Source organism: Solea senegalensis, linkage group LG4 (genome assembly GCF_019176455.1).
Source record: "Solea senegalensis isolate Sse05_10M linkage group LG4, IFAPA_SoseM_1, whole genome shotgun sequence".
Classification (NCBI taxonomy): Eukaryota; Metazoa; Chordata; class Actinopteri; order Pleuronectiformes; family Soleidae; genus Solea; species Solea senegalensis.
Window position 1 is genome coordinate 8,806,997 of NC_058024.1, and position 108,973 is coordinate 8,915,969.

At 37.8% G+C, this 108,973-nt stretch overlaps 6 protein-coding genes and 1 non-coding gene across 8 annotated transcripts; 3 read left to right on the top strand and 4 right to left on the bottom strand.

Annotated features, from left to right (window-relative positions):
- Positions 1-18,428: 18,428 nt before the first annotated feature.
- On the bottom strand, positions 18,429-72,274 carry camk1b (calcium/calmodulin-dependent protein kinase Ib). 2 transcript variants are annotated; one of them, XM_044024182.1, is made up of 12 exons: positions 72,142-72,274; positions 56,504-56,617; positions 36,372-36,503; positions 27,063-27,137; positions 24,426-24,564; positions 24,081-24,207; positions 22,894-22,969; positions 22,567-22,679; positions 21,709-21,787; positions 20,738-20,825; positions 19,785-19,914; positions 18,429-18,620 (listed from the first exon to the last, which is right to left on the bottom strand). In XM_044024182.1, exons 2-12 carry the CDS (start codon positions 56,587-56,589, stop codon positions 18,520-18,522), a joined length of 1,146 nt encoding a protein of 381 aa, XP_043880117.1. In that variant the 5' UTR covers positions 56,590-56,617; positions 72,142-72,274; the 3' UTR covers positions 18,429-18,519. The 2 variants fall into 2 exon arrangements, with proteins under 2 accessions (XP_043880117.1, XP_043880116.1); XM_044024181.1 differs by lacking the exon at positions 72,142-72,274 and adding an exon at positions 66,249-66,316.
- A 2,193-nt stretch (positions 72,275-74,467) lies between these two features.
- Positions 74,468-83,359, top strand: nek4 (NIMA-related kinase 4). Its single transcript, XM_044024387.1, has 16 exons — positions 74,468-74,755; positions 75,695-75,961; positions 76,038-76,235; positions 76,321-76,428; positions 77,232-77,386; positions 77,595-77,742; positions 77,908-78,576; positions 78,649-78,696; positions 79,393-79,449; positions 79,561-79,725; positions 80,163-80,229; positions 80,792-80,919; positions 81,023-81,111; positions 82,148-82,365; positions 82,453-82,595; positions 82,820-83,359. Exons 1-16 carry the CDS (start codon positions 74,666-74,668, stop codon positions 82,916-82,918), a joined length of 2,649 nt encoding a protein of 882 aa, XP_043880322.1. The 5' UTR covers positions 74,468-74,665; the 3' UTR covers positions 82,919-83,359.
- A 63-nt stretch (positions 83,360-83,422) lies between these two features.
- Positions 83,423-85,390, bottom strand: spcs1 (signal peptidase complex subunit 1). Its single transcript, XM_044024388.1, has 4 exons — positions 85,251-85,390; positions 84,392-84,451; positions 84,210-84,296; positions 83,423-83,730 (listed from the first exon to the last, which is right to left on the bottom strand). The coding sequence occupies exons 1-4, from the start codon at positions 85,284-85,286 to the stop codon at positions 83,605-83,607; spliced, it is 309 nt and encodes a 102-aa protein (XP_043880323.1). The 5' UTR covers positions 85,287-85,390; the 3' UTR covers positions 83,423-83,604.
- Positions 85,391-86,055: 665 nt separating this feature from the next.
- On the top strand, positions 86,056-91,541 carry glt8d1 (glycosyltransferase 8 domain containing 1). The gene is made up of 9 exons (XM_044023178.1): positions 86,056-86,414; positions 86,878-86,976; positions 88,544-88,754; positions 88,842-88,959; positions 89,060-89,144; positions 89,505-89,617; positions 89,741-89,907; positions 90,021-90,133; positions 90,872-91,541. Exons 1-9 carry the CDS (start codon positions 86,399-86,401, stop codon positions 91,054-91,056), a joined length of 1,107 nt encoding a protein of 368 aa, XP_043879113.1. The 5' UTR covers positions 86,056-86,398; the 3' UTR covers positions 91,057-91,541.
- Positions 91,542-93,315: 1,774 nt separating this feature from the next.
- Positions 93,316-99,748, bottom strand: gnl3 (guanine nucleotide binding protein-like 3 (nucleolar)). Its single transcript, XM_044024252.1, has 15 exons — positions 99,653-99,748; positions 99,399-99,457; positions 98,341-98,481; positions 97,991-98,110; positions 97,829-97,909; positions 97,601-97,736; positions 97,230-97,333; positions 96,494-96,641; positions 95,906-95,993; positions 95,630-95,807; positions 94,790-94,932; positions 94,441-94,574; positions 94,127-94,266; positions 93,818-93,887; positions 93,316-93,738 (listed from the first exon to the last, which is right to left on the bottom strand). Exons 1-15 carry the CDS (start codon positions 99,663-99,665, stop codon positions 93,641-93,643), a joined length of 1,653 nt encoding a protein of 550 aa, XP_043880187.1. The 5' UTR covers positions 99,666-99,748; the 3' UTR covers positions 93,316-93,640.
- On the bottom strand, positions 96,745-96,881 carry LOC122768899. The gene has a single exon (XR_006360394.1). It is a non-coding gene; the product is annotated as a small nucleolar RNA SNORA47 (small nucleolar RNA).
- A 786-nt stretch (positions 99,749-100,534) lies between the features above and the next one.
- On the top strand, positions 100,535-105,627 carry LOC122768331 (zinc finger and SCAN domain-containing protein 22-like). The gene is made up of 2 exons (XM_044024253.1): positions 100,535-100,808; positions 102,397-105,627. Exons 1-2 carry the CDS (start codon positions 100,628-100,630, stop codon positions 103,308-103,310), a joined length of 1,095 nt encoding a protein of 364 aa, XP_043880188.1. The 5' UTR covers positions 100,535-100,627; the 3' UTR covers positions 103,311-105,627.
- Positions 105,628-108,973: the final 3,346 nt, after the last annotated feature.

Genomic DNA, 108,973 nt, shown 5'->3' on the forward strand with positions numbered 1-108,973 from the left:
AAAATTTTTGGAAAATTGCTCTAAATATAAATGCGCCATTGAAAGTGCTTGAATTTTGCAGCAACTATTAAATGCAAGATAGTCTCAAAGGGAAACTTTGCTGCATACATCGCAGATTATGAACTCAACACGACATCCTTTCTCTTCTTGCCCCCTTTGAGCAAGTAAAGAGACCAGCTCATCTGATGCATCTGCTATTCCCTTAACTGCAGCACTAAAGTGTCTTCTACACAAAGAGGTTGAGATGGACCACAGTGTCTGTCAACACGTTTTACTAAGATCCCCCACACTTCATCGCAACTGTACTTGATCCTCGTCATAAAGATCATTACTTGGATGTCACAAATCCTGGGTGTACCCTCTAATGTTCACTGTTCAGTTGATCCCTATGATAGAATTAAAAACATTGAGTTCTGTCCAAAAAAAAGACCATGCACCTTGCATTTCCACCAATGCCACAGTCATTGCAGAGTCATGTGACCCGCGAGTGAATGCCACATTCCCACTGGTCAAAAACCTCTTCCAACTTGAGTGTAAATTGCTAGCATTATTATTATTATTATTTTTCACCAGTGAGAAAAGAGTAAGCTTAGTCTTTTTTCCCTCTGGGTTTCTGACAAGATGAGCAGGATGTGTTTCTAAAACTTTATGTGTTTGTTGTTATTGCTACCAAGTTGTTTTTCAATCTAATGGTTGAATGTTTTATGGTGCCACATTTTCCACCCATGGATGTTTACATCATTATAGAGATTGTTTGGGAGTTGTGGCTTTTTCTGCTTCAGTCTGGGCAGCATTTGAAGCTTTTGCATAGTTTGAAGAGAGAAAAATCAAATTGCAGTTGCATTCGCAGTGTCTTGTAAACCAACCAGTTATATGATTAAACTTAAAACAGATGCTACTATTTTTTAACAAACACAGTACAGATGTGAGTAGATTGACAGATTGCGATGAGGAGCTGAATTAGCATTAGCTGAACCATAACAGAATGAGGAGGTTTTGGAGGAGTGTGGCTGAAGCCATCACCAAACACTCATTTTCTATGCGGTACATGCTGGACAGGTCACCTGTCCATCACAGTGTCAACTCACAGGGACGACCAACCATTCACTTTCACACCTACGGTCAATTTAGTATCAAATTAGCCTTACTCCACACAGGAAGGGCATCAGTCGAACTGGGATTCAAACCGGTGACCTTCCTGCTGTGAGGCAACAATGCGAGCCACCAGCTAGCAATTCTATCCCCCCCCTTTTTTTATATCAACAAAAGGTCAGAGTCTTGCCTGGGCTCCGGGTATATCTGTGGGACTAGTTACTAACCCTGTGTGGGTTGGGCTAATCCAAAATAGTGAAAACAAGGGGGGTGTTCTCTGAAGACACGCTGTTACCTGTGCAACACGGGTGCTCTGAAAACACCCCCATTAGCAAATTGGTACTTTCCTCCTGATGAAATTAACCACAGACTTAACATGGCAAAAAATCGAATATTTATGTAATAAATGTATGTAATCCATTGGTTAATAATAAATGGGTCAGTTTTTCTCATAACTACTGTTCCTGACTATTGTTCTCTGTTCAAGTAAATATCACTTGATCAAACTTATTCTAACATTCCACACTTCCAAGTAATTAAGTATGTATTATTCGTGCTGATATCGTATCGGATCGATACCGGTATCGGCCAATACTCAAGGCTGCAATATGGGTATTGTATTGGAAGTGAAAAAGTTGTATCGGGACATCCCTAAACCATACTGTACCATTTTACTTAGGTACCCCAAGGGAAGGGCGACGAAAAAAAGAACAGTTATTTCAGGACTATTCCTAATGGAAACGCAAAAAAATATGTACCATGGTGGACCAAATGGAAGCGCTTCACCTGGTGGAAACACAGCTTTATACGTCATGTTTATGTTCAACAGAGGGCGGGACTGATGCTTGGTGATAAAAGCATCTACTGTATATCCGAGCTTAGCAGAGCAGTGTCTGTCATGGCTGACTGCAGAGCAAGAGCTGCTTCAGTTGCTTAAGTGATGGTGATGTGATGTCAGCAACTGTTGGTTGTACTTTGTTTGACAAAAAAAACATCTGCAACGACGAAAACAATTTTGCCCGAGAGCTTAATTTGGGCTGTGTCGTGTTTGAGCTGATTTAATTGTCTAGCACCTGTTGATGTGTTTCCATAACATGTTTTGATTTGCTGAAGGTCGTGCTGCCACTGGGGAAGTTGAATATCTCTGAACTCCAGATGCACGCGATGTGGTTAAAGTGAAGCAACAGACCCACAATGCAGTTGGGCTAAGCTTAATATTGCTCCATTCAAAGTGAATGAGAAGCATTTCAGAAGCAAGTGGTAAGTATGAAGCCCACATAGTGGGTTTGGATACAAAGCCATATCATGTGAATTAAGCGGATTCTCACAACATTGCTGTTGCTGTGCACTTACATAATGAGGGCCTCACTGAGCCCCTTCTCAGCTTAGGACCCCAAGCAAGCTACTGCTTTGCCTTCTCTGTACGCAAGAGCAACCCCCCGGCTCATATGGAGGCATAAAACCAGTAGTTTCCACTTGAGCTGCGTGAATTTCCGCTATGGGCACACAGTTCTGAACAGGCAGGCAGATTCTGGCAAACGCCTGACACCTGAGCTGAGAGCAATGGAGCAGCCGGCCAACAGAAACAATTTCCTCTCCCTGATGATGTGCAGTGACTCTTTATGCCAAATCATTTTGAAAGAAAAATGGCCAAAGGCAAAAGTCTCACTCACTCACTCACTGACATCTGCGTTTTTAAGTCTAGCCTGGCTATTTTGAGAGTGAACATCACCCAAATTCCTTGTTTTTTAACTCTAGTTTTGCATTAATTAATCCTTTAATGGTGACTCATTTAATATATATGTAATGGGATTTGAAAGTGATATTTAATGGATAATTTAATGCATTGCATGCAAAGGATTTTGAGGTGCAGTTTAATGGTTGGCTCACACGTATGCGGTAACGGTGACAACTGACACTGAAATTGCGCTAAAGAGCATCAGAAGTTAGGAAAATGTTCAAATTTCCATGTGGGAGCGCACGTGTCCAACAGTCAAAACAAGTAATGCAAATGTTCCTAAACAGAAGCTAGCTTATGCCGGAATCAGACTACACAAATTCAGGCTGCTTTTGAAGCGATTTGGTCGTGACTGACCAACGTGTAATGTAACATATTTAGACATAACCATGGTGAGGAGGAAGAGGAATGCTGCTGTTGCTGCTGCTGCTGCTGTTGCTGCTGCTGCTGCTGCTAGGTGAAATAGTGACACCGAAGAATGTTTCGTTGAGCTTCGGCAACAGTACCTCTGCCTCACTGACGTCTCCACAAGATGCTGTCATGACAAAGTTACAAAAAAAAACGTTGGCGAGAAAGAGTGGAAGCAATTCAGCATCCCATTGAGTAATGATTGGTTGGTGTCATACTTGACAAGAATCATGCGTGGCATTGTGATTGATAATCTGACATGGTGAATCGTGAAAGACAAAAACATTGCGTCGTCTGATCCCAGCATCACACGTGCAGCTCTTGAACGAGGTTCTTCTCTGCGCTGCTGCTGTTTTTAATTGGACAAAGTGCTCCCAACAATACTAAACACATTGGACATCAGATAAACATCAATTTAGCAACATTAGCGACTCTTGCTATGTCATCAGCCATGATAGACACAGGCTCTACTAACCTCTGATAGCTGCCTCTAACACCAACCATCACACATTAATCCAATTTGTATGTGGAAGTTGCCCGAAAGGATTTCTTCAAAATGATCAACATCCTTGAAAACCACACCGTAATTTATCGCTTCAAAACCATGACTGATTTAACCAAGGCTGCTGGAGCCTGTCCCGGACTCCCAGCATACACTGACTGAGAGACAGGAGGCATCCAAGATAATGGTCTGTAGTAGCAGCACTGACAGAAACACAGACAACACTGCCATGAAATAATAATAACCTACAATAAAGAAACTGGAGAATCCATTTCCATCCAGGAAAGGTCTGAACCTTCTTAGCGAAACGTTAATCACTGAACCATTATCTACCAGTCCTCATGTTCTGTGAAGTGTAAAAGAACATTTATACATTTATATGGACGGAGCCTTTCGTCCGTACTTTCCATCACAGCTTCTAATCATGGATGAAATGGCTCAATACCATTGGAAATCATGAGGGCAGTATAGAGATAATAGTCAGGAAGTAGAGTCTATAGTCTTTATTGTATTTGTGGGGCAAAGCTGAGTGGTGTGGCTGGCTTTTATTTTATTGGTGGTTGGAATAAAAAGGTGTTTTGCAATCAATATTTTTTAGTGATATGAGTCACTCTGCATGTTTGAGCATATTTCATTTGCAGCTCATTAATCAAACGTTCACCTTCAAACAATCCTGACTTTTATATGAAGCCCGAAACCATTTGAAAAACAAAAAAACAAAACACAAATTAATCCTTGAGAAAAACATTTTGAAAGACAAAATACCGCACAGGAATTTTTTACTTTAACCATAATAATTGCATTTATTGTGAATTCACTATAAATGTGTCTATTAATTTGTAGTTGTAAGTGTTAAATAGACTTAACAGCTTCATTTAAATACAGTATTTACATATCTATATGAATGGAAGGAAATTAAGGTGGCATGATTGTAAAGTTATAGTATTCATATTTGAAAACACTGCTAAATCACAGTCAAAACACACTAACCTGTGGAAAGTATAGTATATTTTGTACAGTAATGTATTGAAAATACATTGTGCACACTCATTTGCTGTGAAATCAATAATTTACAAAAAGAGTGTTTAAGAACTGGAGGAGAAGATTTGAATAAATCACAAATGTTCTGGTTGTTTTTCCACAGTCTGGTTTTGTTATATCCGTCCATTATATTCATTAAAGCTACTGTTTAGTGGTAAATCTGAATAAAAGGGTTTGAATAAACGGCTCCGGAGCCAAAGTGGGAAGAAGAGGGAAATCTTTAACATTTAGTTTACAAACAAGACTGAAAATGATTAAAGAATTTCTGTGTGGTGTCAGAAAGACTGACATCAGTGGTGATGACGGAGAAACAATGATTGAAAATACTAAACCAATGAATGAAACTAGTTTACGGACATTTGTCATTTTATTTTCTGTTAATTTACCCAGTGAGCCAACATGTCCTCTCTCTATATTGTGCCCGATGTCCTATTTCATCCATTGTCACTGAAATTACTGCAAACCATTGTATTTCATCACAGTAAAACATCAGCCTTGTTTGGGGGAAGTTGTTTTGCCTGAAAAGAAAAATCTTGGCAAGCGACAACAATAGAAAATAACTTAAATTTGCATATAAGATATGACAGCTAACATTAAGTTTCAATGACCAGTAAGAAGCTGAAACTGCAACTGAGGAAGATGTTCTTATTTAAAACAAGAACATTTTTTGGAAAGCATGAAGAATATAAATTTTGGTTTTCAAATTTAAGACCTGTGTTGTCTTTCTAGTCAAGCAAAATTTGCAAACCCCATTCGTAGATTTCTTTCTTAAAACAATTATTTTTGGCTCAACCCCAATTTTTCTCTCCTGCATTGGTTCATATCGTCCTCCTGATGGTGTGTTTTCCTTTTCGTTCATTATTATGCATTTTATTTTCATTAGGAATGAGCCAATACGATACTCAATATTGGTCTGATACTGGTCAAAGGACACTTTTCCACTACATGGCACGGCTTGACTCTACACTGTTTGGTATGGTTTTCCATTGCTATAGTACCTCCTCAAAGTGGGTGGAGTCATCACTGCATGGCTGCATGAAACTGCTGTGACTTCGCTTTAAAATGTGACACAAACATACTCGTGACTTAGAATGCAGTTGTAACTGAATCATTAGAATCTGTTCATTGCTCACAGAACCGTTCAGTACTTCCTGCATGACGAGAGCACAGGCTCTGTCTGACACAGTCACTGAACTGAAATACGACTGAACGGGTTGTGATGCGGCTCACAATCGCCGCTCTCAGCAGTGCAGTCACTAAATGCACCAGAAGTTTGATCTACAGTTCGGCATTGTTCACTTTGATTCTTGTGTCAGATGTCGTGCTCATGACTCTTTCAGTTACGACTCTACTAAAAAAACCAAGTACCATCGCTAATGAAAAAGCAAAACTGTGCTGAGTCGAGCGGGGACTGTGTAGTGGAAAAGCACCAAATGGACCACTGGATCAGATACTGGAGAGACAAAAATGTGAAATCTGATACAATCCAAAAACCCTTTACATCGCGTGCTTCACTATGCGCAGTCTGTCATCCCTCATTTTTTATCAGGGAGAAACATACAGGAATCAGGACATTTAGTCCTTTGTCAATGATACAATCATTGTTCATACAATCAAAAGAAAAACAGAACTCATAATTTTTCTCCCATCAATTATTCCTTCTTTCATATTACAATGTAACTAAATAAGACGATAGAGAACAAAGACTGTCACACTTCGATAGTTATATATTTGGATCTTCTCCCAACAGCATCTCCTCAGTAATGCAACAGTACATACTTTAAGTGATATGATGAGGTCCTTAAAGTAATTCTGGTCTCTGTAATCTTATATCTCTAACCCATTTTGTGTTTTCCTTTTCATATATCATTGTCTGACGGACAGTCCGAGTCAGCACAGGCCAGTCTACTGTGTTTTACAAATGCAAGAAACATGGATGTCAAGTTTCTGGCAATGTTTGATCCTAATTGTAGGTTGAATTTCCCCAAAAGTGGAAAATTAGTGGTTCTCTTTATTCTGCCAGATACTCCCCATGTCTGTGTTTTTCTTTTTCTTTTTTTTGTCCTGTTTATTATTACCAACTGTGGTTTGCAAAATCATGCAGGACTTTGAGAGTCTGCGATGTTTCCTGAACAGCAGCGCCTTGGCTTCAGTTGAGGAAAATGTTGAGTTCTTCGGTCCATGCATTGAAGCGTCTGTATGGTTTCTTCTTTGTGTGAACTGAACAGATTCAGACTTTGACTCCAGAGAAACAGTTTCTCATTGTCTCTGTCCAACAGACTCCTTCTAACATGAGTCACTCTCAGTGGGTGAATTGTTCTCAAACTGCACGTCACTCATCTCCAGGGCAGCACAAGGACGAAAGTGATCTCACCGGGTTTAAGTCTCTTTCCCGCTCCTGAGCTCCAGCACCTCAGGGACTTTGCTCAAACTAAAACAACCTGGTTTTAGTCTTAAAACAATGTGAGACCTCAAGATGGAGAAGAAACAGAGCTGGAAAAAAAATCCTCCTCCTAAATTAATGATTTCTGTCTGTTTTTCCGATATTTTGGTCCAAAGAAAATATTTGGCCAAGATGCTCTGAGCTGTCGGTGTGACTAAGATACAGGGAAAAGATCTCAGTCAGTGTGTGTGTGTGTGTTGTCCACAAAGCAACATTAAAGCTGCGTTATGTAACTTTCGCCTCTGTTTGGTCTTCATGAATACAAACAATGCAAAAATACTTGTTTGCCACGTCCGTTATCTGAAAACAGGCTCTGTCAAGCAACACTATCAGACCTGACGGAGGGAGCGTTTGTGTGTACAGCAGAGCAGGGGCGGGTGGAGATAAGAAGCATTTATTCCATCAATTTACTTGATACCAATCTATTTTTTTGAGCTGTAGAGTTCACTTCTGAACCTTTTTGTGGAAGCTTCTTAGTGATTTCAGTCCAGGGTTCCCATGGGTTCTTGAAAAGTTTGTGAATAGTACCAAAAAAAAGTCCTTGAAAATTAATGAAAACCACCATAAATAGACAGGGATCATTGAAAGTGCTTGAATTTTGTGCAAGAAAGAAGTTAAGTCGATATTTAGATAAATGTCTGCCTTGTTTGTTACGACGCCATCTACTGTTTCATTACCTGCAATGCTTGATGTACGTAGACTAGGCCTACGCAGGACAAATGTTGAGTCATAATTATCAGCGGTACTGTGGACACTGTCCACTGTCTCTCTCCGCCGTTGTAGTGAGATTCCATGCAGAACAATGAGTGAGTAACGTTAAGCAAGAGAGAGCAAATAACGATGTGATGCCTGGGAAATGAAAATTCCAAGATCTCTGTCTCACCAAAGAAAATGCCTAAGACTGACTTTGACAAAGATCCCAAGGACAATCACTTGTCCAGATGCAGAGCGTGCTTCAAATCAAAGAAAGTGGACGCCATGGATGAAGCGGCTCTTATAAGTTGCCCTCCCGTCATAAACTGTGTCAGCACATTCGGTCCTTGAATATGAGGGAATTCATAATGGAAAGTCCAACCAAGGTATGGAACCCTGTCAGTCAAACGTCAGCTTGTTTACAGTCGTCTCACTTGAATCTTGCCTCGGTCTGTCTCGACTAAAACAAATAAATTGTCTCTGGGCAACACGAGTCTAAACACCGACAAACACAAAGAGCTGACAGTCTTAATCAGCATTTTGTGAACTTGTGTGTTTTGACATTTGTTTATGTTCAAAAGTTACACACTGCAGCTTTAAATCTCTCCCTACAACTATTTGTTAGTCAAACTGCCAACTTTTTGTTTTGAATTCTATTTACTTTCAATTTTAACATTTTCCCCGCAAAAAATCAATACAATTTTCAAATTTACATAAACTCACTCTCCTGTGACTCCTACTCTGCTTTGGTATCTTGGTATTATGATATTTGCTTGCAAAAAAGTACTCACAAGATGCTGGTTAGTAGTAGGTCAAAATATCAATTGGGTGATTAATCCTCGTCCTTCCTGGTGCAATGGGATAATCGATACACCGGGGCAAATATGGATATTTGAATTAATAAATGAATGCGCTCTAAAGACATGGCGTCGCTACACCATGTCTCCTCGTGGTGGCGCTGTTCAAATGAATGAGGGAAACTTTGGTGGAAGTTGCATCGCGATATTATTGGTATTGTGTTCCGTGTATCACGTATCATATTACATGGTATTGTATTGCGAGGCGCTCAGGTGGTAGTTACTGGTTACTCCCTGAAGCTCCCACAAAACCAGAATTGATAAATATAGTAAATTATGTTTTAAACTTATTTTATCAAGTTAGGGACTAAGTGGGTCAAATAATATTTCATTGATTTACTTTACTGATTTTATAGAAATCAAATGATAATGTAATGTGATTTAATTTATTTCAATGTTATTTAATTTCTGTATTTTTTTAGCCTCTAATGGGTACTTTTGTATGGAGCCCCTAAAGAGACATGGGGGAAAAAAAATGAAAATGAAAGGTTTCTCCTGCTGTGGACTGCAAAAGCCTGCAGCTGCTTTTTATATGCTTTGTATACAAGTGCTTATGTACTGCAATCAATCCAGTCCGAAAGGCTGCTCTGTGAAAACTAAAGTGCCTGAAAGTCTGGACGTCACCATTTTAACAAACATAGAAGACACATGGACATTCACTGCCGCCATGTTTGCTTGCCTGGACTCCAAATATAAGTGCTGACAGTTGATTTTCTGTTGGCGAACGCATCTATAACCGCAAATCTGAATCTGTTGACTGAGAAAAACTCTCCACATGAGTTAAACAGACGAGTCGCACTTAAAAACAGAGGAGTAAGACATCAAGATGAGGCAGCAAAACAATGAAACTCTGTAAACAGCACATCTGTCTAGACATATAAATCACACAAGTTGCTAAAAACCTCCAACCAGAGGGTTTTACGTTTGTATTTATCTTTTTTGTCTTTTTCAGATTTTGGTTTGTTATTAAGTTGAGGAGATGTTTTCTAACTAAACACTGGTGTAATCTGCTTATCCCACGCAAAGAAACATTTTGTCCTCATTAATCATCATTAGACCTTAGTCTGTTTTTCTTTCGCATAACAAAAACAATATTTTTCCTGTTCGACATTCCACATCTACCATGCACCATTTCACATAAAATGCAACAATTATCTAATGCGTTGTGCAATCGTAACCATATGTTCAACCATGTACGTTTGTGTTTGGTGAGCGAGCGAGTGTCACATTTAACCCCAGAGTATCGCTGCCAAAACAGATTAGTCTTATGTGAAGAAAATGTTGTGGAGGAGTTTGATATGTCACTGCTGCTGTATATAATTTATATAATTCACTGAAATTATTGCTCATCTAATCCTTGTACAAACCACAACTGATCCAGAATTGAAGCATTAATTAGATAAACATTTCTTATGGCAGTTGTCTATGGAGGACCACAAATTACATTATAATAATAATATATATAATATAATAATATAATATGGAAATGAATGAATAAATAAACAAACAAATACAGGAATATATAATTAAATGAACCAATAGATAAAGAATAAAGAATAAATAAATAAATGTATGAATAAATAATTATTTATTTCCTCATTTATTTAGTCATTCATTCATGCATTCATTTAATATTTTATAAATGTATTTATTTATTTATGTATTTATTTATTAATTATTTTATTGATTATAATGTCATTTATGATCCTCGATAGTTTACTGCCTCTTCAACCCTCATGCATGCTTTTACACAGTTCAATATATGCATTAATCCAGCCACAATGATCAAAGAAATAATATATGATATCTTATTTCTTTGATCATTTTGGCTGGATTAATGCATATGTGTTAGTGCAGATTATGGCATGGAATAAGACAAAGGATTGTATTTTTGTGATATATTAAAAATAAGTAATTCTAGTTCAACGTTGCGTCTGTAAAAAACTGTTTAAAACACAAATGGTTACATAAAACATACACATTGGACCCGTATACTGTATATTAAAAAGAATTGACGGAATCTTTCAGTTTCTCAGTGAAGTCGATCAGGGATTAAGAATATATTAAATAGCCACTACGGGGAGACTTGTTGTGAAAAAAATATATCATGAGATGATAGGCCTATTTAATTCATCATATGGAAAATATAGCATGTTTCTGTAAGCGTACATGAATTATCATGAATTCATGCATGGAAAATCATGCATGAATTCATGAATAACCTGATGAACTATCTGTACCTCACATACATTGATGGTATTACATGCCTGACTTCATGATGGCACTGTAAAGCATGACTGCATATTAGTTTTAAGGGTTTTAACAATTGTGCATTTGCTTTTGAAAAACTGGCATTTAAAGGCTTCACTGGATGCTAAATGGATTGCATCAGCATAAAAACAAAAACATAGCCCAGTCAAATACTTATGCTATTGACCAAATATTTACTTCTGCGTTGGAAAAGCTCAAACAAAGTGGCAGAAACTCCCCTCAAATATACTGTAGATGTTGACAGACAAAATGGACATAATGGGCACATTCTGTAAATTTGCCGAGAGCAGTGACAGATATTAGCAAAATAAATTCATGCTGACAGACAGGAAGGCAGAGAATTCCAAAAGTTAATTAATAATTCAACACTTTGATATTAAATCAAACAGGTACTTTGAAGAGAGAGGGTTTCTCAATTTTTTTAACATTTAACTCAACTATGGCTCATGAAGAAAAGCACTTTATTTATAAATATATACATTTATCAGCAGGAACTGAACCAAACATGTGCACATGTTTTCATTTAAATATTTAAATTGTCAATATTTGTTGAACAATTGAGTCCTCATTTGAAATAACCAAACACACTTGGTTCTGTGATGTTATCTGTAAAATATTATGTAAGAAGTTAAATGGTGTTAGCTGGTGTTTTGCAAGACACTCACCTGTTTCTCTTCTTCTCTTCTTAGTTAAGTTCCCATTTAGTCCAAATCCAGAAGTTTTAGAAGCTCACATTAGCCATGTTATTCAGGTTGACTAAGGTTCAGTGAGCTAAAACCTTTCCACAGGTAAAAGAGTCCTTCAGGAAACAAACACTCATTTAAGGTTCCGGAAGAGACCAAGTGAGAGGATAGGGGCATTTTGATAAATGTGTGCATTGTGTTCATCTCTACTGGGATTATGTAGTTTGGATTATTTTTATAAATATAAATAGCTGTATTATAAATTGTAAAAAAAACTATTAATAGGATGTGCTTAAAATACATGTGCTCATTTTCTAAAGTAATGGGTATTTAGGTACACCTGCTGATGGTATTTCCACTTTCACAGCTGACAATCAGGGACATGTTAGTAAATAAGGCGCCATTTTACTTCTGTCTGTGTTGCTAATTAGAATTCACATCTTTGCTAACATAATCTGCACTGCTGAGAACAGATTGTATACAACCTTACAATCACTTTTTCATTTGGCGCTATTTCATCCAGCTGCTAAATGCTGAATATGCTCTTAGCTATCTAGCTAGCTATATTTTCACCTAGCTAGCAAGTTATTTAACTACATAGATAGATGCACTTTATTATCTTACATTCTTATCTATACTATAGAAAATGTTGTGAATGAACCACAACAATATGAATACACTTTACCATCACTGTTTATCATTTGTCGCTGTGTCATCCACAAGCTAAATGCTCTTTCTCACCCTATGTACACTATTACCTTCCATTGACATAGGTAGCAAACTAGCTAACTAGATGTATTGTTTTATGTTCAGAGATAGGGGACATTTAACTTTACAAAGTAGATAAATACAAAACACATTTTGAGAAATTAATCAACTATGAGAGGAAAAAATTTATTTCTAGAACATTTCCCCCAACTCTAAAGTAATAAATAAGCAGTCTTATATAAAGTACCTTACAGCGATACTTGAGTAAAGGTACAAACACCTTACAGGAAAATTACTCTGGTAGAAAGTGAGTAAAAGTCATAAAGTATATGACATTTACTGTACATTGAATTGTATTTCTATGTATGTATATATATATGTATATATATGTATATATATATATATATATATATATATATATATATATATATATATATATATATATATAAACATATAGCTTTGAGTGATCATAGAAGTTGCTAGAAATATAAATAACAAAGTAAAGAACAGCATTTTGTACTTCATTATTTATACTTTGTTACATTATGACACTGTAAAGAAGTGATGAAACATTAGATTGCGATATCCAGGCTTCACAATTTTATTCTGGCCTTCATTAAAGTTTCAAATGGGTGACACTCAGATAAGTTGAAATACTGATGATGAGTCAGAGTCATAAAATCATAACAGTGGTTTGCTTTTGGCTCGTCACTGAATCAAGACTCTGATTCACATTCCATTCACGCATGGACAACAGCACTGTAAACAGACTGAGAGGAGGAGGAGGAGGATTAAATGGATTAAATTTAGGATTAAGAATGTGGGCCCTCTGTCTCCTTGTTCCATCTTTGTTTAGTCCCACACGAAAACCAAATGTTCATCCTTGTCTCCATTTTGTTTCAGCTCATTTTCCATTCTCCCTGAAACCTGATTGATTGGTGCAATTTCTCTCCCATTATTTTGAACCAGTTCCTTGTTCCTGGTTATAACCACATAATTTTTTAACCTACTGTCTCCTGAATGAGGTCAACCACCAGACTCCCGTTCTCTCTGCTCTCCTCCAGCAGCCAAACCACAAGCCTCACTTACCCAGCATTCCTCGGAGAGGACGAGAGAGAGAGGCCTCAAAAGTAGCAGAATTTGAAATGAATGTTCACGACAAACCTCTCAGCCACAAAACTATTTCATGAGATCAACACTTAGAGAATTACAGCACTGAGAGAACTATCCCTGTGAATGAATTCATACTGAAACTAAATATGTGTAAATTTTGCGATGGACTTGGCACCAAACTGTCACTGACTGCCAAAACGCATTAACTGCACATTTCGTCAAAGTATACTGTAGGTAAGAGCAGAATCTGATTTATTTTGTGTTAAGTGTTTTACGGCCATAAAAACATTATTTTGAACAAAGTCGCACATGAAGTGAAATGCAAGGAGCAGTGTGCGGGCCCTCGCAGCCACCGCCCTGCCAGCAGATGGGGCTATGCCCTTGACTTAGTTGTCATGTGTTGATGTTTCCAGGCAACTTCCTATTTGGAGGCAAAATGGCAGCTTCCTTTTGGGTCTAGGTCATGTTCATAGAAGTGTTCAGGTGGGTCTCTCGCGTGACTGCCGTTGCCCATGGTCCCGACGGACTTTTTTGTTCGTCTTGGGCTGCGACATGTTTCCACCAAGTTTCACAAAATTTGGTGCAACTTGGTTTAGGCTTTCTCCATCTGCATTTCACCTTTGGGGGGAGCTACTGAGCCATTTTGCACTCACACAGTGTTGCAAGGACCAATTGGTATTCATGGAATCACATTTCTAAGGTAGTAAACACTGCTGAAATATTTTACAGATAGACTCAGACATTTCCATGATGCATAGACTGGGACTTTATTGTAAGTTTCACTTACAAATCTGTTCCAAGCACAAGTCACTGGCTTTCACACTGAGCAGTAATCATTTTTCAACAACCCACAATGCATTGTGTCTGTGTACACACATACAGTGGGTATAGTAACCCAAAACCAGCATTTATTAAAAGGCAATATATTTATGGTACAAATACTCATTTGTACAACAAATCTTACCAGACACTGGTAAACTTCTGAAAAGTGGTTAATAAAGCAATCAAAAGGAGCAGCCCTCACACTAAATAATCACATTCTTTTAGGCTGATGCTCCGCAAAATCCATAAATGAGATGCTGTAAATTGATCATAAAATACCCTGTAGTTAGGCAACTTTGTGGAAAGGGTTGGTATAACTTGCCCACAACTGTAATTCTTATGTTACCCCTGCTATTTTCCTATGAAGGTGGCTGAGCACTGAGGTAACAGGATATGGTTATATATTGTCGTTCATAATTACTTGTTTCATTGCAGTGGAATGTAAAAATCTGGAGTTTTCCCATTTCCTGGTTCTTTGCCTATGTGAAAAATAAAACAGACAAAGCAAAATCAAACATTTACAGTCAATTATTTAACTTCCATTTTCCATTACCATTTTCCAATTTCCATTTATTTATTTATTTTTACCGTCAGCTGTTGTAGAATACATGTTTTGAGTGCATTACTGGAGAAGTAATCCAAGTGAGAAAGAAAAAGCCATGGCCAAGTAAAAGTGTAGTCAGGAAATGAATTAAAGGTCCAGTGTGTAATATTTAGGAGTGTTTAAAACATGTGCTTTAGGCAAGGACCTTGTTTTATGGAGGCTTTTTGCGTTAACATTTTTCGACCTCAGACTTGATGTAGTCTTCTGGACTGAAAAGTATTATCTGTAATATTTTAAATTTCAACTTCAGTTCCTATGACATGTCTATCATACATTGTGTAAAACAAATAGTTACATTTGTCACCCTGAGGAAATAAAATGTACCCATTGAAAAAGGCTGAGTCATCAATTTTCCTTGGAGAACTAAATCATCAAGTAAGTATATACTGAGTAGCCACCAGGGGGCGACTCTGCTGGTGGCACAAAGTAGCAGTTTGAATGGATGTCTATGGAAAAAATCAGCTTCTAATTCTCACTTGATTTATATCGTCAGTAAACATTTCCCTGAGCAATTACAGTTCTCAATCACTAGTTTTACATCTTCTTCAACAGAACATGATGTCAATTTTTGTAAATTATGTTCCCATTTAAAGGAAAATAGACGATTAAGTGTGTGTGGCAGCTTGTATCATCCAATAGGAGCCTGGTTGCATCAAATTGTGAATTTTAAGGCTTTTAAAATGTGTTCTGCCTTTTTTTAATATATGGTTTATATACATGAACAAACCAAGCAATGCTAGTACCCTGACACGCTTGGGAAAGACCTCCATTTGTTGCTATCTGCTGTCTCACCATTAGATGTCACTAATTCCTACACACTGAACCTTTAATCATCAGTCTGCCTATATTAAAGAACAATGGATGCCTCCATTTGTGAGCTTTACCTGTGTCTCGTTACTGAACAAACACTCGTTTAACTACACAATACACTTTGCAGTCACCAGTTACATTACTGTCCAAATACACAACAACTAACCCGCCCAATAGAAATGCGGAGTAAAGGTCCCAAAATACTTTTTTTTTGTTTTAAGCAGCACATTGAACTTGTCTTGACATGTTGAGACATTACAGCAACCATTGCTGCTCCTACGACGTCTTTAAGATATCATTCTGAACCTCTTAAAGACAGAGAAAAATACCCTCCTTTCTGCAGCGCTCACCTCTAACATCATCACAAGACATGTACACACACTACTGAGCAGTCAAAGGATCCGTATGATGTATGATCCGTAGTCCATAGACATTTCAAGCCACATCATGCAAACACACCTGAAATCACATCAGTACCAAAGAACCTCGTGCAGAGAATTGCAGTTAAGTTTCAAAAATAAATCATGGCAAAGTTGGAATGGAGCGACAGTCTCTACACAGGCTCCATACAAATCTCCTCCAAATCTGTTTCTCAGGGCCACGTGTGAAGCATTTTTTTGGGGAAACAAAATGAAAAATGAATAAAGTTTAGATTAATGTCAGAAAAAACCCTGGCTTTTTTTATTTTGTAGTTTCCAAAACATGATTCACATGTGGCCCTCACATGTAGTTTCTTGACACTTTTCTTTGCTAAAAAAACCCACTTAAAAAATGAGATTCTTCATAAAAAACACTTGAAGTACCAACGCTGCCTTGTGTGTTTGTCTCTGCATAAGTTGAAGTTAAATAAATGTTCATCAGTGTAAAGTGTGCTGCAAAGATGATGCATATTCACTTTATTCTATATATTCTATTTTGATTTCCTTTCAGTTTTTTTTGTAATCACACAATTTACCCGATCTACCCAAGACAAAGTTGTAGAAAATAATTTCTGGGAAAACGACAACAAAAACATTGATTCTCTTGATGAAACTGAGGTTTTTGTTTTTCTTAAATAATACATTTGCATTGATAAAGTTGTTTTTTTTTTGCTTTTGTTGTGGTTTGAATTTAGGGCAGATGTCATCTCTTCTGGGATTAAAGTATATATAAATTAAAAAAGAAAGCCCAAAACTGCAATTTTAAAGCTAAAGATGTGATACATACAAAGAGTCTGTGCTGCGAGAACACGGCAGAAACAGACAATGTTGCAGAAGTTACCTGAAAGTAAATGTACTATATATATTTTTATATATATAAACTGTATATCCTAAAGGCACCATAGACAAAGATATATCCCTGTGCTCTAGTGGTTGAAAAGGTTTGGGTTGGTTTTTTTTGGGGGGAAATGTCTTTCTCTTTCATAAAAGCTTGACCACAACATGGAAACACTACATCACCACAGGAAAAGGCTACATCGTAGATACATGAAGTTTTCATTGCATAAACCAGTGTTTCCCAAACTTTCTATATGAGGACTCACTTTTTTTTTTACAAATTATCGTGACCCAAATCAGAGCATAAATCCAGACAAGAACAAATCATTTACAGCCATATCTGTAAAAACCCTAATATCATTATTTACCACCTCACCATTTCCAAAAGTTGTTTTGATAATAAGAAATAACTTCATTTAAAACATTTACAAATAAATCTTAATTAAAAGCAAACTAGTTTGGGGACCCAAAAATACTTGCATGACCCATCTGTGGGTAGCAAACCAGTCTCTGGGAAACACTGGCATAAACTATCAGGTCACTGATTGTCTAAAAGCACGACTTAAAGAGTGACTGCAGTTCTGTAAAATGACACAATTTGGATTAAACAAGCTGTATAATCTGCCTTTAACCCGGGATTAACTCTGCAGTCTTCACTTGTTTGATGTTTTAAACTCTGGATAAGCCGATATGACATTTAGTATCGGTCCGATATTGGCAAAAATCGCTGGATTTGATATCGGAAAAAGGAAAAAAAATTAAATCCGATATAATCCGTACAGGTAAATAAAACTGACACACAGTTGGAGCACTATATTTTTAAAATAGCTGGGAGGTAAATATGCATCAGGACTATTTTTTTTTAAATGAAAAGTTCATTGCTAAAAAGTAATAAATCGGACTGAATTGGTTGCTTGTGATATCAGAATCATATCGAGCCATCCCTAGTTTTAGTGACAACAAATACATGCATGAGGGAAAAGAAAAAGAAAAGAAAGCATTAGCTCCTGATCATGCAGCTACTGTTTCTCCAAGTGTAGGAGGTTAAAAAGACAACACAAGAAAAAAAATATTTAACAATATAAACAATAAACAAAAAAAATCATGAACGTCCAACGAGTTCTGTCCTGCTGCAGCAAATCACCTGACAAACCAGCTTTGAATCTTCCCTTCCTCTGTATCGTCTCCCACACCAGCCCAGTCCGAAAAAAATCACCTCTTCAGCATCATCATCACTGTCATCAAGTCTCCCTCCTTCTCCTCCTTTTTTTAAAAACAAAAAAATGAAACCCGGTTTCTTTCCTTTTCTTCTCAGGCAGGACAGACTCGCTCCCCCTGTAGGCGAGAGGTTGGAATGACGCTGTATTCCTGACCAGATGATGGGGGCAGATGGTGCCTCTGGTTCCCCCGCGGGGAAGGGGTTAAAAGTGGAAAGTCGTTGGGAGCTATTGGATTGGCGAGAGAAGCAGCTGCCGGGGTCACACCCTGCTGGTCGGGTGGCAGCGGTAGCTGCAGTTGGTCAGAGAGTCGGCGGCGCCGCCGTCCACTGTCTGGGAGCAGCCGCCCTCACAACACGCCTCTGACACACAGAGAGAGAGAGAGAGTGGAAGAGGCGAGTCATGTTATCTGCTGTGTGACTCTGCACATGACTCGGCTATATTTACACTCTGTGTGACAGATAAGACACAGCGACTCTGAGAGAACAAGCTTTTAATGTCATTTCTGTTTCATGTACTTTTTAGTGTTGGGTCATGATTAGTTGAGAATGCCGAGTCATCATTGTTTTCCTGTTGTTCTTTGGTCGCTGTCTCGTCCCACACACAAGTGCAAAAAGTCATATAAAATAAACAAATAACTGTGTGGGTTTATCATAGGCATTGCATATTAATATTATTATTATTCATCATCAGTATATAATTTTGTATTATATATATTTTTATATCAAATTATTATATAATTTTAGAGTAAATTATTGTTTTATACTGCACCATCATATTTTATTGTCCATTTTTTTATTATTCTGTACTTGTTTTAACTTAAAGCACATTGAGTTGCACTTGTGTATGAAATGTGCTCTTCAAATACAAATATAAGATTAATAAAGCATTTATTCTTTGTTTTTCTGAATTTAAAGTATTTAATATAATTTTATTCTGTTTCTGCCAAACCCAATTTATTTGTTATTTACTTTTTATATTACTAATTCTATGTTTTGGCTATCTTTCATAGAGTTAATTGCACTTAATGTTACTTATTTATTATAGTTTTTAAGGTTTAACGATATATGTAACATTTCTGTGATAAAAATATCCTAGACTTAGATAAAGTGAGTCAACGTTTCTAACACTCCATATAAATGTGTGTTTCTACTTTAAATTATTTTTAAACGACTTCATCAGTGTCATCTGGTTTACCATCTCAGCTGTTTATTGCCAGGCAAACCCAGGAAGAAACATCAGAGTGAGGGAAGAAATATTTGGCATTATTAACATTACTAACCAATATGTTTTTCATTTAATTTAACTTTATTCCAGGTGAGAATCAAAGTGTACAAACAACATTTATTTTTCTACGTTTGTTCACACTGTGATAAACAAGTTTTGTTGTGTTGCAACCTGATACACGTCAGAAAATAAGGAGGATAACTGTCACTATAGTTGTGTTTTTATGTGAAGCACTTTGTTTCATGTGTATGAAAAGTGCTGTACTAATAAAGTTTTGATTGACTGGTTGAAGCAGGTACCTGTGTCTTCCTCTGGCAGCAGCAGGTGACCTCTGCAGGGACTGGGCAGGTTGGGGTTGGGTCCCTCGTGGCTGGTGCCGAGCTGCAGACGCCTCATGTGACGAACCACTACTGTGGCGTTGAACGCTTGCTGCAGAGGAAAACAAAGAAAAAAAAAAACGACCACAGGCACGAGTGAATATCAATTACTGTAGATCGTCATTAACTATCCATCACAGATCCTACACGATTAACTCCAGAAAATGTCAAATCTTTATGATTTTGGTAAATGTTCATGGAATGAATGATGCATAAATGTTAGGTCACATCAATTATTACTCATATTGTGATCAAAATATCTGTCAAAAATAATCCTAATGTCCTTCTTATTACTATATGTGCAACTAATATTTCCAAATCCTGAAAAGTAAAATGAAATCCATGGATATTAAACTTGTATCAAGTGTCTCTTTCAGACCAAAAAAAGACTTAACTGTGGCTTAAATATATTCTGTGTATGTTACTTTATTAGCTACACATGTTCAACTGCTTCTAAATACAAATATCTAATCAGCCAATCACATGCCTGCAACTTGATGCATTTAGGCATGAAGACATGGAGGAAGAAATTGTGATTTAAGTGACTGAACGAGGCCTAGTTGTAGGTATTTCACAAACTGCTGATCTAATGGGATTTTCACGCACAACTTGTGTTGTGTTTAAAGTGTTTAAATACCTTGCTGATGCCAGAGGTCAGAGGAGAAAGACTGGTTTGAATTTATAAAAAGTCAACACAATAACTAAAATAACCACTCATTACAAACAATGTATGAAAGAGAACAGATGAGTTCCAGCAGCAGCAAAGCACACCAGACACGTTCTTTGGTGTCCTTTGTACCTAATAAAGTGGCCGGTGAGTGTATATTTGAAGAATGCGCAATATACACAAACAGACTTATCTGTGTCTAACTGACCTTCCACTTGCTTTTAGCAAAGTTCTTTTTGATCTGAGCACAGACAGACTCGTGGATGTTCTTGTCCAGAGCCGTGTCTCCAGCAATCCTGCAAAAACAAAACATTAAACATTAAAAACATGTGTGATGGACAAACATCAGTACAGACACAAGTACTACAATAACGTCACGTCAAAATGAGTATGACATGAGGGATGGTTCAGGTTTTTCAGATAAGATGATGATAATCCAACTTTAGGGTTTTTTCTTTTGACCAGACAAAATAATAAATGATACTTAAGTTTTCTGAAGTGCAGTTGTAAGATACTGACACATGAACACATCCACCAAATTGCACACACTCACTCTCACTGGCTGCCAGCAGGGTTAAAAAGGAAAAACAGATTTTTAGCTGTTTAACAAAATGCTCATCAAATAAAATCTATGCCTTTTTAAGTCAACAGCTCACTCCTCAAACCAAAATCAGCAATTTTACATCATACTGTAAAACACAAGGCAGCAGTAGAACAGAAGCTACTGTTTTCCCAGGAGCTATAAATGCATATTTCCTCTATGGACTTCGGTGTGGAAGAGTAAGTCCTTAACAAACTTCAGCTTCCAAATATAAAAGGATGTCGAACAGTGAGACATAGTGGTGAAGATTTTCTTAGTAGCATTTAAGCTGTTTTCCCTTCTGTCCCTGTCGGCAGCCATCTTCTATCTATCTATCTATCTATCTATCTATCTATCTATCTATCTATCTATCTATCTATCTATCTATCTATCTATCTATCTATCTATCTATCTATCCATCTATGAGAGTGAATGTTCAGCAACGTTACAGAGTTGATAATGTTTCAAAAACCCATTTGACCACACTTCAGAAAACCTAAACTATTCCTTTATGAGGTTTCTAAAATCCCTTAAAGTGTGACGCTGACGATTTTACGTAGAAAAGTGATGCACTATGACAGAGGAGTACAAGACAGTACCATGGATGCTGCAGAGCCTGATCACACGTGTAACGTTGATTGGGGTCTTTCGCCATCAGGTGGACAATAAAGTCTTTTGCTGCGATGAAAAACAAAGATTATAAAAGTCATGAGCCATGAAGTCATCTGTGGCATAAAGTTTGGCAATTCTTTTACCAGATTAAAAATTAAATCCACTTAAAAACAGTGAGGTTCAGTTGTCCCTTAAGGGAGAGGTTGTTTTGCAGTAGGCAGTAAACATGGGACGATATGAAACATAATTGTGATTCACAATATTATTGCAATCATTGTAAAAATACACATTTTTTCTGAAACATCACATAAACAGAGGACACAGATGATGATATGTGGGAAAAAAAGTGATTTTATATAGGTTTTATTTTATATTTGAACAGGTGGATCCTTCTGTCTTTGTATCAATTATCATATTTTTGAAATCTTATGGATACATGACCTAATGTTTCTCTAAACAATAACCAACATCTTTTTTATACATAGTATTATAATTTTACAAAACAACATGTTGAAGGACATGAGACATGAGAATCATAAATACGATCATTATAAATCATTGTCCTAGGATGACTGAACATATACAAAAAATAAATCACTAAGACTGTATGTTGGTGAGCTTAACAGCATTTTGAAGTCACTTATATAAATATTAGGAATTTTCTCTACCTATAAAGTCACCCAGTGTTGACATTTTAAAGATTTCATACACTTTAATACCAATTAATACAGATGTACAATTCAGCACATGTAGATGAAATTGAGTTCATGCACTTTTGTTACACCTGCACTTTAAGTCTGTTTCAGGCCAGTAGAAGACAACAGAAGAGAGACATGTTTGGTTACCTGAGTCAGAGATATCATCCCAGTACGGAGAGTCAAACTCATACTCTGCCTTCAGGATCTGCTCAAACAGTTTGGCGTCGCTCTCGTCATAGAAAGGAGGGTAACCGCACAAACTGAGAAACACAGGAGAGGAAAAGTGTCATGTTTCCACGCAGACGCAGGAGTTGTAGGAGATATCCTCCTCAGTGTTTGGTGACAACATCTGGAGACATTTATCATGATTGATTTGGAACAACATGAGTGTTAATGAAACTTTTTACAATTCTGTGTCAGGAGGAGAATTCTTTTATTCAGTGTTTATATTTGTGTATTAAAAAGTTTACTCACAGAATATAAGATATGACACCAATAGACCAGCAGTCCACGGCTTTACTGTAGGGTTTCTGAGCCAACACTTCTGGGGCTGAAAGAATAAAGACAAAAGAACTGTAGTCACGAGTTAGAGTAAAATATACAGCTTTGATTGTTCTGAAAATGAGTGTGATTGCAGTTTTAGTTGTGATGTCATTTTGGCAGTATTCAATTTTCACTTGGTTAAAGATTTAAAACAAAATTGAGCATTTCAACGTGAGATACTGCCAAAAATATTTACTTTTCTTGTCACTGCATATAAAAATACAGTGAAACTTTAAAAACACATAAAATCACTGCGTTAAAGCAGAGCAGCTCCTTCTGCATCATCTATGTGTTTATGATAAAATAGAAGAATGATAAGTAATTGATCAAATAAAAATAATAAGAATATGATAGATCCTTTCTGTAAACAATGTCTGACATTGAAAAAAGTAGATATAGTACAAACCCTGGCATGGATAAATGTTAACCTTATATCCTTAACTGCATCCTTTGCAAATTGTGATTTTCATTCGAAAACAATGAATTCATCAGCCCTAGTAACTGGCCACATTATTAGGTACACATGTTCCACCACACATCAGATTTAAGAGTAAACGTAATTTAAGTGACTTTAACTGTGGCGCGGTTGATGGTCTGAGTATTTCAGAAACTGATAATCAAGATTCCTGTTGTGTGCTGCTAACATGGCATTATTGATTTCCTGCCATTCAAAACACATCATTTACTTACTACATACAAACGCTAATTAACGCCCTGTGCCAATATTTTATATTTCATACCTTTATAACCTTAAAATTCTTATTGTTATATTTCATTGTTCATTGCTGTAGTTATTGGAATTGTCTTATACCTTAAACAGAGCATCTGCTGATGGTGATTGTTCCAAATGACAATAAAGGAATCTAATCTAATCCAATCCAACTTTATTTACAAAGCACTTTTAAAACAACAACATCTGAAACAAAGTGCTCAATAAAATAAATAAAATATAGAAACATACTACCTAAAAGACCAACAAATCAGACAATAAGTCAATAATATACCATAGAAAGCCAAAGAGTAAAAATCAGTTTCTAAAATACGTTTTGAAAAATGGACGGTGAAGGAGCCTGTCTAATCTAATCTAATCTAATGGATTGTGTTGATTGATGATTTACCAACATATCCAGGTGTTCCACAAGCTGTCGACATCACACTACCAGAGCCCTCAATTTTAGACAGACCAAAGTCACTGATCATGATTTTGGAGTCTTCGTCCATGCTGTAGTACAGAAGATTCTCTGGCTACAGTGAAAAAAACAAAACATCCAACATCTGTTCACTTCTCAGCAAAGACACCGAGTCATGGAAAATCACAGAGAGTTCGAAAATGTGTTTCTTTTTTTGTTTTGTTTAAGGGGGGAAACAGGGTTTGTGAGTTGTGACGTAAAGTTTACTGACGAACACATGAACACATGAGTTCCTGACAAATCACAAGCAGGAATCTGTGACAATTGACTGACCTTGAGGTCACGGTGTACGATGCCCATGTCGTGGAGATATTTGACAGCATCTAGAATCTGCTGAATGAGCTTACTGGCGTCTTTCTCTGTGTAGAAGCCCTTCTCGATGATGCGGTCAAAGAGTTCCCCACCAGATACCCTACACACACACACACGCACAAATACACACACACACAATAAAGAGAATATTTATTTAAAAAGATTACTGTGTGATATGTGAGCAGATCTGTGTGAAACAATGATGTCCTCTTCAGTTTGTAGAAAAAGAAAGTAATTAATCTAAAATGATATTTTGGACACACATTTTGGATTTAACAAATATTGTGGCTCCTGCGATTTGAAAATTGCAGTAGGCTGCACTGCAATTTTGGTAAAATTTCAATTAAATGTTCAGCCCTAGCTACAACTTAAAAGTATTTTCATAATCAATTAATCTGACGGTTGAAAGAAGACCTGGGTTTGCAACCCGGTTGGAACAAGGGCCTTCTACATGGAGTTTGCATGTTCTCCCTGTGTGTGCATGGGTTTTCTCTGGGTTCTCTGGTTTCACACTCCATATTGACCATAGTTGTGAGTGTGAGTGTGAGAGTGGACAGTTGTTTGTCTCTATTTGTCCCCGTGAAGGACTGGCGATCTGTCCAGGGTGTACCCCGCCTATCGCCCTATGTCAGCTGAGATTGGCACCAGCGACTTCCGTGACCCTCATGTGGAAAATAAAGCGGTAGAAGATGAGTGAGTGAGTGATTTACCTGTCGATTATTTTCTGGATTAATCAAGTACTCAAAAGTCCAGAAAATGTCAGAAAATGTTGAAAAATGGAAATGATGATGTTCTCAAATGTCTTGTTTTGTCCACAGAGCAAAATGATTAATTTCTTTGTTGCATGGAGCCAGAAAATATTCACTTTTAAGAACTTTGTTTCAATTATTGAAAAAAAGAAAGAACCACTCATTAATAGTTGACAATTCATTTAGTAATCGATTAATCTAATAATTGTTGCAGCCCTAGTGTGAATATTAATGTAGTATGAGGTATAAAGTACAGGACAGTGTTTTTAAAAAAAAACCAATAGTGTGGTTGAAGGATATGGGTAAAATTGTTACAATCTGTCACGTTTCTGATTTGAAAAATCATAAATTGAGATGTTTGTATAGATAGAGCTGAGAACATTTATCCAGAATTAATTTGGACAATCACTTTTCCTCAGCTGGTTGTTAAACTGATTCGATTTGAACTCTGTGTTGCCTCACTGATGATAACAGCTCATACTGACATGCAGAGGATTCTTTGTGAATGTTCACACTGGTCAAAGACGGACTGTTAAGTTCTTTCTGACCAATGATAGACCAACTTTGTTACCTTGGATTTAGATATGGAAAAGGTTCCCAATCCTTGCGCTAGTTTCCATTTTACTTTGTTGATTATTTTCTTGTACTCCCTTTGGTTTCCTGCCTCTGCGATTGACGGCCCCACCCTGATATGTTTCACTGTCCTGACCAAGTCTATTAAAGTCCCTTCTGTTTTGTTTTAGCCACAGTAAACTTACATTTGGATCCTGATGTCTGTTTATCAGATCGAGATGATTGGACACAGGGCACACAATCATGGACGGATCATGTGTGCTTGATATATGACTCTGAAGCCACTAGATGGAGACTTCAGTCTGCACAGCAGACATCTGCAAACTGGGGCGTATTTCTTTGAACCTTCACAATAAGACACAGCTATTCCTCCACACTGACACTAACCTTAACCATTACCACAATTCGACTCTTCTCAACCACTTCCTCAGATATATGGTTCTGACTCATGTCTGTCCAATGTTTTACCTGACAGACATGTGCAACTTTTGTTTTCAGTTGTATTTTTCCATATTGTCCGTTGGTCACAAGTATGTGACTTCCGCGTGGCCTCTTCCTTCTCTGTCTGACAGGACAGGGAAGTGATATTTTCATCCCTAATGTTTTATGCTTACATATGATGAGAAATAATAATAGTAGATTATTTAAAGTTGCAGCTGCAAATTTATATAGTCGATTATGACTTCTCGGCCCATAAATTTGACTTATTTTACTCATGATCAGATGAGTAGCTAATTCAATCCCATGTTATATTGATAGTAAGACAATTTAAGCTTTTATTTATTTATTTATTTATTAATCTATGGTTTGATGGTGAAAATAATTAATAAAGATGTAAAAAAGATCAAAGAAAATGTATTTTTTATTTTTCAGGTAATGATTTCATTGATACATAAATGACTAATATTTTCATTAATCTCTCGGTTAAAGTTGCTGCTGATTCTGAACTGTTCCCTCTCTGATTCTCTCTCTCTCTCTCTTACTGACATTTCAGGAGGTGAGTTAGGTGGGAGTCTGCAGATGTGAGGGCAAACTCCCCCACTGGTGTTCATGAGTGGAAACAGTACAGTGTTTGTATGTGACAGTGTGTGTGTGTGTGTGTGTGTGTGTGTGTGTGTGTTCACTTCATACACATGCTGGTGTGTCATAGAGTGCAATTAATGGCATGTGATGTGACACGCCGTGCGTGGGAGATGAAACACACTAACATCACACAGAGATGAACCACAAAAAGCTTCACACATGCCTATGTGTGTGTGTGTGTATGTGTACTCACAGCTCCATGACAAGGTAGAGGTGTGATTTACTCTCAAATATGTCCTCCAGAGACACGATGTTGGCATGTTTAATCCTGCAGAACAGAGAAAGAAAGACCACATTTGAAGGTGTTCATATTTTTAAATTCTTATTCTTACAATGTATCACTTTATAATAACGATAAGTATATATTATATATGTATATAAATACATATATAGATACATATAAACAGTATATATAGATATACATACATATATATATATATAGATATAGATATATATATATATGAAGTATACCTTTACAAGCATAAGTTGACAAAGTACTTTTAGAAAAAAAGCAAAAAAGGGGAACTCGGCACAGACAGATACAATAGAGTTGTGCAAGGCAGATTGCACAAGGTATTTGTTTCCATTCATTTTTAATGGTGGACAAAAGTTTTCAAACATTCTACACAGCAGAAAAAAATGAATGAAAAATATTTATTTCAGGTTTCCTTACTTTTCCCAAAATAAAACCCAGAGGACAATATTACACAAGAGTAAGTAAGAGAAAAATAACCAGTAAAAAGAAATTTAAATAGCAAATAACTGTGCGAAGACACTGAAGCACAGGATAGGATCAAAACAGATTAAAGACTGTAAAAGTGTGATTTAAAAAGTGATTTAACAGAATAAACTGAATTTATATGACTATGAAGTACTAGTATCTGTGAGCTTTTGTCTGCAGATAGCAATTATTATATAATATTAAATCTTAGAGGCATGACTGGTACAGTGGGTGTGTGCAGCGTCGTGTGGCGGTCACATGTATTGTTTACTGGCTGCAGCAGAGTGTGGTGGCATTCAGCTCCCTAATTGTCTGAACTCTGTGATCAGCTGCCCCCTGAGACCCGTGGGTGCATCTACAGCAGTGAACAGATGACACTTGTGATGATGATGATGACTGGAGCTCCACAGCAGTTCCACTGCCTTCACATCATGTTTCTCTGCCTGACCATTGTTCATTTCTTGTCTTTGCTCCCAAGCTCCGGGACAGGTCAGCCCCTAATTTGTGTTCATTTACTGATTAGGGAGTTTTTAAAAGTTTAAACTTCATCATTCATTAAATAATTAATTGTACATTGTTGAATTTAATTGAGTCTTACTTTATTGTTTTATTGAATTTTTTTTTTTTTATCCTTTATTAAGTCAGGAAGGTCCCAATGAAATACAATATCTCTTCTTCCAGGGAGTTCTGGTCAAGATAACAGCATAAATATAGTACACAGTTACGGAGATAAGACAATTTCAGTACCAGTATAGTACCAAGCAGGAGTCATCTTAGCAGGACACTGCTGTGACATCATTTATACCCGACACAAACGCACAAACTAGTGGCGGGCAAAGCAGTTATTTTCAGTGAACTGAATCATTAGAATCAGTTAATTAAAAAGATTTGTTCAGGGGATCGTTCAGTACTTCCTGAGCAAGTCTTCTAATATACAAACAACCATGTCTTCAGACCAGGTATAGTCGTAATGTTTGATTACATGGTTTTGTCTTCAAGATATTAGAAATGGAAGCTAACTTTTCAATAGAGGACAAAAAACGATAGTGCTTTAGTTTGTGTTAGCTTGAGTTTTCAGTTATGGAATAAACGAGTTCGGGAACCTATTGCTCATTGTATGCTGGGATGGATTATGTGCCACTGGGCCCCTGGGCACATTGATCCATCCTTGATTGGATGCACATTTTTTGAATAATTTGATTCATAAACAAGATGGGCTGTGACATATGCTGTAAGGTAGAATGTTGTAGTTCTTTTTATGTCATGAACTTGAAACCAGAGGTTCCCCAGAGCCAGTAGAGGTGATACAGACCTACTCAGGCTTTGACAGAGGTGCCATTCACTCGGCACAAAGCTCTACTGGATGTAACTGTCTATGAGTCGGCCTCAGATCATGCTGGATTACAGCACTTAGTCTTATCCAGATTGTAACGAAGCACAGGCACCTTCATTCACCTGCTTAGCTCAGCGCGGAAGGAGTGAAGGATGAATGATGGATTACACCTGTCGAGTGAGCAGACACGTATGAACAGGCTCAAGCTTGCACTTTGTCACACATGACAATGTAAGAAAATTTTGAAAAATGGTGGTCAGTGTTTACTCAACCTTGAAATTATGAAAGTCTTGTTTCCTCCACAAACCAAAATGATTCAGTTTTGAATGATTTCTTCAAAACAAAGAAAGAAACCAGAAAATAATCACATTTAGGAAGCTGAAACATCTGGAAACATGCTTTAATCATTGAAAAAAACACTGATTAAAAGATTATCAAAATAGTTGACGATTAATTTAGTAAGTGGTTTATCATTTAAACGGATAATCATTGCAGCCCTATGTGATATGATGAACTTAATGTGCAAATCTAATAAAAAAAGAGAATATATTTTAAACTCTTTTTCCTGGTTTGCTTTGCTGCATCACATTATCTTAAATTGTAAGTCGTGTCTGTGTTGTTTCCCCTTATCTATTGTTATTTTATTTTTATTTGTGTACTTAGTCTTTTACTTTATCCATAAATGAATAAATACTGCTACTTTTTGCAGTTTAAATGCCAATTTTTCATCATAAAAAACATCAAAATAAAACAAACATATTTACTTGTGTAAAGAGCAAAATCGTTGGGCCTCTGAATCCCTGCAGCACCACAACAATTCATTGTAATGCTCTTTTCTCACACATTTCATCTATATGGATCTGGAATGTTGATTGTCAGTGTGTGGACATGTCTGTGTCAGGCTGCTGAGGCATTCGCTGACCTCTGCCTCCGCCTGTGGGTCTCACACAGCTTCAGAGCACAGACATCAGCAAATTAGAGAGGAGAGTTGTCCACACAGTGAGATCACCTGTGTCTGACACCGGCGTAAAACTGACAAATCCACTTGAAGCTGTTAAGTTTGACTAAGACAACAACATCAACAAAAAAAACCGAAAAAAAAAAACCCAAACACTTACTTGTACATCGCACTTATGACAAGCACTTTAAAGATTGGCTTACTTGAAGCTCTTACTTACTTCTAGCGCTTGTTTGTACCCAAATGTTTAAATGCACTTATTGTAAGTCGCTTTGGATAAAAGCGTCTGCTAAATGACATGTAATGTAATATAAAAGTTTCTTAAATAATGACTTGTCGTATTGATTTGTAGGACGATTAAGCAATGTCCCACCAAGTGGAACGCTTCGGTCTGGTTCAGCATGGTACATATTTTTTTGCCTTTCCATTAGGAATAGAGCCAAACTAGCCCCAGCCTTCCCTTGGGGCAAACCACCCACAACAGTCACTTAAACACCCTTTACCCTTTTATTGACTTTATTGTTAACACATGCCCAAAACAACCTGAAGGTAAATTTGAAAAGCTGGTAGCTAAAGAAAATCACTGAGTCATTTATTTGCTTAGTTGTTTTAATAATCAGTGACTCGTCAACTATCAGCTCTACTAATTTATCTAACAAACATTTGAAAGAAGGTCCTGGGTTGTCTCTAAATTTGTCCAACATCAAAGCAAAAGTTGTTTTTTTTCTAAATCTACAATATGAGCTCTGTCTAGCAATACTATCAGATCTGAGTGAGGGTCTATATACAGCAGCAACGCAGGGGCGGGTTGGGTCAAGATGGGTTTATCCCGTCAAACTACTGAGGTTTTTGAGCAATAGAATTCACTTCAAGTTTTTAGATTTGTTTATTTGTGTTTTCAGTCATACTCCAACCTGTTAATAGTAGAGCTCTCCCTTTTTTTTAAGCAGAAAAAACATGCTGAGCCATGCTGAGTCGAGCTGTGCCAGGACTGGGTAGAGTAAAAGCCCCATAATGCACTGTCGCTGGTGCCTCCCTCTGTCTTATCATAAAACAAATCACTTCCTATGAAGAGTGTGGGAATGTAGTCAGGCCACAGAAGATCTACAGTAAATAGGGAGAAACAGAGAGAGCCATGTGGAGCTGACAGGCTTCATCAACTTTGTGTGAACTCATTTGACTATAACAGACATTTGATTATATTTAAAAGTTACGTGCTGCAACTTTAATGAGCGAGTCAGTGTCAAACGAGTTAGCGCGATGTAGATTAAGTTTATCAGCTCCACATGACACTCTCTCTCTCTCTCTCTCTGTCTCTCTCTCTCTCTGTGTCTCTCACTTTAGCAGTGTTTAGATCTCATGTTCCCCTTCGACATTCCTCACGCTGCGCACAGGAAGTGGTTTGTTTCATGTCACATCTGACAGAAGGAAAAGGATGTAGCACAACATGCTGTAGTTCTGGTAGTGATACAGCTGCAAATGGTTGGAGTGACTTGTTTTCTCATTACCCTCATTCCTAAATTTCATTTTAAAATTTCAAAAACATGTTCAGGTGTGTTAACAAAATAATAATAATTTCATCAGATTGATAGGTTGTGCTGAAAAAAAGACACTCCATTATTATAGTCTCTGTATATACATTTCAACATAGTAATGGGAAAAAAAGCACCATAATCATCATACGTGTAAGAAATCAATAGACAGTAAATAGATTAAAAGTACAAGTGTCAAACAAATGTAAGCTTAGTGACATTAAAATCAGTTAAAAACATCTACAGTAAGAAGTTTGTGCCTCAAAGTCATTCAGTCGCGCTTTGAAAGTGTTCAGTGAGACCAGATCCCTCAGTTTTAATGTCAGCGTATTTTATTTTTACCTGTGGCTTAAATCAAATGGGATCGACCTCCCTCATCCTCCCTTCATGAGATGTTTTATCTCAACATGTATTTATTTATCCCCCCAATATCACAAAGGCCTCCGTGCATTATACTGTGCACTGACTGAGTGTTACACGCCATATGTCAGCCTTCATGTTTAGAACACGATATAACACTGATTTCACAGGTACACACTGTGTGTTGGCTGGCTGAAGTGTTGGCTGAAGGTTTTTTTTTCTTCCCTTTGTCTTGTTTGTGTGGTCATGCATAATCTAGTGTCACTATACCAGTGTGTGAAGTACATGTGAAGAAGAGGAGGATGATGAGAGAGAAAATTATCTCATTGGGAGTAAATCTCCGCCTCCTATGAAAAGTCTGTAGCTGACTTTGTCCCAGACAGAAACAGTTGCATAACTGTCAGATCGAAAGTGAAAGTTATCTTGGAAAAAGGGGTGGAAGACCTCAATTTTTTTTGAAAATTCTAAAGCCAAAAATCAAATTAATCCTGGCAGGAGCCAGAAGTATCATGACGGTCATATGAGGCTTAACTGGATAAAAAAACTGTCATGGTTTCATTAAAAGAAAAATCAGCAAACATTAAGTTGCCTGAACTGTTTTTGTTCAAACCCTGGCCCACGTTCTGTTTACTGATGAGGACATAATAAAATGAGAAATAAAACATTTGCATGAGTGTGTTCAAACTTCAGACTGCACAACAGCCAGGCAACAGATTTCAGGCCAAGTTCACCTCAGTTATCTCCATTAGTCAAAACCCTCTTTCCAAACTGGCAACTAACACGCACTACTCTCATTCCACCGTCCTCACCTCAGGAGGGATCATAGCTGTATATTGGCTTAGAGAGTTGTGTGTCTCCTGTAACCCAGGCAACAAGAGCTCTAAAAATAACTTGGGACCCAATGTAGATCAGCCATTTTCAATGTGGACTGTAATTCCTACATCTGAAGAGAAGTACACTTCACATTACCCACAGTGCAACTGCCACTTGCCTTTTGTCTTCACATAATAAAATATTACATTCATTGTTCAGGTAGAGAGCAAACTAGAGCAGAAACAGAGTGACGAGCAATCATTTTATCTGATACAAGTGCAGATAAAAAACAAACATTACAAGACTAGAAACAAGGGTTAAAGGTGCAGTATATTACTATATCATTAGTATATATTTAAAAGTGCAGTTATACTGCAACATCTGCCGCTATGAGTCTCTCAATCAAAACAATAACAAAATACCTAGTTTGATGATGCCAGGAAGCAGTGTTGGATCATGGGAATTGTTGTTTTTTTGTCTCGTTTGGTTCGCCTGTGCATTTGCGTTTTACAGCGATGAGTAGTTGTGATCCATTAGGGACAAATACAAGTAATTAAGTTGAAAAAACAATATTTTCTTCCTCTCTCTAATGCTGTTACATAGGGTGTTTTACCCAGGCCCTGATTTGAAAAGCGACCAAAATGAAAGGGTCAATTAACGTTTTCTTATTATTATTATTATCATTATTATTTAAGATTTATATCACCAGGTAAAATACTCATTGAGATTGAGATTTTATTTACAAGGGTGACCTGGCCAAGAGGTCAATAGCACACGTCTTAATAAATATCACAAATACAAGAAACAGATTAGAAACAATACATTCAAGTTAAAGTGCACTACTCAATAAAATGTATAATATTAGTTTAGTGTGTTGATACATTTTAATGCAGAAATATTACATATTACATCATTAAATAAGGACTTCACAAGATAATTTTAATTGATAAGAAATAATCTGATTGATATGCAAAACTAGAGGCACATCGATTAATCGGGATCATTTTTGCCATTTTATAAAATTGACATGGTCTAGTTATTATCTGCATGTAGGTTTACACGTTTTTGTTTTCTGACACTTGAAGAAAAAGCATATTTCTGAACTTTATTCATTGCTTTGTTTTTCATAGTTTAGCTTTTTTGATGACCTGTTCTGAATTTTATCCATCATATTTATTAGAAATATGTAAATGTATAAAACAAAATGCTGACTGGAGACACAGATGACTATATTGTTCAATATTCATTTGTTCGTATTAAATTGTTGTATTTTATCATATAGGAGGAAAAGATATAGGCCATATAGGCCAATATACTGTATATATATATATATATACACATATATATATATATATATATATATATATATATATGTATATATATATATATATATATACATATATATATATATATGTATATATATATATATATATATATATATATATATATATATATATATATATATATATATGTATATATAAACATATAAATATATAGCGAAAAAGCTGCACTGATTTCTAAAGCCATAAAATAAATTCATATCGGTTGACCTCTAAACAAAACAGATTTTTTTCTCACCCCAATAAAATAAAGGTGAAGTTTGTTTACAGGAATGTTATTGTTTATCCAAAAATGACAACAGGAGCAGATTTTCCCACGCAGAAGTTGCTAATCAGGTTAATCCACAGAACATGTTATTTTTAGTAGAAAAAAGTTCAACTAAAAAAAGCACTCTTGCCGGTTTTTCTAGATTAACCAGGAAATTTTGCATCCTGAAATTCGACTACTAGAGTTTTCAAAAATGCTATTTGAGCACCATGCATGGAAGAAAAAAATAAGTCCTGTGCCCAGGGCAAACACAAGAAACAAGAAGCACTGACTAGAGAGACTGGACAGGGGTGATAATGGTGCACTGGCCCTTTAAATATATCCACTGAGAAAACTCTGTCTTTATTGTTAAACCAAGGAACTAAATATCATATATACCTATAAATATAACGGCAAATAGGAGGTTCAATCTGATGGCGGTTATATGCAACATGGGAGATTAAATTACGACAGTCATATCCTGTATGTACAGTATATGTAGTAATGTGATACAACATACATGCTGCAGTAATGGAGATACAGTGATGAAAAATTTACCATCTTGAACCTTGTAGATAGTATTTCAGTATTTCAGATGCAGGCTGATGCTCAACATAGTGTGGTTTCAGCACAGACTGTTTTTTTTATTTAACCTATACTAACATCATGTTATACATCACATTATAAAGAAATACAATCACCTGCAAGGTTCAACTGCGATTTGAAGCTGCAGTGTGTGACTTTTGTTGTTGTCGGTGTTATGTTTCCTTCCTCTCTTTAATTGGGAACATTAACCCTCTTATGACCACCATGATAATCAGGCAACCTGGACTTATTTTGATGGTAAGGCTGTAGTAAAAATGTTCATTGAGTGAGTTCTTCAGCCCCTTTTTTCTAAGATAACTTTCACTTTCAATATCTGGCAGTTATTCAATGGTTTATCCTACACATGAAGGTGGCGGGGTGCTGTGCCAATCTCAGCTGACAGAGGGCAAAAGACGGGGTCACACCCTGGACAGATCGCCAGTCCATAGTTTTTGATTTTTCTCGATATCCCAAACGGTCTAGGAGTTATGGTAATGAGAGGTACACATGCCAAATGCTTGCTTTTTTTAAACACAAAATTTCTGAACAGTGCAGGGATGTCACCAGGCGACACAAGATTAAACGCTAGAGTGAGAAACAAAGAGAGACGATAGGCTTGATCAGCATATTGTGAGCTAATATGACGATGGTTTGAGTGTAACAGACATTAAAGTTACACAACACAGTTTTAATGCAAATTCCTGTATCTTATCAGACAGTCACATGGTTACAACTCAGGCAGGTAGACCTGCTGAAGTTCAAAGTGAGCATCAGAAATGAGCAGAAACTTGATTCAAGAGGTCTTGAACATGGCATATTTGTTTCAGAAAGTGCTGATCTACTTGGATTCCTGGAGTTCATAGACAGTGGTTTTAGGGCTACAGCTAGCGATTATTCTCACAATTGATTGTTTGGTCTGTAACATGTTGTAAAAATGTTGATCAGTGTTTACCAAACATGGAAATGATGATATGTCTTGTCTTGTTTAGTCCACAGTTTTAATGATTTCTTTATATGGAGTTATATGGAGCAAAGAAACCAACAAATATTCACATTTAAGAGGCTGAAAAATCTGAAAGCATAAAGAATAAAGAAAGAATAAAATAAACACATAAGAATAAAACGTCAAACGGATGAATCGATTATCAAAATAGCTGACAATTAATCAAGTAATCATTGCAGCCCTAAATGGTTTGATATGAAATATTTAAGTTTCTCTGGGAGAAAATACCTTGTTAATGTCAGAGAAGAATGACCACACTGGTTCTAGATCAGTGGTTCTTAACCCTGGTCCTGGGGATATTTTAGAAGTTTCCCTGCTCCAACACACCTGTGTTGGAGCAGGGAAACATCTAAAACATGCAGTCGCTCCCCAGGACCAGGACTGAGATACCCTGTTCTCAATAACGTAAAGGCAACAGTAACTCAAAAAAAGCACTTGTTACAACCACAGTATGTACAGTAGAAAATCATCTTTACACACAACAGAATATGAAGAAGAAGAAGAAGTAGACAGACTACTTTACTAGGTGTCCTGTGAACCTAACAAAGTGGCCAGTGAACGTATACAGTGCTTTAAATTTGAAAATCTTAAATAAGACAAGTAGACTTACTTGTGCAGGACTGCTATCTCATTCTCAATGCTGTTCTCTTTGCCCTCTAACGCCTTCTTGGGGATACACTTGATAGCCACCAACTTCTGGGTCCTCTTCTCCTCGGCCAGGACCACCTCAGAGAACGCTCCCCTGAAACACAAACACAGAGGCCAGTCTCTCAGACAGTGTCCATTTATAGGCAGCTCTCTTATAAACGATAACAACAAAGATCCCGTTTTGATGCGAAATTATGATAAATGGGCCACTCAAAAATAAGTGCTGGAAGAATTGTAGCCTACTGAAGCCAGACGGTGTTTATTTTTAGCTTCAGCCTCCTGCTGAGGTCTTTGCTCTGCTGCTGAGTCAAGGTTTGGAGAGGCTACAACTCAGTGGGATGATTTGGAAACAACATTCAATTCAATGTTTGTCTCTGTGATAAATTTAGAAACCGAACCTCTTTCAAATAAATGACCACAGTTTATGTTTTCATTCTGTGGAGTCTCAGTTATCCAAACTGATATTTTTCATGAATGTGTCCAGGTTACATTAAATATTGATAAATCAGAGGTGTGAATGCAACTAACTTTTAATTTCATAGATTCAATAGATTCATCTTCATCGTTATTTTCTCGATGAATCCATTCGTTTCTTCAGCAAAGAAATCAGAAAGTATTCACATCGAAGAAGCTGAAAAATCAGAGAAGTTGTTTTATTTATTAGACGAAAAACTATAAATCAATTATCAAAATAGTTGATGATGAATTTACTTATTGATTTGTTGTTACAATGTAAGTTGTACCTTTGAGTATTCTAAACTCCAGCGTTTGACAGCTAGTGACAATAATGGCAGGTTCACAACCTGTTGGGCTTAGAGACGCAGCTTTAAGACGCATTAAAGAAATTTCAGCAAAGACATACTGTATTATGAACTAGTACAGCAGGTGTCAGCGTATTTGTGGCATGACCAATGTCAGGTGATATTTTCTGCTTGTTAAAGGCAAAGGTATCCATGTCTTTCCTTTTCCTTTGTGCAGGAATATCTGTTCTTAAAAGCTGCTCTATTACTAAGTTGCAAAGTGGCTAGAACTACTGACTCACAGCAAGAGGGTCGCCGTTCGAATCGCAGTTCAACCGAGGGCTTTTCTGTGTGGAGTTTCCACCCTATGTCAGCTGGCTATTAGACTATTAATGATTTATCATTATTATTGAAGAATAACATACACACTCTATTTGTTTTATTGTACCATTTGATATATTTCACTGTCTGTTCAGAGGAGAGTTTCCACACACCTCCTTCTGCTGACTCTTTTTTATTACATTGACTTTTGGTAATAACGGACCCTCGGGGCAAACAGAGAATGAAGGACCACTCAAGTGTATATACTGTATGGACATTCCAGTAATTAGTGCTAATGCAAAAACATTTGGTTCCCACAAACAATATGTAATGGTGTGTTTGTGTCAACAGTGATGGATTTCAGAGATGGAAAAGATTCTCACATTAATGACTTGCAAGTCTTAGTGTTAGAAAGTGTTGTGGGAAAGTAGAGTCGGGTATATGAAGGTGAAAAATACCTAAAAAAGTAAATATATTGATACAGCAATTTGTGAAATGTACATAAACTGAAACACTCAGTGAAGCATCCCTACTTTTTCTTTTCTTTTCAGGTGCTAAAGAAATGGAGGTGGGTTTCCTAAGATGCCAATGTCGAGCTGTTGTGAACTTAAAATGCTTATTTCCTATTTTCTATATTTTTCTGTCTTTTGTAACATGGTGTTTTCTTTGCACCACTGACAGATTTTCTAAATTTGCTAAAACTCTTGCACTTGAAGATCTAAGATGACTTTTGGCTCATAGGGAACTCTTGAGTATTTTATACAGGTATGATCGATACCCAGTAAAGCCTTAAAAGTTACCAACACCATTTTAAACTAAATTCTAAAACTCATCAATGTAGAGATAAAAGAACAGGAGTAACATGTTCCTTTCTCAGTTTCTCAGTCAGCTGTTGTGAGACGACACTTAAACTTTAAAACAAGTCAGAGTTGAGCAAAACATGATTACACAACAAAGGTTAAATAAAACAAATATAGCAGCAGTATATTATTTGCTTTGAATGCTAAGACTCCCTCCCTAAAGGTTATGTGTGAGCTATTTTATAACCAGTCAGAGGAGGCCAAAGTCAAGGATGACTCAAGGCTTTTGAGTTCACTGAAGAGAATAATAGGTTTGGATTAATGCACTTTTTTACTTAATTTTTACAAGGAAAGTTTGTGCATCAGATCAGACTCATGCTTCCTTATGTTTTTGCTGTTGGTGCAGGTTCTACATCAACTCGTGATAAACAAAAACATGTAGGAACAGGTCGTTATCTCATCAGCTGACATGAGAACAGGCTGCCAATAGATGTTGGCGGTTTCACCAGGTTTAAACATCTCACTCAAACTGACACTACAGGATAATTGGGCCAGATAATCTGTTCAAATCATCCTAAAATCAGAAGATACCCACGATTATCGTAACAGCCAGATCGGGACCAAAATCTGTCCAATTAATCTCTAGTGTGGGGCGGGCTTTACTTAGAAATCACATTTTATCCCTGGAAACCATAACAGATTATATCCAGTGTCCTACTTACTTTTATTAAACTCAATGCTAACAATGCTTGATCACACTGACTGTTTACTACCCTGGGAGTGAGTGGGAGTTTTTGTGCTGTGGTCAAATATCTACAAGAAAGTAAAACTGCCACAGAAAGGACATTGTAGCTTTGGCAGGAGTCCAGTTGTGTGGAGGAGGTTGTCAGTGCTGTAAATTCCTCTGTAGCATCTGGGGGATTTGGTTGACATTCTCCATGCAGCCCACTGACGGGCCATGAGGCTGTGGCGAAGTGTCAACAGTGGTTCACACAAACCCTGAGAAAATCTGGGAACACTGAAGTGTCTTTGATCAGGCAGAGTCACCTTATCTATATCATCACTCCACATGTAAACTACTGTCACCAAGAGGCACATTTTCCCAAATAAACTATTTTTTTATTTTGCAGAATGTTTATGTATATATGTGTGAGATCATAATTATGTAACTCACTGGTTAAAAGTAGGGCTGTGTTTTGGCAAGAATCTCACTGTATTTTACACATCGTAATACAATGGAATACAACAATCAAGGTGATATATTGCATTTGTTTCCCCCCAAAGTAGTATATTTTAAGAAAAACCCTATTGTACAAAAATGTTATATTTATAAACAATATACAGTTTCCTCTGTCTGCTAGTGGAGTGGTAAGAGGGTGAAAGAGTCAAATGTGCCAAAAACAAGCTGCCAACAGTGAATTTCCTCACTGCGGGACAAATAAAGGACTATCTTATCTTATCTGATTCATGTTTTCTGACACTCCTAGGTAAAGTGAGCATATTTGTTTAGTCTCTCACACCCTGGTGATGAAGAGACAGACAGAGAATTGTTTTTTGTGTATTTCCAGAAGAGATTTCCTTCTTGAATGCAACTACCTGTTTGATTGAGATCATTATATATTAGGGCCTGAACAGTTGGAAAATATCAAACTGTGCTTTTTCTAACAGATATTACAGTTGTGATTTTTACAGCGACAATATGTATTTTTATTTATCTTTGAAATGTGATGGAACATCACCATGATTTACCATCAAAACATGAACTATTCTTGCCTCTCAGCCTTGCACTATTATACGATTATTTATTATACGAAAATATGCATTAAATTGTGTTGACCGAGGTTTTTTTAAATCAAAGCAGACATTGGCCAACAACTGATGATGCCCCCCCATCTGATGAATTATGACTGTTTAATAATAAATAATTCATAAATTGCTTGTTATTGAACAACACTAATGGTCAGTCTCTCAAATACACATTGTGTATCTGAGCTTCAGTGCCATTTTATGCAGTATATTCAATAAAAACAAAGTATTGTGAGCTAGTGAACTACATATTGAATACATGAAAGAGGTCATGAAAAAACTAGACTCAAATAAACTTTGAATAAAATAAAGTTTTAGTGAATAAGGAACATTTATTGGCCAATGCCAATTTAAAAAAAAAAAGGGAAAACATCAGCTGATTAATCAGTCATGAAATGACTTAAATCGTTAAGTATTAAATGTTGGTTATATATGCTGCAGAGCGGGCCATCTTTGTGATTTCCTGAGTGCAATATTTCAATTTGCTATTTGAAAACAATTTACGAATTACTTCATACGTCAACAAAAAAAAAAAGATAGCGTAAAAGCAAAATATATCCTCCATAAATCCATCCTGAGCCTGACACCATGCGAGGTTCATGAGGAAAATACATGATATGACTAATTAGATGGGAGCAGCAGAGTCATGTGGTGAGAGCGTAATGCTAGCATAAGTTTTGGTTGGATTATTAAGTAAACAACTGTGTTTACTGAGCAGTTCCTGTTCGTACCAGGACATTTTTATCACCACCAAGGGACATGTGTCACACACACACACACTGCAGTTACTAGCCTCGAGCCAGACATGCTCAGTGCAGCTATTCAAACAATAAGGCGTGTTCCTTGTTTGTAGACATTCTCTATGCAAATACTTTGCATAGAGTGTGTTTAAACATGGACACAAAAGCAAAAAATGTCAATGTGTGCAGCCTCAAACTGGGTAAATATTTGCATACAATTGAAACTGCGTATATTAGCTAAGAGCGTGACAATGTGTACACGATCAGTAGCTAAACATTTTAGGTCAGTTTTTGCCTGTGAAAATACTGACTTAGTGGTGCTTGGTTTCTATAGCTACGAGCAACAGGTTTTTTTTCTTTGTGAGTGAGCAAGTGAGCAATTGATTGATATTGTTATTAAACCAGCTGAAAGCTGCGTGACTGTGTAATGAGGAGTAACCTCTCTCCTCTTAAATGTCACGGAGGGCATTTAGAGGCAGTGCTGTCACTTTTCAGACCCACTGAGCTCCAAAAAGCATCTGGAGAAACAACAAGTAAATTTCTTGAAAATTGTGAACCTGATTTTCCATAGAACAGTCACCAGTATTACGTAAAACATGAAATTGAGAACAGCTTCATTTTGAGTATACTATAAACAATCTCAGCACAGAATGGAAGAGAGAAGCAAACAGATGAATGTCTGCAACCAATCCATCAGAAGGCAAATACAACCCAGTTATGTCAGATGTTTACAGCTGTTCCACAACAGTTTTTAAATTACGTCCTTAATTTCACACACTCATTTCATTCTTCTTAACCCATTAAAGCTCCAGTGTGTAACTCCTGTCACTATAAAACACTGCAAGTGTGTCCACAGCCTCCCAGACTTAAGGCCCATTTATATTATATACTTTGTGCCCATTCCGTCAATCATTGTGCACCTTGCAAGGGAGCTTAAAAAGACGGACAAAATGGAGCAATACCACCCGAAATGGTGGGGGTATATATAGAGTTAATAGTCCAATCAGTCAGGAAGATGACAAAGAAGAGTCTGTATACAGACAGAAAGTTGGCAGAAAGTTTCAACAAGCGTCTCTGCAAGATGGTACGGAATTATATCCAACCCTGCAGCCTGAAAACGGAGAGTGACTGCTAGGTGCTCAACTTCACTCACTGGCAGGGCGCTGTTGGACTTGTCATCTATCTCCTTCATCAGCAACACCAATAAGTAATATTCCCTATTGATGGGACAAGTTACATTCGGTGGTCTTCCATTGCCACTGCCCCTTACCCCACAACTTTATTCTGAATATTTGCTGCTCTCTCACTTAACTAGTGTTGCCGTTCTCCCCAAAAAAGTTAGTTATCGTGTACACAACACACATCTTATCCAGAGTCAAGGTGCATTGTCATACCACATCAAACTTCCCCATTGATCCATTCAGTGTATATCGGATCTTTTCAATCTTAAAGAAAAACATGACATTGAATATCCATTTGCCAAAAGAAGGGGGTTTGTCATTCTTCCAATTTAAAAGAGTCACTGTGCTGAAAGGGAAGAGTGGGCTATGCTATAGAATTGTGGCTTTTGTAGAGGAAGATTTTCTCACAGTACACCAAAGATCAATAGTTAGACCTGAAATTACTGAATAAACGCACATGGCAGCTTCTCGCTGTTTTCAACTATCGTCCAACTCTGCGCCTCCGCCTCGCTTTAATCATTTGTGACATAAAATGCGTCACTGTGTGTAGTGCGGGAATACACACACACACACACACACACACACAAAAAAACATGGCTATACTGAGAAACATAGTGGTTTGGAGTTCATAGGCTTAAACGGCATTGTGTGAACACACTTGACAGAGGTTGGGATGTAGTGGAAATTTGTTTATACATAAAAGCTATGCAATTCAACTTAAGTCCCACAATGCATCACATAGTACATGAAGGAAATTCAAAACCACAGACTTGGGATCTCAAATGCCATCTTGCATACTTTTGTGCTCACCCCATAAAACAGACACGGGCACATACCATAAAAATAATCATATATAAACAGATCATAATAAAGGTTATAATGACACGCACCAAGATAAATCAATTTTCAATGATAATGAAGACCATAAACAATAATTAAATATTCCTGAAAGTCTTCAATGTGCAATCACAACTTTCCTTCACAACGCATTTTGTTTCCCTATCAAGTCCCGTGTTTTCTCACACGACAACCATTGGAGCCATCTGTCCTGCTGAGAAACTGGTCAAGAAGTTATGTAAACAGATGACAAAATGGTAACTGTGGAAAGGTCAGAGAGGCACAGGAAAACACCATCTGGTCCAATCAGAGCTGAGAGATGCCCTACTGTGATATACTGGAACATAAAAAGACATTTCAGAGGGACTCAGAGTAAGAGTATGTAAGAGGTTGCTTGTCCTGGTGAAGCCACAGATTATTTTTTTATTTTTATTTTTTTCATGTGACAGTTTCAATGTTGTGGTTCATTCTCACGGGCTCTCATCAGCAACATTCCCAGACACAGCAGGTCAAAATGCTCTTATTAAAAAATAAAACCAAACAAACGCTATCTGCCCGGCACCAAGAGACAAACAGACAAAGATAGGTAGTGTCTGGTGAATTTAGTGGAGTATCTAGAAGCCAAAGCACCAGGTAATGAGTGAAGAAGCTCATAGGAGAGCAGAATTTGGGCTGATCTGCATTACAAAGTGGTGACACTGCGTGTCAATGTTGTTTTGCAGTCTGCTGCTTAGCCCCAGGTGTCATTCGTTTACTTAGTGTAATTCAGTTAAATAACTCATATTCCTTACCTAATATGTTTAGAAAAATACAACCTTTACTGAGAAGTGCAAAAGCACATTGAGGGTGAATACTTGTGTAAACTGTAATATGAAAAGCATGAGTTTGGTTGACTTTAAAATGAAAACAAGTATAATCTTCTGGTTTTATCATATCCCATCTTAATAATCCCTTAATTCGCGTGTTGCCATGGTGACATGATATGTTGACTCACTGCCAGTAAGTGTTTACACTCGACTGAAAAATCCCAGTGCGTCCCACAGGAAATTTCTTGATCATATCAAGAAAACAGTGCTGTGCAAAAACCTGGCAACATATGGGCACTCATGAGAAGAAGTTAAGTGATTCGTCAAACAATCTGGGATAATTATTAACGCTATCAACACATCTTTTTCTGTGTGGTTTTAAAAACGGTTTGAGTTTCAGGAAATGTTTTCATCCACACAAACCCCCCAAAAAGACTATGTGCTTTTCCACTATATACTGAACTCAGGCATGGCTCAACCGTACTCGGTTTCGTATCAAGCACGTTGTTTTTCATTACTTCATAGTACCTCCTGAGCATGGGTCGTCATAGCACGGCTGCACGAAACTGCTGTGACGTAATTTTATCCATGATACAAAACACACAGACTAGTGATGAACAAAGCAGTTGTGTCTGTGTTACTAAATATTTGAATCAGTTGAATAAAAAGATTTATTCACAGAATTGTTCAGTACTTCCTGCCAGACTCGGTCTGACACAGTCACTGGATTGAAATATGACTGAATGGGTTGTGATTCGGCTCTCTTGCTAAAAACACCAGACTGTTAAATTTCCTGGGTAGAGTCGAGTCAAGGTAGCCATGCTAGTACTGTATGGTGGAAAAATACCATAAATGCTGCAGTACATACAGTATGACAGGCCTGTATGTGACACTGCAGAGCTGCTACAGAAATATATTAAACCAGAAAAGAAGACATTGAGCAGCTGCGTTGAAAGCATTTTATTTTAAAATAAGACTCCATTACCATGTATGCAATATACAGAGACAGAATTAACCGAGCCAGGGAGACTAAGGATTTCCAAAGGATTTCTGTGACCACAGATGAGAATCAAAAAGAAAAATCCTTTTACAGTCAGTTTGCTGATATGAGAACAGCTTGTTGTCAAAGAATGTGGACAATGAGAGATTATAACAATGGAGAAGGACTGTGGGAAGATGCACATGATAAGCCTGCAAGTCTACTTACAACTGTGGGGGGTGGGGGATGTTGCTGTGTGCAGATGGAGACACATAAGTGGGCCAGACAGTGGGCACACATGTATATGTGTGTGTATTCCAGGAACTGCAGGCTGTGCCATGCTGAGCTGTGTTGTGTTGTGTTGTGTTGTGTTGTGTTGTGCTGAGACGAATTAGGTCAGGGCAGAGCTGAAGGGCTGATGGTGCCATAAGGAGGGATGGATTTTCAGGATTGGGTCAGACTTGGAAAAGGTTCAAAGTTTTCATTTTTCCAAGGACTGATTAAAGTGTAACTAAATGCCTAAGCCACTATTTTAAACCAGTGTATAGGAGTATCTCATAATGTTGTTATTGTTGATCCAGGTGCAAATCTTCACAGTCAAGTGTAAAGTATTGAAATTATGCACATGATAAAAATAGGTGTATATACTGCATTCAAATTTTGCCTTTGGCTTTCTTAGTCAACTCTTGCTTCACTGGTAAAAGCTTTCTAATCAGCGTGAGACTCATTGTCCCAGACTCCTCCCCCTTTTTTATAAACACCAGGGATGCCACTTGATTGTATTTCTCTCTTCAAAACTTGAGAGGAAGCACAGTGTGAGCGACTGAGAGAGATCTATGCCTCCCTCCTCCTCCTCTCGCTCACTCAGCTCTCAGCCCACTTCTGCGCATTTTTCTTTCTCTGGAATTATCTTGAGAAAAGGGGGTTTGTTATCATTTAATGTCTGTCACTGTCACAGTGAATGTGTTTTAAGTCTCAGTGCATCTTGTGGAGGTTATGTTTCCAGGTCTGTCGGTCTGACTCTGAAAAGGGTGAAATAAAAACTACTGAACAGGTTTTCTTGATATTTGGTGGGAAGGTGGGGTATAATAATAAGCCTAGGAAGAGTTGACCATATACACTCGCTATATCAGCGTTACTATTTTGGGTAAGCTGTCAGGCAAAGTTGCAGAGATGTTCTATATTCGGAGTCTGCAAAAGTTACCCAAAAATATTTAGTGACAAATTATGGAATCTAGTGGAGGCCAAGCACAGAGGAACGCAGCACTATGATCCCCTCATGATACTGACATTTAAACACAAATTTCATTTTAGGTCATTTTGAATCCCTCAGGCCCAACTACTAAAACAACTACAAATAGATAACGTAAAGATCAACATCGGACGTTTTAATCAATAACGTTACCTTAAAAAAAGCAAAGTTGTCAGTGATGCTACGTGCATATAGTCAACTTTTGCGGGACAGAAAAAAAAGTTTTCCTATTCCTTCAAAATTGCAACATCATAGTCATCTTTAAATTTCAATATAAAATTCAAACCCTAAAACCCAATTTGAGTTCAAAATATACAGCCCTGAATTTCATCAGACTGTCTGAGGGGAATCTTTTAAGGAATAGCATGTGGACATTTCCATAAATCTCTCAAACAAACCCCCAGATTATTCTGAATCTAATATCTATGTACAGGTGAAATTTGGTTAGAGAACTGGGTGATATGTCAGTGATACAATGAATATGCCACAGTACTGAATGATGAAGTGGAAGAGCTACAAAAAGAGACCGAAATAGAGAAGCACAGAGTGAAAGACAGATGAAAAATAGATGAAGTGGGACAGCTCTCATGCTGAGAGACTCATCTGCTCCAAGCTGTTTTCTTTTGTATCAACTACTGTTGATCGCTATTTTGAGTTCACTCAATTCTGATTGAGCAACAAACAAATACTGAATTAAAAGAAAACAAACAGTTCTTTTGAAACTCATCACTGTGTCTGCACGTCAACTCAGTTTTCAAACTGCATGGTGAAACGAAAGCATGAGTGACAGAGAAATGAAAGGTCACAGGTTCTTTATATGACACACAGCAAGTTTAGAGGTATTGTCCAAAGTAAAGAGGGTTATCGTATAACTGTTGTGCGATAATAACATGAAATAATGTACAATAAAGACAAAATAATCAAATGAAATAAGAATTATATTATATTATATATATTATTATTATTATTATTATAATTATAATGAAAAAATTATCAAGATGTACAAGATTCATACATGTAAGTGTGATGCTTCTAAGGGCTGCAACGATTAGTCGATTATTAATGGAATACTATATTAATCGTCAATTATTTTGATAATTGATTTTTGCTTAATAATTAGAACAAGTTTTCTGATTTTTCAGCTTCTTAAATGTGAATATTTTCTAGTTTCTTTGCTCCATATAACAAATAAATCATGAAAACTGAATCATTCTGGTTTGTGGACATTCGTTTAATCAAGAAAAACAATCGTCTTCCTTTAACATAATTGACATAATTAGTGCTCATCTCTTCCAGAAACTTGCGACTGGTACAATATCCTGGTTTTAATCCGTTTAAATTGCATAAATGAGGTCACTACAAAAAAAAAACAGCGCTGAACTACAATTTTTACCATTACTGTGTCACCTCACTTTATTAACTGTAACATCTGTCACCTCACCTGGCTATTTTTATTCCCAGCACATACATAAGATTCTACATAAAAATAGACACCTCTGCACTGAATTGGGAATAAAAGGCTGATCTACTTTGCCACTCTATCATTATTATTTTGTAAAAGTGGCTCGAGCCTGATCTAACTGGGTGTTTTTAAATTGAATAATTTGGCTGTAGATGTTTGAAAAATTGCTGACAATTCTATGGTGTATATATTTTGAAATTCTTTGATTTTGTGATATTATATATGTATATTTCGGCTGTCTGTAACCTTGTTAAAAGTTGCTGCTTGGCCACAATTCGTGTGTGAAATAGTTTTTAAATCTCAGTGAGGCAAATATGATTATTTCAAGGTTATTATTAAATATTCACACTTGACTATTTGTCTGTTGAATAATCCAAACATATATAACGAGACTGTAGCCTTAGGTAGAGAATTTGAAACCTGTTATGGCCTATAAATTACATTTTGATTTAACTTATTTAACCACTGACAAATTAGACTATATCAGACTCACATCAAGGGGATATTTTTAACATGTTTTAAAATATAGTGCATCACTTTTAAATCTGGTCGAGACAGACAGTTTCAAAAGCGAATTCTCCTGCTCAAAAAAAATCCACTTGTTCAGCAGTTAATCAGTAAAAACGCGTCTTGGCTCCGGCCACACCTGTGCTGCTGCTATATACACACAAACGTTCCCTCAATCAGGTCTGATAGTATTGCTTGATAGAATCTGTTTTCAAACGAAGGATGCGGCATAAAAATAATGTCACATTGTTTAAACAGAGGCAGGATAATAACAGCAGCAATAGCAGCAACAGTTACACACTGCAGCTTTAAATATCACACCATGTTATATTTTAATTTAAGTGCAGTTGATACATAGGCAGACACACACAGTCTAACACACACACACGTACGCCCCAGTGGGCGTTGCTGTGTTATTGAACCTTCCACTCAGAAACAGAGAGTCCTTCAGCAGAGTGGCAAATCAGTGTTCATACCCGAGAGGCATGAGTGAGAGGGAACAAGTGGAGCAAAAGGTTCCTCTTGGGCGACCACATTGTGCCCCCAGCTCATTGCTACAGTTTCTGTAACACAAAACCGCCAAAACCAGTTGTACTTCCTTTTTGAGGTCTTTTCACTGCAGAGTTTATTATCTAAAAGTAGATAATAAGGAAGATCAGTGAGCTAATTTTGACGTCGTCAAACAAAAAACAAGAAATGGTTGCACTGCAAAATGTGAAAATCTTAAAATCTTAAAACCCTAAAATGAATTTGTCTTTGTAAGATATTACAGTGCCCTGTACGCTTTAAATAAGTGTTTATTAAGTATTTGCTAAACACAGAAGTAAAATTCACTGTCACATACTGATGTGTGTGCAAATATAAGAAATTCTAACTAATGAATTCTTAAACTTATCTTATTCAAATAAAGGGAGACTCGTTTTAAGTCAACTTTTCTTACATGACAGAGTTTCTTTGCTTGTGTTAAGTAGTTTTGGCCAGTTTTGTCTAGTTTTTGGCCCATTTTTCCTCATTTGAAGGACATTACAGTCTGAAAGTGGCTGCAGATTTATAGCTTTTCTAGCAAAGCAAAAAAAGTGCTTACCTCTTTGACAAAACAAGAAAATGTAAGAATATTCGGCTTAAGGGCTGTTTTTCTTACTCTCTCTCTCTCTCAAACACACACATGCACATGTTCAAACACAAACTCACAGACACATCGTGTTTCTCCCCAAATCAATAGCCAGTCACATGATCACAGTGTTTCAGCCACTGGGTCACCGTTCTACGTGATTGTCAGAGACAGGCCGGGGCCAGTCCATCGGCTGTAACGATTTTAAATAATTACCCTTCACTTCCTCGTACTCTTTCCCATGTGGATCCACCCCCTCTGTGTTTTGTGTGAAATGTATTCTGGGCTAAAAATTCAGGGAAATGTCCCTTCACTGCTCGCGGCATGAGGACCAGTGCGGACATTTAAATGTCAGACGAGGCAATGTGGTCCATATGTGCAGTTTGTCACGATGGAGAAATCTCAAAGTCGCAGCTGAGTGTGGAAACAGTGTAGTGAGAAAAAGAAAAAGAAAAAGAAAAAGAAAAAATTAAAACCCAAGGCTGTTTCCGCTTAGTATTTCTGTATAAATGTCACCTTCCATGCAACCTAAAAACAAAAGCAAGTTTGACTATATGGAGTGAGAACTGTGGGTTTTAAGTAAAAGGAAAACATGATATGCAAATACACACGATACAGGGATCAAATAATCAGATTACGGATTAAGGTTGAGTAAATTACTTAGTATCTGTTCAGGCTGGGTGAAGAATCAATTTTTAGATTCAAGATGCATTTGTTGTTTAGGAAGATTTGTTCTGAATGAAAATCTTTTTTTCACAGTAGACAACTTAGTGAAGTTGTTGTTTACAATGACATCTTCTTTTATATGCTTGTATATTGTTGCATTTCCAATTTTGCACAAAATCCCACAAGGGAAAATAAAAACAAAGTAAGAATCTGAATAATTTCTTTCTCATTTGTGGTTTGTTTTTATAAAACTGCATCCACACACCCTGACCCAGTCTTTGAGAATGATTGGTCTAATGCAGGGGTTTCAAACATGCGGCCTGCGGGGGCCCCCAGTCGTTGTCCTTCTTTGTATTTTTCTTATTTACACATTCAACTATACATCAAAACAAACACTTTTACTTTGATGTGGTGTGCAAAACCATCCTGAATACTTCACATACTACTACATCATGATGGATTATCAAAATATAATTTTAATTTCAGATCACAGTCAATAATTCATTTTTCCCAAACTATCTGACCCCTCCTGGCAGACTACAAGTTCACTGGCCCCCCCAGGTCATTTTGGCTTTGAGGCTCCTGGTCTAAAGTGTGAACACAAATGTCCACAGACATTTTATCTGCAGTTATTGTCCAGGTGAGTTCATGTATTAACGCAGCACAGAGACAATCCAGAGAATCCACAGCGAGTGAATGTGCCATTATCCTGCTTGTGAGGTCAGGTAAGGCCTGAAGACCTGTTTACATGTTAGTCTGACAGATTTTCAAAGTCAGATAATGCAGTTGGGTACTGAATATACCCAACTGGACCCAAAGTGTTCAGCACATGCTACATAGATCTTTTACCCAACAAACACAGAAGAAGTCAGTACAGAGAAGAAAAATGAATGAATTCAGATTAGGAGACAGAATTTAGCCTCTTAAGTAAGACACAAAATGGCACTCAACATTTTACCAACCAGTCATGTAATAGGTCAATGGGAAAACACCCAATACTAACAAGCTGAAAAGGGGGCATATCACCACCTAACCTTCTAGGTCTTGTGCACATGGATGTGGTTTTTAAGATGGTTGGAGAGAGACAGAATCAAACACAGGGATAAAGAGGGGACTGCTGAGTGAGTGACAGATTAACTTAAGTAACAGAAATCAGAAAAGAAGGAAATCTAGAGAGGATTTAAGTTGATTACTGTCAGAGTGGTTTCTGGTTTGTGCATCTGGTTTGATTACAAGAACATGTGGATGCAGCTGGAATCCACAGCATAAACCTACTGTTTAGTAGTTTAATCAAACAAAACATCACAACACTGACATGCAGCATATGCTGCTCTACGGCTGCCAAGCCTTATGGGAAATGCAGTCCTTTAATACACAGACACTAAATATGTTTCTGGCCTCTAAATACCATTACATATGGGATTAATATGCAAACTGAATATGGAATATCAAATACAATGTACCTTCTTGTTATTTTTTAACTTAATATTTTCCACAAACTTCTTTGTTAATTAATGTAGAAGTATATTTTAAACAAATTTAAATTCAATTCACAACATCTATAGATGTGAACATGTGTGTACTTGGATTTCTTATTATATCTACAGTACAGATGCATATTAAATCCTATGTCAAGTAAAAAAGTAAAATGAAAGTACTAAATTACTAAAAGTAGAAACAAGATAACAAATGATATAGCCTTCTCTGTTTCAGGGGCAGTCAACTATTTATCTTAAATTTGGATTTCTATTCAAACTATCGATCCTTAAAAACGTGTTTGAGTTCAAAATACAGTATACAGGCTAGAAGCACATCACATCATCTGAAGTCATTACCGTATGGGTCAGTAGAGGGCGCAGTGAGTGCAGCTTGGTCTTACATCCACTTTGAATTAGGGATGAACGATATTGGACTTTTTGTCTGATATGCCGATATGTCACAAGTGCTTGGGCTGATATCGATATCAATATATTTTTTTTTTCCTGTGCCTAACTGCAGAGGCAATTTAATCTCTCCTGTAGTGGAATTAACATAATATTTTGAAAAATTTAAAAATTATACTTGGCGAGAAATCAAGGAGGTAGCAGCCTAATCAACCAACTGTTTGAGTCATTTCTCAAACAGTTGGATCTTGGCGTGTCCCATAATACATTTTAAAGCTAATATGGGCCGATGGGCCACTATTGTGCGTTCCTACTCTGAATCTACTAATAACAAATAAGATAGTGATGTTATGTTGTTCACAGAAAATGGAGGACACAAGCAAACTAAACCTTCCTCCCGAGCAAACAATCACGAGTCACAACAGCAAAGCATCTGAAAAACAGCATATTTCAGGTTCTTCAGTGTGGATGAAAAATTAACAAATCTGCCGACTCTTCGTTATCTTCACTCGTGTGAAGCTACAAAAGAGTCATGTGATCAACCTCACATGACTAATAGTGGGTGTAATAATAGTAAATGTCAAATTATCTATTTAATGCACATAAAGAGGTATAATTAACATTATTTAAACATTTAAGGCAGGTACATTAACAGCCATGAATGTTTAAGACATGATGGAAATTAAATATTGTGGGATTTTTTTTCTTTCTTTTTACAGTATTTTCCTGCAAAAGAGAGGCAAGTTTATCTCTTGCAGAATTTACCCGGTGCTGGATTATTAATAGCAAATCAAAAACTTTGTTTCCATAGTGACTGTTTGAGTCCATTATGGAAAGTGTCTCCTGTTGTTACCAAGACAACAACTCTGCAATGGCAAACGAATGTGGCACACAGCTGAGTGATGCAGTGAGCTGGTGATGTCTCCATAAACAAGCACAGCACCAAACCGTGGGCAGGTGAAGATCTGGAGGAATAACAGTGACACGACTAAAGGGATTCAAGAACATTTTTTAGATACAATATTCCTGTTTACCTGTGTATAATAATGAACTTTAGGTGACTTAAAGTATATGACATGACAGGAATCCAATTTTGATCTAGATACTTTAATCCTTCTATTACCATCCTGTCGTCGCTGACAGGATTTGGCATGCGTACTTCTCATTACCGTAAACACTATGGACTGGCAATATGTCCAGGGTGTTACCCCGTCTTTCGCTCTATGTCAGCTGAGATTGGCACAGCACAACCTATGACCCTCATGTGGAGGATAAAGCAGTAGAAGATGGATGGATGGATGGATGGATACCCGAAAGCAGAGAAATAGAGCTTGGCGCCAATATACTTGGTAGCCCTCAGGACTCCCGCGGAACGACCATCCTATCACAGACAAGATTCACCACTGTGTCACACGTTTGTAAAGTCAGCTTTTCAGTACCGTAATTCCTAAACAGAAAGTTATCCTGGAAAAAAGGGGCAGAAGCACTCACTCATTGAACATTTTTTGACAACAGCCATAAAATCAAAATAAATGCAGGCAGCCTGATTATAATGATGGTCATAAGAGGTTTAAGGAAGCTTACAGTGTCATCGCTCTGTATTAGTGGTTGGACAACATATATATATATATATATATATATATATATATATATACACATTATAGTGAATTTCCACTATCCATGGATTCCCATTATCAGACATCATATATCATATATATGATGTCAGTTGCATACATAGTTTAGCTGCACACATTCTTGTTAAGCTAAAACATGTTTCCTGCTCAGGGGTTTTAGTAAATTACTCATGTTGCCGCCTCCAGCAACAAACTGCAGTTAGTCGACGTTTGGACTATATATTATCCATTATATTAACATTAATATTTTTCAACACGTGTGAACATTTGTCCTTTATTTATTCAAATATTTTATTTACAATTTCTGTTACTTGTTTCTTTTCCATCATCTTGTTTGGCTTTTATTAATATGGTCCGTGAGGCTTTGTAAACTATGTAATATAAATTAACTTTAACTTAAAAATAAGAACCAGTTTTCAGTATTAACCAGCACACCTCAGTTCTGTACAGTACAGTTCAGTTCAGTTCAGTTCAGTTCAGTTCAGTTCAGTTCAGTTCAGACCTTTATTGTCCCACGGGGGGGGCATTTGGTTTGCAGCAGTGGTAAGAAAAACACAAGACAGAAAACAAAATATCGCAAGCAACCAGAATAAAATCCAGTGAAATATCTGCAACAATAAATAATTTAACAAATACGCAAAATTTAAGGCCTTTGAATGACAGATTTAAGGATTGATTGTAATTTTTAATAACTTTTAAGATGTTTTTTAATGATCCACAGATACCTAGTCTAACATTTTAAAAGATTAACTAATAATAACTGAACTATTACTTTTTCTGCTGATGTTTGTCTGTGTTCGGTCTACACTGCCAATAATCCTGAGTCAGTTGAATTTAAATGTCAGATAATTCTACTGATTTTCACGAGATGGTAACAATATTGTTAAACCATTTGCACTTCAGAGGCAAGGAGAGTTTTTCTAAGCTCACAAGACGAGCTTGAGTTTCAGCTGGATTCAGTTCGTGTCCACACAACTTAATCCTGGACTAACAAGGATGTGGGTGTATGTGGAAGGTGCTTTAAGCAAGCCACCTTTAATAAACATCCTGTCTTATGACACTCTTTGCCCATGATTAAGAAGCATTAATGAAAGTGCAGAGGGATTAAAAGTGTTACTTGAACTGATGTTCACTCTCTTAACAGTTTGAGAACCATCTCTGATCCAAACTGCACTGTGACGTTGGGCAGATATACAGTATTTCTTTGGGATGGTCAACAGGGACATTTAGACATGGGGACCAAACACAGGTGGACAGAAATTGTCATGTTTTCCTGATAGAATATGGCAAAAAAAAATCAAGCAAATATCAAGCTCATACTGCATATATTCTGATAACAATGTCTATACTGAATATTCTATTTTTTACCTTTTTATAGTCCTATTGTCAGTATTTTCTTTACATTGTACATTCACAGATGTGAAAATTCATGTGTATTATTTATTGCCTTTATCTTTATTGTCTTTGGTGTTGAGACACTATACATTTTCCCATTGCCAGACTAATAAAGGACTATCTTATCTTATCTTAAATTACAGTTATATTTAGATACGTGCACAGTATAATAACCACTAACCCTGTCACTTTTTATCCAAAAATAGGATATCCGATATCCAAACCTTAAAAACCCATTGGAGTTCACAATATAAAGCCTTGAAGTGCATCAAACTGTCAGAAGGAGTTACCATATGGTCCAGCAGGAGGCGCTGTGAGTGCTTTGAATGCCCTCTTGGCCCAGCAGAAAAAAAAGACAATGATGTCATAGACCATATTTGTAAAATATAAGTATGTATGTAGAAGTAAAAATATCATCACCCGGGCACAAATCCACTGGTTGCAAAACATACTAAATTGGAATGGAAGTCAATGGGAAAATTAGCCTAATTCTCATTTTCCCCAAGAAGTTTATGAACTAAATCACTAGTTTTGGGTTTTCTTCAAAAGAGCATGGTGTCGATTTTGTAAATTATGTTCCTGTTACATGGACAATAGACAATAAAGCAGAGCACATGAGGGAGTGCAGTAAAAGTCCGGCTTCACATGTGCAGGGAATGAGTTACAGTTCTGTAGATGATAAGAGAACAGGCATACCATCATGACGTGCACTCATAAAAACCAAACTAATCCTGACCTTTGATCTTTTGAACTTAGCCTAAACATAAAAAATGCCTTTCCCTCAAAAATGTGTCGTAGAAACTTTTTGTGTCATTGTGGCACTGTAAAGAGTTTTAAATCGCAACAGCACCAAAAACTAAAATATTACAAAAGTCTAGTATAAAATAATACAAATCATTGTTGTGCATCACTAAACAAATATAAAGTAAATAAAATAAAATAAAGTAGAATCAAATAGAATCTAATACAGGAACCAGGCAATAACTCTGAGAGTCTCATGTTTAGTTTGTGTTGACAGTGTGTCAGAGGTGTTGACTCAAGTCCATGGTATTTTATGAGGCTGTATATTCAGTGGTGCTGCTTCACTGAGAACTGCATTCCCTTAAGAGGCATTGCAAACGATCAAACGCAAACATCAGAAGCTCCACAAAGATGTATTGTACTGAAAATTTACAGCAGGGGATATTGAGAAAAGTTATACTGCTCCCAAATAATCCTGTTTATCTGATAATAAAATACCCCTTTGATTGGCCAGTAAAAAGAATGTTTTATCGATTTGCCCTAAGAAATAAAATGTCACAAGATCTATGATGACGCTCCAGACAATAAGTTTTCAATAGATACCGTAAATGTGAGCATTACTGGCATCAGTATTTGAAAACAAATTATATTTAGCACAAAAACAAAACAAGAGAATATGCATCACATAAAAACTAGGGCTGTCGAACAATATATTCTTTACTTTTTTGCCATTAATTACAGAACTTGAATAGGTAATCACAATAAATTTGACATTATTTTGTTCAAAATTCTATTATTTTGCAACTCTCAACAGTATTTGAGTCCATATTGTCAATGTAAAGCAACTCTTACCCGTTAAACTTGATTCTAATTCGAATGAATGCAAAGAAACGTGTTTGCTAATGTTGTAAAGGTGTTTAGTCGCTAGCAAACGCGTTTGTTTTCAGTGGGTTGTTGGCTGTTCTTCCACTGGCATGGACATGGATCCATAGCTTGTGTTCACCGGCTCCATTGAAAAAACAAATGGACATGGCCAGGAGAGGGGAAAGATAAAGCAGTAGACAGTGGATGGATGGATGTTTACAATGGTGTCACAAAAATATGTACTCTGAAACACTGACAGCCCTAATAAAAACACTGGGATAAACTGTGGCATTGTTTTCCAGAGTGTAAGAAATCCATCACATAAAGCTGAAACACATGAGTTTTTTTTTTTTTGTCTGACACACTTACGTTCCCAGGATTTCTTTGAAGTCATACTTCTCCTTCACGTCCGTGGTCTTCTTTTTCCACGCATGGCACTCTTCACCCAGTGGCATCTTCTTGTTGTTGCGATCAGGAACAATACTAGTGACACAAATAGAGAACACAAAGGAAATTCTCATTAATACCAAACACATTAACAGCATCCATTCAATCACTCACTCATTGTCTACAGCTTTATCCTCCACATGAGGGTCGCGGAGGAGCTGGAGCCTTGTGGAGCGAGCTCACACAGGGTGAAAGGTGGGGTACACTCTGACCCAGTCGCCAGTCCATCACAGGGCAAACATACAGTCACTTAATTAACCTCTGCATGTTTTTGGACAGTGAGAGGAAACTGGAGAAACCTGGAGAAAACCCACACGCATACGGGGAAAACATGCAAAGTCCACACAGAAAGGCCCTCGGTCGAAGCAGGATTTGAATCGGTGACCTTCTTGCTTTGAGGCAACAGTGCTAGCCACTGGCTCTCCATTCAATCAACTCCATCTAAATAACAAACATAATACTCTCTGATATTGATGTGAATATTAAGGGACTCTACTCGGTGTCAGTATTGGTTCGATACGAGCCAAAATTACTGGATTGGAAATCAGCAAAGGAGAAAAGTAAAATACTAGTGCTGCAACTAACTATTACTTTCACAATCGATTCATCAAGAACTTGTTTGGTCCATAAAATAAGAAATCTGGAAATATTTTGATCGGTGTTAAGCAAAACTGGAAATGATGAATGTCTTGTTTTGTTCACAAACCAAAAATAATTAAGTTTTAATGATGTCATTGTAATATGGAACAAAGTAACCAGAAAATATCCGCATTTAAGCTGAAAAATCAGAAAACTCAAACCAATGATCAAAATAGTTGACGATTAATTTAGTAATAACCGAATAATCATTGCAGCCCTATAAAATATGAAACAATACGGAAACCCATTACCCATTTTGTGAAATTGCTTCACAAAAATACAGTGTTGTGATATCGATATTTAAAGTATCAGCTGTTTATCCACACAGAACCAGCGTTTAGAGAATGTTGTTTTTGGGAAATTATGAAACGACACACTTTCATTTTCGTATTACAACCAAAACACAACATCACAGCCCAACTTCTTCACATCTTCATCTCGTTTTTGGGTGTGTTTCGTTACTTGAAATTATACCGGGTTACAGAAAACTACTTCAGTGTGGATAAGGCCTTGACAGCACTGGTTTCTTTTGATGTTGTTTTTAATGTCCACTTTCCTTCTGATTAAGGAGGGCAGGTCTATTTGTGAAGCATCTTTCAAACACAGCAGTCAAGTGGTACATGGGCTATATTTGACAGTTGCTGACAGGTTCTGGGTCAATATGTGGTCAACAACGGATATTTGCACCTGCCTTGTGAGTAAATATAGGATGGTTAAGGTACAAGTTGCACTTCCTGCAGAAGATGAAGTATGCATGAGTATGTAACCAAATCAAATCTTATATGATTTTCATGATACAATACGAGGACAGGAAATAAGAGAAATAAGAGAAAAGAACCACTGTTGACAAACAGACAGCTGCAGATTTCTCAAGTAAAGTGGTAAATGTGGTAAAATCCCTTCCTTTTTGAATTGTCCATGAAATGACAGCTATTCTGGATTTTTTTTGTAGCTTCACTGGGCTTTTAAGGTTAAAGGTCCAGTGAGTGACATTTAGAAAGGTTTATTGGCAGGAATTGAGTAAATTACCCATATAAATGTTTGTATATTTAAAAAAAGAACTGTTAGGTTTTTGTAGTTTTAGATTAAGACTGTTATATGAACTTCAGGCAAAGACCTTGGTTTACGGAGGCCTTCATATTGCATCGCCTGGTTTCTGCAACAGCCTAAATGTACAAACTAGCTACAGCGTGCGTTTTGTGTGTTGAAGTGGAGGCTTAGTACATAAATGGAGAATAAGAACAATCTCCTTTCTGGTATGTGAAGGCCACTCTAGCTCTTTGACGCACTTGGAAAACTAATGCGCTTATTACGATCTGCTTTTTCACTATTAGATGTCACTAGAGCCTATTTTACACTCGAATTAGCAGTTCTGAATCAGCTAAAATAGGCCATTGCTAGTAGTCAGTTTGATTTTGTTAACACCTGTGCGTGAGTTGTGACGACACAATGATGTCACAAATGTGCCAGAATCTGAGGCAATCGGAGACAGAAATAAAAGCTCAGTGACGATGTTATGGAGGAGACTATTTTCTACTACTTTTGTGTATTTAAAAAAAAAATTAAAAAAAATAAATGTTATTGAGGGCTTTCCCAAGGTGTCCCAAGTGCATCATAGCATTGTGCTGGAAATTACGTCTCACAGCCAAAAATTGAGAGGATAAATGAGAAATTTAGAGAAGTTATTTATTCTATGTTTTGTTTATGTCTGATGTGCTTCCGTTTCCATATAGACTAAATATGTACTTAGAAGTAACATTAAACTAATAACGATTCTGGTCTTGCATTCCCATTAATGTCATTTAGAGCTAAGGCTGATAAAACCTCAGTAATTGCCAATTACATTCCCACTTTGTCTGACCAGTAGGAACTGTGTATAATCCTGTCGCACTGGAGATGCCACAAATAAGCTTCACTCTAGGGCTGCAATGATTATTCGATGAATGGATTACTAAATTAATCGTCAACTATCTTGATAATCGATTATTCGGTTTATTTTCAATAATTAAAACCAGCTTTCTGATTTTTGGCTGGTTTCATTGCTCCATTTGACAAAGAAATCAATAAAACTGAAAAATCTTTTCAAAAGATTATTTTAAGAATATTTGATTAGTCGAGAAAACGATTGACGGATTAAAAGTTAATGACAATTCTCGTTAGTTAGCAGCCCAACTTCACTCCCATATATATCAAGATAAAAAGGATAAAAACAAACATCTCAATTTGGGAGAAAACTACACAAACAGTGTTTACTCTGGCTGCTTCCCGTTCTCACTCGTTCTCGCTTGCTCACATCGCATCTCTGAGGAGAAGTTAACGTCCAGATGTTTTTCCTCAACACACTCTCCAGAGTAGGAGGGATCACAGGAGACCTAGCTGTCACAGCTATCATCGTCTAAACGCAGAAAGTGCCTATAACTCAAGACCTCGGAGACAAAAATAGCCCTGTTCATATCAGCGTGCCTCACTCCTCCTCTGTTCCTGCTGCCTGCCTGGCAACTTCACAGTCTGTCTACATATGAGATGATGTAACACATTGTTCTGGGCTGTAGGTGTGCTGTATTGTTAAAGGTGATATAATAACAATTATTCAGTTCATTTGTTTCTTGATGTTTCAATAATGCATCACTGCCCCTTTATCTTTCCCTTTGCTCCTCTTCTCCTATTAATGTTCCCATATACTGCCTTAATTTGGAGCTTCTGAAAAGTGTGAATGATTGAGTGGCATTAAAAGGAAAGACAGGCTTGGCTTTGGGCTGTAGTTGTCTCAGAGTGAAAACAGGACAAATAGGACATGGCCTCTTGAAGCTGCACTTAACTACACAAACACACACTTAGTCTATAGTTGTGAGGACATCTATACACATAAAGGAAGAAACCGTTTTAATCTTCTCGAACACAAAGTTGACGACTAAGGGGAACTTTATCCTGTATGACCATCATCCTCCTGTATTTATTTTGATTTTATAGCATTAGAATTGTCAAAAAAATGTTCAATGAGTGCTTCTGCCCCTTTTTCTAAGATAACTTTCACTTTCCATATCTGGCAGTTATTCAACCATCTAGGAATTACAGTACTGAGAAGCTGACGTCACAAACGTGTGACACGCTGGTGAATCTTGTCTGTGATTGGACGGTTGTTCCGTGTAAGTTCTGAAGGCTACCATAATGACAAGTATATGGGCACAATGCTCTGTTTCTCTGCTTTCTGGTATCCACCCATTCATTTTCTACCTCTTTATCCTGAACATGAGGGTCATGGGGGTGCTGTGCCAATATCAGCTAACATAGGGCGAAAGGCAGGGTCACACCAGATCACCAGTCCATAGCAAAATTTCTAGATATCACAAACGGTCTAGGAGTCACAGTAATGAGAAGTATGCATGCCAGGATGGTAACAGAAGGGTTAGTGTCACAATTACTAAATGCATTCATCTTATTTCTGATCAAGACATAAAAATAAGAATCTGTTTATACTGAGTAATGCAGCATATTAGAGCTGCAGTTGAAGAGCGGTGGCCAGTGCCTTGCCTCTGAACTACCCATTCCAAACTGCCCCGTTGTCAGATCAGGCATCACTGAGGTAACTCTAAATACCCAAACCTTAACCATCTCTAGTATATGCTTAACTCTTAAATTACAGACATGTGGACACGTTCCTTGTTAAGACTCTGCATTGGCCTCCATTCATTTGAACCAAAAACCAAAACCTCTTCCCTAACCTTAACCTAACCACAATTCTTACCTCAAATCTTACCTCTAACCATAACCAACAACTCAGACATGAGGTTCTGCCTCATTAAGCGCAGGTTTTGGTCTCCATGGGAACTGGTGGTCTTGACATGGCCAGTGTTTATGCCAGAAAAGGTCCTAAAGAGGTAGCACTTACACAAACACACAGCTATCATATAAAGGACACCGCATTGTCCTCCATTCATTTGGACAACATAACCAAACCCTTACCTTAACTATAACTAGTTAATTCCTCAACCTAACCCTAATTTAACCACAATTAAAATCTGAGCCAATAACATAACCAGTTCCTCAGAATGAGGTTCTGCCTCATTAGGACCAGGTTTTGGTCTCCATGAGACCTGCCGGTCCAGACAAGGTCAGTAAATATGTCAGAAAAAGTCCTAAGAGGTAACAAATACGAACACACACACACACTGCTGGCCCTGCTGCTGCCTTCACTAATGTCAGGAGTCAGCTTCATACTTGTCGTCATGGAAACTCAAAGGACCTGCTATGGTATCTGAGAGTCTAAATTGCTTCAACGTCTAATGGCAGGTGGAAGCTAATGTGGAAATATTTCAGTCACTTTGACATCTGGCTGAAGACTTTAATGTTTAGTCTTATAAATAAATAAAAAAGAGGTGCAAAGGGTTTAGACTGAGGACAAGAGTGTATATTCCACATACAGTACAATTCATTAGCTACGCTTCCAAGTGAATATAGAGGACATACTTACTTTTGTCGATGTTCTCACATCAGTCCACAGAGTGGGGTTTTAGTAGACTTAGACTGTTTTATTCATGAATTGAGGAACATCTTTGTGAACATTAGAGGCGATTGCTATATGAGGGCAAGGGAAGCTCTACTTCCTATTAGACAGGGTATAGGCAACCTTTGGCACTTGTGCCTGGCACGAGTGGCACTCTGCGGCATAAACACTGGCTCCCTGGCATCTCAGTGCTCCTCACTTTATGTGTGTCCTGACTTCATGCGTTTGAGTGACAGCTCCGCCGCAGCACTGTAGCCGCGGCAGATACATTTTAGTATTGGCTCAGCTCGCTTGGAACCTTTCCAGAGCAGGTGCTCTGGAAAGAGGTACCAGGTACCAGACACTATCACTAATGGAAAAGCAAAAGAAAGGAGTTAAGTGGAGCCAAGTAGTGCTAGAACTGTATAATGGGAAAGTATATTATGACTAGCTGCTGTTTATCAAAGATTGTCTTTTTTAGATAAATGTGGTAAATCGTCACTTCCAGAGAAGCTCAGCGCCTCTGGGGTTCAGTGGACACTGGGCTGATGCATGATGATTGGAAGAACTGTCTTATAGGCGGAACCACTTTTTGATTGACAGCATGTGGAAACATACATGTGGAATTTTTCTCTAGAAAAGTCTAGAAACAAATAGCAGCCAGTTGTGTGTTGTTTGCTCGTTGATGTAGACCATTTTCATTTGTACATATTAAACGATTATGTCACTTTTCCATTATACAATTTCTAGCACTACTAGCTCAACTCAACTTGCGAAAAGTGAAAGTACCTGGTGCTTTTTAAAGTCCCTGCTCTAGTGAGGTTCTAAGCGAGCTGAGCCGATACTAAAATGTTAAGTCAACAGACTGCTGATCCACTGATTCGTCAGAGAGTGTCGAGAGTGTCACTGGAAGAGTCATGAGTGTGACATCCGACACAAGAATCAAACGATCAAACAATTCCAAAAATCTCAAAATAATTTATTGAAAATAATTGGTCCTGAAATTAGCTTGTAACTTACTGAATAATAAAGCACAGGGGACAGTAAACACAATATTTTCTCTGCTGCAGTTTGAATACCATTTAAAGCAGTTGAGGTAGAAGGAAGTAATTAGACATGGGGAAAAAACATGCTAAGTAATGTGCAGTATGAGGAAACAGTGAGAGGAAGTCCAGTCAAGTTGTGTAAAAGCTTTGTTAGCAAATCCACTCAATTGCAGACTCTGCCACTAGTCTAAAAACACTGTAGAGGACAAACAAAACAATTCATAGTAGACTGTAATTCTATTCCTAAGAACGTCTTCAACTTGACACCAGTCTCGTTCTGTGGAAATTCAATATACATGACCGGGCATGATTTTTTTTTCACTGTCACTGAAAAATAATCTGCAGACTAGATCATTGTAACCAGTGTCTGAAAATACACAGTACAAGAGAATACAGGACAGTTTCTGAGCAAGGAATAGAATGGAATAGAGTATTTTCTGTGTTTGTTCTCACACATGTTGAAATGGTTTTATTCTTAAAAATAACTGGATGTGAATTTATTAAAGTTTAATACCTTTGAGTCTCGTGAATCTGACTGGAGATGTTTTGACTGAGTCACACAGCCCTGATTTATCGCTAATACCATACATTTTATAGTGTATATTTTTACATTTAAATATGCATTTTATTAGTTTATGGACATTTATGATATCTATTGTCTCTGCCATTGCAATTTGTTTGTAACCCTGTTAAGTGTGCCGCTACCTGTCTTGGCCAGCACACAGGAGATCTTTGAGGCTTTTCTGGTAAATTATCTGGCTCATACCGTAGAAATCCTGTATAATTATTCAAAATATTACTGATATCATATCAGTGATTGAATTTCACACTGGTCAAATCGGTTTGAGAAAATACTTAAGGCCAAAAACATACTTAAACTACTAAAACTCACACCTACCATATGTGGACGTACGCTAGCACCCCTACATTTTGTGACTACTTCTTCCTATAGCACAACACCTTCCACTCCAGTTCATGACGCGCTCTTCTTTTTGGTCAACAAAGAAGACAATAACCATGGACACTTGCTTTTGTGAGGAGGTCCTCCTGTACCTATACTTGTACAACTCATTGCTGAATGAATACAAATGAGGGCCATCTTCATGACATGGAGAGGTGGGGCTATGACATCATCATTTTCCCAGAGTTGCATATTGGTTGAATACATGGAAACACAAGGGACGTGTTTTCCAAAAAATACCATTTTAGAGCTTCCAAAAAAACTTGTTCTTGTGTGTCGAGGACCTAGACATTTGACACTTTCTAACATGTTTGTTATTTAAATACTACATTACAGCATAGTTGAAACAATTAATCTAATGATGGCCTAAGACTTTTGCAATACAGGTGCAATAGTGGTTTTGGCATTTTTAAGGTATATTGTTATAAATTACACATTGACAATGTGTAATGTGGCTCAATCCCAAATAAAAGAAACAGTTGCATCTCTATGCGTATATTCACTATTTGTCAGGTGTTATTTTTAGCAGGGAGTTGCTGTTGTGTTTAAAAAGCAACAACTTTCAGGCTAAAAATAAGTGCGGAAGCATAAAACCGTGGCCGGAGAAAACACCTCCATCATTCTGCTAGTTTGTAGCATCTCACTTTGCTCATGTGGCAGTGATTCATGGAGATTCATGTAAATTCATTCACAGAGAATGGGAGACACTGAACATCAAAGTCGTTTAAAATGCATGTCAACCTCTGCTTGGCTGCGGCTGGATTCATTTCAGCAGGTAGAGCTGCTGTAACAACATGTGGTTAAATGTAACTAATGCCACCTTAATGGCTAAAAAACATCAGGGTATAGTTTCTATAGGTAGACTTCATATCCGATTACAAACAACACATTTACACATTGAGCAAGAAGGTCTAATGTTGCCATGCAATAAAAATACAAATTAAACTTTATAATTTTCACATTATAACAACATATGTTCATGTTATTTGACATAAACCAAAAAATATCTCATTATTACATGATCATGTTCACGTTATAATGACGCAAGCTCGTCTTGTGTAATATATTCTCCAGTAATTCACTGTGGTCACACCATCTGAACTTTTTAAAAGAAAATATTGAGCTATTTGCACAAACAAAACTAACAGTGCATCTATGTAACGTAGTACAGTAAAGGCGTGTGAGCCCCAAAAGTGTAATTGGTGCTTTTATGAGTCCTGTAAATCTTCTATTTTTAAAGCCTGAATATTTGCAATTTGACCGAGAACCAGGAACCTGCTGAGCTCTGGGCGTCGCGTGACTTTACTCTGCTATGTTGGCAGGAATAGCTTCAGCAAAAATGAATGCTGCCAGTGCCGATTTCAAGCCGCCTAAGATTACTGTGCACTGAGCAAGATATTGCAGAATTTGAGAGATTGAACATAAATGGCACTTATACTGCCCCCTGGTGCTTTTCACAAGCATGGAAACGTCTAACTTTCCATTTTGTCCAACCTCTGGAGAAAGTGATCACCACACAAGCAGAAACTGTTGCCAGTGGATTCCCATCACTCTGTCCTCTATGCTCGCTTAAAGTGCATTTATTATGGCAGTGATCCACCTCTGCACTCAGGATCTGTGGTGATGTGGTAAAATGCTCTCCCTGTTGCTTGTTCCCAACTGTTGTGTCATCTACCATCTTCATATACTATGTCTGTGGGTTTGAACATTGCTGCTGCCTGCCACAATGGCGTTGTTTTGATTCTGACTGTTCCATGAGTCATCAGCTACCAGAGCTCTATGCTGTCAATCATTCTGGTGTCCATTCATATGTGATGTGCTTTAATGTCCTCTAAATGGGAAAAGAAATTACAACACTGACATGTTCTACTTAACAAGAACTGAAGCTACTGATTGAAACCATCCTCCTCAGCAAACTGTTAAATGATGTTATACATCAAGTGAGAAGTAGAAGCTAATTTCCCCACAGACTTCAAATTCAAATTGAGTTTGTTTCACAACCAGCAGTATTGTCCCCTAGTGGCTATTCAACAAATTGTTATTTCCTGCTTGGACTCACCCTGCAAACTGGAAGACTACTTCCACTTTTTGTGCAGGGTCTATGGTTGTATGCCAAAATAACATGAAAAAAACACATTGTTTTGTAATGTGAAACTACTCTCATTATCATGTGATACTGATACTGATATTTTTCTGGCATGGCAGCATTACGCTTCTGTAAACAGCAGTGTTAGGTTCACGTATAAGTCACGCAGGGGCAGATAGAGGTGAGGTTTAAAGATGTTGGAGAGGAGAGGAAACACATGCAGGACATGGATAAACATGTAGAACAGCACATCCATGTTCACTGATGCTAGTGTAAAAAAAAAAAAAAAGACAAGCTGGTCATAACTCAAGAGGCAACAGGACTGACAAGGTTTGAGATCAGGAGGATACAATACCATAACCACATTCCCTGTACAGTGTGACATGCAGCATTCAGACTTTTTAAAAGGTATAAAAATAAAAGATATAAAGACAGAGAGACGCTGTACTCACTGATTCCCCATCTCTGTGATGTGCAGTGAACAGAAGAAACACACACATACACATACACATGACCACAGTTAGACGTGACAAAATGATATGCAGCTGTGGTTTTTTTTGTAGGTGTGACATTCAGTGTGATGGTGTTAAGAGTTAAGGCAACACTAAACACACAGAGAATCAACGAGACAAACACACAAACTTCTGTAGCTGCTGTAAAAATATGCTCTTTGGAAATCTGAGGCTTCTCAAGAATTCTTGCAGACACAGAAGAGATGATATGATTAAAAATACAAATCATTCTAGACACAACAAATAAAAATGTCAAAAAAATTTGTCAGGTCAAAGAGCCAGGGCTAAAGTGCGTTTCAGAGCATGAGCACACAGAGAGAACTTCAGAGGCAGACTGTGCTTCACTAGAGCAATAATTCTCTACCCTGGGATCGGGATAATTTCTCGGGGTCACCAAACATTAAAATAAAATACAATGCAATTTATATTTAACTGTCTGTACCAATGCTGAGATCTGTCTTCAAAGGGATGCTATAATTAGCAAGGATTTACCGTTGAAATTAGATGGTAAAAGAAAACAATATGGTCAATTGTACACCAAACAACACATGCCAGGCCAGTATGTGGCACTGTAGCGCTGCCACAGGAATACACAAAAAACAGATAGGAAGACGTGGCTTTATGTACAAACTATAGGGCTATAACATCGTCTTCATCACAAAGTTGCAAATTGGTTGAATACATGAAAACACAAGGGCAGCTTTTTGAGATTTTTCTCACACTGTGACCTGTTTTCAAAAACTAGTGTTTCAAGTAATTTTAACTCATTTTGTTTTGAAATGAGTAAAACATTTCAAAACGATGTCCCAACATCCCAGGACCTTATTTCCCCCCTTTTTTCATATGACATCAGAGAAAGTCCACTTCTCTGACTGTAGCACAGTATGACTTCAAAAACACTTCAAAAGAATAAATAAAAGTGGCTTCTCTTAAGAAAAAAAAGTGTTAACATAAATCTCATTTGATTTCATGTTTTGCAAATAAATAAAAGGTTATTCTTGTATGTTTGTTTTAACTGACGATGGCTTTGATTATTATTGTTTTTAAAAAGCTTCCTTTTATTAACTTCTCATATACCATCAACATCAACTGCCTGATATGATGGTGCCTCTGGGCTCTGACCAGCTTCCTGAATGACTGACAGAGAGATTTACTAACAGCTGTCTGATTGGTCAGCTGCTGTCTATGACGCACAGCAAATCTCCTCTCAAAGTGAGCTTTTAATTGATCAGCGGAATGATCCTTTAAACATCCAGGGTTATGTGTGTGTGTGTGTGTGTGTGTGTGTGTGTGTGTACTTTTGTATGTGTTGCCTCTTTTTGGCATAAACACTGACCCTGTCAGAACCAGTAGTCCTCATGAAGACCCAAACCTGGTCCTAATGAGGCAGAACCTAATTTCTGAGGAACTGGTTAAGGTTAGGGCTGAGATTTGAAATGTTTGTGTGAAATGTTTTTAAAGTTACGGTAAGGCATTAACTGGTTATGGTTACGGTTTAATATTGCTTTCTTTAGGCTTACCAAATGAATGGAAGTTAATGCAGTGTCCCCAGAAAAATAGCTATGCAGACCTGTGTGTGTGTGTGTGTGTGTGTGTGTGTGTGTGTGTGTGTGTGTGTGTGTGTGTGTGTGAGAGAGAGAGAAAGAGAGAGTGAGAGTTGAAAGGGAAATAGATCAACAGAAATGGGGAAGACTAAATGAGAAACTAAAAATACTTCAGGCACTGGAAAGGACAGCAGTGGAAAATGACATGTCATGTTTACCGACAAAACCTTTTATGCTCTTAGGATTAATAATAATAACATACAATCAAGACATGAATTACTGATATTTATTCAAATAAATGAACAGAGCACTGGGCATAAAACCTTTAATGACCAAAATATTGGTGATTCAAAATAATTATTCCAATTAACATTAATTAAGATTCAAAATAGACTGAGTATTCAGTCTGTGCTACCTTTGTTATATTCGTATTCACACAAAGGAAGATATATTTTGTGAAGTTAAAAAATATCTAAAGAAGGATTCTGTGAACGTTTTAAGTGGAAAACAATAATCTTAAATATAGGACTGCAACTAACAATATTGGCATGATCTATTCATCTGTCAATTATTTTCTCGATTAATCTAATCTTGTTTGGTCCATAAAATGTCAGAAAATGTTGATTGTGTTACTCAAACCTCAAAATTAAGATGTTCTCAAATGTCTTGTTTTGTCCACAAAGCAACATTTTTTCAGTTTTAATGATTTATTTGTTATGTGGAGCAAATAAACCAGAAAATGTTCATACATAAGAAGCTGAGAAATCAGAAAACTTGTTTTAATTATAAAACAACTCTAAAACTGGATAATCGATTGTCAAAATACTTGACAATCAAATTTAGTAATCGATTAATAGTTAAATTAAAGTTTTGCTGGAATTACTTAGTACAGTGGTTTTCAAACTCCCAATAAAATAATTTTCTCTCTCATCATCTCTCTCCCTCCTCTTCCTCACATATACTCACTATACACACTGGTATGGTGAGATTAGATTAAGACGAGCCGAGGCGAGAGACTCTTATTATTATTATTATTTATTTATTTTAAATGTTATATGTTTCATTTTCTACACAGTCTCCACGCCGATCACATACCCTGGTGTATACAGTAGTATACAGTATTTCTACCATCAGAGGAAGCTTACCACAGTTTGAGAACCATGGACATGGAGTAGATGTAGGCTCCCCTATTGTGACCTTTAAAATGTTCCCCATTCATGATTAGTGTGATAATTGCAGATCTGAGAGAAACAAATATGTTCTCTTCAGTCTGTAGAATAAGATATGTATAGATAAGATATAGACAACAACCTAAAATTATATTTTGACACACTTTTGGCTTTAAAAATTATTGCACCTCCTGCAATTTGAAAATTGCAGTAAGCTGTTTTGTGATATCGATAAAATTTAGATTCATTTTTCAGCCCTAATTGCATGATAACATTGTGTGTTGTAGTAAATAGTAAAATATGACGTGTTAGCATCGCATCTTTCAAACTACAGCATCACTTTTACAGCGAAACGATGAGTGCATACGATATTCAGTGTCGGGTAACTAGTCCCATCCTGGTCAAAATCCCTGAATTGGATCTTGTTCTGAACAGAATAAGATCCAAAATAACACATAAATGTTTTACTAAGCACAGGCAGTGACAGTCATGTGACCAGAATTAAGAGAATAATGCAAATGTCTGTCACACTACAGTAATCATAAAAGCTATGTGGACTTACTTTAAAGGCCACATAGACCGGAAGCTCCAATTAACGCTGCGTTTGTGTGTGTATCTGCGTACATTCAACCGCAGAAGAAGAAGAACTACTCTCGTTGTAGCTGCTGAGATGCAGAGCATCCACCGTGCCAGAGGGGAAGCTGTGTATCTGAGAGCTGGCCTATCTATTACGTCACTTCCAGGTACCTGGCCAATCACAGGACAGTGGGAAAGCTCTCGTTGGCTGGCCAATCACAACACAGTCCACGTTCTGGGGGTGTGGTTTTGCTCTGAAACAGCGCGGCTGACGAGAGCGTCAGTGAGGAGATATTTTGATCGGCTCGTTTGCAGCGATTAGGAGGTTTTTAATCATGAAAACAAGTTAATATATGTAAGTAGACCTCCATAACTAACACATATGTGTGATACAAGCATTCTATGTCACCTTTAAAACTGCAGTGCTAACATTCAAATGTAAACAAATGTTTGTTGCATTCATAGTCAAATGAAAGAGAGTCACACAGTGACATCAGCTCCACATGACTCTCTCTGTGTTTGTCACTATAGTGGTGTTAAGTTCTCATGTCATGTTTTATGTCAAGACAGACAAGCAGAGCGGCAACAATGCACAAGTGGGACAACTGCAAACATGTCTGAGTATGTCTCAAAACAAAATGAAACGTTTCAGAAGTGAATAATTCTTCTCAAAAAATGCAGTCCCTCAGTCAGGTCCGATAGTTTTGCTTGACAGAGCCTGTTCTTACATGAAGAACACAGCATACAAATAATGCTCCATCATTCCTCTTCAGGAGCAAAATTATGGCAAAATAATAATACCAACAAAAAACAATACAAGTGATGCACTAAAGCTTTAACATAAAAGGAAGTAGCGAAATCTATCAGTGTATCAGTGCCACTAAGTAAAACGTGCATTCCAGTTCAACTTGGAGATTTAGAGCAACTTATTTGTTTCACATTTGGTGATTTTCTACTACACAGTGGCTTTACTCGGCATGGCTTGACTCTGCACGGCTTATCGATACTAAATGTGACATCGACATACTGCCAGCCACTGATTTGTCAGAGAGTGTCTTCACTGGAAGAGTCATGAGTGTGACGTCCGACACAAAAATCAAACCGAACAATGCCGAACTGTAGATCAATTAAACATACTTACAAATCAACATCAACATTTAGCAAGGGAATTTATAAAATCTCAATGTTTAACTTGCCGCTGTATTTCAGTTTAGTGTCATGCAGGAAGTACTGAACAAATATTTTGAATTGATTCTAATGATTGAGTACACCGAAAACAACTGCTTTACAAGTCATTAGTCATTAGTTTGTGTGTGTCGCATATAAAACAAAGTTTGGTGCAGTTTTGTGCAGCCGTGCTATGATGACTCCGCCCACGTTGAGGAGGTACTATAATAATGGAAAACCATTCCAAACCGTGTAGAGTTGAGGCATGCCGGGCTGTGTAGTGAAAAAGCTCCAATTAAGTCACTTTTTCACACTGTACCATTCTAGTTCAATATATTGACATGTTGCTACAGCAGTATTGCGAGCAGTGGCTAACAATGGCTTGCATCCATGTTTTTATCCGACTTCTCGCATGGAATTCATTTAATGTTCTGATTTCTGATGTAAATGGACCACACCAGAAAGGATGCGTTATCTCTTTCTGCTGTGATGTGCCAGTGACACGTGACTTTTGCTGCAACTCAGAATTTCCGAGGTCTCGGGACTCTCCCAATATTCAAATTTCCAACTCTGGAACTTGGAGCGACCTCACATACCCAGAGTCAGGATTCCAAGTTGGCTGCCCCCACATAAACACTGCTTCTTTTACCCTTAATAGTGTTTATTTCATATATATATTTGCAGTAAATGAATCAAAAACATAGTACTGTTTAATTTTTATCTGCAGACATGTTGCTATGCAGTTCCGACTTCCGACGTAAATGAAACGCAGCATTTTTCATCCCTTAGGTTTTGTGCTGCAGCTTCCTTAATGATATATTTTATGACACTACCTTGTCATATGTATACTTATTATTTTTCTTAATTGATTTGTTTAGGGCCTACAAACTAACAAACTAATAACACAATGTGTTTGTTTTACATATTTTCTGATATATTTTCTGAAATTTTAACAGAGACTGACTCCAAAACAGTCTGTCGTCAAACACAAACGCAGAGTATGTGGCTCCACTTATATTAAAGAGAGAAAATCGGGACTGTTGTGATTTTAGTATCGGGCATGAAGACTGGTATCAGAGGAGGTTTATCTCCATGACACCAGTGAAGGACTCATGCTAACTCCTACAACAACACACTTTAAAAATAAATAAATAAATATGAAGTAAAGCTGAGAGTCCAGTTCGTGTTTACTCTTCACACTGACAGAGTAAACAGTAAACATCATGTTAACGACGCCAAACGTCACTGTCACTGATAACTGCGGCTTGGAGAAAACGAGCTGTTAAAACGTTAAAAACAGCAGTACTTAGACCGCGCTCCGACATCTTTCTCACCAGCTCTGACCGGGTCAAAACTGACCCTAACGCTCGCTCCTACCTGAAAAGAGGCGGTCAATGAGCTCCAGTGTCCGGCTACAAGCGTCCACTCTCCGTCCGTGACTGTTCCTGCGTGTGCGTGTGAGTGTTCCTGTGAGTCTCGAGCTCCGTGTGCCGTTCTCTCACACTGAATCCGTACTTGACAACCTCACCAGCAGGAGCACTCCTCCTGACGTCATTGCGGCCCACGGGCCAATCAGCGCGCGAGCTGCCGAACACAGGTAAACAGTTCTGCGACGCCATTGGTCGCCGCCTCGATGCTCGCGTGCGACTCCCAGCGTGCTGTACATACAGTAGGATGAAAGACGCAAACCGCCGTGGAGTTGAACACACACACACACATTCTCGCGCAGGACTCTCATAAGGTTATACATTCCTTAACCCCTTACCCTTACCTTAACCATCATAAACGACTGCCTTATCTTAACCCTTAACCTAAACCTAATTATATCCAAAAAACAGGACTAAAACCCCTTTAAAATTGTAAGGACAGACTGCCGTTTAGTCCTCACAAACATACACATACAAGAACACAGGGGTTTGCACAGTTATTCTTCTGAGGACACTGCATTGACTTCCATTCATTTGCACTGTATAAATAAAGTGTTATCCCTAACCTTAACCACAACCCGTTAATGTCCAACCCTAACCTTAACCTAACCACAATTCACATATTAGCCCTAAACTTAACCAATTCTTCAGAAATTAGGTTCTGCCTCATTAGGACCAGGTTTTGGTCTCCATGTGGACTACTGGTCCTGACAGGGTCAGTGTTTATGCCAGAAAAGGTCCTAAAGAGACAACAAAAATGAACACACACAGGTTTCCCCTGCTATTCTTGTTAGTACACTTTCCTGACTTGCATATGTTTGAACAGCATGTCACTTCTTAAGATAGCCTTTTCATGAGTTAGTGAGTTAAATGTGTTTATTTTACTTATTGGCACAAAGGAAGACCACTTTAATCTGTTGTTTTTATACCTAACATGACCGTTAAATATTTCAGATAACAACATTGCTGGCTGGTCTGTGGGAAACTGCCTTTTAATCCAGAGGAACTTTCTGAACCTATAGATAACTTTACCTGCTTATAGATATTGTCACTTTACATAAACATAATAAAATTCATCCTGATATGTTCAGATACCACTGAGATATACACATCTGAATCTTCATCTTTACAAGGTACACACACCAGGAAGAACTACAAAATAAAAGAGGAAACAAAAAAGTTATACTCAGGGTTCATTAATGATTTAAAAAGAAGCTATAATGGCTGACTGGTGTTAGTGTGTGTATACATACATATATATATATATGGGTGTCTGTTCTCTCCTCACTCCTGACCTCGACCCAGTGATAATCAGTGTGCAGATAATGGACATGTGCAGTGTCAGCATGTTGTGGTATAGTGCGCCCTCTATTGGATTACATGAACCTCTCATTCAGATTTAAAGTCTTCTGTTGAGGAATGTGAAGTCACACATGATCAATGTGCACTTACAGGCTGTAGCTGCTGTATTTTAAAGGTCAGTGTTTCAATGTGAATAAAGTGTGCAAAGTTACACATTCAGTCCACGCAAATGCAAAGAGATGATCAATGATGATGTTTTGACAACTTTGTGACTGATTTAATAAAGTTATTTTGGTTTAAAAATGGGCTTCAGTGTTTTAGTTTAGTTTACTATTCATGCATGATACAAATACCAACATAAAATGATATAGACAGTAATTGTCAGCAATATTTCTTTAACATTAACAATATTAACCATAAAACAAAAACAATGCTCAGTCCACAATACACAATTATGAAAGCTTTGTACAAGCTTGAAATGTTTAGATTTGAAAAAAAGGTTAGAAGAAAAAGAGATGATATGATGTTTTGGCCTTGTATTAAATTGCTAAGAATTTTTTTGGTTGAGCCAAATTTACCTGCCTACCACTGTTTATTCAAGTTTATTCAATTTCCACTTTCTATTTGCATTTTGTATCATGTATTATTGCTGATTCAATTAATTCTTTGTACTTGTCAACCTCTGATAAGAGCAATACAACTTTTCACAGTAATTCACAGCAAAATATAAATAATATGATATAAAAGTACTTAAATGTATATATGTTCTTAATTACTTATAATTTGTTTAAGATGCTGTTCTAACAAGTTCATTTTCCCTGTGAAATTCAAATGTACTCGAAGCTGAGAACACTTTACAGTTGTGTCTCTCTGTGTGGCCACTGGGCGTCGCTGTGGTACAAATGCAGCAGTGTTCTGGTCCACTAGGACCCTCTCGTCGTCGTTGGCGCTGAGCCGCCGCCAGTTGCCTAGTGACGAAAAACTAAAGCTTCTTCTGTGAGCTGATTTCCTGCGCTCTCGAAAAAATCTCGTCACAGCCTCTCACACAACTTTTCTCCTCAGTTTCCGTGCGTCTGTCTCGTCCCCACGCGTGGACGATGGTGCGGGACGACACGTAAAAACCTCGCGGGGAGGAGCGTGTCACGTTTACACATCGCCTTACGTCGTGAAGGATGATGAATAATTACGTGTTCATCAGGGTCGTTGGTAAAGGTAGCTATGGAGAGGTGAACCTGGTGACACATAAATCTGACCGAAAACAGGTAAGTCATGGCAAGAACGTGCCGAGTCATGTTGCAGTAAAGTTGACGTTAAGTGTTCGCCACGAACGCATTTTTAGTCGTTTTTTACGTTCAGTAACGGACGGTGATGCTACAAAGAGTTAGCCTGAGTTAGCTGAAATCGTCTAAAGCCTCTCAGATTTGTTGTTATACGATTTCCTAATGCGCATTATCGCGTAATTACGATGTAAGTGCAAGTTTAGAGTCTAATAATCATTATTATTTGTACAATCGGGTTATTCTGTCGATTAATTGATTACTTGATTGTTTGGTCCATATCATTTTAGAAAAAGTGTTCCCCAAACATGGAACTAATGATGTCATCAAATGTCTACAGTTTCACTGATTTATTTGTTATATGGAGCAAATAAACCAGAACATATTCACATTTAAGCAGAAAAAAACTCCCAGAAATATTGTTTTCATTATAAACCCCTCCAACTCAAATCGATTATCAAAAATGAATGAAGGTGAAAATTGATTAATCTTAATTATTTTATCAATTAATTGTCTTGTCCATAACATGTCTGAAAATGTAATTTGCTGTTTCCGCAGACCTTGAGATTATGATATTCTCAAATAAATTGTTTTGTCCACGAACCAAAATTATTCTTTTTTACTGGCTTCTTTGATATATGGAGCAAATAAACCAGAACATATTCAAATTTAAGAAGCTGAAAAAAAACCCAAGAAAGCTTGTTTTCGGTGAAATGGTAATAAACAGATTCTGTCCTTAATTTTGAGTCCCTGTAATGTCCTTGAAATTGATGTCAACCAAGGTTTGGGAACCTTGATTTTAGAAATAATCTTTTACAATAGTTTTCCAAAACATTTGTCCCAGGACAGTTCCACAAGCAGTGGATTTTACACAGATACTATATCTTCAATATCATTAAATATTCATTTATCCGTGTGTTTCAGTATGTCATCAAGAAGCTGAATTTAACCACCTCCTCCAAACGGGAGCGACGTGCTGCAGAGCAGGAGGCGCAGCTTCTGTCCCAGCTGCGACATCCTAACATCGTGACGTACAAGGAGTCCTGGGAAGGAGATGACCGCCAGCTGTACATTGTGATGGGTTTTTGTGAGGGCGGTGACCTCTACCATAAACTCAAACAGCAGAAGGGGGAACTCCTGCCTGAGAAGCAGGTGGTGGAGTGGTTTGTCCAGATAGCCATGGCTCTCCAGGTACGTGAGTTCCACGTGACGTCAGACACAGTTATTTTCCTTTACACTGGTTTTTAAAATATATTTTTCTTCTCAGTACCTACATGAGAGGAACATTCTCCATCGGGACCTGAAAACACAGAACATTTTCCTGACAAAAAACAATATTATTAAAGTCGGGGACCTCGGCATTGCGCGAGTGTTGGAGAACCAGAATGACATGGCCAGCACACTGATAGGGACTCCATACTATATGAGTCCTGAGCTCTTCTCTAATAAACCTTATAACCACAAGGTATTTAAATGATCCGCCCTCGTAATGTTGCTTTTCATTTCTGAACGTAAACTGTTTCACACTGGATGTGTTTTGTTTTCTTCAGTCAGATGTTTGGGCCTTGGGTTGCTGTGTTTATGAAATGTCTACACTCAAACATGCCTTCAACGCCAAGGACATGAACTCGCTGGTTTATCGAATAGTTGAAGGAAAGGTGGGTTTCATTTCAAGTCCGCAATTCAGCTTTAAGTTCAGCGTAAAACTTATTGAACAGTGTATTGTGTTTTTCTACAAATTATTTGTGCTCTTCTATTTAAAATAAACCACATTGTTGTATTAAACATCCATCCTCAAAGATCTGTTTGTATTTGGAGAGCATTTATTACAACTGTTGACACCCGGCATTATAAATTTTGTGTGACCACATGAGACTGGATTTGGTTTCCATCTCCAAGTATTCAAACTCATACTGTTGTCATGGCTGCTCGCAAGAACAAAATTAAGATTTCAACAAGTCTGACTGCACAGATAATCGATGAAAGAAATGATAAGGGGGTCGGTGTTAATATTGTGGTGGTGGCTACATATAAATCAATGTATGGGCACTGATTTGTGTAAAAAAAAAAATACAGTGAAACTGCTGAAGATCAGTGGACGTCAGCTAAGGAGCCAGATCCTAATCTGTCCTGTGGACAACATATAACATTCATGATGCGCTGTAATCTCATCTCCAAATGTTTTTTGTGACTGGTACTGAGGCCAAATTCAGGATGGATGTTATTGGGGCTCAAACCTGAAATTACCTCAATCTGTAAATTTTTTGGATTGGATCACTCAGGACAGATTAATACCAGGTCTGAACTAGGTCTATAGGTCTGAAGTTTGCATGTTTAACAGTTTAACAGATGTTTTTAGGATCCAAGCTCATGTTGACACATGATACACTGAACATACACTGGTAATTATTCGTCGTAATAATAATAATAATATTAATAACAACACTTTCCCTGTTTCCAGCTGCCTCAGATGCCCAGTAGATATGATTCTCAGCTGGGAGATTTGATCAAGAGCATGTTGTGTAAGAGGCCTGAAGACAGACCTGACGTCAAACTTATCCTACGGCAGCCTTACATCAAAAAACAAATCGCCATGTTCCTTGAGGCCACCAAAGAGTATGTGTCACTGAGAGCAAAACTCCATGCTATTCATCAAATATTCATTATTTTATGCCAAAATCATTACACTGCATATATGTTTCACTTTGTTTTACCAACATTTTCTTCGTTACTCTCTGGATTGATGTATTTTTTGTTGCTTCTAGTATTAGAAAACACATCTGCGCTGTTTATAGACGTTTCCGTTTGTTTCTTTCCACACCAGAAAAACTGCCAAGTCGAGAAAGAAAGCTGTGACTGTCAGTGGTGACAGTAGAGTCAACTGTGAATCCGTGTCTGCGGCGTCAGTTCAGCCAAAACCTGAGAGGCAGCCACCAAGTCCTCAGTCAGAACCTCATGTCAGGGTGAAACGGGTGAGTTATTGGTCCAATAGCAATTCTGGTTCTCAATCACATTTCTCAGAATTTAATATTTATTTACTTAATGATTATGATTGTATTCTATTTACCTTTGACATATACGTGTGTATATTTATCTAATAGTAAACTACAATTATATTTATTCACCTGCCTCCTCAGAGAGAAGAGAAACAGCATCATAAAGTCTCTAACGGCATCACCGACTGCACTCCAGTCCAAAAACCTCCGCCGCCCAAACCCCCTTCACCTGACGCAGCTCTCCACTGCAGCTCTGTATCCATGGCGACTGTCAGCAACATCAATATTGATGTCCCGCAGCAGGAGAGTGAGAGGCCGACGCAGAAGCCGCCGACAATTGTGCCGCGCCACCGCGCAGTAAATGATCACGGGACTCACGGCGCGCACAAAGACACCAAAGGAAGAGGGAAACCGGATCCTTCTCCGTCTCGATCACCTGCCAAACCTCCATCGATGTCTGTATCAGGTGTTAACAGCAGAGCAGCAGATGAGAGACAAGCGCCCAACGGATCGTTAGACATTCGGCCAAAGGCCACATCGAGGCCTGGGGATACTTTTCCCGTCTTTGTGGAGAAGCAGATGTCAGATGTGGATGATAAGGATGATACCATGGAATTACTTCAAGGGGCTGAAATGCAGGAGCCAGAGCTAGAAGTGGAGAAAGGAGCTGCTTTTTCCCCGACACACAAATCTAATGCAGAAAACAGTAGCATAGTGGTGGAGGAAGCCAATGTTATGGACGATAAAAAGGACACACTTACCATTTTCAAGGGAACTCCAGCACTGCACATACTTACCTCAGACATTCAAGTAAGTGATGGGAACAACTGAATTTGAATTTGAATTGTTCGGTTTTAATTTCTTTCTCTTGTTTCTCTGTAGAACTTGGAATCCACAGAAAAGCTGTTAGAGCCATTTACTCCAGCACTGGTAAGAAGAGGTCCAACAATCAGTTTAGTGATTACTAACTTCAATAACCAGTTATTGAACAACTTGAATGGTCTGTCTCTCCAATCTACATTTTATGCCTGCAACAGGTCATCAAACAACAACAAAGAACTCATTTTAGATGAATAGATAAGGTTTTAGACTTAGCTAAATGTCTGAGAACAAAATGGGCGATTGGCAGATTAATATATAATAACATTTTATTAACTGATTAATCTTTCTCCCCCACACAGGTAAGTATAAAAATGTTTTACTGGTTGCAAACTTTGTCCTGATAGATTTTTGTTAGGGATGCACGATACTGGTGTTGGTCAGTATTGGCTTTAAAATGTAATATCTGATATTGGCAAACACGTTAAAATCCCCTGATATGACAAACTATAACTAATGCTAATGTTTAACTAAAGTTGACTTCTAAAATGGCACCCACAACAACTATAATTTTTTTGATGTTTATTAATTTTGCACAATGAAGATAATCAGCTGTATATGTTATTGTCACTACAGAAGAGAAATGAACCTAAATTACCTCTGCAGTCAGACACAGGGAAAAACGTGTATATATATAAATTATATATAGGTATTGGCTATTGACCCAAGCATATATCACCACTTTTATGTTTATTGGATTTTGTTTACCGCAGTTGGTAAAAAAAACGTGTTATTGTGTTTGTTTAGGAACCTGAGATGGAGGAAACTCCACAACAGTTTTCATTAGAGCCCTCTATGTCACACGTAAGAAGAACATTTCTTTATTTCCTGAAAACACAATCCTAGTTATCATTCCTTTTAGATTGTCGATTAATTTATAAAACGATAATATCTTTCTTTGTGTGTGTGTTTTAGTCTAAAGCTGCTGCTCCTAGACCTTTACCTCCACCTCCTGCACAGACCACGGCCGTGGAAGCGAGGAAGAAGAACAAGAGGAACATAGAGAGCAAAAAAACTGACGTGGCAGTCACCTCTGCTTCAGTGAACTCCTGTAAGAAGGGATTATTCCTACTGCCACAGGTGAGAGAGCTCACACTCTCACTAACAGCCTACAGCTACATTACTGCTCAAGAACCACTGTCTTAACAAACTTAAATTTAACAACATTCTCTGGATCAGCCATTTTGTGCGTGACTGGGAAAAACAATGTTTGTCCCACAGGGGTAATTTTGTTTGCAACCACACAGAATGCACAAATACATAAATGTATAAAACATAAACACAACGGATGTCATCATGACAAGCCATGTGACCTAATGGCACCTTAGGTTTTTCGATTTGACCCTCCTGACATAAGCAAAGCTCCTCCCTTTTGGCAGAACTCTAAATTCTGTGTGCAGGGTCTCCCAGGATTTTGCCAAGTGGCTCTCACTTAAAAGATATGGCCGAAGTCCATCAAGTCAATGCCACTGACATCAGGTCAATCTTATGTCTGTATATACTGTATGTGTTTTCAGGATCGTCCTTTGTCTGCCAGAGAGAGGAGGAGGCTGAGACAATCCCAAGAGAGTCCCTGTCAACCAGGTACCATCTGTCTTTTTCCTGACTGATATCAGAACACTGTAGTCAGACCTACACTCCTTCACCCTGAGAAACAAACAGCAATATGCACTTCATTATTGCCGGAAGAATTAGACAACCTTATTTGTCCCAAAGGACCTGAATTCCTTTTGAATCCTGAAGACTTTCTGGATCTGTATAGAACTACAGAATTACCTTAGCACTTATAGCTATTACCTGATCTGTTCAGATTTCACTGAGATATACACATCTGAATGGGAACTAAATGGGACTTCTATGTTCAGTTTAAATTACTGCCAAATCAGTAATCGGGATCAGATCCGGATGAAACTTAGTCTGATGGTAGAGTGTCTGATCCTGCACACACATACCAAATCACATTGATATGTGTGTGCCCATTATAAGAGATTTTAAAACTGTTTTTTTAAGCTCCTCCTGTTATCTCAACACACTGTGAACCCTGCTTTACTTTCACAAGCTCTCATATTTGACAAATAATACCATTGATTATTGAAACAGTCCAGCCCTCTTAAATGTTTTTGTTTTTGTTTTTTTTACGTTAAAGCTTTGTCCTCAGGTGTCGATGTTGTGAGACGAGCGTCTTATGACGTCTCTTCCACCAAGACTGAGCACTCCCTTTACCATCCATTTACCAGATCTGTGTCAGACATAATGACTGGGAGCAACACTAAGGTACATACACTCCATCACTCATACCTCACGAGCTACTGTTCCACTGAATATACTGTGGATCAGAATTCTGTCACAGCAGAATGTGGGATGTGTCTCATTACAGCAGGAGAAGTCGGAGCAAAGGTCGGACGATGATGAATGCAGCTCATCCACGAGCTCCACCGAGCGTTCAGAGGGAGACTGCAGAGAGAGGTGAGTTCAGAACATTCATTTTAACTCTGTTATAGATCCTGCCCACACCTGGTTTTAACACCTGGTGTTAGCACCTGTCCTGAGCGATCAGATTACAAGTGGGCAGCTCTGAGTTCACGTCTGATCAGTCGGGTTTGGACAAAAATCCTGAAGTTAATTTTTGGTCACGTTAGGTTAGGTCAATTACTTTGTCATTTCAAGTTCTTTTAGCGAAACATGGAGTGAAATTTGGTGAATTTAAAATTAAAAATACAATGCAAACATAATATATAGATGTGGAGTATAACAAGCAAAAAAACCTAGTGTTTCTGTCTAGAACTGGAGTTTACTATTAATGACAGGACAGTGAACACAACACACAGGCTATTCATCCACAGTGGACGTTATCCTCTTTCCTCCAACAACCTCGAAATAAACCATGATGGTCAGATGTAGGGCTGCAACGGTTATTCAATTCATCGATGATTAAGTGATTACTAAATTGATCAACTCAACTCTTTTGATAATCGTTTTTTTTTAAAGAATTAAAATAAGCTTTCTGGTTTTTCAGCTTTGTGAATATTTTCTGGTTTCTTTGCTTTATATAACAAAGAAATCATCATTGTTGGTTTGTGGACAAAACAAGACATTTGAGAATGTCATCATTTCCAGGTTTGGGAAACACTGATCAAAATGTACTCGATTTTGAGAAGATAATCGACACATTAATCAATTATGAAATAATCATTAGTTGCCGCCCTCGTTGGATTATCAGTTATCAGTGGTTACAGTTCAACTTGTTTACTTGTGTGTGTTCACGGGTCTGTTCGTTTAGTTGCTTCCTCGTGGACGTAATAACAATACAATTTCTCATTTGTCATAAAACATGAATAAAAATAAACAACCACCTGTATTGGGTATTTGTTGTGTTCAGACAGAAAAATGTGTTTCGAAGTGTAACTAAACCCCTTTTTCCAGGTGTAAATCTAGTTTGTTATTTGTTGATCTAAATGGAAATAAAGTATTAAAAATTATGTTATTTATGTATCGTCTACAGGAAAACTGAATCCTGCGAGATGCAGGACTTAGTCCACATGATGACCCAGACTTTGAGAATGGATGTCGGAGATCATGTGAACGAAGTGGACAAAGGCAGATTTGGCTCGACTGCGTTGCCTGAGTTTAAACTGAACAGGAAGTACAGGGACACCCTGGTGCTTCATGGGAAGACTCGAGAGGAAGCAGAGAACTTCTCACTTGGTGAAATACCAATGGGTGAGAAACACTCAGTTTTAGTCATGTCTTATCCAGGCAGCCATTTTGGAGCTCCCTTGTGTTTATTAACCGAGTCTGTGTCTTTAGACGGCTCCACCTCTGGACCAGCCAAGATCAGGAGAGCAATAGAACAGCTGAGGACGGACGTGGTGAAAGGGCTCGGGGTCAAACTGCTGGACAGAGTGCTGGAAATCATGGAAAAGGAGGAGGAGGATGACACTAAACGAGAAGTACGGTTTTAAAACGCAACACATCAAAGACATAATATGTCCTCAACCCCAGATTTACACTACTGTGCAAAAGTCTCACCAGCTTTATGTTTAGACCAACCTTTTATTTACCTGCTCAGTGTAAATAGTTTCCTACACTTTGCCTGAATCTGAAGCAGGTAACTCATCTGTCCTTTGTTTCTTTATTAATGCGAGTTGTGTTTTTTTTCTTTCTGTTTCTACAGCTGCGCCTTCGTGACCAGATGGGGGACGAGAAGTACCAAGCGTATGCTGTGATGGTCAGGCAGCTAAAATTCTTTGAGGATATCGCCTTCAAAGTTTAGAGAAGGCTGGCATGAACATGAGGACACACTTCACTTTTGCATTTTGTTGATATTACGTGTGAGAAGGAGGCAATCATTTTCACAGTTCTTACATGACAGAATAAATTGAAACTTGGATGTGTATGTGGGGGGGGGATTTCAGAAACCAATCCTTGTGCATGTAAAATGATGTAAATTTCCTTCACTGTATCACAGTACAGACATGTTGCCTACACCCTTCAGGATGCCTATGCAATGACTTAAGTCATGTTACAGCACTTGGACTTTCTACTTGCTGAATATTCATTTATTTATCATGCAAGACAGAATCTCAATAACTGATTCACCCGTTATTTTTTTACGGCCTCACTTAGGTCTATTGTATTTTCTTACACACAAATATTGTAATGTAGATTAATTGTAGATATTAACATTTTAATTTGTATTAAATACTCAATTTTTTTTTTTTCTCGTTTACGCTTATTTTGTGCAAACTTGTTTTAAAGAAATGTTTTCTAAAAAAAGTCCACTTTGTAGATGCAGAAAGCATCAGATGTTTATTTGGACACAAGCATTTCATAATTGACTGATAAACACTGTAACAAAGCTTTCACCCTAAATGCTTGAAATATTTTGCATTATTATAAAAAGTTGTATTCACAGCCAGGGAGGGACAGTTGAATTGAGTTGATTTTGAGTTATGCGAGTTACTTGTGCTTCTTCTTCTTGGTGGTCTCCTGAGGTTTCTGACTGGGCTCACTGCTCATCTCTGGCAGTGGAGGCTGCCAGGACAGAGGGTTCTTTCTGTACATGGGCCATGGAGGCAGCGTCAACTACAGTCAAGGAAACAAACAAGCAAGCAAGTTATGTAATGTTTGCTGTTAATTTTAATCGATTACGAATAACTGAGAAAATAAGTGACAAAAAAATCATTGTTAGTTGCAGCCCTAAAAACCACCAGTAGATACTTTGCCTAAAATCATTCAACCATAATCTTCATAATCGAGTGCTCGGGGCGATAACCGATACTGTGCCCAACTGCAGAGGCCGTTTTTTTCACATTAACATCATATGTTGCCTACTTGTGTCGCAGCAGATGTAGATATACATTTTCTTGAATGAGCAAAATAAACAAACGTGATAGTTGTTCAGGGCACCAGCATAGATGTCAAGGAAGTAGCGGCCTATTAAGCCTACTGTATGCCGATATCAGATAATACATTTTAAATCCAATATCTGCCGATACCAATATCGTGCATCCATAGTATATACAGTATTATAACTTCCTCAACAATATATGGCAAAAACTTACCACGCAGGACACAGCAAAGCCAGCTAAGACTATGTACACTGTCCACCCAAACTGCTCAACGAACAGACCAAACACGAATCCAATCACCTGGAGACAACATGCAAAGGTTAAAAGTCATCACAAACTCAGTGCTACTGCACATGTGTACCACATTTCATGTATAATGACAGGTTGTTACTTACCGCAGAGATGAGTATTATTCCTTGGAAAATCTGTTCAGCCAGCTTCTGACCTTTATAATCCTGCAACACAATAAAATAAGAATACATTATGAGTACAATATCTGACACCATGAGTCTAAACTACTTTATTTTAAAGATACTTTCTGGACGTTTTGGCTTAATTTAACAGGACTGAAACCTGGTCATCTTTATTTCACAATGGCTGACACATGTTTCTTTTTTTACCCCCCTCAATCTGAGAAAATCAGTTTCAAGGTTTTTTGAAAATTAGAACAAGCTCTCAGTTTTTTCAATGTGATATTTGCTGGGTTATTTGCTCCATATAACAAATAAATAATTTCAAACAGCATGTACCTACTGAGAACAAAAACATGTGTGGACTTAAATAAAAGAATGCCGATTTAAACATAATTAATCAATCAAGTGTGACTTTCTATTTTATTTAGATACATTCAAAACCTTCTTTTGCTCCTCTACACAATTCATTCAACTTTTATATTAGTAGTTATGGCATCTTTAAATATAATGTACAAACAAATAAAGACTCTACATCTGCATTAATGGCTATTATTATGATGCATCACGAATTATTGCATGGGAATTCCCCAAATACTCATACAACTTATATTTAAATGATTCATTATTGAATGTAAAACATGTTTTATATGATTTGGGACTTTGCTGAATATGAAAACTCTGCTGGTTATTTAAAAAATACTTAGCAGCTGTTCTCATTATAACCACAGCAGAACAGCATCCACCGGCTAATGCTAGCTTAACAAAAAAAGCATAAATGAAACGCGACTAACACACCAAAACATACAGCTCTACAATAAAAAACAACCGAGTTAAATCTTACCATGTGCGAAGGTATGGTCTTGAATATCGACAGCATCGTCTCACTTAAAAATGAAAAACGTAAATCTGATAACAGTTTGGTCCAAACGAGTGCAAACTGAAGCAATTCAACTTCCGGTCTGAAAGAGATACGTCAACCGAACTGTAACGGAAACCCCTTCTTTGCGCATGTGCAGACTGTTCCGTTACCGCTAATGTTTATTTCAGATGTGGAATAACTACTAAAACGAAATATAACGTGGAAAAAACTGAACTCTTCTAAGAATGACTCCAAGCTAATGTACGATATATGTATTGCTGAGGTATGCCAGTTATAGTCGGGGGCTCTTATTTTGAAGGCTCGGGTGAAAGGAAGTAGTGCTGTGTAAGATGGGCAAAGTAATGGTGGGTATGAAGAAAAAAATATATATGTTAATAAGTCATAATCACAACACACGTACTTCAGATATCGTAATATGACATTATTTGTGTTTGATATCCCCGAATCTGCCGTTTTGACATTAAAGTAGGTACATATCCGTCAGCGTCGCAGGATCACAGATCTATAACTAGTAAGGATGGGGCAAAGTGCCCCGTTCAGTATAGAAGTTAAATGTGTGATCAGTGGAACGCTTTCTCTTTCGGAATGACTGGCCTGTATTTGTTTTATGTACTTTTCCTCAATACATTTAAAGAAAAAAATCCATCCATTATATTTTCCATCAAGAATCCATATTTGCAATGAAACACAACTCGTCATCAATTTTGAATGCTAAAAACAGCAAGCCATGCTACTTTTAAAGTCAGGCAAACGCGAGGGCAGCTATCATTTTGTGTAATTGTGAGGATACAGAATAAACTTGCAGATGTTGAGGTGGCAGTTTGGCTAAAGCGTGAATTACTTCTTTTCTGTCGTGTTTGGTTTGTTTTCTTTTCTTTTCTTTTTAGTTGTGACTCGCTTTGTGTTGTATATTATTTATATTAAAGTGCAATGAGCCGCAGTTAAAAGCCACTGGTTCGCAGACGAGGACTTTTGTATGTTAATGCTGCATCTCATGCAACAGCTGCAGCAGCAGCAGCAGCAGAGTCATCAGTGGACATCAAGCTAATCCAGTTCACAACTGGTTTTATGTTTTTATTTTAATTAGAGACACGGATGCGGCTGTTAACATGACACTGAGGAGAGGTGAGTCCCTCTGAAATTATGTTTAGAGTTCAGTCGATGTGACAGGTCATGATAGGGCTGCAATGATTATTCGATTAATTTATGTATTTTCCTGATCTTTCAGCTTCTTAAATGTGGATATTTCTGGTTTCATTGCTCGATTTGACAAATAAATCATTAAAACAATTTATTAAAAATAACTTTAAAATGTTGGGTTATGGACAAAACAAGACGTCTGATAAACGTCATCATTGTAAGGTCTGGGAAACACCAATCAAGATTTCCCATCATTTACCAAACAAACATTCAATGAATCGAGAATTGTTAGTTGCAGTTTATAGGTCAATGTGGATTTAAAAACAGTGATGGAAACCTGGACGAAATTGGTAATATTGCTGTAATAAAACTAGCCAGAAAACAGGTGTTTAGTTATATCTTTATAATGTCTTTCATTTAGTAACATGAGTTTCTCACTGTCTTTCAGTCAATGTGGTCATCCTTTTGCTGCTGGCTGTAGCTTTTCTCATCATAGTTCAGAGAAATCTCCTCAACCTCAGTGACTTTCTACACAAGGAGAACCCAGGTACAGTATATGTTCTACTGTCTTTGCACTAAGAGCAGGTCTGTGTATATGTTTTCATGAAATAAAATGTCTTGATTAACCTTGGAATAGCTTCAGATTGTCTAAATAATCAACGTTAAGACTTCTGTTTTAAAGTTAAATATGTCTTAATTTAAGCACTTACTAAAGAACTTAAAAGCAGTAAATAGTAAAAGGATTATCCGTATGCTTTACAATAAGATACGTTTACAAGCAAATATAAAAGAGAGTGAAGATCAGGTTAAGCGTGATACTAAAATAATATAAATGTGCACAGAACAACTTGCCTCACAGTTGTAGAGCAATTACTAATCACTAAAAAGCTGGCCAGATACTCATTATATATGTAATTATAGTAAAATTATACAAACCGTTGTCACATGGCTCTTGAACCTATCTTAGCTTTAAAGTTAGAAACAGTATTTACTGAGCGTAAATCAATAAACAATTTCATGATAAGCAGGTCCAGACTGACTAAGCTTCTGGTGTAATAATAGTTTACATTTACGTAAATGAAAATAACAAGTGTTTGGCTGTGGCTCACATCTCTCTGTCTGTCTCACTCCCTTTGACTGTTGCTTCACTTTTTTCCTGTGAATGAAAATAGAATTAGGACAGAAATGTCACAACTCTTACATTATCTGTGTGTCTAGATCCACTCCTCTTGGTGCAGATGCTAACTACACAAATGAAGAAGAACGACATTTTATCTGCTATGCAAATAGCAGTAGTTCCCTGATAGGCTTGCGAATAAGAGCGGTAAACAGAGGATTCCTCTATTTAGCTTTTCCATTATACCGTTCTAGCACTACTTGATTCTACTCTTCTCTGTTTGGTATCAGTCACGTCGTCTCCATGACTTCGTAGTACCTCCTCAATGTGGGCGGGGTTGTTGTGCAAAATTGCTGTGATGTCGACACAAACACACAAACTAGTGAAGGTCAAAGCAGTTGTTTTTGGTGTACTCAATCATTAGAATCAGTTAATTAAAAAGATTTGTTTACAGAATTTGTCAGTCACTGAACTGAAATATGGCTGAACGGGTCGTGATTCGGCTCACGATCGCCAGCTGTCAGCAGTGCAGTGACTAAATGCACCAAACTTCTCTGTTAAATATTGAGATTTTATTATTGAAATCTATGTTGGAGATTAACGTATTTTGGGTTAGGATTTTTAAGTCTTTTTATTGGATCTATAGTTCAGCATTGTTCGGTTTGATTCTTGTGTCGGACATCACGCTCATGACTCTTCCAGTGACAACACTCTCTGACCAATCAGTGGCAGGCAGTCTGTCTGTCGATAAAGCCAGGTACCAGGTACTATCACTGATGGAAAAGCAAAAAAATGTGTTAAAATCTGCAGTCTCACCATTAGATGCCACAAATTCTAACATACTGGACCTTTAAAGTCCCTCAGGGTGCCGTTCACTGCTCTGTGCCTATGACAGCGTCACTATTTCCCACTGAATATCCCACTCTTGTGTCCCTTCAGACTATAAAAATGCATTCAAATGAATCAGATTTTGACTTTCAGTACTTGTGTTTTGCAGATGCAGGGATGATTCTTCCCTTTGAGGCGGACTTTTCTCCCGCCGTCAGACTGGAGTCCGCGAGGAAAGGAGAGGAGCTTCCTGTCCTCATCACTGCTGCTGAGGAGAGGCTCGGTGCTGTGGTCGCTGCCATGAACAGTGTTTACCAGAACAGCAGAGCCAATGTTGTCTTCACCATTGTGACCATGAACGACACAGCAGATCACCTAAAGTGAGACAGTGGAGCAAGTCAAGTCTTCACATGCATATGATTCCAGTGACGTGTGTCTGACACAGTTGTTGTTGTTTTTACCAACAGACTTTGGTTGAGTAAGACGAAGCTGAAAAACATCAAGTACAACATCATTATTTTCCAACCTGAGCTTCTCAGTGGGAAGATTTCTAAAGATCCTCAAACAAGGGAGGCGGCACAACCGGTCAGCAAAATGAATGCACTTAAAATAATCCCAGCATAATTATCAGTGCTATCTTTTTTAATTGATATAATCTTTTGTTCTTCTGTTTTATATTTTGCAGTTGGCTTTTGCCAGATTTTATCTGCCTACATACCTCCCTACAGCAGAGAGAGCCGTCTATTTGGATGACGACATCATTGTACAAGGTAAGAACTAAGACACTAATTGTAAACCATTTTGGTAATTGGTTCAATTGGTTTTATTAATTAAAACAAGCTTCATTTCTTTTGAAATGTGAATATTTTTTGGTTTCCTCGCTCCATGTAACAAATAAATCATTTCTCCTTTTTCTCTTCATTAACAATTATTTTTTTAAACCTCTTTACTAAGAAAGAGAATAACCAACAGAATAAAACGAATAGAGACTATTTTACTGTTATTTGTCATTAAAAATGTTTTCCTTGGACTATTTTATTCAGTAACTCTCAAACTGTATAATTAATGAAACATATACAGTAAGAAGGATATTGTGGATGAGATGCATTTCTGTTTGTGTTGGATCTTAGGAGACATTCAGGAGCTTTTTGAAACCAACCTGAAACCAGGACATGCAGCTGCTTTCTCAGAAGACTGTGACTCCGCCTCTGCCAAAGGCATTGTCCGAGGAGCAGGAAGTCAGGTAGACACACACTAACATAAACTGATAATTCTTCTTTAAGTGACATTAAAAACAGTGATGAGAGTGTGTAAATTGTCAAAAACATTATGGCCACTTTTAACATAAGAAAAACTTTTTCAATAGAATAACTACTTAGGTTTCCTGGACTTTAAGAAGGCGTCTATCAAAAAGCTGGGGATGAGAGCCAACACATGCTCCTTCAACCCAGGAGTCATCGTGGCCAACCTGACAGAGTGGAAGAACCAGAACATCAGCCATCAGCTGGAGCACTGGATGGAGCTCAACACAAAGTGTGTTTCTCACACTGTGAATCATTTCTGTTTAGTTTAAATCCAGTTGAGCGCCGTTTTACTCCACTTCACTCGTCCTGTTTGTCGTGAGCTTAGTGTCTTTGTTTTTGCAGGGAGGATCTCTACAGTAAAACACTGGCAGAGAGCATCACCACTCCTCCTCTGCTCATCGTTTTCTACAAACGTCACTCCAACATCGACCCCATGTGGCACGTCAGACACCTGGGTGAGTTGTTCAGTGTTCTTAATTTGTCTGACTTTGACCAAGATCCAAAGGACAATCACTTGTCCAGATGCAGAGTGTGCTGCAAATCACTAAAAAGTGGATGAAGTAGTGTCAGCGCATTTGGTCCTTGAATGTGGGTGAATTGGTCCTGGAAAGCCCTTGAAAAGTCATTGAATTTGATGTCAACCAAGGTTGTTGTTGTCAACTACTTAATATAATTGGCTTCTTTTTTTTAAGCAAACCATTGGTTGTATATTGATTTTCCACATGGGCAGTCTTAAATAATTACTGTTTCTTGAGAAAGATTGTGGCACTAACACATGAACATGTCCACTCACTGGCCAGTGTTGGGATGTATTTTTCAGGAATTGTGGTTAAAACCACATTTATTACCTTCCTTAGATCTGCGTGTCAGTTACCACGGCAACAGTGGTAGTGGTTAAAAGTATGTTAGCAGGGATGGCATACAGTAGACAGTCCGTCCCATCTCTATTCTTGTTTGAACCAATGGGATAACCTGCATAGCTAGTCATTCTGCCAGCTATTGGCAACAGGAAGTACACCTTCAATAACATAGTTTTATATTTTTGGCTATGATTTATATTTACATGTTATGATATTTACTATTTTTCATTTTATTCATTCACTGAGTTGCTGCCATACAATTGGTTGCTCAGATATTTGTGTTGACAAGCAGTTGAACACACACTAAATGATTAAATTGATCTTTGTTTTCAGGTAACACGGGAGCTGGAAACCGATACTCGCCACAGTTTGTGAAAGCCGCCAAACTCCTCCACTGGAATGGACATTATAAACCGTGGGGCAGAACGTCCGCGTTCTCCGATGTGTGGGACAAGTGGTTCATTCCAGACCCGACGGGAAAGTTTCACCCTGTGCGACGACACGCAGACGACAGCTAGACGGAACCTTTGGGCCAGCCGTGTTACTGCAGGACCACACACACAAACACACTTTGATATCTCAGGAACTGTGTAAGGCCAGATTTATGTTTGAGTTATTATTATTATCATCCACTGATCATGCAAACCTGTGTTTTTCCCTTAAATGAGCAGAATGGACTTTTTCTCAGTACCAGGTGCAGCAACTCGAGATCCTTCAGTCCTTTTCTAAAGTTTTGGCACCTGAAGAAACACAGACATAAGCATCGTTTCCACACCGCAGTGATGAGATACTTTGTCACAGCTAGAGAGAGTTTTTGTTTTATCAAATAAAATACTTCATATTTTCAGCGCTATGGTATTTTTACAGACTTACCCAGAGTATTGTTTGACTTAAGATGTCTGTTTAATTCTTTAAAGTTTCTTCTGTGAGCACCTTTGCATTCTTTTTCCACTTTAACACCAAAAGGCAGTTTAAACCTTTAACAATAAAATTAGTGAGTGGACTCTCGTCTTTTTTTTTTTTTTATCCCTCTCACATTTGATATAAAGTGATACAGAGGAAATCTGTGACAGTATGCTGAGATTAGGGCAGCAACAAACGCTTATTTTCTTTAATTAATTGAGAAAATGTTAATCCAGAAAATGTTTGTCAGTGTTTTTCAAACCTTGAAAGTATTTTCTTAAATGTCTTGTTTTGTCCACAAACCAAAATTATTCGGTTTGAATGATTTCTTTGTTACATGGAACCAGAAAGAAACCAGAAAATATTCACATTTAAGCAACTAATAAAAAATCTGAAAACTTGTTATAGGCTAATCATTAAAAAAAAAACCTGATTAATCGATAATTAAAACTGATTTAGTTATCGATTATGTGTTGAATCACTATATACCACTTGCATCATTAACACTATGTTCAAAAGCAGCTAAATTATTTTACTAAGTTTTATTACAGAGTCACATGGTTGTGCAGGGGCCGCTAGCAGGGGCTAGCCACTAGTCCACCATGTGGCCCTGTTATAAAAACACCTGTGTTTTCCATTAAAGCAGCTGCTCATGATAACACGTCATTACTTCCTGTGGAGACAAAAAAAAAATCATTGTCTTTATCGCAGGCATCATCAGTCCTGTGTTTTTTAACCTGTTTTACCAGTAGTTTACTCAGTTCAAGTATTTTCTCCTCAACATCCACCAAAATGTTCATGGTGCAGTGCTTTTGAATAATAATCACTATTTTGCTGCTCTTCATTTCATGAGTGAGATCGACTCAAACTTTGTCTCTGCAGAAATGGAAACAACTTGATGTTTTGTCCCCCACGTTTGTTACCATCAAGAGTTTTGATACACATTGAAATGCTTTCACCGTGCTGGTGTAAATACTTTTGTACAGTCCGTAAATAAAACGTAACATTTTATCATTATTGTTTTGGTTTTATTTGCCCAGTATGTGTGTGTTATTACACCTTTCTTGTTTTGTAGAAATGTCTCTGCTGTAAAAAAACAAATCACACACACACACACATCCAGTAAATACATTTAGCAGAGTGCTGAATCAATGAAAGCTCTTCATATTAGTAAATGATTACTGATGAACAGTCACCAGCTTTAACAGTGATCAAATCCCCTGATTCATCACAAAGATATTTGAAATGCATATTAGTTAATGTATATTTACACAAATCCCTGCATATTTAATGTATTCATAGAAGTCTGAATTCAGTAGGATTTATGTTTTCTATTATAACACAGCAACTTATTTTAAGTATCAAAGCACACCCAAGCAAAAAAAAGAACTAAAAAGAAAGTTCCTGGCTCATTTATATGAACAAAAACTAAAAACTAACTAAACTTTTTTTTTTTAGATTTAATATGCCAAGTAAAATTTATCATAACTTTGACTCAACACAAAAAAGCATTTTGTACACCTCCAGGATGTCCAAATCAGGAGATGTGTATTATTACCATAACCCGTGCCCCATGAGCCCTAACGGTTAATTACTATAGTGACACACGAGTTGATCATGGATTGTAGGTATTAACAATGCCATGTCCGTACAGGGGCACACATGGGTGCAGTGGCTAGTATTGCTGCCTCCCAGCGAGGAGGTCAGTCTTGGATCCTGGTTTGACCAAGGGTCGCATTCCCACCCCATGTCAGCTGGGACCCACTACCTTCTAATGACATCCACAGACTAACTGCTGGGACCATTTGAGGACGTCCGAAGCAAATTTGTGTATTTTAAGTCCAAGACAAGAACAAAACACAAAGTGACTGACGGACGTTTAGACATAGAGGGTTTAATACATTTACAGTAAATCACTTATATACATTATTCTGCAGGGACACAAGACGCTGTGAATGACCTCTGGACATTTAAAAGGAGACGTCAGTGATAAAACACAGCCACTGATTGTCTCCTACAGTCAATGATAAACTCAATGAAGGTTAAACTTCCATTTAGAAAACTCCAGCTGTTTTCCAGATATAAACCACACACTGACAACGAAGCTCAAGTCATGTAATGTGGGTTTTCCCAAGTCCAAATCTGCATCTTGCGTCCACACACAGGCGCGTTAGTTGAGAGTCAGAAGACAAATGAAGCTCATTTAAAATCTGTGTTGAAGTCATAGGCGTCGTCTGCTGAAGCCGTAGCGGCAGAAAGGTTGACGTCGACGGGAAAATGCACCTTTGTGGTTTTTTCTGCAAACACGGGGTAAGATATTAAAAATATGACCGGTTTTCACATTTTAGAAGAAGAAGAATCAATTACAATGATTACTTTTGAGTGATGTCTGCTCCGGTCTCTCTGGTTCTTCGGTTACAATTGGTTCCTCAGGAATTTGTTCAGGCTGCAAGAAGAAGAGATGTCAAACAATCTTCCAGAGACAAAATGATCTCAATAGAAAAAACAAGTGTATGTTCAGTTCAGCAGGATCAGAGTTGGATTATTAGTCTTCATAAACAAATCAAGACTTGCGTTTTATCCTCACTTCCATGCTTGACCAGTCTGTTTGCTGTACTTCCAACAGCTTTTAAGTTGGCAACAAAAAACAAATGCACAATAAAATACCATCTATCGTACACTTACCTCATCAGTCGCCATCTCTATTTTCTGTGCAACTTTAGCTGCAGGTTTCTCTTCCACAATTTCACTGGCATTAAGCAGACCGGCAGTCGGGCCTTTAGAGACGAAGCTGATGCTGCTGGATGGGTATGGAAATTTAACACCTTTAAAAGCAAACGGTTTCAGTTTTAGTAAAAGGAACAAAATGGATTACGGATTTTGTTGAGAAAATGGTGTTCAGTACAGCTCTGTACCTGGCAAATACTAGTATCGTATCAGGACTCTGTATTGGCAGATTCTATTAAATTGGGGGCAATAAAGGCTCAACAAATATTTACCTTTCAATGTTATAGCATTCCCTGTTTTCAGTTTGCTCAGGTCCCAGCCATTCTGCATGTCCGAGATTACAGTGTCTGACAGGTATGCAGGTAAGCTGTCCTCTGAAGGCTTAGTGTGGTATCTCAGCTTAGGTCTGACGAGACATTCAAAAACAAAAAAAATCAAGATCAGGCAACTACACATTCCTACAGTTACGTACATATGTAGTTTTTCCAGGCACAGTGTTTGATCAGAGTTGGATTAGAAGTCTTCATATTAAAATCCAGAAATGCGTTTTTGTCCTCATTTCCACACTGGTGCACTGCAGATACCAACCTTTCATAGCGGTGTAGGTAAATATAAACTCACCCTGTCCAGTCAGCGAGGAAGACCGTGGCTGCCTGCTCCGTGTTGGCGACTCCACCCTTCTGAAGAAAACCTCGCTTTTTGGCAAACATGGCCAAAAACTCCAGGGAGTTTCTGAAGTCTGGGACGGTGTACCGAAGCATGACCTGAAACAGTGACGACAGATCATGATCCATTTCATTTGTAAGAGATTCATACATAAATGAATTGTGATTGTGTGTAACACAGCGAGGTACTGGTCTGTCTGAACCAGTAATAATACGAGCTGATGTCATGTGGGATAATGCTGTACCACACTTGTCTTACTTTGCGATAGTCTCGTTCAAACTGCGGTATTTCGTATTTATGATTATCTCAACAGCCATATGTTCTGTTCCCGCTTATTATTTTCTAAACTTATTTTGTCAAAGACAACAGACTATGATTATGAATTGGACCAATCACACATTAGAAGTGAATATTTGCATATTCCCAACAATTATTCTTGAAATAAAAACTTAAGAAATGGGCATGTTCACCTAAATATTACATTCATCACACTAATCTGAGCAAAAACAAATTCATGTGTCGCACATAAAACACATTTTAAAATATCCCAATGACTTAAAATAAGAAAATCTAATGTACAGTGCAAGGTGCAGCTTGATTTTGTGTTTATTTATCATGGCAGTGGCTGTTGGAAAATTACTATCCGAGTCCGGTGGTGCATGATTCGGCAGTTGTGTCTTCTACGAGATGGCAACAGTTCAAAAAGATAGTGTGCAGGGTGATTTGGATCTTTGATTATGTTTTTAGCCCTGGAGAGGTAGGATACAAGTCATTGTTAAGAAAATTCCCACCTACCTGGGTCTTGTCACACTGTTTGAGCAGAGTCCGAACAGCCTCCAACACAGTCTCCTGTCCCTCCTCCACCTGCAGACTCCTCAAAGCCATTGAGGCTGGAGGGTTGGACGGCGACGCCACAATTCCGGGGCTGTCGATTAACTTCAAGGTGCTTGAGATGAGCACCTCCTGCATGAATCTGCAGAGTTGAACATAACTTTTAATCACTGGACTGCAAAAATGGAAGAAACGTGATGCAGACCAGTGTTTTAAACCAACACGATGCTCGTCACTCACTTTGTGGTGCCTCTGTTGATCCCAGTGTTGCAGGCACGGACTTCCTTCAAACTGTTGATGAGACTGCTCTTCCCTACATTAGGGAAACCTGAGGGAGAAACAAACATGATTCTTACCTACTCAACGTGTGCGGAGCCATCACTGCATGGCTGCGTGAAACTGCCGTGACTTCATTTTATACGCGACACACAAACAAGTGACTTGTAAAGCCGTTGTTTTCAGTCCAACTGAATCAAATCATTAGAATCAGTTAATTCAAAATATTTGTTACTACCCGGAGCACAGACTCCGTCTGAGCTCCGGGTACTGGACTGAAACATGGCAGCAGTGTGATGCCAGTCACGGACCAGACACCTGTGTCGGGCCTCTCTTCCTGTGACGGCACTCTGGCTAGTCAGTGGCCGGCAATCTAACCAATCATTGCATAGTACCTACTCAGCATTTGGAACCTCGCCGGAGCAGGTACTAAAAATAGCACCTGGTACAAGGTACTATGCTAGCAGAAACGCTACTTAAACCGTGCCGAGGCAAGTAGGGCCGTTGCAAATATGGCATATGTTACAGAAGTGTGTGAGGAACACTGCTTACCAACTATGCCCACTTTGAGTATATCTTTCTCTGTGGTAGCTGCGTAACTGGTGAGGAGCTCAGTGAGACAGTCCTTTCCAAAGCAGACTGCTCCTCTGGAACTGTCTAGGACTTCATTGGATGCCACAATCCTGGTCTTTGTGGCTTCCTGATCAAAACACAGAAAAATATTCAATCAATTTAAAAAAACACTGGCCTTGAATTGTCTGACACTGCCTCTCACTGTCTAAATATCAATAAGTTTGATTTTATTTTTGTTCACAAACCACACACAAACCAGCTCTGTTTACGTCAGAGCCAGTACATTTTGTGGTTTGTTAGTTATTCTTGGAGGCTATAACCGGTTGTAGCAGCACCACACAAGCTGCTAAACCTTCTCAGTCCTCCATATTTCAATGACTGACAGACACAGCATTAAAAGTTTTGGGGTAATCAAGCTTAAAATTTGACATGGTTCTGTACATACTTTTACAGAATCATAGCAGGAAGAGCAGGCTCATTAAAAAAGGTCAAACTCAATTTGGTAGATCTTTGTGACAATGTAAACTGTATGTAAATTATTGGTTGATATGTCGTTTGTGTATACAAACAAGTAGAATTGACTTTAGCTCAAAAGCTTGTGATGAAGCAAATGTTTGAGATGTAATTAGCAGCAGAGTGTCAAACAGATAAAATTCCTTACATTTAAGTTAATTATTAAACACATAATTTTTTAATAGGATAATGCAACTCCTACCATTGCTCTGTCCTTAATCTGTGTTGATGCTTTAAACGCCACCACTGGAAACACCTTTTGTAGACTCTGTATCCACTTCTCCACGTTCTCTTTTGGTACCAAGTCTACAACACAAAATGTATTTTAGTCACGTAATTTATGACCGAACAGAAACCTGTTATTAGTAGGTAAGTTCCCATCTGCCCATTTTTATTTAACATTTTCATATGCGCATCATGTGCCAGAATAGAAATACGAATGATTTGAAAAGTCTTGAAATATCACGTTAAAGCTTTAACACCAACTGATAAAAGGTAAATGCAAATGAGTGAAAAGAAAACAAAGGATGTTGCACACTGGAAAAATGTTGGACATCATGTGTGACCATTTACCTATTTTATTTAAAACAAAGAGCAGTTTTTTGTTGCCGCCACTCTGTAGCACAGCCTCCTCCAGCTGTGGACACCTGCACCCGAGAGGATCACGAGCATCAAGGACTTGAATCACAACATCAGATGCATCAATTACCTGAAAAGAGGGAGATCAGGCAGCAGTATTAACAGGAGTAATAGTGCAGTGTTTTCAACAGTCAAAAACAAAATTGGGCTTGATTTTTGTACCTTATTAATTTCTCCACAAAGAAACTGTTTTGAATTCTTGTCTGGGGTAGAACGTTTCCCTGACGGCTTTCCATTCTCATCCTTGAAAATTAAGGAGAAATGGTTGTTCCATGTTGTTGAAAATAAAATTGTTTAACCATTTTTACACTTTTTCTTCTTTACCTGTCGAGCTTTCTTAGCCTTGGGTTCCTTTTCTTTCGAAGCAGACTCCTTATCCTGCTTCCTCTTCTTGGCTCGCTCCTCTTTTGCAGCTTGTTTCTTTTTCTCTTTTTCTTCTTCAATCTATGGGGATTAATTCATTCAGAAATAATAACATGCAATTAAACAAGCAGTACTGTTGTGTAAAAAGACAGTACCAAAACAAGGTCACACAAACACTATTTAGCCCCATTTCCCCAAAGCATACTCAGGGTTTATGTAGTATAAACCAGCACCATGTAGGAAAATATCACCATATTAATAAAGGATCATTATTGTGACAAAGTATGTGAGCATGAAAGATGAGAGCCAACCTGTAGCCTCCTCTGCTCTGCCTCCCTGAGGACCTCCTCTTTGAAGGGAGCACTGCTGGGAACCCCACAATCCTTTTTCACTCGTTTGCTAACCCCTTTCTTCTTCGCCTCTTTTCTCAGCTTTCTGGTGTGATCACGGACCTACAGATAAAAAAAAACAAGGGCATGTGAGTTAAATGGGGTTGAACTGAATGAAAGAATTTGTTAAAAATGGCAATAATTAAAAAATAGACAAAAACAATAGCACGATTATACATGTGCAACATCAAATTAATGATGAACAAACAGTACAGCAAAAAACAAGACACACAGGAATCAAAATACTATAAACCAGGTAAAAAGGATTAATACAATTTAAGTACAAAATATTTATGGAAAATGTGTAGAGCATTTAAACATCTATATGTACAAAAGCTATATACACACACATCTAGGAAAATAACTCTTGTACACAAACTTTATTAATTTAAAGCAAACGTTTTAAGCACATGAAACAATCCCCAGATCATATAGATGCATCTGTGCATGCGTCTTTTAATCATTTTCTGCTTCAATAACCATAGTCATGTACATTACTCAAACAAGTAAATAAAGGAAATTCGAAAAACAATCATACTTCCATTGAGATTTTTTTTTTCAATAAATTGGAAAAACCTTTGTTCACATTTAAAATAGACATTCGGAGACACGTGTTTTAAATGTCAATCAAAATCAAAATAGTTGACAACTAATTTAGTAATGATTAATTGTTTCAGCCCTAATATATATTTTTAATCAAATTTAAACATAACTTGAACTGATAAAAAAAAAGGCTGATCTTCAAATTTAAGTGCTTTCAGGCTAATAAAAGGTGGCTTTGTTATATATTGAATGAATTACTAACCTGAAAAGCCTCCTAATATTTGCGACATTGCATATTTGACGTAAAAAGTTGAACTCAAGATTTAAGATTTCTACTATCACATTGGTTATAAGTGCATAAACGTGTGGAAGGGTTGTGCTAATGAACTACGTTTGAAACAAGACATATAGATATACGTAAAACGAGAGACACTCACCTTCTTCTGTATTTTATAACGTTTGGCACATGACATGCGCTTACTCGCTTTCCTTAACTCTGAAGACAGAAACAGACAAGAAGTTTAACGACATTTGAACAGCTAACAAAGCTAACGACGAAGCTAACAGACTATACCACGACAGCCGTTCGCAGTTAGCCCGTTAATCTTCTTTCGCAAGCCATAAAACTCATAAAGCTTTTTTAAATAAATGAGCATGTTTAATATAAATGTAGCTGGATATAAGTACTTACTTGGTCGTTTCATGGTGCTACAGTGGTCCGGCCAACGTGACTGAGACACTGACACACGTGGAAAAAGGCACAAGTCTGTCTGAGTTTCACTCACTTCCGCTTCAGCTGGTGTGGGGCTAGTGGTGCGCCACCTGTTGACCTGGAGTGATAGCGCTCCTCTGGAGAGACTTCATAGCAACAATGGACGTAATTGTGTTGTGTCTGCTGTTTTAAATACTCATACAAAATTGTTCTTCAAAAGTTCAGAATCGTCTTGATAAATTTAACATAAAAGTATTTATTTTCCAGGTTGAACCTACAGATGTTTTTTTTCTATTAAATTTAAGTATCTGTATCTATAAATGCACTGCGTTGGCTGATTAAAAGTTTGCATCAACGAGCAGTTAAACAGGTGTACGGTGTACCTAATGTGCCGGTGGATGTATATCATTTGTTGAATGTTCAAAATAAAGTTTATTCAAAGAAAAAAGTTAAACAAACCACCAAACTAGTGGAGGAATGGAGGCAGTGACATGCACAGTTATTTGGAGGGACAGGGGCGAAAAGGGACAGGACACCTACTGCCACATATAAATATTAGCCAGTCTGGCACTTGGTAGTGTTTTTACCACTCAAGAGGTTCATCTCGAGGCACATCTCGAGAGAGCACTTTAGTGTGCAATGGTTTTGTCCATTATGACACCAGTAAATACACAGTTTCTGTCTTATGACTGTCTGATTAGAAGTGTATTAGGTGTACCTAACAAATTGGTCGTTTATGTCATTCTTTTATTTGATGAAAGTTCAAAATGAAGTTTATAGCACTAACCCATCTGCCACACCGGGGGGAGGAGTGGAGGGTTGGAGTGAAGGGTGGGGGGGTTGGAAGAAGAGGTCGAAGAACGAGAAGAAGAAAAGTCCGGGTCACGTGACTGGGTCGAGCATCTTTTTTTGGTCCATCTTGGATAATAGTGAGAGAGAGTGCAACCCAAGAAAATGACCAAACTGCAGTTTCTAAACGTCTTCCTGACTGAGCGCCTCATGCTTGCTGCGCAGGAGATTTACAAGTCTGTGGAAGACACGATCCTGGAGTATCAGGAGGAGATCGCGATCCGGGAGCGGGAGAACGACCATCTGAGACGCAGGCTGCGAGACGCTGGGATTGAAATATGGCCAGGTTAGCTGCGCCGACGGCTAGTAACGGTCTAAGCACTTCATGCTAAAGGAAGAGTGAGAACTGGTTAATAGCTGCGCGTATGAAACATACACAATAACACAACAACTATCACTTGAAGACACTGAAGCCCCACTTCCACACAAGTTAGCCTTAGCTGAGCTACTTGACGTTAGCAACTGTTGTAGTGGAGCGCGCTAGCAACCTTTGTTCGTTAGCAGCTCAGCCAGGTTAGCCGGCAGCTAGTTAGCATCCAGCTTCTTCTAAGTCACCGCCTGAATGTTGACACACTCACCGTGACAATTCATTATTAAACTTGATAGTGGTTGAAGCAGTAACACGGACTTTGTGGACAGCGTGTTTTTGTTTGTTTTTCTGCTTTTAAAAACAACCATACAAACAGACCTTCAGCTAAAACCACTGCTAAAGTATTGACAAAACTGTCATTATTAGTTGTTATGATGTTGATCATTTCACTTGATTTTCAGAGACAGATATTGTAAAACATAATTAATATATATATATATACATACATACATAAATGCTTAAAGTCTCTGCAGACATGTTCTCCCTTACACTCTAAACTTTATAATTTTCCTTTACTTTTACTGTTAAATACTTTGGGCTTCCAAAATTGTTACAGCTCAAAATAATCATGTCATCATTGTGTTTATAGCACTTTTAGAAACACAATTTTACAAAGTGCTAATACAAACAAAGTAGAAACTAATCAGGGACAGAGATAACTAAACACGAGGGCAAAGTCACAAAATTGCCAACGCCAAGTGTAAAGGTAGATAAAATCAAAAACCAAAGGAAAAATGTTACACAATTATTCACTGTCAACACACAACATGTCATATGTGACTTTAAGCACAGCAAATGCAATGATGTTGCACAATAATAAACATCTGTGAGTATGTTAGATTGCAGCAGCTAATGTAATGTCAGTACCTGAGGCAGGTGTGTGGTAAAGAATGAAATACTCAAATACATAGGAAAAACAAAGAAAACCTCAGTACAGATAAATAACAGCTGCATAAGTTGTATTCTTCTCTATAACAAAAATATACAAATACTTACAAAATGTGCGAAAATATGTGCCAAGCTCACCACAGCTGTGATTTTTCTAATAACACATTTTCTGTTAATCAGTCAGCAACAGTGACGAGTTCAGCTTTAACTTCTCCTTAGATGGAGAAAGTTATTGGGATAAAGTGATGTTTACGTTTTGTAGGGCCGCAACAATTAATCTATTATTAACCAATTCCTGAATTAATCATCAACCATTTTAATAATCGACTAATTGGTATGAATGTTTTTAAACTAATTAAAGCAAGTGCTTTTCAGCTGTTCATATTTTCCTGTTCGTTAAAATGGAATTATTTTGGTTTGTGGACAAAACATGTGAGAACATCATAATTTTGAGGTTTGGGAAATGCACATAAATCTTTTTAGCATTTTCAGGACCAGACAAGTAATGAAATGATCAAGAAACCTATGACCTATGAAATTCTGTGTGAGGTGGACGATGTGTTTGCTGTTGTGGGCCGATCATTTCCAGCTGAACCTTTTTGTCCTGTGTTCTTAGATCGTCCATCCATGGCACTGTTGGAGGAGGAGGATGGTGAGCATCCACGACGTGAGTGGAGTCCCAGCATGGGGCATGAAGAGCGTATTCCAATCCAAATTAAGGACAAAAGAGATCTGCGAGCCAACCAAGGAGACGATCAACTTCGGGGTCATGGCTCTTGCAGCACATCAGAGAACATGTTTACTACGCCACGTGTTGGAAATGAGTATCCCCAGGATGGTCCTCACACGTCCAACCTGCCTCAGAGTCAGGGCGTTGAGAACCGAGAGAGGGATCCCAACTCCCGAGGCTCCTCGAGGCATGTAAAAGCAGAGAGCGGAAGTGGACACAGAGGCTCTACTTCTTCCAACAGTGGCGCTCAGCCTCTCGCGCCAGTCAACCCTAACTGTTCAAATGAAAACAACATTGACATAATTGGAGTGGAGAATGGTGGACAGATGGTTGGTGCTAAGGGAGCTGGAGCAAACAGAGCACAGCCTTCTCACATGCGTAACCAGGGAGCTAACGCTGTGGAGTGTCCCCATCAGAAATCCCCCCTACAAGGACACATGTCATCTTTCTGCTGCAAGGTTTGTGGGGAAGCATTTAGTCACATTGGTCACTTGCATGTGCATGTACAAGTGCACACGCGGGAAAAACCGTACCGCTGTGGCGTGTGTGGGAAGTGCTGCAGCTCCTCCGGCAGACTCCAGGAGCACCAGCGGAGCCACACAGGAGAAAAACCTTTCCGCTGCCAGATTTGTGGAAAGGGCTTCACACAGATGGCTCACCTGAAAGTTCACATGAGGATCCACACTGGGGAGAAGCCATACAGTTGTCCTGTGTGTGGCAAGTGCTTCAGCCGCTCTGACAAAATTAAAAGGCATCTCCAGACCCATAGCCGTGAGGGAACATATTTCTCAGGGCAATGATGATGCAAGTGTGTTGTTAAACAACCAGTTTATGAATCATAACAATGTGGGAAACTTTTCTACAAAAAGCTTAAGTGGCTGCCATGAAGGCTTTTGTCTCTTCTCTGGATCCCATGAACGTGGGATTCTGCAATTCTTAGAGAAATATTTTTTTTGTAATCTATTCTAATGCTTCTCCTCACAATAGTTCCTCATTAGAATTTGTATTAGCCAATTTAGTATGTGATTTACTTAATTTTGTACTTGTCACTTGAGTATTAAATCTCCAAGAAACAATTTAAGTTATTAGCTAGCCTTTCTGAATAATCTAGCCTTTTTTTTTCCCTTAGTCGAATTAATTAGCATGATGAAGTCTTCCACACATGCCTTGAAGCTGAGATGTAATAAGTAATGCAACAATGTCCAGCATAGTCACCACTTACTATCACTTCAAATCTATAAATTCACACTTCTACACCACTTCTACACCACTTACACGTGTATCGTTAACATCATTTTAGGACCTAAAATTAAGAATAGCTGTGTCTGTTAAATCGTTTGCTCGACAAGAAGATTGGACAAGAAGTAAAACCTGTGTGAGATCTAGGTTTGTCTAACACTGCCGATAGGTATTTCTGTTTTTATGTAGCATTTTTAACAAAGAAATGGCAAGTGAAATGTCCCTGTACACTACGGACTTGGCTGTTTTATTGTTATTATTATTTTTTTAACAAAGAAGGTGACTGATTTCGCACTTGTTTAAAGTTTTTAGATCTCATAATAGGTTTTTTTTTATTCTCAGTGCTTTTTATATTGTTGCAGAGCTAAATACTGCCATCTGACATCGCTCGCTCATGTTGTCCTATTGCGAGACTGCTCCTTTTTCTTTGTGAAATGGGACATTTTGTAAAAAAAAAAAAGATACCACTACTCTCACCCTGTCATATATTTAAGAATATTGTGGTGTAGGACTGTCACCTTTTCCTGAAATTAAATTCAATTATATATCACATGACACCGTAATCCTTGGGAGATATTCCGATTTCAGTCGTTAAAATGCCGCATTTCCACCAAGTGTTTCAAAGCACTTGAGCTCTTCCGCGGGGCTGTTTGGAGGTAAAACCTGATCAGGCTGGCTTTCATCGCAGTTTTAGTGAACCATATGGTAATGTTGCGTTCCATTTACATCGGAACTCAGAAATTAGAGCTGGCAGTGACTGGTCACCTCCGAGTTCACAACGTCCCCAGAGAAGTTGGAGAAAAAAAACATAGCCGTTGTTTGTAATACCAGTCAATAACAACCCCTACACACAGGTGGCTCTGTGTTTCCCAGCTGCAGTTCTGGCTACAAATGTAACGCACCCCAATAACTGCGTCAGCTACGTAATGAGCGTGACATTGTTCCATTGTGACACGCCTTCAAATAATTCCACAAAGAAGAGGAAGACGACATAGTGCATATTAGCTCCGCCCTTTAGGAATCGGGCCACCTCACGAAAAGGGTGCTGAAAAGTGGGACGACACAGAACACGACTGCCTAATATACCCGGGTTTAAAAGGCCATCAGTGTCCTGATGCTCCTCTCAGCTGTATATTTTGAACTTGTTGGGTTTTTCAAGGTTCGAATTTGATCTTTCCCCATAAGTATCAAACATGTATGTGAATTCTTGCTAAAAAGTGACAGCCCTACCTATTGTTATATCCTTCTTTTTAAATGACAAGCACTATGGGCATCAATCAAATATGATGCAGAAATTCACTCTATGGTAGGGCCATACAGTATTAGCTGAACATATCTGTGTTTTTTTGTTCCACAGGGGTCTCAGTCTGAAAAGATTCATGTTCTCCTCCACATTTACTCCATAGAGGTCATTCACATGCAAGCTATTTTTTATGTGGTTGATTTATCATGGAATCGGGATCTTCCTCTGCCTGTCTCGGACTGACTGCACCCCATTAAAACAGTGGAGCCTACATTAAAACTTTCTCCTCTCAGGACTAATGCTGCATTCATTACATGGGGGCTGCCCACATACTGTATAGCTAAGTAACGTCTGATTAAACACGTCCATCACACCAGTCAGAAACTCAGGGTTTTCCACTCTGAATTTGTCCCATCTTGTCTTCAGAAGAAAGAAAAACAGGATAAAAATGAAACGTGATTCCTCTTCATGTGATGAATGCAGCATGAGACAATGCAGCATGTCCACACACAGCTGACCAGCAGCCCTTCACGTCTTCTCTGGGACACCTTTACTTCCCCCGGCACACACTCTAATGTACAGTGTTGTATCATTGCATATTAAATGTTATTTTTTAATAAAGTAGACATTGAGTATCTGTTGTTATTGTGCTGGATTGTGTTTTGGGCAAAGGTCTAACAGGCACAGGTGCAGGTTAACTTTGTGCTTGTCATTATTTACCCAACACATAGTTTAATACAGTGTACAGTAAACTTTTTACATTTGCACAATACTCTTTAAAGATGACAAACCATTATGACCCAATATAAATCATGACACTAGCAAATCTGTCTGTTTCTAATTGTCATTTCTGATTTTAAACTAGCTATTACCAATACATTAATGACAACTTTTTACACTTTTATGTATGTTGTTTAAATCATAAACACATACATCTTAAGTAAAAGCCCGTAGGTTCTGACTCAGTGAAAAATGTAATAGATGTTACATAAATCAGTTCAGTTTTGAGTGCACAATAAAAAATGAGTTTATTTTCAAACATGAAGTTAGAACTACATTTTTGTATATTTATGTCACCCTACAAAAACACATTTATTTATTTATTTATTTATTTATTGCGGTAGTTCCCCAGTCTATCGGCACATTCCCTTCTGTTTCTATAGAAAAGTCAAATATTTATATACAAATGTTTTTAAGATGAGGACATAAATGTTTACGTGAAGAATTAACTATAATATACACATGATTTTCTCATTTGCTTTAATAAAACCAAACACAACATGCACCAACAGCTTGTCAGTGTTTGGATTAACAAAAGAATTGCTTCATGGTTGTGTAGTAACATATATACAACGCCTGGTGGCGTAGTTTCTATTTCCTTCAGTTTCCTTGGCTGTGATGTTTGAATTATCAAAGTCAAAACAACACTATCAGTCTGTGGCACTATGGGGGTAGGTGAAATATTGTATTTTTATTTCATTGACAAAAATTGATGAAAACAGTTGAATGCTTTTTCATCTCAGTGGTTAATTCACTCTCGAAGTGTTAAGTGGACTTTGTGTAAAAAATGAGTGAGAGAAGAAAAGGAAAAAAAATACATATCCTGTCTTACATGTGAACTTGCCATTCACAGGGGGAATTTTTTATTTTGTTCTTATTAATTAACAGCTATTGATATCTGAAATGGGAAATCTGGGGGGAAAAATAAACAAGACACTGAAAATTCGTTTTTTTTCCCCCTTTTTTTTCACTAGACCAGCCCACTCTTGACCAGAATAGACAGGTCATTTGTGCGTTCTGTTTGCTTGGAGGTACAAAACAAACAAAAAAAACCCTGTGTTTTACAGGATTACTCTGAAAAAAATATAACCATCTGAGGAAGCTTTTCGTTTGCATTTAGGTGGAACAGCTAGAAGGAGACACCCTGACATCAACACTGCCAACAACAAGAAAAAAAAGACACTGGCTCACATTTCTTCCTTTAAAATAAGGAAGAAATGTGGATGAGCCCCCAAATGTTACGTCTCTGTATAGTCCAGTGGGTGCGGGATAGAAATTTCCCTGCTAAATGTTGGAAATGAACTTATGTTTTCAGGATTTTCAAGTCTTTTTAACTGATCTACAGTACGATATTGTTTGGTTTGATTCTCGTGTCGGACGTCGAGCTCATGACGGTCTAAAGACGTCACCTTTTAGTATCGGCTCAGCACACTAGGAACCTCGTCAGAGCAGGTACTAAAACATGCACCAGCTACCAGCCGAACCATTACATTACATGTCATTTAGCAGACGCTTTTATCCAAAGCGACTTACAATGGAATAGAGTACAGTCAGCGAGGGGTGGAATCGAACTTGCGACCATTGCGACCATGATGTTTTTTGCACTTAGGGTACCGGTCTTAACCACTGAGCCACTCCACCCCCACTATATAATGGAAAAGCACCATAAGAGCTCATCTGGGACCCCTGGTTCTCACAGACCAGGTTGGAGTATGACTGCAAACACAAAGAAATGTCCACAAAAAGTTTCAAAAGTCAAATATATTGCCCTCAAAAAACCTGGTCACATATTCATCTAGAGAGCCTCTCCTCTCTTTCTTTGGCAAATATCAGCACCTACGCTTTAAATAGTTTCCATCCATGCAACACAAATGGATATATAACCATAACCTCATTTGAGCTGCAGCTGTAACACAAACTTGAGATTAACATTTGTTAGTTTTTCCACACTTGATTTTGGCCAAAGGGCTAACAAGAGAACGCAGCTTTGCACTAATACGATTTTCCATGCAGACTAATAATTTTTATATAATCGCCTTGACAATTGACAATTGACAATTCATAATGAATTTCATTTGTCTACAATAGGATTACAGAGCTCACTTGCAAACACCACAGTACAATATCCACTTTTCTTTCTTTCTCTGGCTGTATTTTTGGAGAGAGGTTTGATAAAAAAAAACGCTCATGAAATGAAGAAACAAATCCGATAGAAATACAAGAGAACAGCGCGGCATCAAGCACTGACCAAAGGTTTGCCGCCTGTCACGTATAGGGATCATGTTTGATCCAGTACATTGTTCATCTGTGAGATACATCAGATTTAGTTTGAAGTGTTTACCAGACCATGATACACTGATGTATTGCAGATTATGTCAAAATAAAAATATAGAATTCTGTGTGTGCTTCTAAGACCTTTGAGCCCATGCTTTATCTTTTCACGCTCTTTCCTGTCCTGTGCTTTTTCCCATCTAATTTCTTATTCTCATCTTTCTCTCCTCACGCAAGTAACATCCTTTTTATCTACCCTCTCTGTCTCTCTGATCCTGCTCCGTCTCCCCTTCATCCATCACTTCCTCCTCCACTCCAACTCTTTCTTTCTTTCAGTCCAGCCATCTCTTGACCTTGTCTCCACATATCACAGTGGTTTTTCTAACATTGATACTTGTGGACACGTACTGTCTGAGACCTTAAGTCCACAGGATTGCATGTCATATTACTGATTCCTTGAACCCTCAGGCGATACAGAGAGGAAATCTGAGTGTTTTTCCTCCTGCGGTGGTGATGGCCCATAAATGGCACGATAAATCACCCAGCTTTAGGATTTTATGATACTGCAAGGTCTGGCAAATCAACAGGGAAACTATCAAATAAGCATTATAACCACATGTGTTGTAGAGCAGTGGTTCCCAACCATTTATCCTTGAAGCCCCACCTTGTTTGTGTCCAAATCAAACCAGGGCTCCAAACACGAACCCCTGTACCCCCCCCACACATCAAAACATTTAAAGTGAATAATTACAAACATTCTTATGCAAAAATAAACAGCATTTGTAGGTTTGTGTTCATATTCTCACTGTGTATATGGATAAAAATCAAACCACGGTAACTCTTGAGATACTGCCTTGTTTTTCTTGTTTGATTCCAGTAAGTCTTTGGTACTTGGTACTATTCTAACTGACCTGATGAGACTTGCTTATG

Bases quoted from the DNA above. Each gene is read 5' to 3' on its own strand.
- camk1b (XM_044024181.1), bottom strand. The intron at 36,504-56,503 runs GTAAGTGTGTCA...TTTGTGTTTCAG, and splicing joins TTCAAAGAAATCCTGGGAAC to GGGAGCGTTCTCTGAGGTGG. The intron at 27,138-36,371 runs GTAAGTCTACTT...TCTGTTCTGCAG, and splicing joins GAGATAGCAGTCCTGCACAA to GATTAAACATGCCAACATCG.
- spcs1 (XM_044024388.1), bottom strand. From the start codon at position 85,286: ATGCTGTCGATATTCAAGACCATACCTTCGCACATG. The intron at 84,452-85,250 runs GTAAGATTTAAC...ATTGTGTTGCAG, and splicing joins AGACCATACCTTCGCACATG to GATTATAAAGGTCAGAAGCT. The intron at 84,297-84,391 runs GTAAGTAACAAC...TGTTGTCTCCAG, and splicing joins GAATAATACTCATCTCTGCG to GTGATTGGATTCGTGTTTGG.
- LOC122768331 (XM_044024253.1), top strand. From the start codon at position 100,628: ATGACCAAACTGCAGTTTCTAAACGTCTTCCTGACTGAGCGCCTCATG. The intron at 100,809-102,396 runs GTTAGCTGCGCC...CTGTGTTCTTAG, and splicing joins TGGGATTGAAATATGGCCAG to ATCGTCCATCCATGGCACTG.
- glt8d1 (XM_044023178.1), top strand. The intron at 89,145-89,504 runs GTAAGAACTAAG...GTTGGATCTTAG, and splicing joins TGACGACATCATTGTACAAG to GAGACATTCAGGAGCTTTTT. The intron at 89,908-90,020 runs GTGTGTTTCTCA...TTGTTTTTGCAG, and splicing joins TGGATGGAGCTCAACACAAA to GGAGGATCTCTACAGTAAAA.
- nek4 (XM_044024387.1), top strand. From the start codon at position 74,666: ATGATGAATAATTACGTGTTCATCAGGGTCGTTGGTAAAGGTAGCTAT. The intron at 76,429-77,231 runs GTGGGTTTCATT...CCCTGTTTCCAG, and splicing joins ATCGAATAGTTGAAGGAAAG to CTGCCTCAGATGCCCAGTAG. The intron at 77,387-77,594 runs GTATGTGTCACT...TTTCCACACCAG, and splicing joins TTCCTTGAGGCCACCAAAGA to AAAAACTGCCAAGTCGAGAA.
- gnl3 (XM_044024252.1), bottom strand. The intron at 95,808-95,905 runs GTGAGTGACGAG...TCAACTCTGCAG, and splicing joins ATCAACAGAGGCACCACAAA to ATTCATGCAGGAGGTGCTCA. The intron at 93,739-93,817 runs GTAATCATTGTA...CCGTGTTTGCAG, and splicing joins GGAGCAGACATCACTCAAAA to AAAAAACCACAAAGGTGCAT.